A 144,179-nucleotide genomic window follows, 5' to 3' on the forward strand; every position below is an offset into this window, starting at 1 on the left:
GCAGTCAATTTCAACTGTGGGAATACATCCTCTGGAAAGAATGTGCAATGTAATACTATCAATTTTTAATTGGAATCATAGAATATTAAATATATATCATCAAAGTCTAAGTCCTGAGCCTGCATGAGACAACCCCAAGAACCACAGCATGTGCCCAAGAGCATTGTCCAAACTCTTCGTGAACTTTGTCAGGCTTGGTGCTGTGACCCCTTCCCTGTGGAGCCTGTTCCAGTGCCCAACCACCCTCAATGCACTTGCCTATTTACCATACAGCCTAAAATATGCTATATGCCCAAGATAAATTGTCACATTACACAATAGTCTTATGGTAATTAGGCTATTGTATTTCCAGGGTTACAATTATGTATTCAAATGGATAAAGAAACTGGAAGTTCTCAAATATGGTGCGGAGGAAGGGAAGAGAAGAATTCCCCTCTGCTTCATTTTCCTGAAATCATAGCCTTGACTGTAAATACCCATGTTTTGAGGCACTACACCTGATCTAACCTTCTCTCAACTCAAAACCCACTCCTTGCCTTACAGATGTCTCAAGAGCCCTCAGCCTTGCATGCAGAAGAAAATCACTCTACTTTCCACCAAACAAGAGTTAATTAGGCCTTGTTGTAAAAAGTTTTCGGATATGGCTTTAGTTATCCCCAAAGGACACGAGAGTAACAAGAGAGGATCACCTCAAGCTTGAGTGACCCATGCACAAATATAAGTTAAATAGCACTAGGCCTTTCAACAAGTGAAACAAGTTGCAGTGCAGCAGTGATCCTGTGCCATATCTGACATGCTGTTAGAGTACAAAATATCCTACAGGTTGCTGATGGAATCCGAAGAAAATCACTGGGATTTTGAAGCCACGGATATTGGGGATGAGAAGTTAGCTACACAGCCCAAAATAAAGAGATCTGTAACACCTGTGCTGGAGTCCCTAAAACAATGAAATACTAGGAACAGAATAACCACTTTAGTTACTGCCCTAATTGCCAGGACCACACTGGATGTCCATATCCGCTCCTGGTTGCCAGACAATGCTGTGGGGGAATGAATTAAACAATGGGAAAAACGCAGATGGAAATATTTGGGTAACCCATCTGGGCCACCAAGGTCAAAAAAAGACATCATGACATACCAAATCTGTTTTGCTGTGCTTAGAGGACTGCTATGTGCTACACGTAGTGCCAGCATATGCCATCCACCCACAAACACTTCTGCTACCGTGACTCTCACAACAGACTGCTGGAAAATGAGTGGTGAGGAGATTTGCAGTAAGGCAGGTGTACAAACATACATGTCTAACAACCTATAGGCAAGGCACTAGATGGCAAGCAGTGTCTTCCACAAAAGACCTAATATTGACTCTGGTGCTCAGCAGCACTGAGAATGATAAATGAGGTTGCAAGTAACTAGATAATTGTAACTATGTGAATAATGCCACATTTGTAATGAGTAATTTTACTTGGAAAAATTCTTATATTACTGGCATTAACAATCAGTTCAGATATTAAGATCTGGAGGATATCTCAATGTGTATGTATAGTTTCACAAATGGCAATGCATGGAGCTAATCTGTATGGATATTTATGGGCATGTCAACAGAACAATGAGTGGAAGTGTAGTGCTTCACAAAGGTTAGGTCCTGTTGACATACTATTAACATATGGACTTCAGTTAGCTCAATAGGATAAGGGAATAACTTACTAATAAGGATAGAGGAGAGTAAAAAATCTAATGCTTGTTGTATAATCTTTGAGACAAGTGGATTGCAAGCACCAAGTAATGGTGACATTTTTTGGGTATTGCACAAATTAGATGAGACAACCAAGAATTTGATTTTGGCTATCAAATCAGGTGACTAACTGCTGGTCATCAGGGTATCATCAGGAGAAGACCCAAAGAACTCCAAGCCTGTGCAGAGAGCAGAATTACAATAATTTGTAAAATTGCATTTATCTGTGATTAAGTTGTTTTTGTATCCAATTCCAGTTAGATATTGCTTTATCATGTGGTTTTAAACCACAAAATGAGGATTCCAAATTTCCCAGTACATGGTTGCACCTGCTCACCAATCCATCCAACATTTAACCTTTTATCTCAGACCTGTCAGGATTATGCCTGTATCTCTCTGCAGTCTGTATGTATTATGGCTTTGGTAGCAGTTGTCATTGTATATTAGAGACCTAATAAAACCAGCTAGCAGGCAAACACAGGATTTTCACATTATTGCCTCTTAGAGATTTCTTATCCTCTATTTCATTCTGATTTTAGACTTGCCCTGACAAGAGATGCTTCATTCAATTCCAAATCCCTTCCCTTCTAAGCCCTCAATTATCCTGGAGAGCTCAACCTCTACAGCTCTGAAGCTCACACTTTGACTCCTTCCAAGCCTTATCCAAATCTCCATGTATTTCTTTGACTTGCCTGGTCACCCAATAACTTCAAGTTCCCCACGTCTCGGCAGTCCTTCAGTCCTCATTCTCATTCTTCACACTGTGGCCTGATTTGACGTGGTCTTTATCTGGCTATTCTTGTTCAGCCTATCCAAAAATCCCTCCTCTGTTCTCCGTGGTTGACTTCATCTCTTTAGCGTGGCTGCTGCAGCCTAGTGAAACTCTCCATCCTTCTGCGTCTTCCCGTCAGCTCTAACAATGAATCCAGATCTGGCTGCTATTTAAACACTAAACACAGGCATCATTTAATCCAAATCTACACACATCTACTTTATTTTCTGGAAAAAATGACTTTGATGAATGGGGAGAAATTAAAAAGGAAAAATTAAAAAAGGAAAATAAGTTAAACAATATACAAACAGTAGGTTTATACTTTCATAGGAGCTATTGAAGCACTGCTTTGTGTTCTAGCTTTAGATGAAACAGTGCTTATAAAATTATTGTGGCATGCCTGTTCTGGTGGAAAAAAAGACAAGGACAAGCCTGTTCCCCCCAGAAAACTGTGGCTGCTAGAAATCAAGTTTTCATTTTAATAAATTGCACTGAGAAATAATGTATATTTCTTTTTGTTCATGGTGAATGCTTCAAATTTAAGCTTTCAGTTCACATGTGCTCAAACTGAAGTAAGGAAAATCACTGACAGAGTTTCTTTCGGCTCCTTTCCTTCAAAGAAAAAAGGAAAAAAGTGAATTGAATGAAAAGCTGGTCTTTGAAAGAGCTGTGTTTCTTTCAGAAGAACTAAAAACTTTTGCTCAGTGTGTTAATCTGACCTATCAGTGATAGATACTCAGGAATACATAGAAATGATCTCTTGACTCAAGGTTTTTCTAACTAGAAAATGGAGAAGGGTAACTAAGTCCCCATAGAACTGCTTTTATTAACTATAACTAATAATTTTGATTGAGGGTTTGGCAGGAAATGCCTGCTTTAACAATAGCTATTGCTTACTTTGAGACACTTGGAAGTACAAGTAGATTTGTCAAGGCAGTATTTTATTCCAGGACAACTGAGTCATCCACCACATAGCCAATATATTTGTTAAGAGTTACACAAGTGACTTTGGAAAAAAATGGAATATCTAGGCCTTATGCATCTCAATGAAGGAAGCAGATTGTCATAACAACTTTGAAAATGCCATTCTTTTTCAGTCACAATTAATTTTAGCCCAGCACAGGCACTTCACAGAACTGAAAACCAGAAATTCAATAATAAAACTGAAGGCAATTACTAAAGGTGCGGGTTATGGACTCTTTCTACCACCAGAATGCTGCAACAGTCCTCACTATGGGCATGAAAGAACGAAAACCAGAGAAGACAGAAAACGAAGCCCATGAAAAAGTCTTATTCACTGTACATTGTGGAGAATTTGAATAGTGTGTCTTCAAAGGTAAGCTGTCAGTGTTACAGGAGGGTCTTGACTAATTAACAACAACTAATGGATTTAAAGCACACACTCAAGTGCTTTGCTGAATTGAAGCCTAAATAATGGTAACAAAATAATCTTGTGTGTGTACTGCTTGCTTCTTTTTGAGTGAACAATTTCTTCCGTATCATTCAGAGACCTTATCACAGTAAATAGCGCTTGGCTTTTGTGTGGCTCTTCCTAAGCAGTAAGGCAGAGAGATCAGCCTGTGGCTTAAAGACCTTACAGACTAACACTTCCTCCATTTTAGAAGTGGGCAGTCATGAAGACCTTTTTTGATAAAGTGTGGATCAGAGCTAGTTTCTTTACATAGAAAGTTTATTTAATGTATATGTTACCTACAAAGCAGACAACTTGCACAATTGCAAACATATAAGTAATACTAAAATTCCTTCGGATTTAAAAATAATTGTTTCTCCTTCTTTATCATCTACTGTTCCATTGTCTTTCCCTCACCTGTATCATGTCAGACTAGAGCCAAGTAATGTTCCTTAAGCAGAAATAGGAGATTCTGCCAAGAATTTCTCAATGTAAAGTCCGCTTTCCATATTGTCAAGACTCATGGCAAATCATTTTTTCTCAGTTGGAGTGTTATCTGCTTTGGCTGAGAAGTGGGTTTTGAAAAAAAACAAGGTGTGAAAAAATGTCATTCTTTGTTTCTTCCAGGCTGGTATCATCTGTCATATGTATTGCTGTTATTTATTTAGTTGGACTGAGAAGTAGTTTGTTTTTATTTCACCTCTTTGACTTTTGGCTTTGCTTCTCCAGAAGTCCTTTTGTCTCCCCTCTTCATCAGCTTTGTCCTGTAAGGAAGGACTGTCAGCATCTGTGGATATCATGGTCTACCCTGTTTTTGTTTTGGTTCTTACAGGCTCAAAAAGGCAAGATGAAACAAGAGAAAGGAGAAACACTTTGTGTTCCTAACTTGTAGAAAGGCAGGTCTTGAAAGTTTCTTTCATTTTGAAGAATATTGCTAGATGAAAATAATATTATTCTTTCTGAGTAATAAACTCTCTGCTTATTACAGAATACATTTCATCAGAATATCACAAAATACCTCTCAAACCAAATTAACATCATTACCTTATTTTCATGAAACCCTGATTATTGAAAAGATTTATCTGCAGTGACTCGGCAGCTCTGAGGAGCTAGAACTAAGAACCAAGATACTTTTCAAAACTGAGACTGACCAATGTAGCAAAAAGTAGTTTAAAAGATGTTTCAAATATTTTACTTTTTTGAAAAATTATTCTTGGTTTCCTTATCATCACTGAGAGATCATCACAGTCAGAGTGAAAGGTAAGGGAGGTGTACCACACCATGAACAAGCCCACTGCTGACTAGACCTAATGCAAACTCTGCAGAAATGTGGTGGGATTATAGGAAAGGGGGTGTGGATAAGATTCCTATTGCTAAATATTGGCCAGCCATGCTTATCTTCAAATACATGTTCTGCCTCTGCAAGGTGGTCTCACAACGTTGTGTAGTCCTTCCCTTTGGCTGCACTACAAAGGGACTTCAGGTAGTGTTTGCCACCACTTCTCCATGAGTTTTGTACACTTGTACCACCTGCGTGTTTCTAGCTGAATCATGCCTTCACAAATTAACCTTAAAATATATTTTCTCAAAATACTGATCAAGTTGATGTAAGTTATGTGTTTTAGGATAATTATAGAACCAAATGTTAAGTAATAGAAGAGAAAATAAATGATAAATAGGGATATAATGTAACAATTCACTCCAATTTTTACATGTATCAAGAAATTCAATGTGTTGACTGTTGATTTCATAGGAAAACAGTGTCTTTTGTGGGTAAACAGTAATATTTGTCACATCATGTTCCTGAAGCAGGATGACTAATGTTTGTACAAAGCAGATACTTTTTCATAGGTGGATATTATTATCTTTAGGTGTGCAACAAAAAATTTAGATAATTAAATTCTTTAGCATAAGAAGTGGATCTTAAATGGCTTGGATTGGTTGATCATGAAACTGGGAAACAGAGCAAGCAAAAGATGGCAGACCTTCACACAAAACACAAGTTTAGTTCAATGTGTAAATATGTGATTTTTATGCGTTCTGTGATATTTTCTGGTAATAAGCAGTTGAAGAAAATCAGTTAAAAGCTGAGTTGAAGCTATTCTAGTAGTGCTAAGGTGTTACATTTCAACCTATTCTCAATTGCAGCAAAATCTCCAGGACTGAACTAACACTGAAACTTTACTTTTTTTATTTCTTTTTCTTCTTTTTTTTTTTTTTTGCCCCACTAGTATAGAATTATCGACCTTGCATTTGACAGCAAATGAAACAGTTGCTGTCCTACTATTGAACAGTAATGCTCTCAGATTCACTGAGAAGATTCACAAGGTTATCAAATAAGATGTTTTGTTGTCTGCTGTCTTACTTCCTTGAAACTAAAATATTAATTGCCTCTCTAAGGAATTCCTTTGGAATACAATGCTTTATTCCATCTTCTAAATAAAATTGTTTTATTTTAATGCTGAATGTCTATGGAAACTAGTCTTCCAGCAGTGGCATACTGAAATGTCTGTTGCTTAGAGGCTTGCTCCAGGAACTCTGGCAACTTTTCCAAAAGCATGTGCTCAGGAAAATGTGGCAAAATATTGGGATTAATCTTTTATGCTGCCTTTAAAAACAATCAGCAAGTCAAAGTCATGAATGTTTTCACATAAAAGACTTTAGGTGCATGCACTATACATGTGTGTGTATACAGAATTTAAAATGCTTACACGTAGATGCACAGATACATAATAAAAAAATACAGACCACAGTTTCTGGATACCTGCCACAGGCTTGTAGATAATAATAACACGATTGACTCCTGCAAAATTTAATCCTGAAAAAAGTGGATTTAAGTGTCCTGTGTATTTGGACATAATATCAGAGTCGTGGATTTTAGTTTTCTTGAAATGAAGACCTCCAAACCTCTAGGGTGAAAAATGGAGAATGATGTATGGTTGCTGTATAAATTACGTTGTCCAAAGATAATCACAATGGGATTATTAAAAATATATTTAATGTTGATTCCTTCATTGTGGTTTCAAGAGTTATTGATTTAAAAGCAGAAAATATGCAGAGAAAGTATTACATAATATCAAGTGCATCTTTCTGTGTGGAGAGAAGTACAGAAGTCTGTCTTTCTTAATGAGGATTACCTAAATCTTATTGAATATTTAATTGTCATTCTGTTTATTTTAGAATGGCAAGACAGCAGTAATCAGTTCAAACCACACAGGTAAAATATGAGGAACAGTCTAGAAATCTTAATGCAGAAAGTGTCACTGTCTCTCTTACACCAGTGAAATCAAGTAAATGGAGAGATTTCAGTTTCTTCCTAGTTCCATAGCAACAGAAGACCACACATGGTGATATCTACCACCAACAATATATTCAATACTAAAAGATTCTTAAACCTCTTTTAAGTTAAGTTCTTTAAGAATTTTAAAGCTACTTTCCTTGGGAAAGACAGTGTTCCATTGTCTCAGAGACTTAGAAATTCTTTCCATGAAGAAGAAATTATTCCTGTTCCCTGTTGGAATTTGTGGCCATAAAATAAATGAGATTTCGTCTCATAGCTATAACATTTTGAAAAATGTTTCTGGAATGGGGTGAGATCCAATCTCTTCTAGCTACATGTGGGTAACTGATATTGATAGGAAGGAATTTTTTGCATGCAGATGCTGAAGAAAATAAACAAGGGACATGCAACTGGCATCACACTGCAAGCAAAATAATTATTAATATCAAGCTGGAAGTTCAAAGAGGGGTTTCTATACAGGTATAGGCAATTTGTAAATTTCCATAGAGCTGAAATGAGAAATGCACCTTACATTAAATACTCCTATACATCTCTTCAGAATGAAGAATAGATCCTTTCTTCCAGTAATGTAGTTGAAGTTCAAGGTTATTTCCCTACACTGAGAATGCATTCATATATCAGAGCTAATACACTTGGAAATACTTCAGAAAGGGTTTAAACACATCAAACACATCAAAGCATTGGTCATGTGAGATTGTACTTCTACACAGGGATATGAACCACTCTATATTTTGGGCTACCTTGCAAAGAAGAAATCACCAAGAGTCTCTTCTCTGAACAAAATTACTTTACACTGTGGTCACTCTGATTCTTTTCACTTTGATAAAAACTCCCATGTGTGCAGATATGAGACATGATAATAAAAGCACACAGGGCTGAAAAACTATTAAGAAGGGAGCATGAATTCAGTCAACTTCCCACCTTGAAATGATGAGGTTATTATAAATCACATCCTGGAAATACCAGGGTGAGGAGAGAAACCTCACGTGTCCTTACAGCTGCACTCACTTTACATCACATAGACAGTGTATTATTCACATGCAGAAGAGGGCTACTTATGAATAGTTGTTCCCAATTCCTATCCTATTCCACAGGCTTTGAACACACACACATGAAAGAGCAAGCATAAAGAATGAAATTGCTTCAAGCATCTCTTAGCACCTAAGGTCCTTAAAGAACTTCAGGGCCATGAGATAACTTGTTGGGTGTTATTGTCCTCTCAGCATCTCTAGTGATATTCTGGAGCTTTAGTTTTATTTATTGTATTCTAGAGGCATGTTTTTCATAATAGTTATGGAAGTTTTAATTTTTCTATTATCCTTCATTCCCACTTTTTCCCTGTAAAGATTTCTTTTCGATTGCAAAGTCTCTGGATTTTTATGTGGTCCCCTGGATGACCTAGAAAGGAACTCAGAAATTACATTACTACAGGGAGTGGCAAAATTAGCCAAAGCATTGCCGGTGCACTCTACAGAATGATGGTGCCACAACAGCCTTTCCTAACTCAGCACTGATATTCACTACTTGTTTCCCATTCCTTTCTTTGCTTAAGTGGAAAAATGATTACAGTGCTACTCTAATCCTGGACAAGACAAGACACTCTTTGGTGGGGGAAATAAACAAATTAGTCTTGATTCTACTCTAACCAGACCAGCCATCTGAACATGGTTTTTTTCCTTATAAAACACAAAAAACATTTTTAAAGGTTAATTTTCCTATTTTCTATTTAAACTGCATGGTTCAAGGATCAAACACCCTCTTCCCTATTTAAACACCCTCTTCTTATGTCTTCTCAATATTCAAATACATTGAACAGTTCTCTGCCTTTGCACAAAATTTCCCATGTTTCAGTCTTTGGATCACAGAGACAAAATGCATTGTGTGTCTCTTTAAAATCCGTTTAGGAATTCTCCTCGGTGTTTAGTACCATGCATACTTTCTTACAACCATCTCCTTTAATCATGGTCACAAAGTATTGTTTTATTTTTCTAGAGAGAGCTCAAATGTGAGCTCAAACTTTACGTTCATAAATGACAGTAACATATGAAAAAGCTAAGTTTAGCCCTTTAAAAAGATCCACACTTCAACAGATAATTCGGCCACTGTCTATCAGTTTAGATTTATATTATTTTGTTGAAATAGTGGGATTACAGAAATAGTGCAACTGCAAACCAGAATGGTGTGAAAAAAGTGGAACTGATTAGAAAATTAACAGTTTTAAGGTAGAGGATTATCTTACAAGAAAGTACGGTTCCAAAGAAAGAGACTGTAACTACAAACTTCCATGATAATGTGTGATTTTAATTATATCACTAACATTGATAGATGAACAGATAATGAACAGAAATATCAATGACATCAATATTACTTCAAACACAGGCTAAATCTTTAAAGTAGAAATCGAAAAATCATTGTAAAAGTGAAATTTCCAAAGCTAAAGACAAAGTGTGTTAAATCGATCTGAATGACAGAGATTGGTTAACTCCCTAATTGGAAGAACACACATGTGAAACTAACCACATAAGTCAAAAAAATAAATTAAAGAAAGGCTGTCACAGAGATTAAAGATTTATACAGCTGTTTCATCCATCTGGTGTTTAACCAAGCAAAGGCTGGTGGAGAGCATATGACTCAGATGCCTATATTGCAGGAAAACTGACTGATTAAATGAATTTGTACATCCATCAAAGACCATAAGACTTAAAATTAGACTTACCAAAAAAAAACCACACAAAATATTTTGAGAGCACACAATTTGTACACGAGTTGGCACTGATTTTAAAGGCAGTTTTGGAAGACCACAGAACAAGATACCAGGATGGGCTTTGGAGCTGCAACAGTTATTAATTGCATAATTATTGAAATCTGTAGGCTTTGATGCATTGCCCAAAAATAGTGCACATAAAGAAAATGGGTGACTTTTGAAATGTGAAACTCAAGCATGCAGTGGTGAATTAGTCTTAGAAATATGAAGTCATGGAGAAAATTTATTTTCCCACTGGATTTGAACAGGTTATATAATTTCCATGAATTTTATTCAAGTGGAAAAAAACTGATGTTAGTACTGCCACTTGTCAAATCAGCTTTACAATCTGCTTAACTATGTGCCCAAAATCTCCAGAAAAGCTGTTGACTTAATTGAGATGCTTTTCATATGGCCAAAACATTCTGATGTGCTGGTAAGTGACAAGAAAATCAGTTTCCCACTTCTAAACTTTTCAGTGAAAAGTCCTGGTGATCTGTAGTGCATAGGTCAGCAATCAGTATTTCCCTGTTTTAAGGTGAGCACTTTTAAGCATGTCTCATGCTCAGCAGTGCAACATAAAATGTTGGACAAAGAAGCATTCAGTCTTTCTTCTCACAGTAGTGAGATTATTTTCATTTATCTATAATAAATATCATGTGCATAAATGATCTTGAGATGTTTGCCTCTTGTGTTCTCTCCCATACATGTACTAATGGGGAACTTTGCACACTGAAACATGCAGTGACTGGAACAACAGGCAGAGCAATTTGATGAACGTGAAGAAAGGAAGGGATTTAGGGGTATCAAGCCTAGCATGTTGGATATCCTCATAACAGAACTGTCTAAATTTGCCATAAGAGAAGATGCAGCAAAAATTGTAGTTAGGTATCTAAAAAGAGATATGTAATTTTTTTTCAGTTTTCTGTGAAATCTCTATAAATTTTCTCCCTATCTGTCATGCACTGTTATACTGCAGCAATGGGCAAGGCGAACAAAATCTAAACATGCTGAGAGAACACTGGCTTAAGTTTTCCCCACATGCTTTCTTTTGCCTTTTCCTAATAACTATTTTTCTTGGATTTGTCACAACTTTTAACATCACACAATACCAAAAGCCACAGCTTATAAAATTTTAAAAGTGCTAAACTTGGTACTATGTGTGTTATTTATTAAATTGACTATGGACTGTGTTGTGCTGTATAAAACACTGAGTGTATAAAACATGTCACCCTGTAGAAATTCTACAGCTCAGCTTATGTACATGCAGGCCACTTGTAATAGCTTAATTATGCTTTCTTTTACAGAACTCCCAAAACACAAATCCTGCAAGAATTTAGGGCAAAACCTTGAATCATTCCTTTTGCTACAGGTAAGTCCACTCTGTAAAAAAAACCAGGGCATATAAGTACAGCTCCCTCCAGGCTGTGTGAGCTAGGATGATCTTCCTTCACTCATGCATTGGAAGACTGGCCATTTAAGCCCAAGTCAATCACCTTCAATAGGAAAACACAGGGAACACAAGAAGGTGATCTGTCTTACAGGTACCCAGTTTCCTCCCATATAAATAGTACTTTAGAAGTGGTTATTTCTTTCTGGGGTTGTTGAAAGAAATGTTGGAAGACTGACTGCCTCTTAGTGGAGATGTAGATAAGATAGCTGCTTTAAGGTCCTTTGCCTTTTCCATGGTCGTACTTGCCTGCTGACCAGCACCTAAAGGTGTTAGACTGTTTTTTTTACCATCATGTCTTTGTATAGGGTCAGCACAAAGCCACCTGTGGGACATGATGTGCAGACAATTCTTGCTCAAGTTTCTGTCTGCCTGGTTTTAAACTCTCGTGCAGGTCATTGCACGATAACGGAGAGCAGCAGAGCAAGTTGTGTGCAGCCACTCACAAAGCAGGTTCCTGAATGTCAGACATGGTGAATGTTAAAAATGCCTCATGAACTTCTGAAGAAAACAGACACAATTTTTATTTCTCCCTTTGTAGGGAAAGTGCTGCTGTTTGCTAGGTGACATATCATAGAGCAGAGGTGAGGGATGAACTATGCTGTGATCAAGGAAGCCTTGAGGAGGACACTTAGCTGCACATTTCACTGTTCACCTTTTGTTTTAAATGAATTATGTACCCAGGAGCAAAATGGGTAATATGGATAGGGATTTACAGTATTTCAAATATCAAAATAAATTTGTAAGTGAGAAAAAAAAAGAAACTATATAGATTAAACTGGGAATTAATAGTTTTACTTGTATTACTTCTCTGTGTATTCCTTTCCACTATCCTCCTTTGTCCCAAAAGACAAATAACAATATCTACCAATGGTATAATCTACTTCAGACACTTGTGCTAAAGTCAGAAAATACCTTTTTTTCTGACAAGACAGATGGCAACCTTTCTGCAGAATATATCCAAAATATTCTATAGAGAGCACTTAGTGATAAACAGGAAAAGATATTTAGAGCACAGGGTTCACTGGATACATTTGTAAACACACATACATATAAAAGTAAGATAATTACTGATTTTTCAAAAGAATAGGGAAGATGGTCTACAGAGATATTGGTTTTTCTAATAAGCAGAGGTAAACCACAGAAGGCATGGTTTAATTGGGGAAGTTTTTAACCAGATTTTGGAATTTTGGAAGAAGATAAAAATAATTTATGGACATGGATGTGACTCTTTTTCTTTTCTCTTTTTTATGCCTGATAAGAAGGCAAATCACACTTCAAATGACACAGATTTTAGAATTCTTGAAGTGAATGAGTTGACAAAATAGTGGTAGAACTGGTTAGTTCAAGGAAAGTGGAAACCATAGTTAGAGAGCATGTGGAGCATACTGTAGGGTTGGTTTTCAGCAGATCTATCTTTCTTTCTTTAAGAAACATTTGGGACACAACACTCTTTGCAATCTTTTCAAAGATGTATTAATTTAAGTCAAACTTTCATCAGCATCATGAGCTTTCAAGAGAATGATTTCATGGCACTGATGACCACTCTCACTAGAGACCAACATCTCACACAAAACACCTGCCTTTTTCATTCTAAAAAATTTGCCCAGCTGTTATCAGTGTGTCTTTGCTCCCAAGGGAAGAACACAAAATGAGGGCACCTGGGAAAACTGCCTCATTCTTTCTATCCAAGTTAAAATTAATCAAGGATGAAAAGTTTTAAAGGTGTTCTTTCTCTTTCCCACTGGATTCAGACAGTCAGAAGAAAATTAAACAAAAGGAGGAAGATGATGAATCAGTCTCAGAATATGAATAATTCCAGGACCAAGGAGCTCCAGACAAAAGAAAACACAATTCTCATTTTCACAGTTCATCTTTCATATTTGAATACTCATCACCTTCTACTGCCAAGATTAAAATCTGTTTCTCCATTTGTCATCTCTCATTTCAAGTGAGTTCAAAGGGATCACTGGTCGCAGACTGAAAGTGCATCACTCTCAGGGCCTGAAAAACAACATAAGAGTTTGCAGGGAAGATCAGCATGAAGTCATTCATGAAATCATGTTTTTCTGACAGTAAAGAGCAAAGAAGGAGAGAAAAGGTATCCTTTCCTCAGGGTCTTTTCAAAGTGTCTTCTTGCTGTTTTATCTGTTCTGGAATTCTTTGTTTCTCAGTTTCACCTGTTTCCTTTTCTATTATAAATGCAAAAATGTATTGCTACTGCCAAGAGTAATCAAACATTGGGGTAGTCAGAATCTGGATCCTATTTCTATCATATTTCATGTATGATCTCAAAAGGTCTCGTAGGACATCTTTTCCTTGGTTGTACACTTGTGATAAGAGCTATCTTGTCTACTGGGTTTGCAAGGCTACACTCATTTTGCATTCCTATCAATAGATCCAGCCTCCCACAACACCTTACTTCTCTGGATATTCTGTATTCTATGCTGTAGCAATGGTGCCACCTTTCTTCTAGAAGATCTCAAGAAGTCTTGACCCCATATGTAATATCTGCATAGAAAAACTTGTATGGTGGATATGGATACCTAAATATTAATTACTTGACACCATGAGGAGCAGAGAATTTTGCACCCAATTGGCATAGAAAAGCCCAGGAACACAGAAGTTTTCCATATGGACAGACCAGTGGTGTGGAAGCAGAAGGAGAAAGGTGAATACAGTGCTGGTGTCTGGCAGGATGGGGTCTGTACTATCAGCAATCCCTCAAACACAGTGTGAGTAGCCAGAGTTGTCAGTAAAATAAAATAAAAGCAATCCTCAGCTTCTTTGGCTGGCTTTACTACCCCAATTCCATTGCCTCTTTCCCAAGTGGCTAGCTGGTTCTAAAATCCCTGAGTCCTGGTGGTGAACCATTTCTCTATTTGTGGTGAATCATTTCTCTATTTGGAGCTCCAGAAGTCCCTGGAGTTTGTCCATCTGTCTGTCCCAGAATGTCATCTCCCTGTCCAGATCTTCCTTGCACTGGAACTGACATGGCACTGAAGGCATGGCTCTGAGAGCATGCCCAATAAACTCAACTGAGATTGTCAGTGTGAAGTAACATTTGAAGCTACCAAAATATTGCTGTCAATTCACACACTTCCATAGAATCACAGAATCCCAGCATGGGTTGGGTTGGAAGGGACCCTAAAGATAATCCCATTTCCATTGCCCTGCCATAAGCAGGGACACTTTCCACTAGACCAGGTTGCTCAAAGCCCCATCCAGCCTGAGCTTGAACACTTTCAAGGATGAGGAATCCACAGGCTCTTTGGGGAATCTGTACCATTACCTTGCCATCCTCAAAGTAAAAAATTTCTTCCTTCTATCTAACCAAACCTACTCTCTTTCAGCTAAAAGCCATTTCCCCTTGTCCTATCACTACACACCCTTGTAAAAGTCCTTCTCCAGCTCTCTCGCAGACCCCCTTTAGGTACTGGGACGTGCTGTATGGTCTCCTCAGAGCCTTCTCTAGGCTGAACAACCCCAGCTCTCTCATTCTGTCCCCATAGAGGAGGTGGTCCATTCCTCTCATCATCATCATACCAAGATCTGTTTAATATTGAATATACATCTTGAAATCCTTGCTCAGCAGTATGGCTTTATTGGAAAGAGTATTTATGTCTTAAATTCCATTAATAGCTACACCTTGCTTATTGTCTTTTTTACCATCACTAAAGAAAAAAACAGCTTTTGGGTTTTGCATCTTAGTTGGAGGATAATTACATAAACATACCTGTGTGGATACAGGGCACATTCTAAGTATGCACATATATTGTAAATGCATAAGAATAAATGTAGGTGAGCACACAGATCGATATTATCCTGACTATGAAAGTTGTATACATATGTTCACATATGCATGTTTATGTGCGCAATACAAAGTGGGCTAATGCTTCCTATCCTACTCACAGGATAGCTACTGATATATATAAAATCACAGCAGAAATACTTACAACAAAGTAAAAATCCAGTGGGATTTGGATTAACGGAGTTGTTGCTAGAAACACTTATAATCATCAAACATTCTTTTTGATTTATTATCCTCCTCTAACTGTAAAAACAAAAGGAAAAGGGGAAATTTTATTTTATTTAACAAATTTGAGCCTAATTGGCTCAAAATTACCCTGTAAGTTTTCTGTAATTCTCTGTGTGTGAGAAATGCCAGTATTTTATTTTTATTTTGAAAGATACCAACTATTATTATGTAAAATGCATTAAACAAAGAGCAGCCATTTCTTCTTATTTATTTTGTTTTTCTTAAAAAAAAAAAATCTTTTCAGCCTGGCAAGCATTCTAACAATAAAAATATGAATAAAATACAAGTAATTTCAAGATGTACTGGGACTATGTGGAACAGAAAAATGAACATTTATAATTAAAGACTACATCATAATGCTCCTGAAAATAACCAACTGAAACATTTTTCATGTGATTTCATTGCACTGAGCCAAAACAGTTCAAAATATAACAGCATAAGAGTTGAAAAGGATGTTTTTAACAGGAAATTTTTTAGTCTGGATTCTCAACTCAGAAATGACCAGAGCAAGAGACTCACATTTTTAGTGCTTCAGTCATATTAAGCTGAGGCTCCACCTTCATTCTGTCCATTTCAGACAGAACTACCTGGAGGTGCTTAGTCCTAAAGGGAGGAGGCAAAGGCTCCCAGCCAGGGTCATCAAAATTTACTTGACACTCTAATCACTTCGAAAACTCACAAGACAAAAGGGTTTCAAGTTTCATAAGTATTTACCATATGTTTATGAAGTACACATTTGGATCTCAGGATATTCAGCATAATTCTGCCTCCATAAAAGCACTATAAAAGTTCAACTCTGGAATGAAAGGAAGATCTGGAAATTCAAATATTGTCATGGAAAGGATCTGGAAAATAAAATTTAATGGAAAGGAACTGTTACCTTCTTTCAGCTTTGAAGCTAAAGTTGTTCTCATCTTTTAAATTTTCAAAATAATTTTAAATCCCAATTCTCTTGTAATGAAGCATATTCTTTCACTCCTTCCGTGTTTACTTATCAGTAAGCATTATGCTGAAATGTGCATATTCTTTCTGGAGTTTTACCAGGATTGCTGACTTTTCCTGAAGTTTGATGTCCTGATTTTTTTTGAATTTTTTTCTTGATTCACTGTATGGAAGTAAGAAATCAGGAATTCCTAATTCTGATAAAGAATAAGTGCTTAATTACCACTGTCTAGGAAATATTGTAACCTTGCTCTTTGAAACTGTCACAGGGTACCTCAGATATATTTTTAATAAGAGGACCAGACCTGTATGCCCAAGTTGGAGACTAATGCAAAAATAAGCAAATAAATGGCCCAAACCCCTCAAAATATAAATCATTACCAGGAACAGCTACCTGTCCATAAATCACAAACAGAATAAAGGAAACTGAAAGAATAATGAAATGCACAAAAAAATCATTCAAGCCTTCATAAACATAAGAAAAAAAATACGTCTCCTATTTATCTCAATTAAGAACTCCAAAGACTCTAACAGCTGTTGTGGAGTAACTCTCCTACATTGAAAAAATGGTATTTACCTAAGGAAAACAAACATTTCCTGAGTTTATAAGCAGATGATCGGTACCGAGGTTCGTGACAAACCAGAAGACCCTCCCACACAATGAAGAGGTAAAGAATGCCTTTTATGGTCTCATTTACCAAAGTATCTTTGCTTAAAGGAGAAATTTTGTAAACACAGATTCTTGGGAAAAGATAATTGCATCACAGCATGGCAGGAAGAATGCATGACCCAGAAATGTACCAAGGACAAGGGATTATTTTTCTGCAAAGTATGAGAATGGCACACCACGACTCATTGGAAAGACAAGCTGTTGAAGATAGGATCGCCTGTGTGCCAACGTTCCACAGCTGCCACCCAGCATGCAGCTTCAGAGGCAGACCAGTAATAGCACCTACCTTGGACAGCTTGTTGATGTTGTGTGTTCAGCTGAAACCTTAGAACAAGATGGAATATCCTGGGCACAGCAATTTCACAAGCTAATGCCCCTAGAGATCACAAAGGCAAATCACATTTAAGCTGCTATTGATCTGGGGGAGATGACCCTGTTAGAAGAGGACTATCAGTGGAAATTAAAGACATTGCTTTGCAGGCAAACTTGACAGGTAGCCCAATTTTTAGGATTAAATGTTTGGTTATTACTAGTAATTTATCAAAAATTGTTCCAAGGTGGAAGCACTAGTCTTCATGTTAACTGCCATAATATTGAAGAAAAGGGGCAGAGGCCAGAAGTGCACACAGTAGCCATATTTCTGGATGTGGAATAGCAAGAAACTTCTAGAGAGGTAAAACTAAACAGCTGGCTAGCTAAAACAAACAGACTGGGACATGCATGTAGACAGAAACAAAGCTGGCAAACAAGAGAGCTGAAATATAACTGCCTATTCTTTCGAAACCTCTCAAGTGGGAAAAGTGAATTCTATTTGGGACTTCTGGCTTAATAGGCAGGAACAGAGATTGGAGGGAGATTGCTTTGCCTGAAACCATGTTCAAAGCTGGCTCAATAGCAAGCAGTGCCAATGCAGGGGTGTGGACAGGCCAGATGCAGAAGCCAGTCTGGTCATTCAGAAGAGCTCATCATTCAAAGTTGAGCAGGTCATCACCTTGTTTATCAGCAGAGAGAAGAGCATGTCCTCACATCCAGAGGCCTGTGCACTTTGTTTACACTTTACTGGCCACTGTCTAGCATATAATAAGTGAATATCCTCTGGTCTGTGGCTCAGGCAGACTTTTTTCTCTGCTATCATTTTGGGAATATACAATCTGTCAGATCATCTTAACAGGGAGTTTGTTTTAAGGTTAGTGCAATACTGAAAAAAAGGACTTGATATTCCCTTATTTATTTATTTCTCTCTCTGTCTCCCTCTTTTCCTCCACTGTCATCTTCCCTGCTCTTTCTTCATTTTTCTCACTCATTAAAGGGTCATTTTATTATTTCAAAGGATTTTGCATATATATGGCTGAAATGGTGACCTGAAAACAGCAATATTAGACAAATCCTGCATGTTCAGGAGTAGCGTCAGTCATGAAAGTCTAATCCCTCTGGCCTTCAGCTTGCTCTCCTGAGACCTCTCCCCTTGGCTCTGTCAGTGTCATTATGTCTTCAGAACTGTTTCTCTGAAAGACCTTTTAGGCATGGGCCAGGATTTTTAATTGCACTCTGAAATAAAGGATGCAAACCTACACTGTATCTGTCTCTTTGCTCAACAGGCAGGCAGCTGTGTGCTGGCCCTTGCAGACCTTTCCTGCCAAAAAGCTTAACAGCGAACTTTGCTTGATTATGAGGGTTCATGTTGCCTTATTTGGCTGGGAAAGCATGTATTAAATGCCTGCACTAATTCCAGTAAGACAGTTGCAGCAGCTGATTTATCAAACCTATGCAAATATTACAGCCTGATGAAAATGAAATGTGCCTGAAAGTCATTTAATTTGGGGAGAAAAAGTAATATAGAATTTTAAATTATTGCCTTTTAACCATTAATGTCAATCACATTGGTATTAGACACATTCAAAACACTCTTTAGAGGAGGAGGAGAGTATTTAAAATTTTTATCTCTAGCTTCCCAACAAATTGAAAGGTTTTCTGTAAGATTTTGCCACGCAGTATGCTGGCTGCACTACTAATTAAAAGCTGGTAGTTTCTAAATTAACCTGTGAGTACCTACAGTGATGGAAATTGCCTCCTTAACATTATTATTTACTGGCAAAGCAGGTGCTGACCTGCTTGTATCTACAAAACAAGTTCATTAGTTTGCCCTAATGGATACTGCAGATAAACATTCTGATATTTCACAATCGCACTGCCTACAGAAGAATGAGCTGCTAAAATAAAAATGAGGAAGAAAAGAAAAGAAAAGAAAAGAAAAGAAAAGAAAAGAAAAGAAAAGAAAAGAAAAGAAAAGAAAAGAAAAGAAAAGAAAAGGAGAAAAAAGAAAAAGCACCACAAATTTCCAGCTAACAGGGCCTTCTAGTAGGGCCCGTGTGACTCATTCTTGGTCAATAGATGAATACCTGACAGCTGCCATTAATAACTATTAAAGTGCTGCATGAGTTCCAGGGTGAGACATGCTTCAATGTTCTAAAAATAAGATATTATCATTCTGCGAGAGTAATAGTTTAGGCAGCAGTGGTTTCAACCCTCTTGGTCTGACTCTTCAAACTGACATCATTTAATCTAAATGTTCTGTCCTGCCAGGTCTCCTTTTGGGTACGCAGTATGATGAAAGAGCTCAGAAGTCATTAATACAAATGCTTCTATAGAAAGTATTGGTCAGGTCCATCTAGAGGTGACTAGCTCATATATTACCTGCTGAGAAGACAAGCATAAATCCTAGACCAGCAAACTCATCAACACCCTCATGCTACCAAAAGACTGGATGACAACATCAGTGCACTGGGAAACTGAGCATCACCACTAAATTAGAAGGAGATGAATTTGCCTTTTTCTGAATGCTGCTGCATCCTCTGGTAAACAGAAATGACTTTAGAGAAATTTCAAAAACGATTTCTGAGAATCCTCTTCAAGTTGTTTTTTGGTTTCACTGGAATTTACAAGTATAGATTGATGACTGAGACTCTAAAAGACCTTCCCGCATTGTGTCCTTGGTTTGGTTTACGTAAGCTGATGCTGGGTACTATTTCTTTATAACTGATTTAATTTTAGAGACATCCAAAATTCCACTCTCCAATCAATTACAATGGCCATTTATATGTACAAAAAATTTGGCTTGGGAACTTTTGAGTCTAATGCTGTTAGGGCAAATTTATTTACCAAAGGATATGGACATTTTCTATGATTCTGTTTAAAGATTAGCTGGGAAGATTAGAAAATTTCACAATGTTCTTCTCTGTCTTTAAAATGAACGTCTTTCCCAGATATTCGGTTCTTGTCTATTTCTAGACAGAGATATTATTTTTTTGTCAAGCCCCATGTTAAAATATTTGAACAATGGGTAGTGCAGTTCACACCACTTCTAGTCATGGTTGAAGTATTTCTTCCTAAGTTGAAACGAGGGGACATATTGGGAAGTATTTTGTGTAAATTATCTTAATCTAAAACTTTTCTAGTGAGGTTTTGAAGGTTTCATTAGTAAAACTATTTTCAAAGCCTAACATTATTTGCTACTGATTATGTAATCGCTAAAATCTTGTGAATTCTTGGCATAATGCTACCTCAGACACCAAATTATCCCCCTTCATTTAGCTTGCTTCCTCCTTCTGTTATTTCCATTTTAGTGCTAAAGATTTGCCTACACAGCATTCTGCAATGCTGTCTCATCACACCTGAAGGAGGTCAGCTCTGCAAGCACAGGATTCTCCAGGGTCTTGTGAATTGCTTTAAAACCAAGAGAAAGAGGATCTGTTTGCAGAATTTTAACTTTTTCCCTTTGCTTCTGCTCAGTGTCTTGCATTTGTTGAATCATCACAGTTTTTCCAGTAGTCTCCAGACCACAAGTTGAGAAATTCTAGGTCACGAAGTCTCAGGGTACATCTGAAACAAAGTACAGGCAGCTGTACTTTGAGGTGCTGCATGGAGATTCAGCCACACAGGTGCCTAGACCAGGGAACTGGGGTGCCAAAGATTCTTCCTAACATGTTGGTTGGGCTCTTATTCCCATGGCTGAGAGAAGACGGAGCCACAGCAGAGCCACATCCAGTGTGTGCATTTCAATTTTGGTTAGAATTACTCTTGAGACAGCTCAAGAGTGTGTTCTGCCTTTTATGGTGGTACCTTCATGAAGCTTTAACAATTTTCAGCAGGTGGGTTGGGAGGTTTTTTGTTGCTTTGTTGTTGTTTTTTTGTGGTTTTGTTTGTTTGTTTGTTTTTTGGTTTTTTTTTGCTATGTTTGTATCCTTAGTTCTTTTGTTGTAGTTTTTAATTTGGTTTGTGGTTTTACTTTTTTAAAAATTTTATTTTAGCCTTGCATTCTTTCTGCTGGCTGAAATATATATGACTTCTTTCCAAGACAAGCTACTTGGAATTGCTGATCCATGATCTTTGTTTTGCTGCTGAGGCCAGATTTTCTGCTGGGTCTGTGCCACTCTCTGCAGTAAAGCATTTGCCCTCCATAGCCAGAGAGTTTTGTGGAGAAGCCATGGAGAATGAGAATCTTCAGTATATCTCTATACACGCTACTGCTCACAAGGGAAGTTTCTAAGTTATGATTTTATTATTTTCTGTGGTTTAACATGACATGAGAACAAAGGTGGACTGTTCTTCTCGTCCCATGTGTGCAGGATGATATTGCTGTCTTTATTACTTTGGAACTTTAGGGATTAAAGCTATTTGGCATATAAGAAGAAGCAACAAGTGACTCTTTAATTAATCCCTGGTTATCACAACAGCTGATAGATACAGAGGGAACATTATGTTCTCATACAGAAAACGAAAACAAAAAAAATCTTATCTCCTGCATACCGTGGAGACTAAAGAAGACTAAAAACCACTGTGAAATGACTGCAATGAAAGAAAGCTCTGATCATCTCTAGTGCTGATTTACAGCCTTTGCAAGACTCTAATCAAGAATGAAATTAACAGTGCAACAATAAGACAATGTTCTTTGTATTTTTGGACAAGCCTTCTCACTAGGGTATATGTTATCTGCAAGCACAAAATGGACAGAAAGCACTGCTCAGCTATTTAGGCCACCCATGCGGCAGACAGCAGTTTAATGAGCTCTAGTAAGAGGAAATCTCATCATTTCCATGTTTCCCTTTCCAAGATCTGAACTACTAAGGAAGCACACTGGAGAAATAGCTTTAATTCTGGATAAGGGTTTATCAAGCATCATGTTAAAATTTTGAGATACAATTAATTACTTACATGTCTGAGGTATATGAAGAAAAAAGGTAAAAGCATGTGTGGTCTGAATTAGATGTTGGTGCACTTTGAATTTTATTTACATACAATTAGTTTGCTTGTTTTTATACTTTTCCTTATTAGTTCTCATAAGACCTATGTTTAATCTGAAGAAGCATCAACCTCATTATATGGAAGGAAATTAAACAAGAACTGTAAAATACAGCCCTTCTTTTATCTGCAATCTACCTCACTAAATAACTCACCAATAGCAACATATATTATGGTACACTTCCAAGCTCTGGTTGTCAGGGAAGGTGACAAAGTAACAATAGCAGAACTCAGGGGGCTGGGAAGAAGGAAGAGAGGAATTTATTTGCAGGATTGTGCTTTAAGATAAGAAGACAAAAGAATCCTAAACTTTTGAAATTTTAACAGGCTCAGGTTTCAGTTTTGTTCAGGAGAAACACATGCAAGCATTTTTCTCCAGCTAAAAGCCAAAGACAGCATTTTGAAAATAGAAACATTGTACTGAAAAATATTAAGACAAAAAGCACTTGTTAGAAGTCTTGGTCTTGATATATTCCTGATGGGATGATGAATCTAGCTTCTCCATAAAACCCCAAAACTCCCCAAAAAACAACCAAACAAAAATACCCACTTCTGTTTACACAGAGTAGAAAAGTAGATTATGATGGACACTAAGACAAGTTAAAATGATGATCAGAACTAGAGAGGATCTGTCTGAGGGCAACTATTAGAATAGGTAAATAAAGCATGGGATAACAGCACTTCTGTTGATGCCAACTTCATGAACTTTTTTAATAATAAAAATCTTAGGGAAACTTGAATAGAAATATTTAGAATTCCAGGTATAATTGACTGTATCATGTTCCATTGCAGAACAGTGTTGGGCAAACAGTACAAAGAAAAGTGAAGATATTTAAAATCGATTTTTTTTAATCTACTGAAAACTGAGGCTTGTGAGGACACCAGCTCTAACATCAGTAAAGGTAGTTTAGCAGACCATTGCTCCCAGAATAAGAGAGTGTCCCCGCAGGGAACAGAGTAGTGATATGCAGTTCCTCACTTGCATTTTCTTAGAGTCCATTTTGATATATCTGGAAATCCAAATATTTCTAAGAATTTTCCCCATGAAATCCTTTAATTTCACCACACATGATTCAGAGTGAGGATGATCAAAACTCAGGCACTGAAAAAATTCACCCTGAGAAATCTTTAAATAAAAGAACTCCCTTCTTAAATTAGAAAATTATATTTACTTTAAAAAGTTAAAACTGTCTTCAGTTTAAAAATAATCTCACTGTAAAATGAACGAACACTCTATTTAATGTAAAATATTTTCATAATATTTTTCGATAGATCACATTTTACCACAACCTGGCATTTTTTCCTTCAAAACACACAAAGGTTAGGGTTTTATGCTGCCTTAGCCCACTTCAACTTACCTTGCTCGGTTTTCTCTTCAATAAGTTTATAAATTGTCTCCTACAGACAGACGCTTGCTATAAAAAAGCAATTCCTCTGTAACTCTGTCAGTCTGCCTCACTGCTGATTCTTCCCTGTCTGTTTCCAGCCCTTTGGCTTCTTTCAGCCACACTTGGCAGCATTAAAGTAGTAGAGAATACGAGCACCTCACTGAAAACAAGGTGTTCTCAGGCCTTGGTGAGGACTCCTGCAAGCAGCTATGAGAGTGTGATGCCTCACATTTTTAGGCACCAACATTTCACATGGAACCAAAGTATTTATGGAAGCCCTGAATACTGAGAAAGGGTTTGTGTAAAGCTTGGGAACCTCTGGGTGAGGCTGTGAAGACAGGCTGTCTCTAGGCTGTAGGATAAGGGGGGGTCTGCAAGGTTCTGAGCTGCATCCTGGCTCCCTGGGGGTGGCATGCCAGTGTCTGCCATGCCATCAGGGTTTAGCTGGAGATGGTTAGAGGAAATCAGGTGTCTTTTGGAAATCAGAGAAGTCTGTGTACTTATTAGAACATTGACCACTTTTTCAGGCAGATAAGGGCATGGCTTTTCAGACTCTGTACTCTCCACCCAGCCAAACCAGCCAGGTCCTGTTAGTGCAGTGGGAAGTAACTCTTTTGGATGGGGACAGAAGGATGAATATCCAGAATGTCAAGAATATCCAGCAGCAGCAACAGCTGGTTTGGCACCAGTTCATTTTGTGCTAGCTCAAAAATAAAAAAAGCATTGTTGAATATAAGGTACATGTAGCCTTTTCAAAAGAGCAGTCTTAATATTGAACTTTCCAAATTAAGTAGAAAAGCTTCAAGTTGGCATGAAGACTGAGTCATACTGCATGCAAACAGGAAACAACAGGAGGTTGGTCCCTAAGAAACTGTCTCAAAATATCAATTGAAGTAAACAGCCTGACTAGTCACTAGAGTCTAAAATTTCATTATGTAATCCTATTTTTCAACGTTTTTAAACAACAAACATATGGGCTAAACAGTAGGTCATTACCTCTGTGAAAATTTAACTTCTGATATTTGCAAAATTTGCAGCCTGAAAAACGTTCATTTTTCTTTTCTAGTCCCAGAATGTTCTAGAAAAGTTCTCAAGATAACTTGACATTTACTTTTGTATTTGTGCATGACAGGATTCTGATTTCAAAATCAATGCAGTAAGAACCATATAGTGAGGTAAATTATCTGCCAAGAAACCTTGCTGCTTTTTTTTTTTCCCTGAGATCTTATGTAGATGACAATACAGTATAAAAAAACCCGAAAGACTTTATTTTTAGCTATGTTGCTGAAAAATATTTAGATTAACATATTTCCACCTGGTGAACTCTTGATTAAATATCACTAACTGTGTGCTATTCCAAGACAAGCAATTTATAATACTTGCTCATAAAAAAACTCCTTTCACTTCTTACCAGGGAAGAGGCATCTTCCATCAGATAGTACCTAACAATGGAGTTAATTTGTAAAGGACACTGCACAAGAAAATAGATGCCATCTAGAAAACATATGAAAGAAAATATAGAAAATGCAGAAAATATATGCCATTTTAGCTAGAATGTTTCACTGGTACAAAAACAAATACATGAAAACCGTAAACCAACAATTAAGGGACAGGATAATTTCATTCATGTCATCATTTTCTTCTCCTGTGGCAAGCGAATTACCATGAGATGATTGGCAAAGTATCCTTTGAATAAGAAATTGATTTTATAGTTTTGTAATTTGTTATCTTGACCTTTACATGTGTTGTTGCAAATTTTATTGGGTGGCAGTGTTAAGGTTCAGCAGTTTATGTAAATGATATTGAGGTTAATGAGGCATGAAGGATTATATGGCAGTGAAGAGCTGCCTGGATCCTTTAATGGTTCATCTCAAGACTTTCTACGGTTTGCAGTAACAAAACAGCACATTTCAGGGGAGGCTGAAAGAAATTTCATCATGTGTCTGTTAACTGTGTGCTTTTTAACATATGTTCTGTCTTTTTTGAAAATATCCTTTAAATGAATAGTAAATTGTATTTGTAATAAGGACAAGATAATCAGCTGATGTAAATATGTATTTAATTGAACTGGGATCAGAGAGGTTGTTTTTCTCTCTCTCTAAAATCCTTTCTTCAATATGTCATGAGTTTTATGTGTTTAAACTTCAGTTACAATATTCTTACATGAAAGTAGAGGTTCAAGTCACAGCTCTATGCAAACCAAGGTTTCCTCCCCAGTATATGGCTATATGTGCTCCTGTTTCCACTGTTTTGTAATGTTCCCTTTATTTTGCCCCTTTTCAAGTTGTCTTCCTCCAGTCTGGGGAAAAAAAAAAAATGGTATTCAATGCTAAATCTGAGATCACTGGGATTTTAAGGAAAATTAATCTGGGACAAATACTGAATTCTGTCCTTTATTGGATTCAGGGGACCAGGCTGAGTTATCCCAGAGATTAATTCACTTCCTGGTTTTACTCACCCATCTAGAAAATTTCAACACTGGCAGGAGATGAGATGGACATTCTGGAAAAACATCTCCCTATGAATATGAAAATCAGGCATTCCGTAAAAGGAAAGCTTCACTCTTAACTGTATATTAATTATCACATCCACAGAAGAAAAACATAAAACATGATAGTTATGACATTAAACCAGTTTTGATTATGCCAGTTTCAATAAAATGTCAAAGTGACTAAAATTTATAAATACATGTGCTGTTGCATTAAAAAAAAAATCCAAAAAGAAGTCTCTAGTTTTGATGAAAGAGTTCTTTTCTGAACTAGCCATCATGACTTTCCAATTGGGTTTATTGTTGTTACGCATGTTTTATTTTCTCTGTGAGAGCTGACTTGTGCCAAAATCAGACCTGAGCCTGTACTCAAGACCATCTTCTCCAAATGTTTTGGTCATCTGGACCCCAACACGTGCAGGTGCAACCTGCTGCTGAACTCTGAACCACCCTCATAGGAAAAGGATAAACACACCTGGAAAATAAGCACACTGTCAAGACCTTTTTGATGCCCAGACAGCAAGATCTGTCCAGGTAAGGGACCTCTGCATTTCAGGGCTCAGATGATTTACACTGGTCTCCTCAGAGATGTTGTCTGGATGATTTGTCTGTGAGATAAAAAATACTTGAAGAAAAATTATTAGGCATGGCATTTGTCGTGAGAAAACAAATGTTTGGGCCCATACTTAGGTACCACAAGACACTTGGCCAATAGGAGGAACACAAGAGTTTTGCCATACAGGTTCTCACTGGTAAATAACAAATTTAATGCACAGCCCCTCTCCAAAGGAACTATTTAAACTGACTGCCAAGATTCACTGCCATTGTGAATACAGATTCAATCAAACTTTTCCTTTCAAGAATGATAGATCAGTCCTTTGGAAATAAATGTGATTCCTGTGTTTCCAAGTAAAATAGTGAATATGGCAGGTTAAGACAGATGCAAATGAGTTGAAAATATTGCCTGGGCTTTACAGGACTGTTGGAAGTGTAGCTCACTAGGGGCTGCTGGGGAAATGAAATTTATGGTGACAGGAAAAGTTCTGTCCAAAGAGGAAACTGGGAAGATGGCAAGCAAAGGTACCTTGCTGTCCATGCATCAGTGAGTGGCGCTGAGAGGGTGTTAGCCAAAAGGGAGTAGCACTGGCTAGGAAAAATGGCCAACTTTCTTGGTGAAGATACGTTATTCCCAGCCAAAATCATCAGGATGCTAAAAAAGTAAGAAGTGATAAAACAAAGCAAGAGAATTTGGTAAACATGACAGCAGATCACACTGACAGAATAAAAGCATGGTAACGGACACTGGGACCAGTGATTCTCATATTTGTTAACAATATGTAAATAAACTGTGACAATACAGGACAAAGACATGACAATGGGCAGCTGAGTGAAATAATCTGCTACAAATTAAAGGGCCTCTTAGTTTGTTTCAGGGCAAGGCACAAGATTGCAGGAGCTGTTTATGAAACAGTTACTTGGGTCTACTTCGTGCATTGGGGCATTGCTGGTTTAATCACCTCAGAGTCTCGTCTGACATATGGTGGTAGGCATGTGAGGAAGTGTGTGGAGGGAGGAGATGCTCAGGGTATAGCTGTCTGCAGTAAGATTTGCAGTCAGCTGTAGTTTTTACCAGCTTGTTTCTTCCCACTGGCAGTTCCATATCCCACAGCTCAACTAAGTCTTTCGCAGTGTCATCACGGTGCTAACGTCTGTGAGAGTTAGTGACTGTATTGAAACAATCATGCTGGCTTCCCATCACAGCAGATCTTGACATCTGGAGGAAATATTGGTAGCTAAAGGCACAGGCAAAGCTACGTCAACATCTGTAGCAAACAATGACTCACAGTCTTCTTGCAATATTTCAAGTATAAAATGAAATAATTGGGTTTTTTTACAATAGTGTTCATGCTGTCACTCAAATGATGTTCTGTAACACATTCTGGGTACTTTTCCAGTATGAGGAGCTGTTTGTATGGAGGTCTAAGAAGCAGATATGCAAATCTGTTGTTCATTGACATCCTCTTTCTCGAATTGACTCTTCACACCACACATCTCTTAACATTTGGGGAACTCACTACCATAACTTGTTACAGGCAAAAAAAAGGGAATAAAAAGCCCTAGTAAGTCATAGAGGGTGTGTCAGTGTGGTTGGCTTCATTCACTTGTTCAAAATTTCACATAATGCTTAAAGGTTTCCAGAAGGGAAAAGAGAAGGCAAAAATAATTCTGTAGATTTTCTCTTTTTTAAACTTCAAAACAGTTCCTTCTCAAAATAAATATGAACCATACTAATCTGAAAAAAATTATATAAACAAGGAAGATTTAAGAGTATTTTGTTCATTGGGGAATATTTAAACATTATATTATTTTCAAAACATGTTATTTTAATTATCTGATATAAAATATTGTTGAACGGTCTTTACAAGATATATTAGCTTATTGTCATGGTTTTAAGCCTAGTTGGAAATTAAGCACCTGTTGGGGGTTGGCTCAAACCCCCACTCTTCCCCACCCCACCCTGATGGAATGAAATAATAATTGAAAAAAGTAAAATATAGTAATAACAATAAAAAAAAGGGGGGGGGGGGGGGGGAAGTGATGCATAATGCAATTGCTCACCACCCACTGACCTGCTGATCTCCCTTCCTGAGCCCACACTGGCCAAGACACTTAAATATAAAAACTAGTCCTGTCACAGAAAAAAAAACCAAAACAAAGCAAACAATCCTGCTATTTAAAAATATAATTAAACAGGATGAATAGCAACCACAAAAGATATTTTAAACTGGGGTTACAGATACAGGAGCCACCTGTATCTCTTACAGAAAGCTTTTATAGGATGCCATTGCATTCTGAGATTTAAACAAGCACTTGCCAGAATTTCCTAAATAGATCTAGGAAGAAGATGCTGCCGACAGGTATCTTCAGGCATTTGGGTTTATATAACCACATAAAACTTGAGACCCTCTGCTCAAAAGCTGATGTTCTCAACTTCATCTTTCACTGACAAGCTCCAGAAACATTAGCTCTTTCCCTGGCCTCCTATGCTGAGCTGTATCCCCTGTGATGGCCCCGGTGCTGAGTGATGAAGATTTTGGTGTTGAAGTATTTTGGGGCCCCATAACGACTTCCCTGTTGGATGGGTTAACTTCCAAGAGTCAAAAGGTTCTGGAAGAACACGTTTGGGCTTGACAGATGAGCACAGAGTAGGGGACCAGACTTGTGAGTTTCAAAGTATTAAAGCCTTAGTTCAAACATATGCAAGACTTGTTTCAGTCATCACATGCCAGTAACTGGGCTAAGGGAGGGTTTGGTATGCCATATCACTGTGAACCCCACAAGGCAGGGTCTCTCCCTTCTCAGCCAGGCTGGATGAGATACAACCATCCTTACCATGGTGCTATGTACACAATAAGTTCATTTATTTCAGCCTGAGAAAATAAAATGTTGTTAAATCTAATAAAAATTAGTGTGTATGCTGCATATGAAAATACAGATTGTTCTAGATATTGTTCAGATTCATAACTCAGGCTCTTAAACAGAGATTTCTTCCCTTGAAAATGATGCTACACTGATCTGCTGCTAAATGTCTGGGGGTAGGACACACTTTTCAATCACTCTACTTGTGCCAGCTTTTTTTGATTTTAATTATTGGCACATTCAATTCACAGGAAGATCTAAAAAAGGAGACACTTGTGGAACTCTGCCAAAATTATGTTACTGGATTTGATTCCCCCTGATTATGATTAGGAATTGAAATTAATATTCATGCTGTATTTGTTTCTCCAACTTTTCACATTTAATGCATTTTAAATCAGCTATGCTGGCATTGTCTGTGTGAAATAGTTGCACAAATGGCAGGATTCTCCAGTCATCTTAGTCATGCAAAGCACAGTCTCTTTAAAGGGACAATGTTTTTTTCTTCCATTGGCACAGCAAAATTGTCCATCTCTTCTGGGATGTGAATGTGACTAGCAATGGAAAATGGTAGTTAATTTTAAACTGTCTCATTCAGAAAACCTGAGATGTTGAGACATCCTGAGATTTCTGCATTGCATCAGATGGCTTATAAGCAGCGCACTCCTAATGACATATATTTTAAAAAGAAACTGCTTGAGACAACTTGTCAGAACTTTCAGTGAAAGCTGAAGCTAAGGCATAAATTAACGTAAAACATTTTCTAAAATCACAGAATCAGTCTGATTGGAAGGAAAATCTCGAGATCATCTGGTGCAACCTTCTGCTCAAGCAGAATTTGAGTAGGTTTCTCAGGTCTGTGTCCAGGCAGCTATTGAGTATCTCCAAAGAAGCAAACTCCACAACTTCTCTGCACTAACTGTTTCAATGTTTGATGACTTCCACAATACAAAAATGCCTCCTTGTGTTCAGATATAATTTTGGCTTTTTTGACTTTGTAACCATTGCTTCTTGTCCTGTCAGTGGGCACAAGAAAGGAAAGCTTGGGTCCCTCATCTTCATTCCCTGCCATTAGGTATTTAAATATATTGGGACACTCCTGAGCCTTCTCTTCTCCAGGCTGAACAATCCTACCTCTATCACTCATACAAAAGATGCTCCAGTTCCAGAAGCACCTTTGTGGAAAACAGGAACACTTTCACAGGACAAGAGGAAATGTCCTCAAATTACTCCAGGAGCAGTTTGGATTAGACATTAGGATCCAGTCCTTTATAGAAAGGGTGGTAAAGCATTTGAACAGACTGCCCAGGGAAATGGTGGTCACATTCCTGGAAGGATTCAGAAAACTTGAGGACATGGTTTATTGGTGAACATGGTGGTATCACTAGGTTGATGCTCAGACTTGATGATCCTAAACATTTTTTCCAACCTTACCAATTCTGTGAGTCCCTTTGTTGGACTCAAACCAGCATGTCCATGTCTCTTTTCTGCTGGAGAGCTCAGAACTGGACCCAGCATTTCAGGTATATGTCGCCAGTGCTGAATAGAGGGAAACGATCACATCCCTGCATGGACTGATGACCCTTTTCCTCAGAGGATACTGCTGGCTGCCTTTGCCATGAAGGCACAGTGCTGACTCAAAGTCCCCATTACTTTATATTAATATTATTATGGCTTGCCATTCAATTCACTGCTTCCATAGAGTAATAAATGGCCTGACTTAATTAAAAAGTATTTAAAGATATTTAAACATTTTTAAGATATGGGTGATGTTTAAGCAAAAGAAAGCAATCTATCATTTACCTAACCTATATCTTTTATTCTCTCATTTGGACAAAATGCACTCTGGTTTCATTCACATAAGGAGGATTTTGAAAGTGTAGCATTCAATGCTTTGAAATGACATATGAGAAATTGCGCCAGAGTTTATAATACTGCTGAAATTTTTCTTAGAACTCAAAGAGTGTTCTTATAGTTTGCAAGAATTCAAAGAGTGTTCTTATAGTTTGCAGACACATATCTGGGAAATAAAAGAACTGCAAGAAGGATAATAGTCTTTAAAATCTTACTTTGAAATTCATTATTTGGGAGATTAAATACTTGGGGCTTGAATCGAGAAAACAGTAATTGAGACCTGCCATTAAATTCCTTCATAACTGTGCCTGGGTCTTGTTTCATAGGCAAAGTTAGAGAACCTCACGTGAGGACCTACACTAATTTGATGTAGGTTATAAAGCATGCAGCAGGTTAAGTCCTGAGATTATACACCTTGAAAATGTGCAATATAATAGAATTATCATTACAATCCAGTGGTCCTCAAAATGTAGCACTTCTCAGTAACCACAAGGCTTCCCCTATTTCTCTCTCAGGGCCCCGATTCAGAACTTGTGGTAATTCCCCATTTCTTCATCTTGAGTCAAATTAATGTACTATACTAAAGAGAAATGTCAAATTCATATGAAGGTGCTTAACTTTGGAGGACATTGGAGCAATAGTGTAATTAACTGGGACAAACAACTCCAGAGTTATGGTGTTGGCATCTTTGACATTTCTCCCTGATAATTTGAGAGATTCCTTCATTAATGTGAAAGCATAAAACAAGAGAGAGGACAATATTCGTACTCTGATCGTGCCTTCAATCTCTTCACAGAGACATTTAAAATATAAAAGTTCTCAAGTGTGAGATTTATATAAATTAGGTGTAGGTAAGAATCCCAAGTAAAATGTGAAGCTAAGTCATAAACCCAAGTCATTAGAACTTTTCCACACAGGTATACTTTTTGCCTTGAAGTTCAGTCTGGTATCAACTTAAGACTGGGAAAAATGATTGAATAGCACAGTTACAAACCCAGAACAAAGATTTCCTGTCAGTCATATTTTCCCTTGCTTCTCAGTTTTGATAGTAAGGGAATAAGAAATAACATTAATTCCTTTCTCTTCATGAACCATCATTAAAATAAGACATTTTTCTTTTCTTTGCTCAACTCCCCACCCTTGTCTGCAAATAGCTGAATGAAAGAATGTAGGATTTTAACTTATTCTTAGGATATATTTCCTCAAGAGAAAGAAAAAGAAGTGGAAAGAGAAAATAAGAGAGAAAGAAATTATAAATATGGACCATTTGGGGCACAGCCTACACTCTAGTGAAGGAGAAAGTGCATTGGCTGCACATTGTCTGAAATATTCTCTAGGACACCCTAAGGTAAGAGATCCTGCAGGTGCTCCAGCCATGGAGTAGACCTATCAGTCATGTCTACTAATCCACTTTAGAAAAGTTCTCTACCAGCTGGGGAGCATTAGCATAAGTTCATTACTTTCAGATGTTGTATTATTGAAGTTCATTGGTCAGTCTTTTAACTCAGCAATGAGATTTCTTGAAGAGGGACTATAAAAGCATGTGCAAAATTGCCTAAAGTAGCTTTGCTCTACAATCAAGTGTTGTCTCCCCAGGCATAAGAGGTAAACCTGGAGAAACTAAAATACTTTGTACTGTCATATCTGACTTCAGCATCAACAGATTAATTGTTCCCTGAATACTCTCTGATTCCCTGGTTAATAAGGTAATTGAGAACATTCAGAAGACAGTATTTATTGTTATGATGTCTCCCACTAAATATTCTAGTATGTCAGTAGATTTTTTCAGAAAACAAATCAATGCAACAACTAAATTGCATGACACTGAAAAGGAAAAAAGTCCTTTTTTGCTTGATTTATTTTACTTCCTAATGCTAATTGTATAAAGTTATGTATGAAGGTATGTATCAAGCATAGAACTACGCTTACACAACTACAGATTCACAGTGAACAGTTTTATTCAGTACATATTCTCATCCTACTTTCTTTCTTCTTGTGTTCTTTCCCTTCCTTGTTCTGATTTCTGCAGGAGTGTGACCTGTCCTGTGAAATCCTAGATCCTCTCATTTGGATTGACCCATATGTAGAATCTTCAGGGTAGTAAAACCTGGAGTCTTGACTTCCCTCCTCTTTGCCTCTGTGGAGAGAGAAAGATAGATAAATAAACTCAGAAGACACCTTTCCGTGACTCAGTTAATGGGAATAGATTAATTGCTTTATTTTCATCATCACTCAGAGATCATGACAAAGGGTGATCATTCCTGGCTCCACTCCTTCTGCTAGAGGAAAGGCAGGCTGCAGCATTTATTTCTTCCAGACTGGACTGGGATAGCACAGGGGACCAGCAACATATCACTTGTGATGGATAACCCCCTTCATCATTCAGACAGCTGAATAACCCATGTTCACAGATTTAAAGATTAGGTGAAATGAAAAGTTTGCTGCTGTAGGCTTCAGTATCTTTGTTGCTGGACTGGATGATAGTGATGATACTCTGAGTGGTGGGTCCATGGAGCAGGCTACAATCCAGAAAGTGTGGAGGACTAGGGTGTGAAGCTTGGCCTAATATATGATGAAGTTCAAATAACTGAGGCAAAGAATAACTTTTAAGTTGCTACAAGGAAACACACATTAAGAACCAGGAGATTCTTCTTTTTTTCGGTAAACCGGTTCACAGCTAATGATCTCACCAGAAGTGTCTATCATGGTGTGACAGGGATTCCTAAACTATCTCCAAATGAACTGATGCAACTCTAAGGAGAAAGTACAGCTGAACAGATATATTGGTTTGGAGCTCAAACGGAAGAGTTGTGGAAATGTGGCATAGATTTCAGGTGCTTGATAACTCCCGTCTCCACACATCTCTCACCCAGTGTTAGCTTTGGTGTTCTATTACACAAGAGTGTATGTTTATCCTTCAGGGAATTTCTGCTCTGCTGGGTGCATGCATATGAGTAATTCCTTTCTATTCAGTACAAGTGGGTTGGCAAGAAGCTGCAGAAAATTGCAAGAGTTTAATTCGTGGTTCAATGATATGATTTTCAAAGTACTTTCCCCAAGGCACATAGCTCTGTATTGCCTGCTGAAGCCTTATCCTTGGCTCCTGAGTATTCTGCTAAAGTGCCATGGATTTGGTTTGATGCCATCTTGCAAAAAAAGCATCAATGAGACTTTGATGAGCACTTGGACACACACTTTGATTAAAGCCCCACTAAAGAAAAAGGGACTTTATCTTTTCATTTGACTGCTCTTAGATACAGCCTTTATCATGGTCAAAAGCTGTGAGCTATCTCATTTTAAAAAAAGTTTTGAAAATATGTTGGACACAGTCAATAAACATACTGATAATGTAAAAAATAAAAATTGGTTGTTATGAGTCATACTGGGATTCAAACAGCTAAACTTTATGAAAACAGTATAATGGTGAATAAATCTTTGCTGACAAGTGTAATTTGAGGCAGCAATAATGATTGTAGCTTTTCTTTCATCTCAAAGCAATGGCTATCAGCAGAGTTCTCCATTATCACTATTGTATTTTATATAATGAATTACCTTTAAAATGTTTATTATATGTTGTTATATATATATATATAATATTAAAAATTCTGATTATGCAAGAGTAAGATATCACTCACTAGGAACATGCATAGTAGAAGCTTCTGTCCTGAGTTCTGGCTTGTGATTTATATTTATTGGCTGAATAGTTAATTTGCTTTCTATCATGGGAAGAACAAATTATATTTTTTTTTAAAAAAAAGGAAACATAGCCTCAAAAACACTAGTGACAAAGAACCAGCCAAAAAATTGCCATATATTTATAGATGCTATTACATTGAGCATATATTATTTTTGGACTGTGACTTGGGCAGAGTGTGTAATCACAATGCTAAAGGGAGGCAGAAATTCTCACATCTCTTTTGTGGCCATCTGGGTATGGGCAGGGTGCTAAAGGGGAAGCAGTTTTCATGGATATTTGAAATACATCTCCTACACCCCAAAATCCGCAAACCAGAAGGCTACAAGGATGCTGGTGGAGAGTGGATGAGAAGACCGGGGTGGTGTTGGGCTTTGTCCTCCACAAATGCACTGTCCAAAACAGCTAGTTCAAGAGATTTCTAATTTACTTTTGGGATAGACTAATCAAACAGCTACATGCTTTTCACATACAATGAGAGACATCTGCTGCAAAGGTTTCTGGCTGGTGTGTGTTGTACCCCATCTCACGATCAGGACTAAGCCTGTACTAACACCTACATAAATATTATTAGAGTTACTATCAACCAATTTGTATCACAGTAACGCCATTGATTTTCACTGGAAATACACTGGCTATACATCAGCTGAAGAACTGGCTTGCAAATTGAATTTCTTTGCTGAGGCATAAGTATTTAGGGACAGGCTTCAGGAGAACAAATGTGCAGAAGTAACATATAAGAGGAATTTGATAAAAGGTTTATCAGCTTCTGAGACTGAAAGACACCACTGTAGGGAACAATTTTATGAAGGACAATGCTGTCTGCAAGGCATACTGTTCTTGTGAACATCAGATAATAAAGTCTTTTTCTTTCTTTTTTAAATTTAGAAATTGGCAACTCCTCCTCCAATTATATGCTTAGAAATGCTGTTACTCCAATGGAGCACAAACAACATATTTAGCTCCTGAAACAGTAGAGAACTTTGAGAAAAAAAAAATTGCATATCTGAGGCTACCCCACAGATGTCTGTTTGACTATAGCCATTAACTGCTGCATACATTTTCTCAAAGTAGGTGCAGGTACCTTACAGGGACATCTAGGAACTACTTTTGCTGTACAATAGAACAACTGACACCAAAACATCCCTCTATTAAAACATATTCCTACTTTTTTGTTCTTGCTGCTTGCATTGAGATAGAGTCCAATTTTATCAAGATAAATAGGAAGGATCCTATTGATCTTGGTGCCCTTTGAATCAGATCTATTAGGGCTGGGTCAATTCCAATTGACAACTTGTTTCTCCCTTATGCTCATGAAGTCTTGCTCCAACAAACCTTGTGTCTCCTTGAGCACTTGATTCCTTGCCTTCAAGTATTATGTTCACTTTCTCCAATGGTATGTCTGTTTAACATGAGCTGTTTTCAGGTTCATTTTTCTCTTGAGCACTGCAGATAGAACAGGGTACCGCAGCTAGATGACGTTTAGAGTCCCTGTAGATTCCAGATTGCTTACAGATTTCTGCTAGGTCCTGGGGTTTGCTTCATGAATCATGCCAGCCTGATTTCTGATGCTGTGAAAGAGCTCTGTGCCCTGGTGATGGCTTGTGAATAAAACCAAAAGCAAGACCTAGAGAATGGGCTCGATATGGCAGGAGAGTATGACCTGCAAAAAAAATGTATATACAATCCAGAATTAATTCACTTTAAGAAAGGATTTATATTAGTTATACTGAATCATATTCCTATACAATTTAAAAAGTCTCTAATATAGCTTCTCAGGCATGCTAAAATCTGTTTACAAAGTGAACTACAGCTAAACTTCAGCTGGAACTGACAAGGAAGCAGACAGGTTAAGCATAGTAGTCTTGGGCTTTCTCCTTACAGCAGTGTATTGTGGGGTGACATCATTCTGATTTGCTACAGTGGGTATTTCTGAAGAAAAGACAAAATAGAAAAGGGTAGGGAGGCAAGAGGAAAGTATGCTGGAACATGAGAGTGGCTATCTTAGGCCAGCCTTAGACTAGTCTAGACTAGAGGTTGATAGGAAGGGAATTAAAAATAACTATTATAAGTATAAAATTTTACTTTTCTTTCTATAACCCTTTCATCTTCAGGTATTTGCTGACTGAGGTGCTTCTTAATCCACAGTTTCTTATTGTGTCTTTGCATTCAATATATTAAAAAAAAGAAGGAAGGCAGCAATGAGAGTGAAACAATATCAAAGGTGTTGCATGAATAACTTGAAAATTCACATGGTGCTCAGGAAACAAAACTATGATGTCCATATTTTCTGTTCTCATCTGACCTAATCAGAACACTTCTAGGGCTAAAAAATTAAAGTCAGAGCAGTGCGCTGGAAAACCCTTGCAGACTGCTCTAGTTGGAGAAGTAAGATGTTTGGAATATGCAAAAAACCCTCTTCCTAGGTTATAAATTGTGTCCCTCTGTACTTCTTTTCATGCTCACCCTCCACCCCCCTCTTTTGGTTTTGGCTGGAGTAGAGTTAATTTTCTTCACAGTGTCAAGTAGGGGGGTGGGAAGGCGTGGGTTTGCGCTGAACACAATGTTGAAAATATAGATATGTTTTTGTAAATCCTGAGCAAAGCTTGCAAGCTTTTTCTGCTCCTATACCACCCCACCAGTGAGGAGGCTGGGGATGCACAAGAAACTTTGAGGGAACAAAGCTATATCTAAATGTAATGCTCTTTTGAAAAACAGATGAAGGCAAACAGCACAGTCGAGGTCTTCAAAATGACAATTTCCACTAAACTTACACCTCAAGCCCAGAGGGATGTAGGGGGACTTCAGCCATGGGACACTGCCCATTTCACATTGCTTCTGCAGCAGCTTTCTTCTCTGGAAAGTGCTCTGGGTGGATGATACACCTCCAGGAAGTGAAATAAAGAGAGACAACCCCACAGCTGTATATGGGGGAAAACACAACCCGATAGTCTGCACTGTGGAATACATCACGCCAGAACTTTCTCCCCTTTGGGCTTCTTGAAGATTATCCAAATCATAACTTAACCTCTGCAGATAGTGTGGACACGTGTCAGCTTCCAGAACAAGCAGAAATGATGGCTTGGTTTTGCCCAGGTGCAGCACAGAGATGGTACACACAGAGAATGAGTGCACAAGCGTGGCTACGAGATTTTGCAAAGGGGTGGGTTTTGCCTTGTGTGTCCACAACAGCATTAAGCCTTTCCTCTTATTTTCTAAGTTAAACCTAAATTTTATCTTGACTGTGCTAAAATTACACTTTAAACATGATGCTATGTGCTGTAAAGTTTCATTAAAATGCATGCCAATATGCATTTGCTAAAGGAACAGCACATTTCTGCAAAACATGAAGCAGGATTTCCCTTTAGCTAGATTTACACAAAGAAACTGATTATTTTCCTGCTTTTTTCCCCCCCTTTAGAAACTTTTCTTTTGCTAAGGGAAGCACTTCTGAAATCCTCATTCCTATCAGAAAAGTTGTCAATTCTCTTATTTTCAGGAAGGCAACCCTGTCTCTGAAACATCAGGTAATTAGCAGCTTACAGCTTACTTTGGAATTTGGCACAAGTGAGAAAATCACCATATTATAATAAAAGACATAATGAAATAGCTCTTTATAACTGCTTATTATTCTGAGCAGAACTTTCATTTTCTTCTATGGCATTTGTTCATAAAAAAAAACCTCACCAAAACAGAAAAAAGCCCCAGTGAATTTTTATGTATTTATATGATACATTTGCAGGAAGCAGAGCAAACTATGAAAGCCGTGATATGAGTGTGGATTGAAAGGAAGTAGCACAGAAGGGTGACATTTATTAATTTACAGATGGTATTACTCTAGCTGCCTGAAACCATAGTGATCTGGTAACAGACATGGAACTCCAAATGCCTGAAGCAACCCCAGATGTCACAGCATACTCTCTAGGGAATATAATTTAATAATAATTTATATGGCAAGTATAACACTTGTGAAATAAGTCATTCAGCACCATCACTGTGCACATTCCCTGGGGAGTAATTTAAGAACATATAATGTTTCAGAGCTTTGAATCAGGAAAAAGATGATAATTAGATTCCTACTTTAAATCAGGTATAGGAAGGGGAAAGTTAATCAACTCAAAAACATAATTTAGCAGATTTGGATTCTCTAATGACACTTCTAATTAGAATTAGGGCATAATTTGGGACACACATAAAGTTGTTAATTATTATGAAAATATTTTCAAACATGCTGCAGGGTCAAAGGTGAAAAAAGTTTTTGCAACTCTTGACAATAAAACCTGTCAGATGTTGCATAGCTTGGAATAAGTATCCAGTCTGAGCAGCTATGGGCTTCATGTTAAAAACAGTAATTGGAAAATTTTCATTTGGGCCACCAGTCTCCTGAACTGAATCCCATGGCTACTGAAGAGGTCTATGTGGTTTTTTGTGAAGGAATCCATTGTCTTTCTAATTGTGTTCCCCTGGCTGTGCTCCCTATAGTTTGTTAATTGTCAGGAATTGCAGCCCTTTCCATAGCAATAAGATTGAGGCAGAAAAGTCTTCTCTTCCTAACACTGGTGTGCTCCAAGTCAGTGTAAAGAACTGTATGACTGCAGCAGGGCTTAGAAAGCATGTTGTAAATCATCCAGAAGAAAAGCAAATGCATTTAAGACAGGTTTTAAAAGGAGGAGTGTATTTTTCAAAGTGAATATTCTAACCACTACAGTAAAGCATGCACCCTACAGTGCATGTCTCGGCTTCTCCAGAAGAAGTAGGTTTGTTTGGTGAGCAATATTAAATGGACGAAAATGCCTCAATACTCTAAAAAAGAAAAGGGCTTGATCTAAACTTGGGAAAGAGAAATCTGAGTTATGCCCACGTCAATCCTGACTGCTGCTGCACACTGCAGTACGAGAAGTGACTTTGCATTGTGCTTCAGTCTCTAGAGATCCCATTTAGACAATATAACATTAAAGCTTGTGTACTTGTTCAAACACATGAAGGATCTACTGCTGCTGATTTCAAAATGCTTTGGAGATCTCTCACCTCAGATCTAACTCACTTTACTTTAGGAATCTAGAAGTTACATCAACTAGTCCGTCTCCCAGGCTTCCTCTGAAGTCAGTGGAGAGAGCTGAGGATTTTCGGGGGACAATTTATCCTCCTTTTCTAGACACAAAAGGCAATATGAGTCACACATCTAAAGGTGCTTGTCTTCCACCGTTAACTGCAGAGAAAGTCAAGATGCTTAACTTTTTGTCCATTAGTGAGATAAATTCCACCCACGGTGTCTGCATTAGACGTTGTAATTTAAAGAAAACTTATACAATCTGTGACCTTCACATAGTGTTGTTTAAGACACAGAAGAGGAAAAGTTTTTACTGTACATAATTAAATCTCATCTCTATATTCTTCTTTTGTGTCTAAGAAAAAACAAGGGTATTTAACAAAACACTGCAAAGCCAAAATGTGCACTTTTGCCAAATACACAACAGTATTTTTTCAAGGGTGTTGATATAAAGTGGAAAGTTTGCACCATCATTCAGTGAGATACTGATGGAAAAGCTTAATGCCATCCTTTTTCCTGTGAGTTTTATATTCATGAATCAGTGTTCAAGCTATGGGTCAAGGTGGTCTCCTTGCTCTTTGTAAAGTTACATTACTGACAAATACCAGAAGAGTGTCCCATTGTATAGCAAGTGAGTTGCAGAGACCAGCTAGGATTGCATTTATTCAAGTGAAATTTCATAAACAGGCTTTCTTGAAATAATCTTCAACACACTTCTAATGCTACCGAACTGAGTAACCAGGAGAAGATAAACCTTCAGAAAAAGAGAAAATTCAGCTAGACAAAGGACCAAGTCCAAATCTTAAAGCACATGAAACATGAATAAAAAAGCTGTTGCCTTCACCTTGATCATGTAGAAATGCCAGCATACTCTCTTCATGCTAATGCAAAGTATCAAAATGATTTATTGCAGCATGAGAGTTTTGTAGTTTGCTTCACATACAACAGGCCTTCAGACTATGTACATCCTTTGATAAAAAAACTGTTTTCCAAGCTTTTATTCCCTGCTCTACTTTACCTTAGCTTCATTCTTTTACCCAGCTTGATTGAGAGAAAGAGTCTCCCTTACCTAAAGCTGTATTTTGAGAAACAGGAAAATCTCTGCTGGTGCAGTATTTCAAAGGCTCTACAGTCATGTGCAAGACTGTTGTAAAGTAAGGCATAGCATGGCCATGGTTGTTGCTTCTGTTGACAAAAGAAGTAGACAAGTAACTCAGGAGTATTCTGTAAACCAGGAAAATCTCTGCTGGACATGCAGACCAATTTTGCATCTGGTGAGTCCAATAATATTCTTCTGAGCAGTGAATAAAAATCTAAACCTAAAGTTTTGTCATGCCATTATTTAAAGGATTGTTTTAAGTAGGGAATATGCAAGCAGCAAAACATGGCTTGCATCAATGCCATGTGGGAAATAGGTTGCCACATAGGCAAAGAAAAATATCTCTGTGGGGTTCTGGAGATTGATCTCTTATGGACGGGTAGAGCAGTCTACACTGAGCTTCTTAGTCTTTTAATTTGGATATTGTAGGTATATTTTATATTTGTTACTGTGGTTTGCCTTATAATGATAAACTACTTTGCCATTAGGGCTATGCTCTCTGTGAGAAAAACTCTTCGATACATTCAAAAATACTAAAGTTGAGGGCCCATTTGTGGTTGTCAGAATTTAGTTTTGTTCTTTCTTTGCATCTGAGTGCTGAAGATAATGATTTTTTTTTTCTGAGGCAGGGAAACCACAAAGTGAATTCCATAAAAATGGAAAATACTAAAAATTAAATTTGTTGGAGTTTAGTTTGACAGTTTTAGACCTTAAACACTATTTACTTTCAATTTCAAAGTAACAATAATTTAACTGAATAATGTATATTGTTAGAATAATTTGCTTCCTTCATATCTATTTAAGTCCCAATAACATATGTAGATTTCATTACGGCAAATTAAGTACCAAGCAATAGAAAGTTTTAGAGACAATGTCTTCATCATTATCTATAGGATAATTATAAAAAAGAACATAAAGTTGGTTTCAAGTATCAAATTTGCAAGTCAAACCATGAAGCAGATATATTTTGAGACAAAAATATCTAATAACCCCTTTCATTAAATCTGATTGCTATTAGGCTACTCAGGATGACTTCTTAATGTTTCTTTACAGTATCAAGTCTCTGTAAAAAGAAATAATTTGTTACTCATATGTCGGATGCTTTTAACTGAAATGCAAGTTTGTTCTGTTTTCACGAATAAGTATGTATTTTGAAAAATCAGAATGATAGTAAAATAGTAACTCAGAATGTATATCTTGTATATATTTACATATACAATGTAATGCCGGCCTTTATGTAAAGCACTCATTTTATCATGGTTTTAATAAAATCTAGTCCAAACTTTATCCATGAACCAGATCTAAACCCAAGCTGTTATTCTGGAGCCTTCAAACAAAATTCTCCAGCACTGGCAATTTCCTGTACAAGGTAATGGTTCAACTACAGCATTTCTGGGAAGTACTTCAACCCCATTTGATCATAATTAATGTACTCCCAATGCACATTCAGTTTACCCTCATCCAAAAGGCATCCCATGTGTATAGTACCAGACTGCTCATCAATCTGACCAAAAACCATCGATGGGAGGGAAATTAATTTCCAGAACTGAACTTCTGACTCAGTGCAAGACCCAGAAGTGGATGGCAATGTGGGCAGTCTCTACATGTCTAATACAAACTCATTTAGCTTCAGCCCTTGTTTGATTTTAGGCTGGAATTTAGAGGTCTGAGGAAACCAAAGGTACTCTTTAGTCCCATTTTAAGTTTAGCCTTTCTGTTCTCCCTAAACAGAGCACTCTCACCTCTAAAATTTAAGGAGTAGAGTAAACCTACAGGTTTCCTCCAGTTGTTCTGCTACAGATGTGAGCATTTGGGAGAGGTGCTGGTCTGGGAAAACCACTGGGGTTTTAACATTGGACTAGAAAATGGTTTAACTATCCTTCTTTTCAGAAGGCCTCCACTCCACCATCACTTCTGATATAACATTTTATTTAGTCACAGGATTTAGCTGAACTAGAAATTAAGCTAAAAATTGTTCTTTATTTAACTGTAACTCTTAAATCTTACTGTAAAATGTGTGTTTGAGTCCACATATCTTGTTTTTATTTTATTTTATTTTATGGATGTTATTTATACATAAAACTATTGCCTCCTGATTATGTTATATATGACTGCATTACTTAGTGCAACGAACAGATTTGCCTCAGCACTGATTTCCCAGCTTTGTTCTACTGAAGAATATTTTCATTGTCAAAAAGGTGGAAAGGAACCACAAATCCCTGAGATATGAGTGAAATCAGTCTTGTTGACTCCTGCTTTAGCCAGTGATCTTCATTAGGCTCATATCTCCTGCTGAATACTCACTGAGCTCAAGACTCTGGTGCATGAACACTCATCTGTTACTGCTTCCGTCACAAGGATTTTGTGCTCAGCTTGTAGGTCCTTCATTTTAAACATAAACATCATTAAAACAAACTTGTGTTTGGTTTATGACCAAAAGGCTGCCCTCAGGGAAAGTAAAAGGTCCATCAAACACTCAAGAATAAGCCAGCAAAATATTCCCTTGCACTCACACATTCTCAGTTTACAGGATCTGAAGCTTTCCTTCAACTAACAGTGTTTAGTTCCAGAAAATGTTCAGGTGGGTTTTCTCAAACACTAGACAGCCACAATCTGCAGTCTGAGTTACACTCTTCTGCTCTTTCCCAAATATAAGTATAATTTAAAATTATTTACTCGGGTATTCAAGGAAAAAAATCTCCCTCATAGAACAGTCGTAAAAGGAGCTAAATACACTCAGTGCTAATATTTAGAAGAATTGTACCTCTGGCATTCCAGGACATGAGGTCACACAGAACCCAAAAATAAATACTAGATGAGAATACTCTGGTTTTTGTCCTGATGTTAAGTCAGTTTGATTCCAGCCTTTTGGTTTTCTTCTTTCATATGTGAGAAAAGATTACAAGGATTACACTTCTGCTTTGCAGGAGTCTTTTGCAAAAAAACAAAACAAAACAAACAAACAAACAAAAAAAAACAAAAAAAAAAACACAAAAAAAAACAAAACAGGAAAGAAACAACAACAAAAAAAAACCAAAACAAACAAAACAAAACCCAAACCTCAAAAAACGCTACAAATAAACAAGCAAACCAACAAGCAAAACACATTTGGAGTTGCTTCTTAATTGCTTTTCCCCAAAGACACCTGCCTTGCTCTAACTTCACAAAGCTAAGACCAGGGGTGAAATTAAGAGAAGGAAAAATGTTTACAGTTTTTCTGCGTGTTCTTTGCTTAGGCTTTGAATCAGATCTGTTTATGAAAACTGAAACAGAACTTCCACCAAAATGAGGTGACTAATAAATGAGGAAATTGCAAGTTCTTCAGTAACCAGTTGTTACCAAAGTTGTAAATCTGACTGGTGAGAAACATTAACTACAAACAGTCCACCTTCTAACAGGCAAAAGGGTCTCCAAAGCAGCAGAGAAAGCAGCCTTAGACAGAAATCCTCACATATGCACAGGACATCCTTTAATGCTGAAAGGGAATCCAATGTAGCACACTTGTAAAGTCGGAGGGGTAAAGTTGGAGGTTCCCAAGTTCAAAGCAAACCTTCTGAAACTTGACTCATTTAAATGTGTGGAAAAATAGAATCCTATTACTGTGATATTAAATATTTATGGGCACTTTCAAAGATTCAAAATTTTTAGTTGAGGCAAACATATGACTCATGCTTTTGCCTGAGCTTTCTTAATAGTTCTCTGCTGCTTTAGCATTATCACGTGTACAACATTTTACAGACAGTCTCTGTGCACTCCTGAGGATAAATATACATAATATTCACAGGAAACATTCATAATATGAATATATTTATTTCTTGATCTAGTTTGCTTCAATTCTTTGCAAGATGTTGCTGATTTTTCTGGAAACTTTTAGCATCATTTCCTCCTTTGTGCCTCTTTCCGACAACAGCTGAGTCAATGGTTGCACACTTTGTTGAGACATGAACTAACTGTTATGATTTCTCCACAACACTATTTTCACTTTAAAAGAGTATTTCTTCAGAAAGTTAAAGTCACCCTCTCCTGACTTGACAGCATACCCCAGAATAACACCAATATTATAAATATTAATCCAGAAGGTTCTCCTTTCTCATCCTTATCATTTACTCATTTATCTAGTTTACCCCTCCAAATTTACAAGTGTGCTACATTGGATTCCCTTTCAGCATTAAAGGATGTCTTGTACATATGTGAGGATTTCTGTCTAAGGCTGCTTTCTCTGCAAAAAAAAATTGGCTAGCTAAAGTAACATATATGTATAATTCTGACTGGTTATGCATGACTTTAAAATACACCTTTAAACATAAAATACACCTTTTTCATAAGGATATACAATCAGAAACAAGAAGCATCCTTCTAAGATACTGAATACTGAATTGCAGTGCTTCAGATATTACACAATTCATCCAGAGGGGTTATCTATTATCTAAAAAATGGCTGGAACTGAAAACCTCTCCTGTATGGAACATTTGCCTAAATTTGTTCTAGGGCTTAACTGTCCTCTAAATTAGAAATGTATCTTATTATAAATAAGCCTATTGCTCCTTACTCTGTTCCCCATGGATAATGAAGAATGGGTTGTTTCCCTATTTGCAGCATCCATTTATGGATTTAAACATTACAGTATGTTCTACCTTAATCTTGTTCTGAACTGTGTAAGATTTTTGAATCTTCTCCTTTGGAAACATAGCATTTTAGATCACTCTCCTTTGAAAGATCTGTATGATATTGTAATTATCTGGAATGACAGAACTGAAAATCAGACAAGGATACAGCTGAGACATGACCCTTATAAAAGCATTCAAATCTCCAATATGTGGCACTTCCATTTCCACATCAAAATATATAGTATTTATGCTTTTATTTCATTCATGTTTTAGACTCCATTTCTCCTACTCTGGCATCCTTTCCCTGAGGTTTTGGCTGAGGTCCCTGGAGCTGCTCCAGGCTGTTGCAGTAGACCACAATGGGAGTTTAGAATAGTAGAAACTGCCCAAACATAACTGGCAATTCTCATTAAGGCTTCTCACCCAGTGTTTAGTTTCTGGAAAAGAGGTCTTGAAAGTAATTGCTACATACTAACAATGAAATTTCTTCTTCCAAGGATATAATCAAAAAGTATTTAATTAAGATTTTTTAAAAATCTTGGTTTGTGTTACCAAAAATCATGTAAAATTAAAATTAGATGGAAAATTTATATTAACCTGCCCAATATACTAACACATCTTTACCAATGAACACAAATAGAATGAATGTCATCTTGAATAAATTTTCATATCTCATAGAGAAAATAATTGTATTAATTGCTTGAATTTTTTTCAGGAAATAGTTGAAGCAGACATCATTATGGGTATCCAGTTTTTGGAATGCAGTTTAACTTTTCTTCTTCTGAGTCTCTGAGTCACTTTCTTCATAAAGCACCTGCAGACATTTCATCTTGTGTTAAATTGCAGACTATTTTCTGCAGTCCAATGTGGAACTTTTTTAGTTTCTTCATATACTTCTATAATTAGGTTAAATTTGGATGATTCATGATGTTAAATGATCCTCAAGGCCATGCTTCCAAATTTTTCAATAGTACCTCATTAAATGCAAACCAATAAAATGCAACAGCTATTATGCATAAACTGTCTCAAGGTCTTCTAATACTTCCTGCACATCCTAGCACAGCACTGGCCTGTCTAGGCAGCTCTATCTCCCCAGTATTTATGTAACATACTAAAACAAACTTTTTACCTACAAATAAAAAATTAAGAGCACAAAGAAAACAGCAGAGGAGTGAAAGCACACATACAAGCAGTAAGCATCAAAAAGACCTGAGTTAAGTAAAGTTGGGTTTGCATTCTCTGCTTTTGGATAAGCCTCTGGGCTGGAATCCTGTTTATATTATTTGCCTGTGTGGAAGATTCTGTGAAAAACAGAAGTAAGGATTTGTCTATGGAGCCATGTGACATAGCCATGAACATCCAAGCTGTATTTTTTGACAGTTGCAAAGATATTTTATAGAGATCAATAGCCTGTAGGAAGTCCAGGAAGGCATTATCATCCACTGCCACAGGGAAAATGAAATGCTTTCACACTACTGCATCCTCCAGCATAGTGCAAATCCGTGACAAAGCACAGCGTATCAGAAGGCAAAACAGCTGACTGTGTTGTAGCAGAGGAGTCCAAGCTGCCTTAAAAAGAGTATGTGACCAAAGGGTTCTGTGCTCCAGAACATCCCTGTAGTACTGCTACCTGCTCTGTTCTCATTGGGGTGATTTGGGGTTCAGATTAACACAGGTGAAAATCTCTAGGAAAGAGCCTGGCAGCATCTCTTCTCCAAGATGCCTTCATCTGGAGGCAGTGACACGGCAAAGCAGAAAGGGGAGCAGGGGCTGTGTGACAGCATCTCTGTGAGCAATTCTTCCTCTGCTGCATATATCTGTATCACTCTTGTTCTTTTCACAGCATGGAAGACAAAGCACTGTCAATCCTCATGGTCACGCCCCATGTTCCTGTAAATTCAGCTTTACCTCCTTTCAAAACAGTCTGCATACTTTCCAGGGCCTGTATTGTGCTTGTAATCTGATGGCAACAATTGTAAATATATATTTTTTACTCACCATCTTGCAGCTGGAGAAATTCTGGCTTTTCCTGTGGGATGGAATTGTTTTAAAACAGTCCATGAACATGCACATTAATACATCTATAGCCACCTTTCTGTGCTCTCTCCTGCAAATGAAGAAGAATCGTGGACCCATCAGCCTGTAAATTTCTTTTTCCCTTCCAGATGAGTTGCTTCCAAGGACGTGGAATAGTCCTGGGGAAGTCCCTGGGCTTGTGAAAGCTTTCAGAACACTGTTATAGAGAGTCAAAAAGAGTACCATACTCTCCATGTCTTCCCAATCACAACCAACAACCATTGGAACACAAAAAAAATCTATTTTTTTTATTGCAATGTGTGTTGCAGTACTTGAAAGGAAAAAATGAAAAAACTGTTTCTTCAAAATGCACAGCAGCTCTTCCACTTACCCTTTGAGTAGTTAAGAAGGTGGCCTGAAATACAGACGCAGTAGAATCCCCACTCTCGGCATTGCAGAAGAAAAGGAAAAAAAAACCAGAAAACTCAGAAATTGCAGAATATCATTTGGATTTGCTGTCACTCAGCCCAATATGGAGACCCAAATTTTGCCCCAAGATAGCTGGGTACATTTGCAGTGTGTCATGTACAACAGACAATTGGTTGGTGCACCCACACTGATCACCGCGCTGGTGTGGGAGGTTGCCCCTTGCACTTCAGAGAGCTGGCTGAGATGTAATGTACCTTCCCAATAAACTAAATTACACTGCTCTACTAGTGATTCTAATGTAACTTCAGCCTCAAATGCACTCTTTTCTAACCATCCACAAAGCTGAAATTTGTGTGCACTCTGCCAGCTCTCTTTTCAATTGTGGAAATTTCCTCGCCTTGACAAATGTAAGCTGGTCTTGCTTTTATCCAATTAGAACATGGCTGGAAATGGCACCTTTACTCCACTGGCCATGCTTTCTCCCACTTTTTTACTTTCTCCTACTTGTCAGGGATATTTCCTTCTGGTTCCTGCTGCCATGTGGAGCCTGTCACCTAAATTCACCCGATGTAGAAGAGGAAATAAAGTTTTTATGTCAGTAAGCTCTCAGCCATATCTATGCATTCTTCATGCTTTTTAGCATCTCATAAGCAACTGCTTTTCCAGGTAGGACCAGTGCCACGGGTTGAAGCTGTGTGATGAGGTCCTCTCTGTTCTGGGACACTCTGCTCCCCACATGACATCTGTCACTACCAGCTAACACTGACATGTGAGGAAGCACAGGCCACCCCAGAGAGCTGCAGCACCACTCATTTAAGGTTGTGCGTGCTTGATTCACTGGGGGTGTACCAGTATTTCCATGATTACTTTTAAAAGGTTGTAAAATCAACTCAGAAACTGCTTAATGGTGACATGTATAGCCAGGAAGGATTTTTTTTTTCCCCAGTGAAGCTTTTCTTTTAGTATGTATTTAAGTGACATAAAAGTAAGATTGGCCTTGGACATATTTTCAGATTTCTAATGGCTTTAAACTAAAAATCACTTGTCTTTGGCAAGTGATTAATTAATTATATTTGAAAATTAAATCTTTCAACATAATGAAGTTCAAAATTAACTGCTGAACATAAAGAATATTACTCTATGCAATTTTCATAATAATTTAAATTCTGGATGGCAGTATAATTCCAGAACACAAGCTAAGTTTAAAGGGAACTATTTTCTTAAATAAAAAAAAAAAATATTTACGAATTTTCTACATTGTTAAACCACCATCCAAGATGGTCTGATTAGAACACTGTTGGGTGTTAACCCTGGAAAGTTGGCTAAGCCACACAAAACTGCTTACCCATTCCTCTACACCAGGATGGGGGAGAGAATCTGAAGTGTAAAAGTGAGAAAACTTGTGGATTGAGATAAGGGCATTTTGATAGGTAAAGCAAAGCCATGCACAAGCAAAGTAGAACAAGGAATTCTTTTAGTGCTCCCTGTACGCAGCTGGATGTTCAGTCATTTTTAGGAAAGCCAAGCTCCATCATGCATTAGCAGTGCCTTGGGAAGAAAAACATCATTAGTCTGAATTTCCCCTCTTCCTCCTCTTTCTCCCAGCTTTTATTGCTGACTACAGCGTCATATGGCATGGGATACCCCTCTGATCAGTTGATGTCTCTTGTCTCATCAGTGTTCTCTCCTAACTTCTTATGCGTTCCCAGCCTGCTGGCTGGTGGGAAGGAGTGAGAAACAGAGAAGCCCTTGATGCAGTGTAAGCACTGCTCAGTAAAAACTAAAACATCAGTACTGTTTTGGTCACCAGTCCAAAATATAGTACCATACATAAACTACTATGAATAAAATTGTCCCATCCAAAAGCCATACAGACTTGAAAATTTCTGTATATCTGAATAAAAATGAAAGGAGAATAAGGGAAAGGGAGCCTGATGACTAAGAAGTTTCCTTTCTTCTTCTTCTTGTTAGGCATATTTCTTACTGTCTACCATTGCTGTGTAGCATCTTTCACCTAAAAGCACGTGGATGCATTCAAGTCATTCTCATGTCTAGCAGACTACAGACTGCAAGTCAGTCATGGTTTGTATGTGCATATCTCTCCCCCCAGATTACAGCAGAGTGAAGGAAGTAATTAGCAAAAAACTTCTAGATGACTTGATAAGGCTGTCTGCTCCAGCTACTCTGGTGGATGATAAGTCTAACTGAATATTCCCTGGCAATTTCTTTCATGAAAATGCTTTAGTTCTTGGATTAATTTCAATTTGTTATCTTTTTCCTATAACTTAAAATATAGAAATACATATTTCTTAGTGGATTTTCCTCTGTCTCCATTTAAGGTGCCACCATTTTATTTATTTTCTTCTGGATCTTTGCTGTTATCAGTCTTTCCCAGTCTTACCCGAAATGACAGAAACCAGTGAATAAAGAGTAGTATTGTTATACATCTATGTGTCTTAGTAGAGATAGATCAGGAGCCATTCTTTTCCTATTACTTTCTGAGGTGAGGTGAGGTGATCACCTTAAATGCAGTCATCTGAAATTCAGAAATTCAAACTTGGTCATGAGAGTTAGAAAATATTAATAAAGCCTGATGTGTATCTGATTTGAATCTTTCTTATTCAGGCAGAAAGAGAAACCAAGGGACAATTATCTCAGAATGCCTTTACTGTTTTGATGTGGGACAAGACAATATAGTGATCTTTTTCTTACATTCAGCCTTAAGAAACCACAAAGAGAGGAACATATTTACTTAGCTTGTTTTGAGTGAAAAGAAGGAGCCATTTATTTCTAAGCAGTCCCTATGGAGATCAAGGATAGACCAATTAACTTTAGCTTAATCTACAAATCACACTGACAGACAGTATCCCACAGAAAAGCACTTCTCCACTACAGTGGCAAATTGGTAAATAATCACCTCTCCATACTCCTTCCATTTGCTACTCTCTTCTCTGGTTTTGGGTAGGGATGAAGATAAACTGTCTGTTTCCACGTCAGTCAGAACTGGTTGGGAGTACTGTAGTTTTGGATACATAAGGAAGAAATTTGAAAAGAGCCTTTTTGTCTGTCTGGATAATTACTGAGACACTGGACGTAATAAAGAGTGCCAGAGGGAGTGAGGGTGACTAACTGATGATGCTTTTCAATATAAGTTACAGAAACAATGCAGAACTTTTACATTCTGTAAATTCTATACTTTTAAAATGAAAATCCTTCTCTTGTTGAAATAAACGGAAGTCACACACTTAACATTCTGCTCAGATATCCCGTTCCTCTGAGTCATCTAGTAAGACTGCTAAACATTTCACATAATGAATACTTTATTCAAAGACAGAACATATACTTGACAAGTATAAGTTTCAATGTATTTTATTAATAAATATTTATTAGACATGTATTAAAAGTGTACATTATCTGCCATATTTTTCAACATATTTAAATAATATGTATTTCACTATCTTCCAAATGCATGACCATATGTTTTATTTCTTCCAATATCCAGATGCTCTTCCTAGAGTATAGATTCCTTTCGCACGTGTATTTGTAAAAAAATTATTTTTGATAACTCTGATTCTTCTTCTTTCTGTTATCTATATACATATATCTATATTCTGTTTCTTTATACCTGTCATCCTCCCCTGTTACCTATGAACTTGATATGGCAGCTAAAGCTTTGAAAAATGCTCAAAACTTGGAATTGCATCCAACATTTTTTGAATACAAAAATGTATATATCTTTGTGGAACTTACATAATCATATATGTGTCTAACACCCTATACAACTCAATATATCTAGTGATGCATGAAGGAGAGCCATTATTATAAAAGCACAATCTGCAATAATTGATACAGAAAACATTGCAAATCAGCTTCCATTTTGAATTCTAGACTTCTACTCACTCAGAACCCTCTGAAAAATGTTATTTTGATAGAGACTGAAGGTGGTACCTCTTCATAAAATTTTGCTTTAATAAGATTTTATTGTTTGGATTCAAGAGCACTCTAGACAAGGACTTTGTACTCAAGATAAATCCTAATGAAATATTCTTCTCTCACTGGAGCAGAAGTTATGAAGATTATGTCAAACATCCTTTGGCAGCTATCAGAAAAATCCAAGAAGACTTCCAGTTTTGTACTCCAAGTACTGCTTTTAATACTTCATATATGTGAAGCTGATAGGATCATCTCTTAGCCAAGGTATGACAAGTATTCAGAATAGTCTAGATACAATAAAATTGTCATTCATCTGTGCACCCCCAAGTTTCAGTAGACCCCATCTTGTTTGTCATAAATCAAAACATCTTTTGGTCCACAGTATTTCAGAGAAGATTTTCATTATATTCTGAAGTCTTTTTATTTTCTTCTAATTACAGTTTCCCATGCTCAGTCATTTCAGAATAGAATGCTATTAAAATAGCCTATTTTCTGGAGGCATGTCTGTAATACAGGATCAAGGATGGCAACGTGCAGGAGAAAACAAAAGGTTACAGAAATTAATCCCAAGTGGTGGGTCAACACTTTTGTTAGTGTTGATGTTATGAAGAGAAATCTCCTCAAGATATTTCCCATTCAGGCATCTAAGTGCCCTTTTGCCATGCAATGAACTCCCTGACAGTCAGTGCATGAATCTTCCTGGTTATGAATCTCACACTCCTTGCTATGAGGAGGAATGAGAAGACAGATGAAAATGCACAGTGGAGGTTCAAATCCTTGACATGATTCTGGGCTGTTTCTCTAATGAGCTGTGCAAGGGTTTACCTGCCACCCGATTCTGAAGAACCTGTGGAAACCATGGGTTTCCTCATATCTCACCCTCACCTCTAATGGCCACAGCAAATGGAGACTATTTACTCCCTTAGGCTCACACATGTCCTTATGAAATGTGTGAGAAGGATGTGGGATCAAGGGACATGTTCCTTGCCTATTCAGACCTAAACCCTATTGTGTGTTTATCCCTTTATTGATTCAATCACTGCCTTCACACTGCCTTGATTAAGGATCTAATCTATTATTTTTCTAAAGTGAGTTTCTTAGTCATGCCCAGCCAGTGAACTATTGAGGTAGATTACTCCAAAAAAGTGTTTGTTCATTTAAAGTAGAAGAAACATTTTCTTCTAGTTGTAAGAAGGATCTGCAAAGAAGGTGGATGGTGATGCTTTCTTTATTAGCTTTCAGTTAATAATGGACCAAATAATAAGCATTAAAGACATAATATCTTAAGTGTCTGGATAAAACACGTGTCACAGTAGGAGAGACAAAAATTCATCAGTTCTGATTAGACCAAGAGAGGCATATATGGTACAATGTGGTCTGATGCATTGAGCTCCTCGGGGATGTGCAAATAATTCAATGTCCAATTCAAAAAGAAGTGGCAGCAAGCAGATTGTTGTCTTTTGTGACAGGCGTAGGCATTTCAGGCTGAAATACTTCCCACCTGTGTCTCATCCTGACAGTTATTAAGCAGGGACAATGTGAACTGAACTTTTACTTGTTTTAATTCAGAGGCACAGAAAACCAGAAAGCATTCCCAGTCCTTATCCTAGGTGTCCTTTGACTAATTACAAGCCTGCAAGCATGCAACAGATCAGTCCTTTCAGTCAGTAATCAGTAAGGAGTTTACCAATGCTGAGAAGAAGTGGAAATTCACCTGGAAAAATATATCTCCCATCAAAATGTTTTCCACTTCATCATTGTTAGGGTTAAAAAAGGGGGGCTTGGGAAAAAAAATCATGTCTACAACTTGGTGGGGGGGAGGGGGGATATTTAGAGTATAATGTGAGATGCCTCTTTTTCTGCTACTGATGGGATATCAGTCAGGTAGCTTACTTCTAATTTGATGGAGGTCGAGGATATATTTATACATATTGTTTCAATGGGATAGCTTAAAAACTACCAATACTCCACTATCTGTAAAATACTCCACAACAGTGCAGCAATATTTCTTTAATATTCTTCAGTGAGTCATTGCATCAGAGGTCTTTTCAAACTGCTGGTATCATGGTGAGGATGCATGCAAAGAATTCTATTAATCAGGAATGCTTTCTTGTGATTTATCCATATTATAATATTCTATGGACACATGCAGTGGTACATATATTACTGCATATGTTAATACATAATAATGCAATATGTTATACAGTGCCTTGCTTGTTTGGAAGCTATACAATAATCTTCTGTGTTCACATTATGAGCACCAACAACTGGACACAGTATATGGTTCCATGCTTTTCAGTTGCAGGACAAGAACCTCTACAAAAAAACAGCACTTTTTCTGTCAACACTTATATCTAGGTTGATACAAGAGTCAAAAGAATTTAAAAGAGTTTCTCTGCTGTAAAGGTTAATAGAGATGTGACAACATAAAATGGGGTTTGTTCCTCCTGTACTACCAAGAAAACAAGTAGAGGTATAAATTGAATGTGTTAGTACAAAAAAAGTGAAATGAGCATTGACACACCCCCTTTCTGCTGAGCTCTTGATATCATCACCTCTTTCTCTTCTTTTATTCCCATTCTATTTGTCTCTTTACCCTTCATGCCATCTGACAGAATGGATAGTAAATACCTTAAAGAAGGGACGGGAGTTTTTAAAAAAGCTGCACATGTACTTCAGTTCTGAGTTGATATTCTTAGGAATGATCATAAACACTTAATAACGACAACATTTATCAAAGAATTGATGCAAAGCTGACCTATTTTTAACTAAATATTTCTCTAGCACATATTCACCCTGGGGGTTTGTCCCCTTGTATCTCTTTGCTGTTCCCTTAGCCAGATTTTAATATCCCATGTATTATCTTTTTACTTCTGAAGCATTTACGACTAAGAAAAAAAGTTTCACTACATTAGTTGGGTTATTTTTTACTCCAATATTTATGATTATAGAAATACACAAAGGAGAATGTAATGTTTTTTAGCTAGGAATAGAGATGAACACATAAGTATTTTTCTTGTCCTATGCGACTAATATTCAAATATCTTGTTATGTATATACTAATAATTATTTTATTTTATTCAAAATTTTAATTAGCTTATCAATTATGTATTTAATATTTAAAATATTTTAAATCTTTCTTGTAGTGGAATTGGCACTATTAGGTTTGCAGTTGGACTCAGTGATCTTGAAGGATTTTTTCAACCAAAATGATTCTATGATTCTATAATTTCTTTAAGTTATTAAAACTTCTCTAATTTTTGGTTCTAATTACATGCTGATAGTCTAGGTTAGTACATTACCCTCACAGATATCTGTGTAATTAGCTGATCTTTCATGGGCTTCTATAAAATCACTGAATCATATCCTTGTTTAAAAACAACTCACTGGTGTGAACAGAAATTATTAGGCTTTGAATCAAAAACCAGTTTGCTCTTGATTCAAGTCCTTCCAATAATCCATTTGATTAATTCTTAGAAATTTTCAAAGTCAATAGGCTGTTAAGAGCTTGATTTCTTACTGGGAATAAAACTTTCCTTAAAAGTCTGAATCGGGTACTTAGAAAAAATGTGTTCCTGACATTATGTTGTGCAGAGCCAGATTGAAAAGAAGTATCTTTTGATCAGTATGCAGACCCTCTAACTGAAATTGACCAAAGGATGGAAGCAGAATTCCTTAATTGTCCCTGGATATGGCACTTAGTCAAATTAATAACTGAACTAACAGAAAAATACTAAGAGAAATAAAAAAACATCTATTATCTTCTGATTTGTTGTATAAATTAAAGATTTAAGTTTGTGGTTTTGATGAAGACTTTCCTATATAAACACTACCCATGAGAATAAATTTTCTTTGAGAAACCATGACCACCAGTGTCAAGAGTCTGAGAAGATGGACAGTGCAGCAGTCTTTTCTCAGATTTGGTGTTCACAAATTTTTAATTCTAGAGAAATACAGAATTTTAAAGTGTTGCATGCAGTAGGACACAGACTGAGTAAATCCTTTTCCTTGAGGATGCTGGAGTCAGGAAGCCAGAAACCAGCCTCCCCATCCTTCCTGTATATCTTCTTTCCCTTCACACCACTCTCCTCTCTCCCCATCTGCTCCATCTGAAGTTGCCTCCATGTCTCAAGGACAATTTCCTGATATTCACTAACAAGGAGAATGTTTTTAAAATAACATCCTTCCATGCATATAATGTGCACCTCACATGATCCATCCTACTTCAAAAGTACCCTTCCCTGACAATGAATTACGCTGGACTCGCACAAAACCAACAAAACTGAGAGCAGTAATAGGGAATATTAGAAGCAGAAATAAGGAACATAGGGGTCTAATATAGGAACAGGATACATGAGCAGGGAATTTATTATAACAGTGGTGTTGGTACAGTAAAAAGCCAGTGCTTGCTTATACTACGCTAGAATTTCCTGCTCAGGTGTCTAATCCACTCTACAATTAAGTTCCTTTTTTATTTATGAAGACAAGAAGAAATTATAATAGTGCCTAGTCTGTATTTTAATGCTTTTATTAAAATGATTACATAGAAACAGAACATGGAATAGGAAGCAATCTAATGGAAAGACTGGTGAATAAAAAGGGCAAATTCTTTCACAGGACTGAAAGTTTCCATGAAAACTCTGGGTGACATATCTCTGAGGTCATCATGTGAGACACTAACCTAAAAACTAGACCACTAGAAAACTAGACTTGGTCAGTCTAATGTAAGAAACCTACAGTCTCATTTATGATACTTTTCTATCTGTTGGAATCTCTTGTATGGATTTTCCAATTTTCAGGAGGAAGGCAAAAAACACAGAAGGTTTACTTGTGCTAGATTGATACTGCACTCTAAAATTTATCAGGTGATCATTTATTCTTCACTGGCAGCAAAAGGAATAACTAGAGCAAATGAATTAAATTTAAAAAAAAGAAATAAAACAGTAAAAAAAATTTGTGGTCAGTATTAATGATCTATTTTCCTCTTCTTAATTAATTTTAATTTGCATATTCATAGTGGAAATATGATGCTGTCAGCTTGATCACACTATTACCTTAATATTTTTATTTATTTTTCTATTCTTAATCTTGATGCTCTTGATAACTGTGTAAAATCGAACATTCTAAATTGGCTGAAATATGAAAGTCCCTGTAGCCTCAGATTCTGAAGCAGAGAACAAGGTCAAATGTTTCAATAAGTGCTATGTCTAGATGAGATAATAGACATCAAAAAAATTAATGTACATCCAAACTATGTTGATCTAAGGTTTCTGATAGTCACTAATTAAATAGACTAATCCTACACGTATTCTTGAAATAGTCTTCTCAAAGTGCTAATTAATAAGCACAAATCTCCTCTGACATATGTAGAAGCATTTTAAAAAATATACTTCTAGCCTCCCTTGAGACTTGAGCACTATACAGATATGTGGCCAACAGGTTTCACCCAAAAAAGACAATTTAATGCCGATCTGAAAGAAGTGCTTTTCTATTTCATTATCAACAGATTGTTAGCAGAACCTGGGTTAGATTCTGATATACTTACTTGTGTGAGAGGAACAATGTATTTAATTTATGTTGTATCTGTAAAAACCCTATTCTGAATTCAAACAAAACCCAGTGGTGGGTACATGTATTTCTCCTGAGAGTTAGAGCATCAGATTTTGATATTCACTAAGGCTGAGATGATGACAGCTTGCTACTCTGAGCATGTTTGTAAACATAGGCTCACAATTCACTGATGTACTGAATGAAAAAACTCCACTTGGAAACACTGGGCCCCATTCTGATCCCTGTTTCACCAAGTGATGGCCAGAAGGAAGTACATTATTTGCACCAAGCCTTCAGGTGGGGTTCATGCCTGCAGTGCCTGGGCTGGGAAGGATGCAAACCTTGTTTCATGTGTCATTTGAGTAGGTTCAGGTGGTGCCCACAAGAACAGCATCAGATAATTTCCAGCATCAACAAGATACAGTATGGGTGCCACTAACAGCTCACTGGTATTCCACAGGGTGAGGATGCCACAAGCACAGGTCTATGATGCATGTGTGCAGGGCAAAGCTGTTCTGTACTTGCTAAACTCAGTCCCAGTGCTGCCACGACGCTTCATCCCCTGGCAGAAGCTGATCTGTGGGTCATAATGTGTGCCTACCTTGGCTTCTACTATAATAATAACAATGAAAATGATAACAACAATAATTCACCATTAATTACAATATAACAATAGTGAAAAATAGCAATATTCACTATTCACCAAAAATGTCTGCACTGAATCAGACCAAAACTCTTTTACACTCATGCTATTGCCTGACACTGGTCTGGGCAAATGCTTGAAGCTGTTCAGTCACTAGGACACATGCAGCAGATGTAAAGTTCACTAGGATCTTCTCCAGCTTATTCCAGCTGGGAATTGGCCCACTATTGCTAAGCAGCCCACTGCAAACCTCCATGCTCTCTACATGAAACCTCACTGCCTACTGAGTGTGCTATTTACATCTGGATGTAAACATGCAATTTGATATTGCATACAAATTTCAACAAAAAGCGACATCCAGAATTAAAATGTTTCTGAAAACTAGGCAGTCTTTTAAAATTTTTTACCCATGCAGCTTCTAACTTTGCTCCATTTAGCTTGAAGATATGGTGCCTATATGATAGACTGCCTTTAAAGCAAGGAAAAACTTAGTCTTGTGCTAAGTTTACATGCAAGTGTAAGATGTTGAGAATTGTGCAAGTTTTTTACAGGGCTCAAACGTCAAATCCCTGCCCACCATCAAGCATTATCATTGTTTTACAAAAGCCAGTGATAAGAATAATAATCATAACCTCAGCCAAGAGGTCTGATTAGTGCAGGATAGCACCACACACAAAGCTGTTTAGCACATTACTGCAGGCAGAAATGTTACTTAAGGCAGTGCAAGGAAATACTTGCTCAAACCATTCACAGGTAATGTCCCAAATACCAAAAGAAGACGTTGCAGCACTGACATTTATTCTTATGTATGGCCATGAATATTTCATGATCAAGCAGATTAAAACCTGTCTTAAGTAATTATTCTGAGCTGTCTACTACTAAATCCTCTGCTGAGTCAAAGCTGCATTTTCCAAATTGTTTTGGAACAGAATATAGTAAATATATTCAAATCAACCAAATCAGGACATATATAGCATGTCTTCAACTAAACTATCTAACATTGATGAGAAAAAGTAGTAGTTGTGTGGAATTAATGTAATGAATTGTTGTTGCTAAGTATTAAAATAGCTGCAAACAAATTTTCCAGCAGTTCTTTCATGCTCAGAAAAACAAGCTGAGTTTGGAAACAAGAAAAAAAAATATTTTTTTTGTGAAAGCCTCATATAAGTTAACTCAAGCACCACCTCCTCCCTCCCCCCACCATTCAAATGTACATTTGTCCTCATCTCACCTCTGAATCATCTGTTCAATCTGCCCTTTCTCCATCATGCTGTGCTGAACTCATTGCTTCAGTCATATGAAATAGGAAGCTGGGAGACAGAAATGTCTTTGCGCAATACCCCAGCCAGCTCCCATTCAGAAAAAGTAAAATAAAAAATATACGAAAGGACATCAGTCATTTGATTATACAGAGAGGGACACATCCTTTCAATAAGCTAGGCTTACAAGTAAGAATCAAAGACTTGATATTTGGAAGAAAAAAAGTGTTCTTCAATCTAATGGTGAAAGATCTTGATTCAAAAAACAGCCTAATACTCAAGATGTTCGTGTTACGCTTGCTTTTGAGTAACAGGTGAGCTGGAGCCTCTGCACACACAGTATCCATTGAGGCAGTGCTTTTGTGCACCTGCAGCATTTTCGTGCTCATTTATAAAGAGATGCTTTACCTTGTTGCAAACTCCCAAGAAGAGCCAGCGGAACATAGTGGGAGGTACCAGCACTTGGGATAAAGGTGTGAGAGTGTCTCCCAGCAGGATGTCTCCCAGGCCATTTAGCAGCTCTCCTGTAAGTAAAACAGATTAAAAAAGACCTCACCAACCATACCAACGGTGGTTATCCTCCAAATCCAAACATTTCAGGGAGTATATAATTTGCATTTGTCCTTCATTGCTCTTGGCATGACAAAGGTCTAGTTATTAGTTTCAGGCAACTGGAAGACTTGCACTTTGTGGCAGCTTTGACTTCTTTTCCAGGAACTGGAAGAGAGTGATTCCTCCTCCCAGCTGGGGATTTAATGATTTTGACATTACCTTGGGTTCATTGCTTTCTTTCAAGTATTTTGCATTCTTTAGCTCTAGATAATTGTCCATCAGGGCAATTATAGAAAACAGCACAGCCTGGACCCCCAAAGTAGTGAAAACTCAATATTTTAAATTAAATCCACACCAACTGCGAGGCCTCAGTTCCTTGAAAATTAAAATCACAGTTCCTTCTTTCATGTTGTTTTTTATCAAATCAGAATTTAGGGAATGCAAGAATTTTTTATACTAGTATATTTAACTTTGAGGGTGGAATTGCCAACTATTGAAGCAAGTGTTTCCTAACTTAGAGCAATTTCTCTTCAAGGTAGGATTGAAAATAACCCCATATTTTCATTGATAGATTCTTAATTCATGCCAAACTTGAGCATTTCATAATGCTGAGGAAACTCCTAGAGCACAAAAACAAGTGAGAGAGATGGGATCATGGAATCTGCTTGCCATTCAGGTCAAAAAAAACCCCACAAATGATTGTGAATTTGATATCTGTTAAAACATTAATATTCTTTTTTTCTCACAAAATTAAGCAATAGGTTCTATACCACAGAGGCAAACATAGGTACAGAATAACAAGTATTGAGAAGCCATGCAGGATAAGTACTAGGCACTGGATCTCTCATGAAATATTATGGCTATTTATGAATGTTAGTGGAAAAATCAGAAGAATTATTATAATTTTTTTTTCTTTTTACTATGGCATTATAAAAAAACCCAAGTTCTCTAATATAGGAAATTCCCTTCTGGACAAAGAATTTAATGTTACTAGCAATTGAGGCAGAAGAAAGATCTACAATTCACTGTGAATAATAAATTATTGTACTAAGCAGCAATTGTTTATATTAATTTTTTTATGACTTCACATTATAGCAAATACAGGTAATTTCAATGTACTATGAGAGAAAAATGAAAAAAATTATGATCCTTTACTATGTCACATGGTGTGATTCTTGTGGCTGTCTCATCAGGTACAGGAGCTGCACTTTGATGATCCTTGTGGGTCCCTTACTACTCAGGATATTCTATGATTCTCCATTTTCCAAAACATGGTATTGGAATAGCTATGTCATCAACAAGTTATTAGCCTGCAAAAAATTCTATTTTTCCCTTCATCACTGTAAATAGAAATAAAGTACCTTTGGCAAATATGTCTGGTGTAGTCTGCAGGGTTTTTTTCTGACCTTAGCAGCTGGCTGCAAGATACATATGTATTATCACAGAAACACATTTTACTTCCACTCCACTAACCAAAACCTCTAAATGCAAATTACCAGGGACTTGGTTTCTACTCACAGTTTTGTTATTTGGAGAGTTGTTTGATGAGAATGGGTAGTGGTTTCTGACACATAGTATTCTAGGCCAATAAGGAAAAAGACCAGCACCACCACCAAAGAAAACCAGAAAAATATTGAGGCCAGATTTTAAGCAAAATTTAAAATCATTCCATACATTTTAGAAAATGTGCGTTTGCATGCAAATTGCTTTTAGTTGTTTGATTTAAGACTTAGATACAGGTATCACTTATGGAGTTTATGGACAAAAAAAACCAAAAAGAAACAGAATTTTTGTTACCTTTGTTCCAGATGTTTTTTCCAAAGCATTCCAGAGTGCTTTGGTACAGTGATCAAAAGTAGGTGTTATGAACATCTCAGTGCATCATTTGGCCATTGATTATCTCATTGTTTATTGCTCTTCTAGATGACACTCCTTTGTTAAATCAGAATTTTCCTCCTGTCCCATGTGGGCTAGCTGGACCACTTTGTAAAACTTCAATGTTATTACTGAAAACAGAGTAAACATTCAGAAAAATGCTTTGCTGCTTGCTAATCCACTGGGCAAGAGTGAGGAATGCAGACTTGCAGGGTTTAACTGTCCCTATTGCAGATTGTCCCTGTGAAGGGAGGAGCCTGAGGTCAGAGGACACCCCTGTAGGGCACAGCAGGGAGAGCAGCCAATATTGCTCGAATGGGAAAAGTGCTGTAAGTTACTCTTCAATATTTGTTGGTTTCAGTGCTGCAAATGTGGCCTTCCAGTTGCCGTGGTTACAAGCAGACTTTCATACAGACTGGTAACAAAAAAGTGCCCTCCAGTTATTTGTTGCCTGTTTCACACGTTCCCCACTTCTCATAGTGATTTATTCCAATTGCCTAGCACTTCTCATAGAAATATTCATCACCGTCTGGGGCTCAGTTTTCATTCTTCTTCAGTTTCCACTACTAATTCAGGACATTGAAGAACTGGAACAAATAGTAATGTTTTCATATTTTTTTTTAATACAGCAATTGCCTGGACATTAACAGGTTAATTTTGTATAAAATTTAGCGTTTAAGAAAGGAATTCAGCCATACATGACTTTTCTTTTTCCTTTTTCCTCATATACATAAATATGCTAATCAATCATTAGCAAATTAATCTCCTTATTTAGCTTTTCTGAACTCTTTGTCAGCCTCTGTGCCTACTGCAGAGCAGACAGACAAGACTGTAAACTAAAGTGAGAGTTGACCTAACTATTTTGAGTTCAAAAAATTTAAAAACTTCAAAGAAAAACCAGGAAAATGAATTGAAACTTCATTTTTTTCCTAGAGCTGTTGTAATGATGTACCAGAAATACTATTACAAGGGAAAGTACCACAAGATCTGTATCATAATTTTAAGCATATAGGAAGGATATGAGTTTTTTCACTACAACAGATAAGTAGATCTTGTTCCCTAACTTGGTCCCTGGACTGAACATTTACCCTGGACAGAAGAAATTCCAGGGTGACTCTAGGATCATTCTCTGTGCATTGGTATAGCTTGAGAAAGAAAAGGTACAGCCTGGAAGTCAAGATTCAAGTTTTTCATGAGCATTTCATTACACTGAGTGACTAAAACTACAGAGAACATTTGGGTAACATCAGGTCGACTTCAAGCCATGACCATCTAGTGAGCAAATGAGCAAACTGTGTGTCTTCCCATGAGTGTAACATGTCCCAGGAGAGACTGCCAGGGTAAGGTACTTCCTCTCTGTTCCTTCAAATGCAATGCAGATTTGTCAAAAAGAGGCTTCTGGCACTGAGAGAGCCAGGGATATCTATTTGAAGTCCTCAATGTGTATCTTCACTGACAACTCTTCAGTACCACTCAACGTGCAATCTACTATGCGTAATTGTCTCGCAACTTCAGTAGTTGAACATCTGTCTGCTGGGGATAATAGCATTTTTAAAGTTAATCTGTATTTGCACAAGCTCTACAGAAGCTGTTTATCAAAGCTTATTAGATGCTTGAATTGCTGAGTCTGTCATATGGTTTTTATTTTTCTTTAATTATTAGCAATATAGCAAGTAATTTCCCTAGCAGAAAAAAGTCTCCTCTGTATTATTATAATTTTATAATAGATGCAGTAGCAAGTCTTGGTAATTTGATGGTGTCCTTCTGCACATTTTAAACACTTCCTTCGCAGCAGGATTTTGTTTTCACAAAACACAGTTCTTTCCAATGCCATTCTTTCACCTCACTCCTTCCACTGCAGATAATACTTGTTGGTGTGGAAAAGCAGAGTATATTAAAGTTATCACACTCATCCCCTGGGCAGAGTTCAAGGTGAATCAGCAGATCGCTTTTTGGAGGGAAACATGAGGAGTTGCATTCAAAGCAACACCCATTGCAATTGCTAGTGCCTGTGGATAAACTGTGGCACAGAATGGGAAGGGGATTTTGACCCAGTTCTTTGAGGACTGAATGATCACTACAGGGGGAAACACAAAGCCAGGTCCTTCCAGTCACACATAAATGCAAATCCTCAAAGAGAAAGCTTTAATTTTGTGCATGTTCTGTATATGTCCATGCCCGTAATTAGTCACTGGTGCATTTTGCACAGGTCTGGGTTGTCATGCAGTGTTTCGAATTCCTTTTTCATTTTCTTACCATTTTATTTTCCTCTCAACATAGTCTCAACTTAGATGTCAAATGAAGTTCCTTAAAGTCATCACTTCTGCAAAGGTTTGTGACTATTCTGGCAAGTTTTATGCCATGATTTGAATTGAAAAGGAAATTATTATTACTAATATTTATTATTATTGTTGTTGTTGGTTTTTGTTACTTTATTATTATTATTATTATTATCCCTGAAAAGAGATTTGGTTTTAGTATTGCCGAGGATGGCTGGGAATGTAAATTTCAGGAAGCTGACAGGACTCCTATGGAATCTTAGCTAGATTTTAAAGATGCTGTTTTTGGAGGGAGCAATGTCAGTATTGCTGCCTGTCCCATCCAAGGAATGAGTTTCACTATGGGAATAGATGACAGCAGTCAGGAAAATGACAATCATGTGATGCCCTGTATTGCAAAAATCAAATCTCCTGTTTGCCACATAGATTTTGAGGTAGCTCTAGAAAACTAGCCTTTATTTTTCAGGATTTCTGTTTTTCATTTTGGACATTCATTTTGGACAACTTCAAATACCTTTCTTGATCTATTTTTCAATTAGTATTTAGCACCTTCTGGAAAGAGTGTTGCTTAGCTGTTTTTTAAAATACTGAGCAAAGAAGCCTTTGACCAAGTCAAACAGGCAGTGTATTATTAATGCATAAAGATGTTTATTATCAGTGTTTCAGATGGGGTCCTGAAGTAGAAAGAACATGAAAATAAGTAATCCATAGTTCCTTTTCCAAGAGCTGAGCGATTTAAGAGGTCTTCTCACCAAACATTGACAAAATGTTAGTGTCTACTCAATGCTGTCTTAACAGAGGGGAGGAGTTATTAAAACATTCTTTAAACAAAGAGAGAATAACAAATTATCAGGAGGAAAACTGAGTTGTGAAGTGTCTGTCACAGTTCTCCAGCATATACAGGTAAACTAAAGGCTGCTGTGCCTTAATGAAGGATGTGCAGAGTGCCTTTCATTTACCACAAGTGTGTGAAATTATCACAGGATGCACCTGAATTTATCAGGAAGTAACTTATATGATTGCAGGTTCACGTTTGATTCAACTTCTTGATTGTGGTAGCTGGACCCATATGAAAATTTAATATTGCTTTCCCAAGGAAAATGATTGTCAGTGTGATACTGTCTCTGTATTTCATGTGAGTTAATGCTTTTATCTTCTGATAGCTAAATGATTAACTCCTGTCGTTGGTATGCTGCTTGTATGTGCTGGCTGACCTTTAAAATAACTAGGAGAATTTTAAACCCACTCCTTATTAATACCACTCACACTTCAACTAGGAAATGAGCTGAAGCAATTTATACTTATGGCAGAAGGTGACACACGTGTTCCTGCTACAGAATTTCCAAAATATTTCTGAGACATCTGAGTGGATTTTTTGTGTCATTTCTCAGCACATTTTTCCTGTCTTGGTGCTAATCAACGCAGCTTTCAATGTGCAAGGAACGGCAGAAAGCAAAGGTAGATGGGAACACACAAAAAAAGAGCAATGTTTAGTAATATCAATAATGGAGAAACTGCAGTTGCAGGTGGGCAGAGAAAATCAGATTTTATAAAAGTTTGAAGTTTTTCTTTGTTTGGGAAATTAGGCAGTTGCATATCTGAAGAGTTGGGAAAAAAATCCTAAAATGAGGGAAGGATGAAAGACAATGTTGGGAATTGCAAACAGAAGAAAATAATACACACCAAATTTTGGACAATTTGAACCCCTTAACAACTTTCATTTTCAGTCAATCTTAAATCTTTAAAAAAATAAAAGAATGTTAATACAATGGTTTTCTATTCATCATGAATAATAAACAGAATAATTTAAGATTCTGATATCTCAGGTTTGCAAATTAGCTCTCATGGTGAGTCAGAAGGCAGTGACCAAAGCAAAATTATCATGTGAACTGAAGCAAGAATGTGGTAAATCCTTCACGATGCTCATAAATCTCAGGGATTATTGCTGTGCCTATTTCCCTGAACTTTTGTTCTTTCCAGTAGTTTGATTCATCTCAGTTACGCTGCAGCTATTTCACCAGTAAAAGTACCTGAAACTTCAGGATTTTTTTATTCTGTGTCTGTGCATGGGAGCTACACACACACACATACATACATACATACATGTTTACATGGGTACTGCTTACAGCAATCATTCATTAATGCTCATCACTCAGTCACTTGGTATTTCCAAGTTTAGACAACCACAGGCCAAAGAAAAGACAACTCCATGATCAAAAAGTGGAAAATCCTTCCTCAATATAAGCAAGAACAATACAAGCAATGTCAACACATCATTCATATAGAGGAAAATAGTGTTTGTGTCCCCCCCTACACCACCAGTCACTACTGATCAAGTCTAATCTCATTCCAGCTTCTTTCCCTGTGGTTAGTAATCTGTGAGCAAGAAATTCAATGCTCCAGCCAAACAGAACATAGCAGGGGTAGGGATGCAGAGTGACATGTAGGGGTTTGAAAGAGGGGAAAATTAATTGAACCTGGGGTAAATTTGCCAAATCTGAAAGTATGCAACCTAAAAGTATTTTATGGAAAAGTAGCTACTTAAGACAAATCTTTTCAGTGCAGATGAACATTTTGAGTATATAAAAAAAGAAACAGAACTCAAAGTGTGGCAACTGAAAACTAAGCATATTTACTGTTCTTTGAATTTGGTTTTCAATATTTTGTAAAGATTTGTCATCTAATAGGTGACTAAGGAGGAAACCTTTTCTTCAAATACCACTTCTTCCACTGCTATTAACATTGAGGATTTTTAATGTAGATAATGATTATGGAAATCTTTGTTATAAATATTTCCATGCAAGAAAAAATGTATTGAGCTTTCTCTTTGGTTTAGAATTATGATCCCAAAATGTAACTAAATACAACTTTCCCTTTCTTTCTCCTAGATTATTTCCTTCTAACCTCATACAAAAACAAGACAGAGAAAAGAAATCAAGATCTGGTGAAAAAAATATAGACTGGTAAAAGAAATCACCAGCCATCCAACCTGAAAAATGAAATAATCTGAAATTTAAGGTTATTTACCTGGAAACTCTGTTTAAAAAAAAAAAAAAGAAAAATTATAAGTCTTCCCTTCTACCACTTCCCACACTATAAACACCTTGATTTATATAACAAATGTTTTCCCTGGTTTTCTTAACCCTTCTTTCCTGTGCACATTATAAATCTTCACAAACTTTTCACAAATTAGTCACAAATTTTTCATTAAAACAAGTAATCACAGTTGGATGTCATGTGGTGTTTGATATTCATCCATGATCAGTGGAACCAGCGTGAGCCTCTTCAGTGCTTTCAATGAGCCCTCCATCAAAGCCCCATGTCTGAATTGCAACTGCTTTCATTTACACACTTTGTGATAAAAATTAAGCTATACTTACATCTTAATAATGGTATAAATAAAACAGATTACAAAATCCTGCAGAGGCAGTCTGTCAGTTTTAGAGATCCTTTGATGGCTGCATTAGTTACACCTTTGCTTCTGATCTGACAGCATGCTTAAACAGTCATGGCTTATCCACACTCAGTGCAAGTAACCCAAAGTAAGACCTTAAGTCTTTGGAAAAATCCAAATGGGAGCAGCACTCCCCAAAGCTAAAACAAATAAATCAAACACTCTTTAAAATAGTGTTGAATACACTTGAGAATTGAATTTGTTAGTTCTCAAAAAGTCAATTCCAAAGTCTTTATTAAAAATACATCTGCTTTAATTAGTTATGTAACTTCTTCATTATATCCCTGTGTATCAGAGCAACATGAAAGGAACAGGAGCAAGGAGCACACAGAATAATAAGAGATGCTGGGACTGCAATACACTTTTGAATAATTTGGCAGGTCTCTTTTCTTGGTAATGACAAACACAACAGATATTATCCAGCCAGCTGCAGCAATATGGCAAGTTACTTTATGAAAGTAAGTTTTGTATGAGCAAAATCAGAGCAGCAACCAATATTATTTTAACTCTAAAACAATCCAGGAACAAGGAAATGCTTTTAACAAGCTCATATTTTTGCATTTTTTCAAATATTCACTGCTTTCAGGAAGACATTTCAAAACCCTTGTACCTAATTGGAAACAATGTACCCATCATGTCCTCCTCCAGTATTTTAGTGTTTATACTCTTCTTTTTGCTTTGCTTTGGATTTTTTTTTTATTTTTGTTTGTTTGTTTGTTTTGCTTATTTGTTTGAGTGTTTTGTTTGATTGGTTGGGGTTGGTTTGGGTTTGCTTTTTGCTTTTCCACTGGAAAGAAAAGAACAATCTAGCCCCAAGTATGGCAGATGAAAGACAAACATATGGCCTTGGGGCATGGGGAGATCCATTTTCACTGCTCTTTTTCACAGTAATGCTGTTGTGCCCTTATGCCCAATATTTCATATTAGGGGAGGTGTACCAGGGCACAGACTTTACAGCAGGGATGAAACAGGGATAGTGCTGGCAGCACTGAAAAGGGGAATGGACAGTCTTCACTGAAGGAGTAAGCATGGTGGTCACAGCAGAAGTGGGAATAGTGCCACTCCCCACCACCTCTAATTATCAATAAATCAAACTGTTGAGTGCCACGGGCTATTGCTGCCTGCCTATATTCTTAGTGCCTGCCAGATGGGAAATGAACACACTGCTCATAGGCCCTACCTACTCAGCCCTGCTCAGTCTTTGGAAATACAAATATACAGTCTCATCCTTTGTGTGCAGACTTTTGAGTCATATGGTTTAAGTAATAACCAATGCTCATGACCCTGAAAATAACTAGACTCTGCCCACCAGGGAGTTTTTTTGTGTGACTAATTGATTTTCTACTCAGTGTCCCCACCAAAATGTGAAGGATATAATTTAGAGAAATATGTGTTTTGCTTTTATGCCAGTGATGCTTTGCTCTTTTTAAAAAATTGTATTCATAATCATAAAGAAATTAGTTAATTCCAAGTTGAAAATCTGTGAAAATTCACAACATTGTATGGTGTGCATTTTGAAATGAAACGCTCATAGAAAATAATTTCATTTCTTTTTCAGAACCAAAACCTCATGCCAGTTTTGGCCAGACTCACTAAATTGCAAAATTATCCTAGTTTTGCCCTTCTTTTTCTCTTGTAAACCTGCAATTCATTAAAATGTTTGGCTCAGATGCAACTCTAGTTTAATTTCACAGAACCAGGAGAAGAAACATAAATGTGAATAGGTTGCAGTTTAATCAGTTTTAGGAAGGGACATTTCTATGTAAGGTCCTTGTTCTCACTGCTGGAAGAAGGGTTACACAGAAGTAACCATGGGTCAATAGGGAGAGAGATGACTGTTTGTACCTGGGATTTTATATACTGAGAAAAAGCTGAAAGAGAGAGCTTTTTTTTCAGATATTAAAATTGTTATGCAGAGTTTTTCATATATATGTCAAGGAAATTTTGAGGCAGACGTGTTACTGTTTGGTTTGTAATTGCAAGTATTGTTTAAGAATAATGCCACTTGTCAGCACTCTCACCCAGTAAAAGCATGGTATTGAAAATAGCTCCACAAAACAAGCACATGGGATAGATTGTAATAGATTGCAGGGCCCTCAGCTTAGTCTAAATAAGGCAATGGAATTTAGGCAATATTTTTCATTCAAGACAGACAATTGCAATGTTTATTGAATGCAGACATTACTTAAAATTCTTCCTAGAAATCTGAAGGGGTTCTTGCACTTAGAAATTTCTCATGACAGTGCCATTTTTCTTTAATCTCTGAGGCCCTTTGTAATAGCTTACTTTCACTCTGAAAAGAAAAATAGCTCTTTCTAGCTAGAGTTACTCTTCAGATTGCTGATAAATTGCAAACTAATTTGACAATTATTCTGAATTAAAGATAGACATGTCAAACAGATCACTTAGAAGCTGATCAAGAGCAAGTTAAAGTGTCAGGATGTAAAATAGAATTAATTAAAACTAGGAAATGGCTGCAGATTTTTTTCCTATGAATAACTGTGACTCTGACTAAACAAAGACTCACAAGAATAAAAAAAGCCTCAGTACAGCAAATAGTTTATATCTCCATTTTTAAAAAACAATACTATTTAGAGGGCTAGGAATACTTTTCAAACAATTTTGTACACCAGTTCCTCATTGTGCATCTCACTACATGAATCCTTGCTTACCTTAAAAATTCTCTGAAGTCCTCCAACAGGACTGGCAATTTTTCAAACTTAGGAGCTAACCCACCGTCCTTGCAGGATCTAGGAAAGCTAACAGTTATCCTTCTTATTTAACAACTTTGTTCAGACTCTACACTTGCTTTTTGATTGGCTTAAGGAGTTCTGTTGTCCTGGGCTGGGGTTTGAAAGTTGCAACCTAGGTACACGGTTTTTATTAGCACTCTTGGAAGCTGACTATCAACAGGGTACAGAAACTTAATTACTCTTTCTAAGCCAAAGTTTGTCCCCATGGAGACCCTTTTGCTGCAACAGCTTTAGCAACGCATATTAGCTGGATAAATACAGCTAATGGAGCAGTCAGACTACTGCTTTGTGGAAGATCTGTATTCAGACAAAGTGGTTGTCTTAAATAGTTGCATATATAAATGTATAGTTACACAGTTACATTTATGTATACGTTAATCATTAATATAATATGATTAAATATTCATACATTTCTTTGCACTGCTTGTGGGCTCAGGTGTAAAGATTCAGTTTTGGGAATTAACTTGATCCAAGCCACATTCAAAATATTTCTGTTTATAATTTAGAAGATTCTACATTGTGTTAAAAAAAAGGATTAAAAATTGGAAGGAAAACAGAGCTATCACGATTGAGACATCACAGTCAACCTTTATTGATATCTGTTTTCATGTTGTTGGTAACTGAAGGAATAGGTTGACCCTTATCTCATGACCAGTGCTATACTGCAGTTAAGCCTGATGACAGTTTTGGTAGGCTTCCTTCTAACAAAAGCTCCCCAGAACATTTTCTATTAAGGATAAGCATTTCAGCCACAGCAAATAAAAAAGGTTTCCTCAGGATGGTGTTCTTCCATGAGAGCAACGCCTTTCCCATCAAGCATCAGGAAGATGGCATAGAAGTGTAACTAAGTAAATATTGCTCAGTTGATCCTTCAGAACATAATATGGAGAAGCAGCCAAAATGTGCAGCATACTACCTCTGTGCTACTCACAATGACTCAGTCACAGTTCAATTTATAGCAATGCAACATAGAATGAAAATAGGGCTTGCCATTTGTTTGCATAGAAAGGATGTTTCCAGTCCATGAGCAAAATTAACATGCTAGCATTTGACAGGAAGCACTAAAAAGAAAATCACAAACCTTGGTCTGGATAAAACTTACATTGGACTTGAAATTTATGGACGATCTTCCATTTATTTCTGCAAACAGCTGTTGAACTGTGCTTTTGTACACAGCATTTTGAAAAATAAAACCAGCATTTACTTGTACAAGCATTGGTCCCTGTTTGTCTGGTTCTCCTGATGACCGTTTTAGGACAGAGTCTGGGAGCATAAATGCCATGATTTAGGTGACAAAGTCTCCTAATCAAGATTGAACTGACTCATTTCACCAGCTGCAACAGAGACCTATTGATCAGTCCAAAGCATGAAATAAGTTCTCGGAGGATCCATTTGATAATTTCTAGTATGAATGAATATGATGTAATACCACCAAAACTGGAGAAGAATAACAATACCTTGAAACTTGGTGTTTTCACATACCTATCCTGCAGAAAAAGAAAAGTTGCTTTTTCTCCAGAAGTTACCTTCACAAAATCAGTCATTTTTTCTCCCTCACAGCACTTTTGGTGAGTGCAATGCATTTCACCATGGCAGAGTACTGCTTTGCAAGTCAGTTCATCATACTTTTAATAGCGTTGCATTTGATTTAAAATATTTGTCTAGTGTAAGTAAATCTGGCAGAAGGCAATTAAAATAAAGTTCTCTGAGTTTACAAGGGTTTCAAGGCTAGAGAAAGCTTAATTAAAGTCAATCATGGAAAAAAGCACTTAGCCCTGAAGCCCTGCACATTTGTCAGACATCTGAATCATGGGAAAGGTTAATTAGAGCCAAATGATGAAAAAGTAAACACTAAAAGTGCTTTCTGGTGTTCATTAACTTTAAATAAATCAAAATATGAATATTCAACTTCATAACAATGATCCACATACATCTCTCTCTGCTTTTCTATAATCATACCTTTTCCAAACTTCTGAATTAGGATACTTGGAAAGCCCAACTCTTAGTTAAACCACGCCTCCATGGCTGCATTTTGCCAGTGAAAAGGAAGTAGATGAAACCTTTATGCCCCATTGCATTGAGAGTAAAGCAACTTGTGTACACATATTCATTTCAAAACAGAATATTGTTGACAGGTTTTTATTATTTCTTAGTCCCCCTTCTCTGTATCTCTCTGTAGGATGAAGCAGAGGAAGTAAACATTAGGAATTCTATTATAACTCTCTAAAGTAAACCTTTTAAGTGGGGGCAAGTTGAGGCCTTGGATCAACAATAATCCAACAATTACTGCCTATTGATTCAACCTAACAAATGATAAATAAGTGGATCTTCCTGAATGAAGATCCTGAGTGTGGTCTCCTGCTTGCACAAGTCTTTGGGAGCAGAAGATCCTGAAAATAAAACCTAGGTGAGACAGGGAATCTCATGTACTCTGTTCTTGAGGAGAAAAGGAATATATAAAATGTAGAGTCCAAGTCAAAAAGAAAATGTCTTGTTTTAGAAGACAAATATACCCACAGTATGTCTTGAAGGAGGCAGAAAAGGATTCAAATTTCTGTGTTTCTGGAGCATGTATCTTCTCAAGGATTTTAAATCCCTGTTGTACTAGTCCATTGAAAATTAGTATCTCATCACAGCATTTCTTAACATGTTATCTCTTTGTCTCCCTTGCGCAAGCTAGATTTTTATTGAAGTAAAATATTTCAAAATCATCCTACATACCATTTAGCTTGGCTGACAGCTCCAGCTGCAGGCAAGCAAAGTACATAGGTTGCATTTGGAGCATGATTTGCTAAAAAAAAGTAGTTTTTATTTGTATTCGTCATGTCAACAAACAGTCTGTGCAACACTAGGCAGCGTGTCTTCTTTCCTTTTCATTTCTTGATAACCCCTTGTTTTGTTCTTCCTTTGCAGTGCTCACAGTGATTACAAATCAGTCAGGACACCTTTATAAAAAACCACCAAAAATAAGTTTCTGTTTCGCTTTCACAGGTCCGACTACCACTCATTTTTAGAGAATTTGGCAGACCCAAAGATACAAATGCTACAAATGTGTCTACAAGAAAGCAGAAGAGGAGGGGGCTGCCCTTCATCTAGCAGAGGACCTCAGCTTCTGCCTATCGCAGAGAGATTTGCTGTGCTTCTGTGCCATCAGCACAGGGCTGCCATCTGCACAGAGCAGTACAAGGCCCTGAACAGTTTGTCTCACAAATTATAGAGTTGGAAAGCTCACTGCTATCTCCTCCCCCACAGTGCAATGGGAACTAGACTGCCCTGTGGAGACACTTGTTGAAACTTGACCACACTGTTTTTGCTGATGAAGAACTTACCACAGCTTCAGTTAAACTGTTGAAGTCCTCAAATACCATCATTCTTAGCCAACAACCAGTTCAACTTTTCCTACATTAATAATTGTATGATCCAGGTTTCACCCTTATGTGGTGGACTGGCAGTAGCTGATAAAACATTCTATATGCCAGCATGAACAAATACAGCCTTCCATTAATTCATAGCTGGTTGCTACATCCAGATACTGCAATTACAACTAGAAAGGTAAAAAGAAGATTAAAATGAAGAGCCAGAAACGTGATCAGAGAACCTGAAGATCAGCCTTATTGGGATCACGATGTTGTCGAAGTAGTTGGTTATATTCTGTACTTTAAACAAGTTAAGATACTTCAGCAATCTGGTTGTGACACAGGATGCAAATGTTAGAGAAAATTTGTTTAGAAAAATTGTCATTATTGTTATTGTAAGGATCAATGTCCAGCAGTAGAAATAAAAAATAAAAAAAAACAACTCTATGAAAATGTGGAAAAGCTTATCAAAAAACAGATTTGGGCTTTACAGGCTAAAAATTTTAAAAAATGTACTTCTTATGCAGCCTCACAGAGACATTTTTAGCTTCAGGACAGCCTGTCTGCATAGTTGTTCTTTCTAACTGTCAATAAATCCAAATTTTATCCTCTTCTTTATGAACTATGAAAGCTCATCCCATATCTGTCTCTTCATTCTGTTTCTTTTTTGTGATCTGACTTCAGAATCCTTTCTATTGTCTCAATACTTTTCTCATAATGCTTAAGTTTTAACGTAATTATGTTAATCAGAGCTTATGGTTTTCAATTAACTATTTACAGAGGGTCAGAAAAAAACTTCCTGTTGGTTTTGTTTAATTTTTTTCTCATCTTCCTCTGAAACATCAGTGACTGGCAACATAAAAATAGAATATTTAGTCCACTGCTCTGAAGAAAGATTTCGTCATTGGTGTGTTTGCTGGCATACACAAGTCTGACCAGTTGGACAGCACTTTCTCTCCTTGTCATGCTGATGGAGCCTAAGGTTAATTTACTCCATTCCTTGGCTTTTTGGTGCACTAGAAGATAAATCTCATCCACTGGAATAATCTTAGTTTAATTTATCTGATTATTTCATAAAATCATACAATCATAAAATCATAGGATGGTTTGTGTTGGAAGGTACTCGAAGATCATATATTTCCAGCTCCCCTGTCAGGGATACGGATGCCACTGACTAGATCAGGTTTCTCAGAGCCCTATCCAACATGAACACTTACTGGGATGAGGCATCCTGCCCACTTCTCTGGGCAACCTGTTCCAATGCCTCATCACCCTTGAGTAAAGAAATTTTCCTAACATCTAAATTAGGCCCGTCCTCCTTTAGTTTAAAACAATTTCCCCATGCCCTAACACTATCTGCCTATATCAAAAAGTTCTTCTCCATCCTTTTCTTAAGACCACTTAAGCTACTGAATTGAGATCTCCCACAGAACCTTCTAATTTCCAGGCTGAACAACTCCAACTCTCTCAGCCTGTCTTTGTAGGAGAGGTGCTCCAGCCCTCTGATCATTTTTTGTTGCCCTTGTCTGGACTCATTCCAACAGGTCCATGTCATTCTGGTGCTGAGGAACCCAGAGCTGGATGCAGCACTTTGCACTTGGACATGCTGATCTTCTTGAGGCTCTCCTGGGACCCCTCCCCAAGTCTGTCCAGTCCCTCTGGATGGCATCCCCTCCTTTCAGATGTGTCAGCTGCCCCACTCACCTTCCTTCCCATTGAGCAGACACTTTGCTCAGAAATTGGACTCATCTATTCACTGTCTGTAACACACACCTTTTGAAGACTGAATTATCTGGCTTAACTAGAAGAAGGCTTTGGGCTTCTGTTAAGGAAATTGGACAACTTGAATATTTTCTGATTCACAGATCAAATAATCTGAGTTAATTGCACCTGGTGGACCTAAGTTCAGTGTACACCTCCAACTTTCTTCCTCGTGTATGTAAATTGAACACCTCACACCATTCTCCATAAAGCATGGTTTCCAGCCCTTTATTTATTCTTATAGCTTTTATCTACATCTCCTGCAACTTTTTAACAACCCTGTTGACTCGCTGACACCAGATTTGGCACATTATCTTTATAATGTTTTCACTTCTTTCTGTATCTGCAAGTTAATGTCTTTGCTGGTAGTTTACAGTCTAAGTGCTACTGAGAAAAAAATAAAAGTCCATTAAGCATTTTCTAACTGGCAGATGCCATGGAAGGGAAGGTTTATACAACCTTCCTCAGGGAGAAAATCACAGTTCATTATCCACTAGAAGTCAGTACACGAAAATACCCAGCATAGATAATAAACTTGAAGAGAAAAAAAAGAGGAAGAAATTAGGAGTAAAGACCTCCCTGACAGGAACTCTCTTACCAACAAGAAACTAGGGAGCATGAGTATGTTTAATATGGAGAGGAGAACTTGCTGTTTACATTTTAATAAAAGCACTAGGGGAAGTCTGGTAAATAATGTGTGTAATGAAAGACCTCATAAAAAGGGACCAGAACCGAGTGATTTTTGGGAAGTGTGAATGCATGGAATCAAAGTGGAATGCCTAATCTGAAATGCAGCAAGTTGAGAGTAATGGATATGTGATAAGTGACGGATGATAATGTGCTGGTAAAACTTGCCATGGTTACAGAGTGGTTCAAGCTGTCCAAAGGAAAGGATCTTTTTGTGTGTATAATGACAGGTTTTAATCTGTAGTCAAACTTAGCTGAAAATGAATATTCTTACAATTCTGAGCAGTCCTGAAGGTAAACTGAATGAAGGAGAAAGGATGGTATAACAGGGTAATTCAGTTGGTTGGTAGCTGACTTCCTCTTTTCCCAAAGGTCTAAAAATATGATAAGTCCATTCCATCGGGACAGCCAGATTCCTGCAGCATCTCTGAAATTCTGCAACCAAATTACTTCCAGTAGTTCTGAATAAATTTACTTCTGTGTTTTGAGACATTTTCATTCCTGTGAGCAACACTTCCAGAAAATGCTGGTATCAGAAGGAATACAACACAACTTTATGGCGCTTTGTTTCTCCACAGTGGGTGTTTACAGAGACCTTACTGCAGTGGTTAATTTAACTTTCTATAAAATGCCTGCACAACAATATAATAATATCTTTGCAGAATAATAAAAGGCAGCTGTACCTGCCAGCACACAGAATAGCATGGCACTGCAGAAGACACAGGGACTCCAGGATCTCCCAAGCTGAAGCCACATTTGTAACATCCACTTGTTCGTCTATGTTTGGGAAGACAAACTACTCGTTCTCTCTTCCAACTGTGTTCACCTGAAGCAATTCACACCAGGAAAAAATTACACAATCCAGCACTACTCCACTATATTATGGTAAGTAAGAAAGTTCAGGATAATGGTCTTCATTTGCTCTTTCTCTGTCCCTGCTTGGTCTTCACTGCAGTCACACAGCAGAATTGTAGCATTTTGGGAGAAGGGAATACCTGTGCTGCTGCTACAGATAGTAATGAGGAGGGACAGATGGAACAAATTATATTGAGTTTGCATATCTGTGTAATGTCAGATATTGAAATCAACAGGGAGCTTGTTCCATGGTTGTAAACATGGCTCTTTGAACCTTCTTTGGCAGTACTTGTTCCTGAGAGTGAAGCATGACCATGCCCTGCAGCACTTCAGATCTTGATCTCATTCCACAGCTAAATAAACTCATCAGAACTACCTTTGTGTGTCCGTGCTCCAGCCCAGTGCTGTGTTTGTGGAGTGTTTCCATGCATCCATTTGCAAACGGAATCAAAGTGCTGGTCCTGAACTACAGAGAAACAGAATTTAGACATGACCTAATGATTCAATTCACTCTAGGGCAACCCCTACAATAGTGAACATGGATAAAAACCCTTTTAGACTTAACTACATTTATCAGGTGCAGTCTTTCTTCATGAAGTGTGTCATCTGAATAGTCTGCATAACAATGGCAAAAAACCATCGGAAAGGACTTATTTTATTCTAGAAACCTATTTGCAATTAAAACATTGGGCTAAAGGCAGCATAACTTTTTCATTTTTACTTTCTTCCACCACAAAAGTAGTCTTCTGTCAGGCAAAAAAGCATCTTTTTCATTCTGTTTTCCCTTTCCAGTGATTATTGAAGCCAAAGAAATAGGCTTTCCACTTGAATTCAGAACTTTTAAAAGTGTGATGAAGCATTTAAAAATATTTGTCTGTCGGATAACAACTTAATCATCTTCATGTCTGAATTCTTTCTAGCCACTGCAAAATGTGCTACCCTAGTAGCTTTCGAGGATTAAATATGAGAAGGCTACTCTTTGTACATATATGGATATAAATGCATCATTAATTACATAAACTCTTAGCTGAAAAACTAATAATATTTAGTCTCTAAAGTCCATTACGTATAAATAAAGGTAATGAGGAACTGGTTTTTATAGCAGACTAGGGATTCTGGTGCAATATAAATCATAAAAGCAAAGACTTTAAAAGTTTGTTTCCAAACAGGTATTAAAATATTAACTCAGTGTACAATTAGAAAAGTACATAAGGATCAGAAAATACAACAATCTACTTTCTTGGATGTGTAACTTTGTTTTAGATGCCTAGGCAGATATATTTCCTCGAGGAAAGAAAATGCATGTTCATAGTAGATAAATATTGAAAGAGGTGGTTGTGTTGCACCAGTTCTTGAAAAGAAAATTACTAAGAAATTTGTGGAGGTCTGTGATGAATCAGCTGATTGTTTCACTCTTCTTTCCTCTTGTTTTCACCCATTAATTACATTAAATTTTAACAGATCAGTCAAGACAGTTGAACTGGGCTGGTATGCGCCAGCTTAAATTCAAATTATTTTGTAATCTTCCATTCTTCCATGAACAATTGCTGCATTTGCTGCAGGAATACCTTAATGCCCAAGAAAAAATTTAAGGGTTTTTCTTTTAAAAAGGACTACAAACTGTGGGGAATTTCTATGGTGAAAACAATTCCATAACCCATTATTATGGGAATCAGAAATCACGGCCAGATTTTGAAAGGGTTCCCAGAACCAAAAGATTGAACTACTACCTACTGAGTACACAGGATTTAATGAAAATTCACCATTTATTTCAGCAGCCTCATGGATGCCATTGGCACTGGAAAATTACACCTGAGAATGTACCTTCCTTTGAACATGTCTATGAAATGTTCTAAACACTTATTTGTTGAAGGCAACAAATTCTAAATAAAACAAAACCAGCTTCAAATTTACTTGCCTATCTAAAGACAAATACTATCATAACAAAAGCCTCTGGTTCATGAAAATTCCAATCTGCCTCCACGTGTCAGCTCTAAGAGTATCCATGCCTTTGCTGGGGGCTGGATTCCTTAGAGTGGTGTCACCCCCAGGCATCCTGTCCTCTTCTTTCATGCAGAATGATTCTGCTGAGGCTGATGCCACAAAGTGCTTTGATCTGATGCGACAAATAGTAAGAAAAAAACCTGCTATAAAAATAATTTGTGCCCAAACTTTAAATTAAGAAGTCACAGGTTTTCAAGAGGCCACACACCAGGCTGAAGGAGAACCAAGCTCTCCATTACCTCCTAGTAGGACTCTCCCTTCTTCTTTGCCCCAATACCTAGTCTGGGAACGACACAGTAGAAAGGATTTGCATGTCACCTCTCCCGGTGTTTCACTCTGCAAGTTTTCTAAACACTGAAAAGAAAACAGAGTTGCCTTACAAGGGCAAAGTGAAGAATAAAATTGTGCTTGTGTAGACTGTTGGATTCTTGTTGAAACCCTGCAGTCCTGGGCCCAGACCCAGATACAAGTCTCAGGAAAAGCTTCGTTGGAAGGAATCCTCTAGAACAGCTGCTGTCCCTGACAGATGTGCCAACACAGCAACCAGAGAGTCAGTTTCCATAGTGATTGCAAACTTTGCTAATAATCTTCCTTCATCCATGCCAATAAGCAGGCACTGACTTGCTCCAAATGCATCAATGCTACATGCACCTAAGTCTTTCACAAGCAGCAGTCTATGGATATAAGCACAGGAACTAAACCAACACATATAGCATAGCTCATCTGTGTCTAGTGTCCCCAGGGAAAAAAATAATTGATTTTCTCTTATCTCTTTCTCAATTCATTGCTTTTTTAAGAGCCATATTATTACTGGCTTTTTTATTATTTCAGACTTTCTAAGGATACTCAACACTTTCAAAAATTGCAAATTAAGGTGAAATTTGTGTTAAGTGAGATGAACAGCAGCAACAGAAAAATATGTTGAAAATTGAAATACCACTGTGCATTTAGATAATTATATTGCAGTTCATCCAAAGCTGCAATACTACAATATCTTGCAAGCTACTGCAAGACTTCACAGTATTCATTGCCTGTGTGTGGTTAGTCCTGTGCACATTTATTTTTCTGCAATGCTCACTAAATGTTATTTGACGTGTCTTGATCTTTAGACCCACTCTCTCTTTCCTCTTTATCCTTAATCTCCCTCCCCCTTTCTTCTCTTCCTCTTTAATTTATACACACATGCTTATGTGTGTGCTATTTCAAAGAACTACCAAATGATTAAAGTCAAGGTCACACATATCAACAGGATTATCTGGAGTTGAAAGAATGATCTGCAGTGAATACTCTTCTCACCCTAATGTGTAGCATAGGTGTTAGAGTGCAGAAATATAAAATGTGACAAGTGATGTTAGGAGATGGCAAAATGAAGACATGTTATAAATAATAATTGAGATTGTTTACAAAATGTTCATAATCTGAAACTGAAAATACCTGTGGTGTTGCCTAATTCTATTTGAATTTATAAGAAACATGGATGGATTCCTAGTGCTTGCACATCTGAGGACAATGTGTAGATTTAATAATCAGCTTCGTTTTGAAGAAAATCACAGTATCTTTTATTTTGGTCCTGTGTTTGTTATGATAACTCATTAGGTTTTTGTTCTGTTTCAGTTTCAGAGAAAGGGTTTTGAATTTCAGGAAGGTTTAAGCAGCGTCTATATTATCTGATTCTGGTGTTTGATGTATGAAGTATGGAAAATCAAGAACTTCAGATGTCCCCAGGTTACATTTAAGTAAGGTGACGTGCAGGCATTTACTGCACATCAGCAATGTACCAAGAGCTTCTCCATTGGTGTTTGGAAGGAAAGTAGCTGCTCACAGTGCCAGCATCTCCTCCAAACCTCACCCTCCACAGCAAACACAAAAAAGTCTCTCCTAATTACTTCTTGATTACTTCTGAAGGATTATGGCAGGAGCAAAGTGCCCTCAAATTTGCTGGCTTCCTTTGCCTGCTACCAGGAATGTGCAATCTATGGTACCAAAACATTTGCAGACCACCCCACAGAAAGCCATCTGGGAACTCCAGTGGGGTAATGGATGACCCTGGAGAGTTTCTGCATGTTGTCCTTGAGAGGTCACTTTCTAGCCCCCTGCCTGAGCAGATGCTGAATCTGATTTTGACAGCTACTAAACTGCATTGAGGAAGAAGATACTGAAAGGGACTGGGCATCAACAAAGTTAGAAAGAAGCTGAAAAAAGTGCTTACAGCCACGAAACACAGAAACCTCAATTTCCTTTAATCCATTTTCCAATGTCTAGTTGAGACACAGGTATTTGGACTGGAAAAATTGAAAGTTTTGCTACGAGTTGGGAAGTTACCCATTGGAAGTAAAAGTGGAACAAAGAAAAGACCTGAACAGATTTATGGATGATAGAATAACTCTGAGCCCTGCTGAGCCCTGAGTTCTGAAAAAAAACCCCAAAATTGCAGTCTTAAGGTGGGAAGTAAACTGTTTTCCAGAGTAAAAGAGAAATATAATATTTTTTAGGTGCAAATTTTTTTGTAAAACCTCATTTATGACAGGTCTTATTCACCTCCTAGAAACATTTTCTCCATCTGCAACAAGTGCATGGAGAGGCTGTGAAGATAAAATGGGGCATTAAAAGCCTATCTTATGCAAGAGAAATGAAGTGCTTAAATTTTTTCAACTAAAAAAATTAAGGCTGAGAGGAGACACTACTGCAGTCAATAAATATTTCAGGAGGTAAATATTAAGGAGAGAGATGAGGTCATTGTTACCACAAAACTGTATGAATTTGAATTGGCTGTGAATTATTATCTTGCTAATAACAAGAGTACAAAGCAAAATATAAACCAGAGAATATGTCTTTCTTGATCTGGGCAATATTTTTCATTAAATGAAAAGGTCATAACAAGCTCTGAGACAGGGCTTGTGTGTTATGTGAGAGTGCCTTGATGCTATACACAATTTTCTTTTGTAATCCTTCAAAAAGCAGTTTTTTGACCCTTTATCTCTGCCTCTGGTATCAACCTGGTGAATGAAATGTGTTCAATTGAAATTATATTCTAATCAAAAATTAGTAACCTTATTCAGGATTCAATTTCATTAAGGATTTCTGCCTAGGAATTACCATCCTATGTAATCATCATTGCCAACCATTTAGACTTTAAATCTTTTGTATAACAAAGTGTCTTCTAACCTGTAGTCAAGTAGAGTAGGAGTTCTCTTGATTTCATCCTTTTATTGAGTAATCATGTTTTGGTTCAGAGACCAGTGCTATTTTGTTCAAATGCCATCCCTTCCAGCATATATTTTCTTCAGAGTATCTCTTATTTTTTCTCATTGTAATTAAAAACCCCATGAATTATGCCAATGTATCATCAGTGTCAAATGAAGACATTTACTTATTCATAGCATCCAATTCTGCCTTGTATAAAATATTTTATATATATGTTGTGTAGCTGGCTACTTCCTTTTGCACTATAGACTAGTATTGCCCTAATCTTTAGCTCAGATGGTATTTACTGTGTTGACTAATTTCAATGACAAAGCCACTCACAAATTTACCAGTGGAGCTATTTTACCAATTCATCACATGACAACTTATTCAAGTTCATTAATGATTTACTTGCTCATCTGGAAACTTTTATTTTACAATAGTAATATAAGATGCCAAACCCAAAACATTAATTCATAAAGGCACTTACAATTTTTTCAGCCAGTAGTAAAAAAAAAAAATAAAAAAAAAAAGGAAAGGAAATAAAAAGTAAGAAGCCCCACCCAAAACAATTTAAAAACCCCACTTAAATCCACATACTGTGCCCTACTTATTCCTTCCAAATCTTGCAATTCAGCAGGGAAAGGATCATTTTGGCTTCTCCATGCCAATGACTTGGGATGCACCTGTAAGCAGAGTGATGGAAAGCACCCTCAGGACAGTAATCTCATTTTAATAACCATGAAAGTCCTTCCTCATCCTCAGGCTGTTCACTGGTTTGCACACAGAACAGCTTTTAACACAAGACTCAGATGTATTTTTTACTTTAAAACTGAGTTGACATTCTGGCATTGCAGGACTCCAGGAGTGAGCTGTAGCATATATACAGCTGGAATTTTCCTGTCCAAAGCACACGCAGATATTGCCAGATGTTACTGTGAGGTGGATGTAATAATGAAAACTGTTGAGGTGTTATTTTGCAGCAAATTTGCGTTTGGCACTCTGGAAATTCTTCAAAATTCCAGGCATAGGTTAAGTCACATACTAACACCAAAGAATTCCTTTTGCCTTTATAACTGCCTGTTAGTTCACCTGCCTCAGGCTTGCAAAAGCCGGTATAAAAACCAGTGCACACAACTACCACAGCCTTCATTTAGTCAAACATACTGACAGTTCCTCAGCCCCACTGAAAGAAGATTTTTGCAAAAATGTTTGCAAATAAAGAAGTAGGACCATTGAGAAGTAGATGCAGTTTTCCTGCAGTCTTGGACTTCCGTGCTGTCCTGAAGAATCTCTAAATTGTAAATGAAATATCAGTGGATTCAGGTTTCTCAAATTTGCCATATTCTACCCAGAAAGATTTCAGTGTGCAAATTCTCCCACTTCAAATGGAGAAGAAGAAGAATATCACAGTACAATTGCTAGGTATACTAACACATATGAAAAGATGAAATTATGTACATCAATATCCAGTAATTAAAAATATTGTGCATATAAAAATAATAAGACACTGTTAAATAAGAAGCTTGAAAGGCAAATGAATTAATTGAAATTAATAATAAACACAGGATTAGATTACATTATCATTATTTGTTAGGAGTTGGTTCAGAAGCCAGGAAGACTGGTAACATCAAGACTTGAGAAAAAAAGCTTTCAACACTGTAAAATACACAACAAGACTAAGCATAAATTTGCTACTGAAAGCACAACTAAAGGAATAGTTCATTACCACTTTTAAAGAGAATAAAAAAAAATTACATCTGAGTATCATTCAGGAATAATGACAGAAAGAAAACCAGCACTGAAATAGTCCTATGAAAATATTCTCAGCCATCATAGAAGAATATACAAGAACATTTACTGTCCAGAGCTATATTGTTATTAGATACAGTTTTTCAAACAGAGCAGTCAACTGCTCTGACAATTCCTGCTCTTTTTCTACTTTTTTTTTTTTTTCGGTATGATAAAAAGCCCCACCCAAAATCAAGAGACAATTTTCAGCCTTATTTTTTTACCTATACTACAACCGTTGTCTGCCTCCTTAGGATCACACTAAAGAGCTCTTATTTCATCCTCTAATGCAAACTTAGCCACCTCTTTGTCAGGGTTGCCAAACTCGCAGGAATGATGCCCTCTGCTCCTTCCAGCCTGATGATGTTGGATGAAACCACTGTACATCACAATTTAGGAAAACAAACCTGGCAGTTGTTGGATGAAATCACTGTACATCACAATTTAGGAAAACAAACCTGGCAGTACAGTACTAGCATGTGAAGGATCCATGTGCAATTGGCCACTGTTCACTTTTGCACAAGGATAATAATGGTGGCAAGCATCAGCATCCTTCTTCAGTTTTGGAGACAGGAAGGAGCTAAAGAGGTGGGATATGTAATGTTGTGGGCAGAGGGAAATTTTCCTGCTTTTTATGACTTGAGGCAGCTCAGAAACAGGGCTTGATCAGTCCCATCCTGCAATGAATGAACATTGTAACAGTAGCCTATTGAGCTCCTGAAAAGTCCTTCTAAACAGGCAACTTTGCCTACTCCCTGTCTAAGATGTAAAAGATGAATGGAACTCTGAGAGGCAAAAAAGTAAACAGCTTGCTGAAGGAAAAACAGAAGATGGATACTCTCCAAAAGAAACAGATCACACCAATGAGTTCCAACATTTTCTGGATCAAAATCCAAAATTTGGCAGATTTCCCTACTATGAATGCCTCTAAAAGCATTGCAAAAATTCCTAAGTGGAAGTTCCAGTAAAACAAAATTGACATTCTTTATTGGTGTCAGTTTTTCCTTTATATTTTCCTATTTCCTCCCATATGCAGCTTCACACTTTCAAGAGTTACTTTAAATATTTATTACCACTATTATTGTTTTTTATTTAAACTTTCAAAAAGACAAACAGTCATCATGAATTTTTGTCATGTATATGGCAAAACTGCAAATTTTCCTAGTGCTGAATATCACACCAGTAACATCTGCCATGACTACCATGCTGTTCTTTTCTGGAAGGATAAACTATCATGCAGAAAGACAGAACATCTTGTAGGCTGAATATGGACAGGACATGCTTATGCTGATATAATAGTCAATCCTTTTTCTTTGAAAACCTTTAGGGAAGTGAAGATGTAAATAGTACCAAGGGGCTCTATTATCTGTTCTTGGACCAAGTCCCTTTAGCTAGTAGATTTGCCACCATTCTAAAGAACAACAGTTAAACAAAAGTGTTTGTAAAGTCAACAGCTAAGGGTTTTACAAGATAATTTTTAAAGGTTGTGAGGTATTTGTGAAACGTTGTTTAAAATTTATATGTTGCTCAGCAGACTGTAGAGTAAGAAGGGGGCATAAATAGTTTAAAAGAAGACTTCTGGTCCTCTAAGAGGTGAGACAGAAGTCTTTTATTTATTCCTCAGAGAAAAAGCTTTGTAACTATGACGAATGCCAGATGAGAGCACAATTCAAGGAGTAAAGAGTCTGACAGGACAGGAAAAATTATTCAAGGCTTTTTACAGCACTAGAGCCCTCTTTCTGCACTGACTGGAAAGATACTCAGGCTTGTAAACCAAATTGCACTTTTTTGCATGGCATTCACGTTCACCAAAGGAGTAGAGAACTAAGTCCTTTCTAATACCCCTAAAGTTTGCTGCAACTTTTTCAAAGACTAGAAGCTTTTACAGCAATCTAGCGAAGGTTTTAGTTCACTACGCTGTTGCTAAGTGGTCATTCTCACCTCCTCTGCAGAGTCTCTTCCTGGTTTTACATGGCAGGTCTTCCCAAGGAAAAGCACTGAAAAATCCACATATTTGTCTTGTTCCTAAGAACTGTACATCAGAATGTAAGGAGATCAGCTTCAGTGATGAGCATAATGACCCCATTACTCCCCATCCTCGCTTCAAAGTCTGTCACATTTTATCTTACCATCAACTGTGTTTATGCCACTCAAACTTTGCATTGTAAATAGACTGAAAGCATTGAGTTATTTCACATAAATCTCTAAATCTTATCATCATATATCATACCAAAATTTATGAGTGGAGCCAAGCAGAATGAATAGACTTTCCATAAAAGTATATTAATTTATGTGAGGGAAATAAAAGGCATTATATTATCATTAATATATCACATTTATGTGTTGATAGTGTCTGAAACATGAAGAAACTGAGTTCCATTATAAAAACACTGTATAAACTCACAGTATCTGAGATTCACAATCAGTTTTCAGTAACCAGATCTCTCACTGTTATAAATAAGGGGGAAATAAATTTGCAAAACCACCTGAAATTGGTAGCAAATGAATCCAAGGATAACATAAGAAACATAAGAAGCTAAGTCTTATTCAACCTGATACCTTGTACTGAGGTGCAAGAGAGTTTTGAGATACTAATAAACTATTCACATTGTAAAATTACAGTGTTTAATTTCCCAGAGGAGTAAAGCTGTATGATGCTCTGTTGTGTGCACCTTACTCCATACAGAGACCGTTTCTACAGGAGATCATTAGCTCTTCTGCATAAATTTTGTTACAGTTGCACCTGAAGCTCTTTAAAATCCTTCATGCTTGAAAGATTAATTAAGTTGGATGGCCCTAGAAATGTAATTCTTTTTAAATGCCTCCCTAAGGCCTCTAACTCTTCTTAAACCAAGACTTTCTTTCCATTATTTTCAAGCCACACAAACTTCATTTTCCCACTTATCACTTCAATCTAAAGAAATATCATATATTTGTTGTCTGTTCTTCTCCATTCAGAGATAGGTAGAGAGCCCTTGGGACTTACAGGGTCATTATGTTTTCCTTGGCTTAGAGAGAGATTTCATGAAAACCTTTAATTTCTGCCTTGTGAGGTAGGAAACAATGTTCTTCACGACCAAGATTTAATTTGCAGTATTGTGGTCATCCTTAACAGCACAAACACTTTCACCACAAGTGACAACTAGTGGTACTTCCAGACTGCTCTTTAAAGGTCTCCAGCTCCATCTCAGAAAAGAGACCTGCTAAATCAAATATTGTTTCCCTGATTTTGAGTTGCACTTCTCTATATATTTTCTTCACCAAAGTGTTTGTAAGGCACTAATTGCTGCTAAATCCTTTTCATAGCACCTAGTTTGTGTCACAAATCTTTTAAAAAAACAGCAGCAAACAAAGCATCTGGAGTATACCTATAAATTAGTCGAATTCCATTTTCACAATGTCATAGGAACGAGGTATTTAATGAGTGAGGTACTGCACTTAGGAGTTAATCCTCTGAAGTCTGCTATAAATAGTGAAGGTTTCCCCTTTTCCACTCAAAGCCTATCTTTCAGAAGTGCTTGTCCTCATGATTTTTCTTAAGAATTATATATATATATATATATATATATATATATATATATATATATATATATACACACATGTATATGTATATATATATATAACAAAAAAAATCTTCTTATGTACATTTTCAAGCACATAATCTTGCTTTGTCTCAATTACTCCAAGCTTTAATTGTATGCAAGATGAAACAAGGTATCTGTAATTAGGCCCCTGCCACCAGAAAATGTCAGGCGACATAAGACAATGTTAATAGCTGGAGATACCAGAGCAATAAAGACTCAGGACCAGTTCACACCAATGTAAATTTCTGGCTGCACTTATTAAAATGTTAATTTGTTGTTTAATGGCATCTTTAAGTGATATTTTATCTACTTTAATATAATTTTAAAAATTAACAGATACATGCATGGCCATTAATTTATGCATTACCAGAAATAAAATGTGAGGAGATAAATTCAGGTAAAAGTATGTGGGTATAGACCTTAATCATGCTAGTGCCTCTCTATCCAGGATCTGTCTCCCAAAAGCCAGGAGTCTGAAATAGGAACTAATCTAAAGATTGAAGGCTACTATTACTTCTTAAATGTCTTCATCAAACTATTTCTGCTGCCGCTAAACTGAGCAAAATCAAATCAGTCTCCTGGAGGACTTGAAAGTACTTATTCAAAGACTGAAGTAGAGATGTAAAACTGATGCAAAAAGGAGGAATTCCCTCTGGGACGTATTGGCAGACAGACCTATCTGATGTGGTGAGTCCCCATCTGTTAGGCTGGTAGTGATGAAAAGGTAGTCAGGAAACTGGTGAATCCATTGGCAAGTTACCCAGGAGAGTCCAAAGTCCTACAATTAATGGTGCTGAATGCATTTTTTTAAAAAGTTGGGAGAAAGGAAGATAAATGCAAGATGGTACAATTTGCCATTGACTTGACATTCATTAAAAGAGGAATGGAACAAGAATAAAGACAGAGAAACTGGCAGCTTTAGCCCAGGCTGGTGGGGAAATGCAGTTTAGGTTCGACAATAGAAATTAATATATGTGAGTATAACTATGTCCCCTGCTCCAGCACCTGCTTATGAACATGAGAATATTGCTAAATGAAAGAGTCTGGAGTCAGCAAGAAGCAGGTTATAGCAAGGTGACGTTCTGGTCCAGAACAATTAGGTTTGCAACACCAGAATAAATTATCCCAGAGCAGCAGTCATCTTTCCCCTGCTCCCTAACATAAAAGACACCAAGCTGTGAAAGACAACATGGCAGCAACCAGTTTGAGAAGAACCTTGCTACAGATTTGCCGAGGATATCCTTAATTTTTACTCAATCGCACACAGGCTCCAGCTGCCCATCCCAGCCCTGCAGGCAGAGTGGTGGTTGCCTGGTCCCTGATTCTGTGCACCCTGCCAGAGGATGGGTGGCTGCTGATGTGGGCAGCTCATCAGGCAAAAACGGTAATGGGAAGAAGTGCATTCTCCTCCAATGCACGGGGATCACACATTTTGCTCATTACAATGCCACAGACGCTGCCCCCTCTAAAAGCTGATAAACTACAATAATTGATCCATCTTCTATCCATCCTGCTGTATTGAACTCCTCCCCTTTGCTGCTTGGGTCTGTTTCTGATAAATACACTTACAGGTTGCTTGCACAAATGCTTTTTGCAGAAGCTTCCTGATGTAAAGCGGAATTGATGCAGATGGCAACAACATGGCCTTATTAAATTTTATAACCTGGAAAGGTATGAAGCAGCAGTAAATGTTTTGCCTGACTGTGATTTGGGACAGTTATATTTTATATAGGTTTTCAGTTAATCTTGACCTGACAAGCACTCAAATATGGATTGCAAGAGATAAATCCTTAAAAAAAAAAAAAAGTTGGCTTTAAACTGTATTATGCAATTTATGAAACAGCATGAACTGTGTAATAAACTGTGTCATGCAACTCAGGAAATTCATGATACCATAAAACCCAGTTCAACATTCTCAACAACTGGAGACAGTATCTGCAGTGACAAAGTAATAATATATTGTATTTTAATATATAAACAACTGTTGCATGAAAAAAAAAAAGTAATTTGACAAAGTAAAAAATTGTATGCACCAAACACAATTTAATTCAATTTTTCTGTATTACCCTTTTGTCACTAGTATTTCAAGAAGTTAGGCTGCATGGTTCACATATTTATTGTGTCTGAAGCACCAAAAAATTGTTTCAATTGATGCGAACACTTAATCTGCTGCTTTGGTTACATCTGGGATAGAATTGCTTTTACCTAGTTGCTTTTGACAGAGGCAAAAAAAATACCAACAAAAAAACCCCAAACACCCAACCAGAAACAAAAACCCACCAAAAAACCTAAAAAACACCAGCAAAGAAAACAGAGTTTAAGGGAAATATAACACTCAACTGTATTTTTGAAGTCTTGGTAAAAAGTAGAAAAACAAAAGAACTCTATTGATTTTTTTATGTCCTTTTTTGAGCAAATGTCTCCATTTCTCCCCTTGAATCTTCATTGCTTATGTTTTAAGAGAATTTTAAAAGAAGGAATAAAGTAGATACTCCATAAGCCACAAACAAATGTGAGTTAGATTGTCTGAACTCCCTGAACTTCTGCCTATTTCCTGAAGGGAAAGGGTTTTATCTATCTTTGTAAATGTTTACCTTTGGATGTCTGTGTGTTAGAAATGCTAGACCTCTCCAAGGTATAAGAGAATATATGGACATTTTTTCCTCTTGGCATCATCTGTGGAATCAACTTTGTTAGGGAAAGTAATCCAGTGACAGCAATAGTCCATGATAGTTTGATTAATACTCAGTTCTTGGTATTTCCCCAATATTTCTGGTTCTCTATATTTTACTCACCAGACTCAGTTGTTTGGGGACTATAAGAAATCTTTCTGATGTTGTTTAGCACCTACTTTTGCATTTTTACTTCTGTCTTAGTGACATACATGAGAGAATAAATAAACAAGTAAATAATGCTGCCATTTCCCTAGTCATCTCAACAATGTGCTCTAAGATGAATGGTTAGAGTAAAATAAAGCTGTCTCGTCAAATGTGTTTTTATACATCTTTCAGGTAATTAAAAAAGCTGAAAATATGAGCCCCAGTGCTCAAGGTCTCTGTGATTTGTGACTCTGACTCCATAAGACAACAAATTATTTAATATGAAATATAAATACTGAGAATCACAGGACTCACTTTAGCCATTAGAAAATTAATATTATTTGATACTATTCACACAGCAGAAGGCTTAACTTCTCATCCTGCTACTGCCAATATAACTGGTGCCTTCTGAGGAACATCTTCATAAGCAGAGTCATACACCTGGAGAAATGTGAGGTGTTGTCTCAAACTGCAATTTTCTTTAATTCTTTTTCCTCTCCTGTTTCTGTCTTATTTTATTTATGAAGATATTCCCAACTCAGCTGTCTCTGATGACTATTACTGTGATAGTGTTATTATAAAGTAGAGAGGCTGATAACCGTTTAGATCTTTGCTGTCAAAGCTAAAATATTAAGCCTCCCCTTTCCCCCCCTCTAACCCCCACGCCTGACAACTCCCCCCTAACTCCCAAACCAAAAAAAGCCCACAAAAAAGCAGGCAAAAGCGATTTATTATATGTTTCAGTTAGGTATCCTAATAACATTGTTTGCTCTATAAGAGAATTGTACTTTCTTGAGGTAATTAGGTCCCAAGTTGATTTGCTCTGTTTTTTCACAGAATGTATTACATTATTACCACTTGGAAGACAGGAAAGCCCTATGCAAGAGGCACTTTTTTCTTGCAAATGAATAAGCTTGTATTTTTTGGATAGAGACAATGAAGAGAGTTTGCATTGACAGCACCAGAAATTGCACTGTAGCCTAGGAATTGATAGGATATAACTCCTCACCCTTGTTAGGAGGAACTCTGATTTTATGCCCTAACTTTTTATTACAGAATAATGTCCTTCCAGCAGAACAGGGAAGAATTAAGCAATACCGAAACAAAGCGAGGCACTTATTTAGGAAGGAGCCTCCACATCCTCTTTAGATGGGGACCGTTCTTCACAACTAACTTCAGTACGCCAGTGTGATTGTTCAAACCGCAGTGGGGCAGAAGCCTTGTCCCTTTGGCAGTGATGCCTTAGAGGAAGGAGAGAGGTCTGCCATACCTTTCTTCCTAAGATCCTCATTGCCTAGCTGAAGGTAGCCCCTGATCAGGATGTACATTGCATTTCAGGAGCACCGAACTCTTGAGGAGAGGAGGAGGAGGCAGAGGAGGTCCCACAAGTGGTCTGAGTCACGCTGCTTTTCCAGCCTGGAGGTGCTTAAGTATGTGCTCTGGTGATGAAGAGATAGGGGAACAACTGAGTCGATGAAAATGACGCTCCTCTTTTATCTTTTGCTCAAAAAGGATTTTAAGACCAGAAAACAATTTACAGTTCTAATGTGGATTCACATCATACCTCTTTGAGCAGTTTGCTGTAGTGATTAATATCTGTAGTGAGAAAAATCTGATTAATCCCGTTATGTGAAAGAAGAGGAAGGGAAATCTTCCTGGAGGAACATGGATACCCCAGCCATCCTGATCACAGAAGATACATGGAAAGGTGGCTCTACTTAGAAAGGTGGACCTCTGAAGACACATGAAATATTATAAGAACAGAAAAGAATTAAAATAGAATTAGAATCATGGAATCATTTAGATTGGAAAAGACCTCTAAGATCACTGAGTCCAACCATTAACCCGGCACTGCCAAGTCCACAACTAAACCTTGTCCCTAAGTGCCACATCTACACATCTTTTAAATACCTCCAAGGCTGGTTACTCAACCACTTCCCTGGACAAACCTTACTGTGAAGAAATTTTTCCTAATGCCTATTTCTTGTGAAATTTGAGACAATTTTCTGGTCTTACCACTTGCTATTTGGAAGGCCAACCTCCACCTGACCACAACCTTCTTTTAGGTGGTTGTAGAGAGCAATAAAGACCCTCTTCAGCCTCCTCTTCTCCAGGCTAAACACCTCTCAGCCCTCTCAGCCGCTCCTCATAAGACCTGTGCCTCAAACTTCACCAGCTCCATTTCCTTCTCTGGACATGCTTCAGTGCCTCAATGTCTTTTTCCACAACTGGACACAGCACTCGATGTCTGGCCTCACCAGTGCTGACAATCACTGTGACAATCAGGGGGAAAATCACTGTCCTAGTCCTGCTGGCCACAATGCCACTAGCCTTCTTGGCCATCTGGGCACATGCACTGGCTCATGTTCATCTGCTCTGAGCCACCACCCCCAGGTCCTTTTACCCCAGGCAGATTTCCAGCCATTCTGCCCCAAGGTTGTAGCACTGCAGGGGGTACAGGCTCCAACACCTTGTTCTGTTAAACCTCATCTAATTGGCCTTATTTCATCAATCCAGCCTGTCCAGATCCCTCTGCAGACCCTTCCGACCCTTCAGCAGATCAACACTCCTTCCCTACTTGGTGTCATCTGCAAAATGATTGAAGTTTCATGTAATCCTTGTGTGGGTCATTGGCAAAGGTGTTAAACAGGACTGACCCCAACACTGATGGTCTTGGGGACACCATTTGTGACTGGCCATCGGCTGGATGTAATTAATTCCTTTCACCGCCATTCTCTGGGCCCAGCCATCCAGCCAGATTTTTGCCCAGTGAAGAGTTCACCTGTCCAAGCCATGTACAGTCAGGGTCTCCAGGAGCTGCTGTGAGGAACAGTGTCAAAGGTTTCACTGAAGTCTAGGTAGACAGTACCCACAGCCTGCCCCTCATCCTCTAAGTGGGTCACTTTGCCACGGAAAGACATCAACATGGCCAAGCAGGACTCGCCCTTCACAAACTCACTCTGGCTGGGCCTGATCCCCTGGTTGTCCTGCACATGCTGTGTGATGGCACTCAAGATCTGCTCCAGACCCTTTCCCAGAACTGACAGGCCTGTACTTCCCTGCATCCTCCTTCCAGTCCTTCTTGTAGGTGGGCATCACATTTTCAAAGCTCTAGTCCAATGGGATGTCCCGAGTTAGTACAGGCTGCTCATAAATGAAAGAAATTGACTCTCTGAGCACTTCCACCCGCACAGTTGTGTGGATCCTATCCTGCCACATGGACTTGTGGGAGTCTACGTGGTGTAGCAAGTCACTGATCATTTTCCCTTGGATTCAGGGGCTTAATTCTGTGCCCATCCAGGTCCTCTAGCTTGGGGACTGGTCATCCAGAAAACAACTTTCCTTACTAATAAACACTAGGGCAAATCCATTAGGTACCTTGGCTCATCATCTTCTGTCTCTGTGTTTTCCCCCAATACCCAATAAAGGATGGAGATTCTCCTCAGCCCTCCTTCTGTTGTTAATGCATTTATAGGAAAAATAATGTCTTTTACTGCAGTTCTTTAACCGGGTGAGGAAAAAAATCAATAAACATATGAATGCCATGCATTTTTTTTCTATCTTAAAGATAGTAATAGGCTAGCATTCTTCTGCTAGCTGCTTTGCACACTACACCTTGTTGCTCAGTAAAACCCATTAGGTTATTTTTGATTAATGCAGGATACTCAATATTCTGGAACTGAAACAGCTTTGTAACCAGCTCAGAGAACAATGTATTTTAGTTCATCTGCATTGTCTTTACGGAGAGGTTGAGTAATATTTCATCATTTTGGCCCACAAATCAGCTTCCAGATTCCATTCACGCAATTTTCTACCTCTTTATTTTATTTTGCTGACCCTTAAACTATTATTTATTAGCACAAAAGAGTATAGATTTAAATTGGTTAGGTAACAATTGAATTTTCCTTATAAGAAATTTTACGTACAATCAAAGAACAGAAAATCATTAGAGAGCAAACTGACTTTCACTAAGGTGAATTAGATGTGTTATGCCCACAGATTCACCAAGCAGAGTGATATAAATTTCATTGAGCTTTCTGTTCCCTTCAGTACAAACAAACAAGACCAAGCAAAGTCCTCAGGTAAAAAGCTCATTCAATTGCTCAGGTAAAAAGCCCATTCATCACAAGAATTTTGCAAATTAAATAAAACCTTCCTTAAACTCGTGTAGAAAGCTTTTTTATCTTCTTTCTGTACCTATTGGGGCATTTGAGAAGGAGGAACTCTGCCTTACTTGGTGCTTAAAAGATTTCATGTGTTGCTTTTCCCTTTCTTACAGTCTTTTGAGACTGTTTCACAAGACCTTTTGCTGACAAGATGTTGCGGATGAGTATTCTCCAAGGTGTCTGTACCTGGGCAAGTTTCTGCTGCTAATTAGAACCATGTGCCTTATTGCTGCTGCTGTGGAGCACACACATGCTGCAGCCCTTGTGAAGTCAAGCTGCATTGCTCACAGGATTAATCACATCTAACATTCACCAGTCCAGGACAGAAATTACTGCAACAAATGCCTGTTAATATGCAAATGAGGCCTCTCTTGCTTCAAACATCATCCTGTAATTACTCAGCTGTTTCTTGTGTGATTTATTGAATCAGCAATTTATGAAGATGGAATGGTATAACTTAATTTACTTGTGTAGCTTCATTAATGGTTAAGGGGTAGAAATATGCATCATGTCACTACTCACAAATAGTATTTGTTATGGCTAGAAGTTGATATGGGTCATTTAATTTGTCTATGCATATTCACTTACACTGTGTTCTGAAATCAGCAACTCCTCAACAAGTTTGTCTCTCAAATATTTCCTGCAGCATTCCCACTCATGGCTTGAGCATTTAATCTTAAAGACCATCTCTGAGGAAACAGCAGCAGCTGCTGCTAAACAGAAATTAAATAGATTTATTGAGTAATACCAATATTTGGTAATTAGTGAGGAACTGATGGCATTCCTTGCTATTGTGTCACTGCTGAACACAAAGTTAAATGAAAACTGTATGTATTTTAGAGGTTGAAACAACATATGTAATCATCAAAATAACTGTTTTCTGTAATTTCATTCATGACTAATAATATGTTAGGAATCTGAGTGCTGAAGACAATACTTGATAATATTAATCATTAAAAGAGGCACAATGTATGCAGCTATAATACTTTTCTTTCAGTTGCTTTGCACTACTGAATATCTCAGCTATAGGAATGGTGGGGAATGCAAATTAAAAGTCATGTTCTAGAAGCATTTATATTTTTATATCATAGGTACTGTGTTTTCATATCACAGGTACTGTATTTTCATGAGATTATTCTGTGTTTGAATCATTTTTAATCACTTCAATGTTCTCATTTCTGCTTCAGATGTCAGCAAAAATTATTTTCTCCATGGTTTCTCTGTTTACTGCTTTCTTCCATTCTTTTTAAAGATAATTTTGGCAACATTGTCCTGTTTTTTTCTGGTGAGGGTTTGGCAAGTATGTCTATAAATGAAACTCTTCAGGCAAAGTGAAGGACAGCCTCAGAGTATTCTTTTGTGGTATTGATAACCCTTTGTACAGGAAAGTCAGATCTTCTAGAGGAAATATGCGGTGTGTTGTGTTTTTCTGCCCAAAGGCTTTGGAACAAAAGCCTTCATGTTTGTCTGAAAGTGACAGGGCACAGCAAGCAGAAGCAAATTCCTTGAACTTAAAATAAATTGTCATTGTAAAACCAACATATACAGGGTTAAGCTCTTTAAAACAAATTTCTTCATGGTTTCCCCCATTCAATTACTTCTTCATTCCAAGGACTGGGCCTTTGATTTACATAACATCAGATATAACTTTGAAGGCTATTCAACAGAAAGAAAAGATGGAATCTGGCCTTAAGTTATTTATAAATCTTTAAAATAATTTTAAGAAGGTGTTAAGAAAAGTGAGCATGGTAATTAATCCCTGCTCTTGTTAAAGACACCATGGAGTTCTAAAAAGATACTTGAAATCCAGAGAGCTAAGTAGCAACCAACATTTCAGACCTCAGATCAGGGGAATGATTGTTCTTTCCTTTTTGGTTAAGTCTTTTAAACCTCTGACTTTGTACTGGCAGTAGAAACACTCATTATTACATATGACAAAGAACTCTTTCTTTCAAAACACCTTATTAATTCACCAGCTGAGTTTGGGACCAAGTTTTAGAGTGTGGGAATAATGACAGCCAACTGCTCAGCCATGTGCAGTGGGTGCTATCCCCATGAGAAAGGTCAGAGGAAGATGATAGGATGCCAGTTAATATAAAACATCTGAAGCAATGATCTTCACAGGACCATCAAAACTGCAATGGTCTGTGGACAATTGTGTTTTGTCTTTTAAACCGAGCACTAGCGCTCAGGTTTGTATCATTGGAAAAGAATAACATGAGATGGCATCAGAAATAGAGGTTTTCTGTTTTTCTTTTAATTACTGTCTAAGGAGAAAATGGCCATTACTGATGTCTTAAACAATAATTGTTCTGGTTTTCATAAAGGGTGACAGTGAAAGAAGAGAGACAAGGAATTTGCTCAGAATTTTTTTCCCTTAGAAAGGCTCCCTTGATTAGACTGAATGTGGAGCTCTGACAACCACAACTATATGTATTTTTAATTATGTGATGCTTTGTAGTAGCACTGCAATATTTTTATTGACAGCACTGAGAAGGTGGGAAGTAGAAGAGAAATAGAGTTGTGCTGGGGAAGCTGGGCAATTGTGTAATGGGCCACACATTTTCAGGGATATATGAAGAGCTGATTTGAGAAACTGAGGTATGAAATCCCCCAACATGTTCTTAAAAACCAACACTCTCCTCTTTTCTTTATTCCTCCTTCCCATCACTCCTCTGAGCATTTTCTTCTATCCCTTCCTGATGACTAAAATAGTGTTAGATCAGACTTTAGATATCAAGGAATGCAGATCCCTAGAAAGCTCCTTGGTCCTATACATCTCACCACCTTCTCTACTTGTTGCAATGTGTGACACTTTACCAAATACAGTACCAGCAAGAGTGAAAGGTCTGGCCTGCCTGAGCTTGATTCAGTTAAGAAACAATGCTGCTTGAAAATTTACCAGACCAAATCCTAAAAGTAGAGAGGTGCCAACTGGACCATTGTAGTTCTCTTCAAAAGGGGTCAGTGGGCAGGAGAGGTTTTGCAATAAGTGAGGTTGTATTTTGTTCATTCTTTCCTCATTCTAGTTACCAGACAATTTGATCTTGTTGGGTACCTGTTCTGACCTCTAAGGGACTCGCTTTTGGGTGGAGACAGTCAGAGAGCAACATGGGTGCTGAAATCTCCTCCAGTTCCAATATCCTCTGCTTAGTTGCCTCCTTCCCCCATCTACCTGTAAAGTGGGATCCATGTGCAAGCACCTGGACCCTGCTTCAGCACCGGCAGGGGGAGGGAATCAGCGCCAATTGCAAGGACAGGGCTGAAGACACTGCCGCAGCCATCCTCCTGCACCACTGCTTGGACAGCTCTAGGAGCTGTAGGACAACTGCCATAGAACTAACATTGTTGCATGTTGCTATGCATAGTGTCACCATCTAATAATTTTGCCATACTGAAGTACAGTGGACAATTCAAATTGTGATATTCCTAAAATTCTTAAAACACCATTGTCTATTATTATGCTCTCTTTAGCTTTGGCACTGGCTTGCTTGGGGAAATGACACAATCTTTATGCTTCATTTTCCTCCATCAGGAAGCTAATATAATTGTAGAATTACATTATGTTACAGTGCTATGGGGACATAATATGTCAAATCTTGAAGCAGAACACCTGCCTCTAAGCAGAATAGCGTTGCATATCATAATCTCCTTCTCTTAGTGTTTAATGCCTCAGACATATTGCCCTTCCCACATAGCTTCCCTGCTACAGGACACACAAAGCTAGTTTGGATGTTTCTTTTCCTACAGTCATCAGACTTCCAACAGTTTTCATGGAATCACAGAATATTCTGAGTTGGAAGGGACCCACAAGGATCATGGAGTGCAACACTTAAGTGAATGTCTCAAACAGGGATATAGCCTGTGACCACGGATGACAATGTTAGAGCCACTCTGGCTGGCTGAGCTAGGCAAGACTATACTCATGAACAACAGAAGGCAACCATATCTCCAATTCTCACTTTCCAAGTCAGTGTAGCCACACAAAACCTCACAAAACCCACAGCAGCATTATGTTACAATCAAAAGTGTGCTTTATTGAAGATAAATATATAAGAACTAACTTATAGTCATAGGATGCTGATATCCATTGCTGAGATTATAACATCCAGGCCAATACAGTTTGTGCTTGCACTGTAGTCTCACCTCCCTCTCCTTTAAACCTCCATCTCAGGTTTTCCACAAACTGAATTACTGCTAGCCCTTTATACCTACACAGAAAGGTAGTAGGTTCTTCTCATCACCTTCACAATATGGGTGAGATGTTATATTTCTTAAAGCTGCCTCATCAGAATGCCAACAGCACAACGCTGGACAGTACCAATTTTACCATAATGGCTCTAAATACCCTGTATGTAAAACTGAGAAGTCCTTACCTTCCAGTCTTCTATAAAATATAGCAGATGTACCACAGGTATGAAGGCAGCTATCTCTTTAGGAAACCAGTGGTAAAATAATTTGTCTTCCACCATAATACCTGTGGGCTCCTCACCCTTATGAAATCATCTGAATATGACTCCAGCTATCCTAAAGAATTTTTCTGTAGCTTGGGACTATTTCAAATACGTAAAAATCTGTTTGCTGGAAGATGAAAACTTTACTTAGAAGACTCCTCCTGCATTGTACTCGGTTTGTATGGCCAGGTTTTGGTAGCAGGGGGGCAATAGAAGTGTCTTCTGTAAGAAGCTGAACAAAGTTTGTTCCATGTCCAGCAGCACCAATGTCCAAGGCAGCTCCAAGATGGATGTGCCACTGGCCAAGGCTGGGCCAATCAGAAATAACCCTCAGTGATAACACATTTAAGAAGGAAATAAAAATGTTCTTGTGCAGATGAAATTCTTGCCAGAGCAGGGTGAGAATATGTGAGAGGAACAACTCTGCTGACACCAAGATCAGTGGAGATGGAGGGGGAGCTGGTGTTCCAGGCAGCACAGCTGAGATTCCCCTGCAGCCTGTGGTGCAAACCAGCTGTACCCCTGCAGCCCATGGAGGAGCACAGGGCTGCAGAGATCCACCTGCCTGTGGACAAGATCCACCCCAGAGTAGGTGGATGCCAGAGAGGAGGCTCTGAATCCATGGGAAACCCACACTGGAGAGCCTCCTATCAGGGACCTGTGGACCTGTGGAGAGAGGAGCTCATGCTGGAGCAGGTTTCCTGGCAGGACTTGTGACCCCGTGGGGGACCCACACTGGAGCAGGCTGTGCCTGGAGGACTGCACCCCATGTAAGAGTGACCCATGTTCCACCAGTCTGTGGATGACTGTTGCCTGTGGAATGAACTCACATTGGACAATTTCACGGAGGACTGTCTCCTTTGGGAGGGACCTCACACCGGAGCAGGGGAAGGACTCCTCTTCCTGAGCAGTGGGAGAAACAATGGATGATGAACTGATCATAACCCCCATTCCCTGTCTCCCTTTGCAGCTGGCAGGGATTAGGTAGAGCTGGGAAAGAGGAAGAAGTGGGGAGAGGTGTTTTAAAGGCCTGGTTTTACTTCTCATTTTCCTGCTCTGATTTTGGCAGTAATAAACTCAACTAACATTCCCAATTCAAGTCTGTTTTTCCTGTGATAACATTTGGTGAGTGATATCTCCCAGTCCTTGTCTCAAGCCATGAACTCTTCATTATGTTTTCTCCCCACTGTTGAGTTGTGGACAGAAGTGATAGAGAGGCTTTGGTGGTGCCTGGTGTTCAGACAGTGTATAAACCATTACACGCATGGACCCAACTCTGATTTTGGTCACAGACAGCAGAATTCTAAAGGTATGTCACTGGTGTTACTCTAGGGATACTGCCTCATACTTCCTTGCAACTAAGTGCTTTGGTTTTTATTCTGTTTACTCAGCTATTTCATATCCTATCATTCTGGTATCAGTAGGCAGGAAGAATTAGTGAAGAAAAAGAACATCTGTGAATTCATCATTCCTGAGAGAAACACTTTTAGTTTTATTTTAGATATTATTCAGATCTGTCATGGGATCAATGTCCTATAAAGATGGACTGTGTTAGTATGATACTGAGCAGATCTTGAAAAATCTCTGCTAAAGAGAGCTCTTGAATCCTCCAAATTAGACACAGATATGCAGCCTGCCCCAAATGGCAAATTAAGAAAAAAAGCATAATACAACATCCAACTAATGAGAACCCTAGAGTAGTGAATACAACCAATTTAAACCAAGGGGTCAATGGGAGTCACAGCTTTAATAATTCTAGAGACATTTAATATTGCACAGGGATAGAAAACATCTTCAGGAACTTGTCTTTTATCATAAAGAAAATGAAAAACCCAACATAACTCCCAGAGACAGTGAAAGCCAAAGAAAAAACTTATTTTTACCAGTAACAAGGAGAAGTAATGAGAACCTGTTCCACTTCTAAAATGAATATAATGGGGAAATTTGACAACTTCATTTCAGAAACAGGGAATTACAGGAAATTGTGATATATTACATCACCACACATGAACCAGGGCCAAAATTATAACCTAGAACAAAAAGTAGAGAAGAATGCTCTTCTTAAACACTCACAGAAAATATACCTTGTCTTTTCAAGGTCAGCTTTGAGGAATGAAAGCAGAACAGAGAAAAGAAAAAGGAGAACCTGGAAATCTTCCACATGCCCCAAACCTTGTACATCCCTTGCAGGTATGTGGAGTACCTGGAAGATGCTACCACTTTGAATCCGCATCTTGCAACTCTACTAGACTGAATACTAAGATGTGCTATAGACGATCAAATTCTCAGAGGATCCTGCTCTCTTTCCAGATCCAGAATTATTAGTATGTGATTAGTTTCTATATTAGTATCACAAGATACCAAGTACATAAGTAAAGGAAACTGAAATTGAAACCACTGATAGATGCTTTCCCATTTTACCCATTCTCTTTTTTCTTGTTATCACATTTCAAATTATATAATTTTTTGATTGTTGTGATATAAATAAAACATAGTTTTATGCCAGAGATAATTCTAGTGCTGACTTCAAGTTCCCCCCTTCAGAGATCTAGTACTATCTCAGAAAGATAACAGAGAATTGTAGAAGTTGAAATCTTAAACTTTAGTTTCACTTGAACATAAGATTGAAAACAAACACCAGGATTAAAGAAGAAAATTGCCATGTGTAGCCTTAAATATCCAAGTACTCCCTCTTACTAATTTCAAATCTTGGTTGTTTGGAATCAAGCAGCCTTCGGATTTTTTGTTAAGTTTTGACAGCCTGCTATCTCCAGGTGAACATATTTCACAAAAGCAAAATCCTTAATTATTATCTATCCATTGAGTACAAATAGTTTACACAAAATTAATATAATATCACCCTATTTTTTGCAGGTTTTTTTTTTCCCCTGGTTCATTATTCTGTCTAAGGTTGGTTCTTAAATCAACTGTGTTTAATTTTTTTTTCTGTCTTCATAAGACGTCTAGAGTTCTTACAGTGTGTGAAATTCTTCTGGAGTTATAAATTTAAGTTACATATTTGTTTGAGACAAAATTGCCCTTCTGCTTTCTCGGGACAAGAAATATAAGTTTCTAGTTTAAGTAGCCTGAGATTTTTTTACTGCTGTTAATCACACTGAGTTCATGGTTTCCTACAGAGTTAAACTGAGTCAGTCCACCTGAGCTTTGCCCTCACAAAAGAGCCTCTCTACTTATGTGAATCACAGAAGCAGTGACGTAAAGGACTTTTTGTCATTCTACACAGTTTTCAGAATATTCTGTTCTGAGGTCAAAACGAACTGTTTAAAACAAAATCACAATTTAGTCTCTATTGTACCACTCTTATAAAATGGTGAAAGAAGTATTAGACACTTACTTAAAAACTGACTAACATAATTTTCTTTCTTGGCAAAATGTTCCATGATTAAAGCAGAAATTTAAAATTAGACAAGATTAATTTGTGAAAGAACAAGAAATGTATTTTTCAAATGAAAATACTTCATTTTGGACAGAGTTAGAAATCTATCCCCTCCCAATTAGATTTTTAAATTCATTGCTCTGTACTAAACTACTGTAATTCAAAAATGATGAGGATTTAACCTTCAAGAAAGTAACTTACATGTTTCTACATTTTTGATACACAACCTTAAGCAGCAGAAAGTAAAGCTTGTTGGTGTTTGCTACCATTCTTGAGGACACCTCAGGAACATTCTCTCTGCTAATCCAGACCTGAAGTTTTTACTTGAACAAATGAGGATATTCAGAATATTAAGTACATATCCAGTTATATAATAATGTAGATATGAGTTACTCACATTTGACCCAAGGCCAGGATTCATATTTTATATTTGACAGGAAAAGTATTGTAAGCAGAGCAGATGAATCAAGTATACTTTACCCAGATCCAGTAGGAAAAAGAGTGGCATGGTTATTTTGTTATTGTAGCCATGGTCCTTTTGAAACTTACCCCAAAAATAGTTAAAGTTAATACATGTTGTCCTGATGTTTGAAGCACCAAAGCACCATATTTGCATTTTTCACAATAACCATACTATTTATCCTACTCACTTCTGTATGCTTATTTCAAGTATATTAAATCATCTGCCTTTGAAAGCCCTCTGTAGACTTCCTAGAAGATTCCTCCATTACCCACTTCCTTTAATTTAGTAAAGTAATTGTTACCTATCAGTATTCTAAAGTAAGATTCTAAAGAGTGAGTTAGAGATAAAAACAGAACTGAAAATTATGTTCCCATAACACAGAAATGTTCCTTTGAGCTCAAGGCCTGCCTTTGACAGATGTGGTTACCGCTCCTCACAGCCTACATGGAGATATTACCTGATATATCCTATATATAATGAAGATTCAAATATGACACCAGAAAAAAATCACCATGGTCCTCTTCTTTTCCTACAACCAAGCATCTCTTTCCCCTCTGCAACCCAAAAATAGTCTTGATTCCTCAGGGGATGTCCGTTCCTTGCCAGGGCTGTGTAAGGAACTTGCAGAAGGCAGAGTGTTGTGATCACCTCAACACACAAAATCAAAAAAATCTTTTTGAGTTTACCCAGAATGAGCTTAGGTGTGATCATAGTTACCATTCTTTCTTTGGGAAGAGGGGAAAAAGGGAAAAGGAGGTTGATACCTGCCTGGGACTTGCTCCAGCAAAAAGTGTGAGAAGGTTGTTTCTTCAAGCATCAGCCCTGTAAGGCCAAATGTGACAATATGGGCTGAAAGTGTCCCTTCTTTGTCTTTTGCTTCCTCTTCCTCACATACACTGTGTGTGCTTGCAAACAAGACCCTAAGATTTGACAGTCTGGAACTTACAATAATTGCATCATTCCTGTGCATTACCCTTATAATGGATCATAAAAATACCACATTTAGAAAAACTTTAGGTAGGGTCCAGACCTGTTCCTCTGGGTAAATTATTAATTAAATGAGACTTTTTACTTGACATGTCATCATTGCTGAAAAGGAAAAATAAAAAATATTCATTAAAGTTAAAAATGTATTTAATTTTTAAATATTTCAAGTATTTTTCAGTTTTTTTACTCAAGTATTTCATATTTTAAAAGTGCATTTCCTTGCTTAAATCTGTTTTGAACATTTAAACCTACTGATATATATTAACATTTCACCATTTAATCCTTATTTCTAATAAGTGATAAATGATAAAATGACTTTCGACTATAATTTTATTTAATGAGTTGGGTTTGTTCAGATGCTTTGAATGGTAATCTATCTTAAGAATAGTGAGAAAATACAGAACATATACTTGAAGGACAAAACTGAATTGATGTTTTTGCTGGCAACTTTACAGGAAGATAGAAAGTCCAGCCTCTTTAATTTTTATGTATAGGTTTTCATTTTTACTATGCAGAGAGTGCAAGCATGTGGGCAGATAAAGGGGTTCTCAGAAAGGAATTGTCATTAAAACCAAAAAGGGAAATTATTGACATTTGTAACTGAAAGCCATTCTCTGCTGACCTTTCCTTTCTCTGTAACTGTGGTCTGTGCTCTGATGTTTTCTTCCAGAGTTATTCTCCTTGTTGTGCTAATATTGAGTGTCAGAGGGGAACTGGTGTGGCTTTGGCTAAGTATAAAGAGGGCACCAGAACTTACATAATGTTCTTCTCTATCCCCCACAGCAAATAATGAAGAATGTAAGATGTGTGAGAAGCAGAGCCTGAAGTATCCTTTATGTAAAATTAATTGAAAGAAAGGGCCAGTAAAGAAAAAACCCCTTTATCTCCTTGTAAAAGATGTAGATATTAACAATTTAGAGCAAGTGATTACACCAAGAACTTCATCATTATCTTGTGCTTAATAAATCATCCTTTCATCTCCCCGTACGATATGGCAGCAAATTATAAGACATAAGAATGCAGATGAAAATCAGAATATAGGTGAAGGTGAGCTCCTTGAGGTTTCCACATCAATGTGTTTGTGAATTACAGCACAGGCATGCATCAGTATAAAGCCCACAAGTCCTCTTTCAGTGCTCATTCCTGATCTCTCACACCTTGCTTTTCTCCCCGCTGAGTTATTTTATGTCCAGTCTGTGCAAACCTCTTTTTTTTATGCAGTCACACACAGAAATGATGGGACTGCTGTCTGATTTGGGTTGGAGAAGGCTGAGCTGAACACAGATATTTAGTAGTTGCAGTATTCTCTTCCTATTCCTCCTATTAACCCAGCAGTCTTATTTTCACCACAGACATGGTTCTTATCCTGTGTGCTTTTTCCTGTGATAATCTGTGTTGCTGAAAAAAGGGATCAGAGGTGAATTGAGGCAGCTGAGGCCTGACAAACTGCTGTCAATCTCAGCTGTACACATATGGTTCAAATAGCACCGTGCTTGACCACCCTTTCTGCAGCTAGCATCCTTCCCAGGTTCAATCTCCTGAGTGAATCTCCTAATCATTCCTTCTGTTTCACTCTTCCTTCACAAGCTCATTCCAGTTCAGTAGCCACAGCATTTTTTTCTGCTGAAAGTTTAAAACCAATTCTCTCTGAATTCCAGGTCTTGATTCTATCCCTTGTAGTTATCATTCCCTTATTAATGTATTGATTGCACATGTGGTCATGACATTAATATATCTAGCGTAAACTGTAGTAGTTATCAAGGTTTTCTCCTACTAGAGAAAATTATTTTAAAACTTTTGTAAATATTCTAAGTCAAGCACCACAGGAACCACTGGCATCCAGTGATAAATTGGCAGGTTTGGAGGTGTTTTGCCCGAATAGTGCTGGGATACTTCAGTGTTATGGGTGGCAAATGCTAAAATAATATTGCTGGTTGGCAGTGACTGGTGACTGAGATATGAATCTACAGTCAATGGAATATGTGGTTTTAATTTTTAAGCAAAACTTGCATATTCTCATCTGTTTTATAAACTGAGAAATGAATTACTAAACTAACTTGCTAATGCAAACCAAAATTACAGTATGGAAACATCTTTCTGTACACAAAACAGGCAAGAAAAGCACAGTACTCTACAAAATAATGACAGAATATCTCAAATTTCTAACCTCCCTACAATGCATAGGTGGTAAAAATGATCACTAAAATAAGTCAGAAAATTCTGCATAAAGTTTATATATTGTGGGCACACAGGTAATTGACAATATTCACATCTTTTGCCTCAGTTATTGGTTCAGTTGAGGAACTTTCTGCCTGTTTTGTAAGGAAGACATCTGAATAGGACAGAAGAACAGATAAAGCTTTCCCTTTACAAAAGATCATTGCTTCTTACACAGACACTCATTAAGTCATTAAGTGGATTTTTTTTTTCAGAGGGTTTGGGGGTTTTTTTGCAAGGAGTCAGCATTCTGATGTTTTGAAATACACTGACAAGATAATTGTAAATCCTAAGCCTGAAAGAGAATACTGAACATGAGCCCAGCATTAAATCACTGTATATCCTAGGCTGCTAACAAGCTCTATAGCATCATGACAAGTATAGATGAAGCATGCAACATCTAATTCATCGCTTCAGTACTTACAATAAATATGCCTGTAATTTTAAACTGTTTGTAGCAAACACATAATGTGACAAATAATGTTGTAAACTTTTATCTCTTGGGAGGATACAGATTTCAGATAAAGTTTGTAAAGAAAATCCATGAATTAAAACATATTTTGCAAAAAATACACTAATCATATAACAGAAAAGAAAAAAGGTGTCCTGGTATTTGATGATGTTATTTCTGAATACCTGGATGCTGTCAAAGAGCCCAACATGGAGTTTCACGTCTGTTTAGGGCCTCAGTGAAGTCAGTAGGATTGTACCCTTAAGACCCATGCGAAATCCTAGAGCTATGGAAATTGCAGAGTTCATGTTTATGGATTAGTCTCTCGGAGACACTGAAATGCTATGGTTAATGGCTTAAACATTGTTAAAATCAACAAAGGACTTTTGTCCACTGTAGCAAACTGTGCAAAGAAGGAACTGCTTACCTGTGACCACCAAAGCCCACTCCTCCCTGAGTGTGCTTCCTGAAGGGAACTGGGCTGTGAGTCAGGCAACCTGGTGGGAGCTTGAGAAATCATAAAAGGAAGGTGGCACTATTGTCCAAATAGCTCAAGTGTAAAGAGAAGTAAACAAACCTGGGAGGAGTAGAATATATCCACAAAGGAAGCCACTCTCAGCAAATGTGTTCAAAATCAGCTCTGGCTGGGGGGTGGCCATAGCCCACAGACCCATTTGCTGAGGCCAGATTTGAACCCCCAGGAGGAGGTGAGTGTTTGAGTGCGTAATGGCAAACCTCTGCCCTGAGGAGTGGACTGTCACCACCTGGAGGCTGCAAGCCAGGGATGGAGGCAAATCCTTCTGGGTGGGATGGTGCTTTTTATTGTGGTAATTGTCCTTCCTTACATAACTCACTCAGGTGTAAAACTCCCACTCTTTTGCCTCCAGGAAGGTTTGATGGATGGGGCAAAACCGACTCAACTGTGCTGACATCAGAGGCAGCTGTCTTGTCTGAGAAGGTGTCCAAAACCATCAAATACTCCCAAAGTGCCACCAGACTCATCATTCCTGAGGCCTTCCACCAAAGGACTGAAAGATACATACGTGCACACACGTGCATGCACACACACACACAGTAATGGGAAGTTCCCACCTGAGCCTTAGCACATTTTAACCCATCAGACTTTGTTTTTTATTGGCTTCCCCCCCTCCCCCCCCCCCCCCAGACAGATCAAGATGGCAATCATGGACATGGACATCTAAGCTGCAACAGTCAAGCCTCATGTAGATCCATGGTGGTGATCCATGTATCATTCTACTCTTACCCTTTCTTTTTCTTTCTTTTTCTTATACATTTTCTTAAGTAATACCTTTATGCTTTCATATTGCCATATTATTATATTTAATAATAACAAAAATGGGTACATACCTGCTTTGCATTGCAACTAAATTGTTCTGAAATGAACCCTGCATATGCATATTCACAAACACCCATCATTCAGAGTCGTTTCACTTTAATCTGCCCCAAGGGACATATTAACAGCAACCTGGGTTGCTCTTGCTTTCGTGGGGGCGAGTCATAACCATCTCCAGTTTCACATAGTACTGACTGACATTGTTATGTTTTACAGGGAGATGTGAAACATCTGTTTGGGTGCCATTAGGTGTCCTTTCACAGATGTGTAAGTTTATCTGCATGAATAGTAAAATGACACGTAGGAAAAAACCCAAGGAATGAAATGTCATGAATAATTGCATTTTAGTTTATTCATTTTAACTTTGAGCTAGTTTACAGTAATATGCAGATGTTTTCTGCTCTTATCTAGCTTTTGGAATGGAGACAAATTTCTCTTTTATAACTTTCTGATATTCCTTACTTTATGTGAAATTATCCCATTAATTAAATGAAATTGATTAAATGAAACAATGCAGTTAAGGGAAAGGAGATGCATAGAGTGAGGTCTCCTTAAGGGAACACAGTGAGGGAGGGAGGATTCATGATGGCCTTTTTTTTTTTTTTTTTTAATCTGGCTTTACTCAAGATGACAGGAGACCCTGGGATCAAAGGCAATACTTAATATTAATGAATGCAGAAGCCTCAGAAAAGGAGGTGAAAGAAACTGATTGTCAGCAGCTGAAGACAGAAATTAATTCAGAAGGGAGTTGAAGACATGAACACAACAGGACACTAGCTTTTTTCCAAGCTCAGAAAGAAAAGGAAACAGGGATGATGGGAGTGGGCCAGTACCTGCAAGTAAGAGGAAAAGTTAGGATAGTTGTGAATATATACATACTTTTAAATAATTTTTCTATGTTTAAAATATATTTTTGAATTAATAAAAATTATGGGAAGATGTTGACAGCAGTGTGAATAAACACATGTGAGTGAATAAGGCAAAACTTCATTTTGAAAATGTCAGAGAGATGCAGATAAGAGACTCAAATCATGGCTTGTCCTATAATCTGAATAAGAAAACTGGAGGTGTAGATGAAGGCAGTACATTTTACCAAAAAGGAAAAGTCTAAAAGAGAAAGATATGTTTATAAAAGTCAAAATAAAAGCCAAAATAAAAAACAAAACAAAAACAAAAACAAAAACAAAAATAAAAATAAAGCCTTCAGCAGAAAGAAAGAAGCCAGAATGGAAGAATTCAGGTTCCCAAAAGTTGCGGGAACTAAAATAAGGGCGAATTAAAATAAGGAAAAATTAGTAAGTAAAGCTAGCATGTGAGAACAGCAACCAGTTTTAGGTGGCCCCACTTGAGCAGGGGGATTGGCTTGGATGACCTCCAGAGAACCTCTTCAACTTCAGCCATTCTGTACTTCAGTGATATGGTCAGTGTAAACCTCCCTGTAAGCAGTGAAACCTCCGTTCTCAAAAACCTTCCACATTTGGAAACATAAGAAGAAATATGAACAGCACAAGAACAGAGGTTGCTGGGTAAAGCAAATTGCTTCCAGGGCCAGGATCAGGATGATAGCCTTTTATTGTGCAACACTTCCACAAGGTTTTCACAATCAGCTTTAGTGTCTTTACTGGGGTATTCATGGCAGTACACCCTAAAACTTTTCACATGGGTCTGTGGACATAAAGAGGCATTTAACATGCAGCAATTGAAATTTGCTAACCTTATGGTGTATGAAACGTGTTTGTCATAAAAAGGAATCTGGGCAATTTAGCTTCAAAATCAGGTTATTTTTGCAGGGCCAAGAGCAGTATCCTAACAGTGGCACTGGAAACATGGAATGGCAGGTACATTCCCAGGTGTGACTGCATTCATTGGCAGTTGTAGCTATGTGCTTTATTTCACTTTTTGGCCTTGCAGAGGTTCACTTCAGGAATGACATCTCCAAAGTCAACACAGCAGAATACAAGTTTTAGAGGATGAGCAGGCGCAGTGTTGGTGCAGCTGGGGGAAGCAGGCAGATGGCAGCTCGGCACCCCACCAGCACCCACCTTTTGTCCTGATCTGCACACCCAGGTCACACACCCAATGAACAGCACATCATGCTGCCAAGCCTGATTTATGTATATCTGAAGGTCTGAGGTATCTTCAGCACACTGTACTCTATTATGTCACCTATGCTGATGTTTGCCACACAGCTGCTGTGTGTTCATTCACTCAGGAGACAGCTGGGGGCTGAATCACAAGTACCCTCCAGCCATGGATAGCTCAGTGCAGCAATTAAGCCAGGAGTTTATTTATGTGGTTCTGAGATCATCAGCTTTAATCTACCATACCTGACGGTAATCACAGATCCCATGACAAATGTTGCCCAAGTACAACTCTACATAGTTACAAATAAGGCTTCAATTCTCAATGACTTGTTTTTCTCAGAAAGATATTCTTAATTTCTGATTCCCTCAGATAATACTTCTAAACTCTAACCAGATTTTGTGAATAGATGCATAATTTACAACTAAATTATAATTAAGGGAGATAAGACTCATCTGACAAGAAAGAATTTACAGAAATGAAAATATAATTTTATCAAGTATACACGGTCACAAAGCCTCTTCCAGTTACCCATATGAGTCAGATGTTGACACATTGTATTTTCATTCATTACCATTACACCTTCTTTCTCCCTTGAATCCCTTTGTCTGGTTCCTAAGCAACCACAACAAGGCTCCTCTTCAGAGAGAGTCTATAGTCATGACCCCAGAATGGGATTCCTTTAGGTAGATTGGCAACAGACCTTGGAATTTCAAATGCCTGCCACAGAATCCCATAAGGAATGGAATATCTTGCATTAAAAGCATAAACCAGCCATACCAACACTCAGAAAGAAGCTAAATCCAGAGGCCTTTCCTAAATTATGCAGCTGAAATAATTGGATAGGTTCTATCTCATGTACTTTGTGATCTTCAAGACTAAAAATGACAACTCATTTCTTTGTCATTTACTTTCTTGATGTGATCAGCAAGTGACTGTTCAATTGAAGGCTAGCTGTATAGAAAGGTATTTATTTCAATAATTGTTGGGAAGGCAGATTATTAAAGATAATTAAAATCTTTACTCCAAAACTGTCAATGGCCTCCAGTTAGGACTTGGAATAATTACTTTCATCCCTCATGTCTCAGTTTGCTATCAAAAAGTAAAATACAGCATTTTCCTGCCTCATAAGGTCTTTATTAATAGCTGTCTCTAAAATTCATGAAGTATTCGTAGACAAATAAGATACATACAAAAACCTACAAATGAGAAATGTTAGCAATACAACAACACTTGATCTTTTTCTTTTTATTTAATTCACAGATTTCATGTTAAGCAAGACAGACTAATTCAGTCTTCTTTCTCTAACAATGAAACAAAATTAATTTTGCTTTGAAATTTGGTAAATAAAGTGTTATTGACCACGATGAGAGAAGGCCAAGCCTAGCTTTCACAGGCTCTTTTTTCCTTCAAAAATATTCTATAGAATAAATTCTAAAACCAGTGTTAGCACCTGTGAAAACAAGTGATTACTGACTGTAGGTTCTTCCTTCCTTCTGGAATCAGAAGAGTTGTCATAATTCCACTCTGAAAAGGGAAAAACATCCTCTGTTTCCCAAGCATATTACCAAAGCCTGTACCTGATGTCTTCAGAAACAGCTAATGCCACTAAGGTCCTGCACCAAGATTAGTTATGCCACTGTGTATTCCTGCTAAGTTTGTCTGACCATAGAGAATCTTCTAAGGTTTCAACTGTTTCACTACGAGAAAAACATTGCTAAGATTTTAACAAACCTCCTGTAGCAGACTCTTAGAATAACATTTGGTCTTAGCAACCTGCACTGTTTGGCAACATTGTCTCAGACAAAAAAGGAACATGCCATGACAAAGAAAGCATTCAAAATTTTGGAAGAAATTAATTTCTTATCAATCTTATAAATGCCGTTTATGAAAAACAAACAAATAAACAAAAAAAAATCCAAAACAAAACAAACAAAAAACCCCAAGCAAAACAACAAACCACATATTGGATTTCTCCTGGATTTCTCTTTTCCCTTCTTTTCCTGGAATGAGATACTACATGTGATTTTGGATTGAGCAGTAGTATTAAATGTAATTTTAGCTAATAACATGTGCCACTGTAACCCTCCAGAATAACAAAGCAATAAGTAGAAAATGTTTGTCATCTTCATAATACTATAAGGCTTCTGGATGCCTTGCTATCAGTCTGGTTTTCATATTGGTGGTGGGTGCATAATTGCTGTAATAATGTCCACATTACATTATATTATATTTCTATAATATGAGTTTAAAGAGAGATAGAAATGCCTTTTAGGCTCTGAAGTTTCAACTTAAAGTAATTTTCCTCCTTCTGTCTTGGTCCTGAATCTGTGCATTGAATCATCTTTTCTCTGATGGTTTTAATTTCAGAGCCCTGGTTGTTTTGTTTTTGGTTTTTTTTTTTTTTTTTTTAATACTAGCAATCATCATGGCTAATATTTCACTTTACTAATGGGGCTTCCAGTTTGGGCCCTCATCCAAATTTCTCTTTCTGTTATTCCCTGATCTGATATTCCCTTTATTAGTCAACTGAGGTTGATGTTCCTGCAAATCGAAGTCAATATAGCTTTCTGTGGCTAGACAAGTCAGTGTATTTCTTTTTGTAACCAATCTTTTACCACTGCAGCCAGGAGAGGTTTTGCTGTTCTTTATATAGGAGACTGCTTTCAGACATTTACTTTTACTTCAGAGTCATCTATGTCCATCTATGTCCATACTATATGTGGGGTGGGAGAAGCTCGAATTCAAATGCATTACTTTGTAAGAAACTTAAAAGTCTTAATTGTCTTAAACACTCTTAGAATCACGAAAGACCAGAAGAAGGGGACCAATGGGATGCCATAAGAATCCATGGAGTGGTGGTATCTTTCTATTTAGTCTGCCTCTCACTCTTTTGCTCTCCCTTCCCTCTCTTTTCCATTTCTTTCTCTCTGTAGCTCACATTTACTGTTAAACAAAATCTATGCTATTGACTTCAGCACATGGTCTTGATTGTACCTTAATTTACGTAGAGGCATCTCTCTAATAATCATAATAACTGGATCTTAGCACACCTCTGATTTTCTATGACACCCATCTTATTGACTTATATCTGTTTTGATAATGGTTTTCTCTATTTCCTTGGTATTTTGCATTCCCTGAAATATCCAAATCTGTTTAGCAATGGGTCATCTGCTTTTGAGGTATTTGGCTACCGCATTGGAGGAGTTAAGATTGATCCTATCACTTATGCTTCTTTTAGGCACTTGTTTTCGTTATTACTCTTCACATCCCTCTTTGTCTAAGGAGAAATGTGAATCAATCTATATGCAGTACCAAGCAAAACCAGCAAGACTGGTTCAGCAAGTCTAGATATTTATGAAATACTTAAACAACATTATATTATGCCCACACTGACATTTCCCACATATCCAAATGCAGCAACACTACCCTTTTTTTGAGACCATGTTTGAATCAAACTCTTGCCACGTCCAAAAATAAAATCATTTCAAGGGATCCAGATCCCATGAGCTTATAGATAATATAGAACACCTTCCTTTGAACCTCAGGAAGTAAAATACATATTCCAACCCCATTATCCTTATATCCATGTCCTGGCTTCAGCTGAGATAAAGTTAATTTTCTTACTGGTAACTGAAGAGTGATGTATTTCAGATTTAGCATAACAGCAATGTTCATAATGTTTTAGTTGCAGCTGACTAGTTCCTACACTAAGTCAAGGACTTTTCAGCTTCTCAGGCTGACCCATCAGTGAGGAGGCTGGGGGCGCACAGAGAGTTGGGATGGAACAGAGATGAGACAGCTGACCTTAAACAGCTAAAGGGAAATTCCATACTATATGGTGATTAGCTGCCTGCCAGGTGAAGCCACAGCAGCTCACCACCAAGTCTCATTGTGCTATTTTATCTCTACACTTACGTGTCTCTTCTACGAATACATAATTTTTTTTATTTATTTGACAAACAAAGGTTACCTTTTATTGCAGTATTCACACCCCAAGAGATTTGACAGCTCTGGTATTATTTAATTTGTTTGTTATACACCAGAAAATGTCACAATAGACTTCAAAATTACCTAGGCTAAGACAGTGAGAGAAAGATGGGAACTTTGAAATCCAGGTGCTGGATCATTCTAAATACTCAGCTTTCTTGAATCATGCTGCATTCTTTAGCTATGCAATTGTTGTAAGCATAACCATGCACTATCACTATTTGGTTATTTAGGACAAATTCAGCTTTCATACAATCAGCAAAGAAGGGACAGTCAAGAAAAGATTTTTCTAAGGGCACTATGGTGAGCAGTGATACCAGACTTTATGAAGACCAGGCATGTCACCTCGCAAATAAAACAGAATATAAAGATGCAAATGAAATGATACAATGTGTGCTTCTTAGAGGAAATCCCAGAACATTCAATTATCATGCAGCCTAACAAATTAGCTAAAGTTCATGTTGGAGTTTCCAGGATTTAGCCTACTAGGACAGACATCAATAGCATGGTTTAACACCATTGAACTTCCCAGCTTCCACTGGTTGCTGGAAAATGTATGACAGATGGCAAATGTATTGAAATATGAACTGCTTTTCCCTGGTTTTAGCAGTTTGTTATGTCTACATGTAAAGTAGTGACCAAAGTTATACCTTGCTGTTAAACTTATATGATGACCCTAACCATAATATCCTGAGATACCTGTAAGGGCCCCTTTGCTGGTGTGAAATGAGTATTCCAAGTGAATTCAATGACAGTTCCCATATTGTCCATACCTTGCATAGAAGAGATGCATAGATATTTACTTCAAAAATGCAACTCCAGAAAAAGTGTTCAAGATATATAGTTTCATAAACATAATTGTGATTTCACAACCTCTTAGCCCCAGAGAAGCAGAAAACAAATTTTAAATTAAAACAATACCTTCTTCCAAATCAGGGGGAAATATACATATATATATATATATATATATATATATATATATATAAAATGTTCTTTATTATTTATTTACCAAAATTAAAATTTCCATTTTTGAAGGACTGGGGGCATAAAATCTTTATGAGCATAATCTTCTATTTGGATTATAGTAGTCAATTTAAGATCTATTCATTTCTATGGAGTTTGAAACTTGATGAATTTTAGCTTGTAATTGTAGGGGTCTAACAGTGTCTACTACTCCTGAGAAGGAAATTTTTAGAACCTAGTCAATCTCAGACTCTGTTTTTCACTTACTAGTGAAAAACCAATCCTAGCTCCTCAGAAGCTCGGAGTTTGTAATATCAGACATATAATACCTTTTTCAACAGTCTGGAGAGGAGAAACAATGTGACTTGGCTTGTTTCACTACTTCCCTTTATTAGCAGTTTGTGTCCTTCTACACTCCCAGCACAATGCATTTTCTCCCTCGTTTCATTGCTTGAAATGAGTGGCAAAATTTACTTTGTCCAAGTGTGAACTGAGTACCATGTTTTGCTTTTTATAAAGGGCAACTTTTTATAAAATTCCATAACTATTCCTGCAGGCCAGCAAAACAATCCTGAAAAGTATGCATTTCGTATAAGCATTAAAGCCAACCTTAATTGCTTCAGCCAGGTTTAGAAAACCCAGGCTTGAAGAAATGAACAGATACTTCTCTTTTGATTCTCTTCCCCAATAAATTAAAAGTATTAAAGTCCATAAAAATAATTGTTTTAAAATGTAGAAACACTCACCCCCCATTGTTCTCAAATTTCCTAGAAACAGCTGGATTTCTTCTCATTTAACTTGGAATTCCAACTGTGCAGCTTCACTAAATTTAGAAGACTTATGCTACCTGTCAGAGGAAAAATATACAAGACCTGGGGTTTTTTTGTGTGATGCACGCAGATGATATTAACAGTGCAAATTTGTAAATATAAATCTCATTCTTTTCAAAATCCTTTAGCAAAAATGAGAATAAGGAAAACATAGTCTCACAGATAGGAAAAAAAGCACCCTTGAATTTTCATTTTCCAAAGAAAGATCAGGGCAGATGTTTTCAGAAATATTTTTCCTAGTATTTGCTATGCCAACAATCTCTCCTTTGGATTCTGACCACAATAACTTGTGCTGAAGTGTTCACTATGCAGGTTTGGCAAACATTGCCAGCTTTCTGACTTAACTAGGAAAAAAAAGGATTATATGTCTTGGAGAAATATATCTATATTATAATGATGAATCTTGCTTGTTTAAAATTACCAGTATCTCCTTAGTAGTAGTAGTAATTTCTAGATGGGTTGTACAATCTGCAGGGATTTTGAGAGACATAACTGGGAGCTTAATGACTGACAGAAAATCAATGAGGGTTAAGAACAAACAGAATTGGGAAAGAAAATGCCCTGTATGTGCTGGAGGAGGGAGGGGTTGCACAATTGACAGCTACAGGAACAGGAATAGGACAATCATAACTTACTGAGAAAAAGATTTTTTTGCTTGAGATTTTATATTATTTAGTGCACTTACAAAAGTTGTTAATGTTTGAGTAAAAATCTATTTTGTTGCTGTTACTGTTGTTGTTGTTGAGGCATTGCCAACCTCTGTCCTCAGTACACTTAGACTGTTGTTGTTGTTGAGGCATTGCCAACCTCTGTCCTCAGTACACTTAGAAGCCAAAATGTTTATGTGCCTTCTGTGTAAGATCTGATTAAGTGATCGTAATAGTGTTTAAGCAAATTGTGATCTTTAAGTCTTCCACACCTTCAGAAGCCCAAACACATAATCACAAAGCAGTGAGTTACTCCAAAAGCCAGACATGAGAAGATCCAGAACAAGGCAAAACTTGCAATGCCTGGGATACATGTTTTGCCTTCACCCTGGGAGCAATAAAAGTTGATTCCAGACTGCATGTTTGCATTTGCTGCACAAGGTTGGTAAATTAACATATGTTCCTGAAAGTTCAGCAAGACATTTGTGGCTTGCTGAGTGACTACTGGGTGAAATACCTTGATTTGTGTTGTGCAAGACACCAGACTAGATGATCAGAGTGATTGCTTCTGTTCTTAAAATCTAAAATTTTTTAATCAAAATAATTTATATTAATGTGAGATGAGGGAAAACGTTTCTACCTGACTTAGCTTAATGACTCTTTTATCTTAACTACTTAAAAGAAATTAGACAAGTGGATTGCAGTGACTAAAACAAATCACTGATGCAACTTTTACAATATCTGTATAGAAAACAATGTATACTGTCAGTTCTGCTATTGTTTGAAGGCATCGGTAGGAATAGATGAACGTCTTGGTGCACTCATTTGTTTTCTTCATAAAAGAATTTAAAATGGGAAAAGTAGATAGTTAAAAATATCACTGAAAACTCATTAAAATTTGAACAAAAGTGCTTAACACTGAACATTTTTGCTTGAATATTCTACAGGGCAAAAGATCAAATTCTATATTGTGTATGTTATTTCAAGGAGGTGATATGGCTGTTGCCATGGCAACAAGACTTTTTAAAAAGCTAAAATAAAGGATGTTGCTGACATGACCCATTGTAACAATAATGCACAAGACCATGAGAGTCAGGAAGATAAGATAACCTAAGGAAAAGAAAAAAAAATTTAAAAAAGGAAAACCCTTAGAATTGCATCTTATCTTTTAAAGAATTGTTTCCTCTCTTTTTCATAAATACAAATATGCACATTTTGCAAATATCTTCCAGATTTGGAAGCAAATATATGTGTCTGCAACTCTTATTTTAATGCTAATAAGTAACCAAATACCATGAAGTGCTCATTTAGTTCACGTGGGGATCCATCCTCTATTCCCAGCAGAGTGGATTTTTTTGTTTAGGATCAAAGTTTTGGAGAGGAGCAGAGCACTGTGAGGGAATATGGGTCTGCAAGGGTGTGTGTGCCTTGATAACAAAAGCCTGCCACGTGCTGCAAGACACGAGAGAGCTTTTGTTGCACAAGGCTACAAGAACAGCACCAAACTCTGCAGATGAGCAGAGAGCACTCACCTTTGAGCATGAGGCCCAGGTGCATAGGAGCACAAACATTCTTTCTCCTTGAGCAGCCCCCAGCCTGGAAGCTGTGTTTGGTACTGGGGAAACAGGAGTGCTGACCTCTGCTGCTGATGGACTATTGATCTTATTTCCTACTATTTCTTCTGTAGCTGAACTTTAATCTGAAGACCTGTCGTGTCACTGCTCATGAAGAATTTACAACCTGTGAGTAAGCAACCTGTAGCTGTTGCAAGAAAACTACAGTCAACAGCAAAAAGCACAATCCAGTCATCAATAAAAAGTTATAAAGTCCACATGTCTCAAGATCACCTATGATAACCCATAGCAGTTGCACAAAGCATTCACACTGATCCGCAGAAATATCTCATCAAAGTTCCATAAGCCTGTTATGGTTACACAGATTGGGTAAGAGATTTGGACTGTCTGTATGATCAGACAGCACACATGCTGACCCTCACCCCTCAGCCTCACCAGGGCAGCCTGCATCCCTTCACTCTGACCCAGGCACCTTTCCTTTGCTGCAGGAACCATCAAAAAGGTTTGCTTGCAGTCCTGAAAGTTTTGCTGCCTTGATGGGTAGAGTAAATAGGGTTTTCTTCCAAGTTTCTTTCTCCTTGCTTCATTTCAATGAGGGCAATTTCTTCACAATTAGCAGTTCAGACCACCTTTGACATATGATGGCAGTGGAGTTCCTAAATATGCGTATATGTTTGTATGCCAATATGTACACACAGACATACAAATATTTATATGCAAGTATGCATCAAGAGACAAATCATTCATTCATTCATTGATTCATTCATGCATTCATTCACCCACTCATTCATTCTCATATTATAAGAAAGTGATGTGATCTGTCAAATAGAAGTTTCCCAAACACCTTTCCAAGATAGTAATATTTGATGCATATTTTCTCTGTTATTATGACTGGATAGAACAAAGAAGAATGGATGATCATGTTGATTTTAATGCTTTGTACTTTAATGTTGGGGGTTTGTTTTTTCAAATACCACACATTAATCACTGTTTATGATTTCTTGAATATTAAGTAATTGAAATCCCCAGATAAACTAGCTGCCCATTACAAAAAATATACTTGACGTATGTTTTGACTGAGTTCATAAAATCATAGAATACCCTGAGCTGGAAGGAAATCACAAGGATCATCAAGTCCAACTCCTAGCTCAGCACAGACCAGCCCCAACAATCACACCCCATACCTGAGAGCATTTTCCAAATGCTTCCTGAACTCTGGCAGGCTGGTGCGTGACCACTTTCCTGGGGAGGCCTGTTCCAGTTATTAAAATTAACATGACTAAAACAAAAACACAATTTAAGAAGAGGCAGTCGGTAGCTCATGTAAAAAGAAGAATCAAAAGCTTAGATTCCTTGAAAAAAGTTCAACATGCTAGGGTTTTCATACTATACGTTTCATACTATACATGTTAATGCGTGCTGTGGTTTTCATACCGTAAGTACAAAAATAAAAAACCCAAATCTCATATTCATAAGGAGACTGGGATGCTGAGAGACATTTCTTGTTAGAGTATGGTTTTGAAGCAAGTGACAGCCCGGTGCTCAGCCACAGGACCTTTACAAATGTCTCTCTTCCTCTTCTCCAAGTGTGAGGAGAGCTACAATGGAGATTGTTTCCTTCCCCCTGATGAAGTTAGTGCAGAAGTCTGCAGAAGGATGAAGCTGAAATTTTGTCTAAGCATCTAACTGGCACATCTGTCTTGAGTCTGCCCATTTGGGACTGAAAGCAGTAATTGAGCCAGAAATAACCTGAACTCTCAGTAGAGGATATTCAGAAGTCATAGTCCCTAAAAGCAATTATAGACTATTTCCAGCTTAGACTACACAGATGTTAGCCTTTTAATGAAATTTTGCTGTAAATTCTTCTTTCCAGGTATCCACACTGAAAGTTCTTCTTTATACTTGCTGGTTTGTTGGATTTTTTTGCAAGCATTTCTATTTTTATTGGTAGGGATCAAGAAGGTGAAATACTGAAATTTTATTTTACTTCTTTGGAGTCTTTAGAATAAATTCTAAAAGATTAAATTAAATTTTAAAAAAGCAACATTAAAACCAAAAAGCCTTTTAGAAACATGTAAGTTTCTCTAACTCAAACCCAAAAAACAAAGTACCAAAACAACAGCAAAAAAGTCAACAAAACTAGTATCTCTGAGATAAAAAGTTTGCATGTGGCTGACCTTACGTTCTCTGATATTGTTTTGTTGTTAATATCACCTTATTTATTGTCACTGAAGTCAACTGACTTATTGTATGGCAAACATAATGTGATGCCAATTGTAGGTCTCTGATTTGAAATACAGATATATCTAGTTCCAGCTATCATCCTCTCCTGTCTAACATGAGAAGAAATCCTGTATGCTCAGGAGAGCAGGTTAGTTATTGCTGTAACTAAATACTTTAAATACTTTGCTGAAAATAAAAAGAAATGTTGACATTCATTGAATTATTAAATCACTCTGAATTAATAAATACTACTAAAGTGAGAAAACACAATGGAGTTTGTTGACAGTAATCTGTGATAGAAGGTAGCACAAGTTAGAGAATAAAAACCTTTTTTCTATATTAATTGTTTCAGTCATTATGATAGAAAATGGAAATACTTAAGTTGTCTGTTCTGATTAAGATCTTACAGAGAACTGTGGCAAAAACTGATCAGACAGTTTTATAGCTGACAAAAAAAATTAAATAATGGTTTTCTTATTTAAATTTACCCCAAATGTAATTTCCATATTTGTTTTAAATTTTATTTATAAATATTTCTGAATTTTAAAAAAAACCCTCCAAAATTATTCTCTGTAAATGCTTTTAGAAAAAACCCCAAAACAATGAAAAACACTTTTAATTATAACATTATTTTGAAAAATACTATTATAGAATTTTAATAATTTCACATTCTACATCTCTCATTCATAATGCAAGTTTGGTGCACACTGGCATGTTGACTTAATGTCTTCAGTGTGCTTTTCAGGGAAACAAATAATAAAGTCAAACTCCTTCATGTCACAGAACATCAAACAGTACCAGAAAGTTAGTTGATTTCAGCCAGAAGAAGGAAATAACTGAAAACTATGGGTTTAATTCTCATCAAGGAAATAACAACCTACAAAACACAGAGCTAGAAAAATCTGCAAAATTCTCAAAATGTAAAAAGCCATGGAAGGTCATCAGGACTTTCCCCTGATACTGAGGTTAAGTATAAAGAAGGGATGTAAACATGAAACAAAATTTCCCCAGAAGTGTCTCCAGGTCTTCAATGGTTCTTGGTTGAGTCGTAGGGGTTTATTTACACAGGAGAGGCTCAAAAGACTGACTTCCCCCCCCAATCTCTCTGCTTCCTTTTTGAAGCTGCACATATTTTATGTCTACCACATCATGCAGCAGAGAGTCCAAAGCTTACCTGAGAGCTGTGCCACAGCCCACATCCCCCTGTTGGTTTTGAATGCTTCACCTACTAATTACATATGATTCTCTCCCATTTTTATAAAGAGAGAGAGAGAGGCAGCAAACCTTTGCTCCTCATCTCACCCTCTGTGATACAGGTTTGGTAAATGTACATAACATTTCTTTTCAGCCTTTTTTCTGACTGGCAAAGTCCTTTTTGATTAACTCTTCATGAGTGCCATCCCATACCTCTTACTACCCTTGCCCCTCTTCTAAACATCTCCCAGGCCTACCATACATTTATTGAGGTGGGAGTGCAGGGCTGTGCGCATCATTTAAGATGTTGATGTGTTGTGGACATAATTAAAGGATTAACAATGCTACCATATTTCTCACTGCTCCTTTCTAAGTTCTTATATTGTTTTAATATGAGGAAAGGATGGCACAACACAATGGGTGTCTCTTCCAGTTTAAATTCAATGAAAGGAGAGCAGCTACTCAGATGTAAACCCTACCCGTTGCATTAACAAAAATAATGGTGGCAGACACATTGTCCTGTTTCCTTCTGATTCACAAACACTGGCTTCATTTCATAATTTTGGGCACAGCTCCTGGTTAGCTTAATTAATACTTCACATAAAGCAAGTAAGCATGGAGTTCAGCTAATAGAGTCAACATAGCTATAACATAGTGCATTTTACCAGAAAAATAGATCTGATTATATCTGTCAACAACTCTGATACAAACCTCTTAATTCTGAGTTTTATCCCCGTGTGCAAAGGAAACCATATAGGAGGAGAAACATTGCAGTTACACAAAGTTTGCTTAAAGTATTTGTCTTCACATATCTACTGAAAGGAAAAAAAAAGTCTCATTTCCCACAAGCTTTACTTGATGTTTTCAAGTTTCTTTGATGGTGATTAATATATTCTTACCAGAATAAAAACCAAATAAATGCAGTCCATTATCTCTCCAGTAATTTTAAACAAATATATTCCTTTATTCTTTTCCCCTTCATGTGCTGCAATCTCCATTAATGGTTCTGGAAATCACTGCTACTGCAGCTCTCCTCAAAACTTCTTGAAGTTCTGAACTTTTCTGAGCTCAGAGAGTTAAAATCTGTGTACAATTTGAAGAAAAACAGAAGCACAGGGAGATGAAAAGGAAAAATAATTTATTGGAAATAAATAATTGTTGCTTTCTGATTTTTGAAGAAATTCTGTTTCTCACATACAAAACCCATCAAGGCTGTAGCTACAAAATGGGACTTAATGTTCCCTGCTCTAGAGAAAGTCCTATCAGTCTGTTCAGACTCTAACAATAACAACATCAAGAAGTTGTATGAATATTAAACTCTTGAACAATTGCCCACAGGCAATATTTGCTGACGGTGAAATTGAAACATGAGGAGGTGGAAAAAGAGTAGGTGTAAAAAATATAAGAGGAATGGAAAGAAAACGGAACAGCGGACGCAGTGGGGGGGTGGAGAATTGACAGCAATATTCAGGGTCTAAATTCGGTATTAGCTTGCAAGGAAATGAAGTAATACCATTTAAATTTAGCAAGGTGGGTTGCTGAGATACATGCAGAAAATGGAGACTTCAGGAATTTTTAAGGAAAATACAAATTATATTTTGATGATCTGTCTGTCCCACAGTTTTCCCATTCTCTTAGTGAGCAGAGCTGGCTGCATGAATAAAGAGCCACAGATAAATACACAGCTTTAAATTCAACTGTGTTTTCTTCTCCTTTGGGTATAAAATTATAATTTTACTAAAAGCACAAGCTCTTATGACCTTGCTCAGCTATTTCTGTGTTCAAGTTCCAGCTGGGATCTGGAGGCTGGTATTTTTCTGAGTATTTGACAAACCTTCAAAAGCAGTAACCCACCCATTCATGTGCTATCTGAGTATCAGTGAGCTGAAAAGAAAACTCCTGTAGTGGACAAATTCTGAATTTGAATTATGGTCATTCAGTGCTTCAGTGCCATAATTTTTCATAGGCACAGTGGTTCTGAAAGCAACTATGTGTGCTTACACTAGCTCATGGAACAGACTTGTTTTTATGCACTCAGTTATCCCTTTTTGTGAGCCTTCCAGTTCTGTTTGTCAGTACTTTCTGAATCAGACTGAAAAGATGAGGAAATTTTCATAGGCAATGAAAATGTGACATGGCAGAATGCTACAGCCTATGAAAAATTATGCAAAAATTACAGTAAACCACAAATATTATGTATATAGCTTTTGAACTTTTAAAATTGTTTTATATTCAAAGAACAAAGGCTTCATTTTATTTTAAAAAGAGAGGAAAATGCCAGTATTTTTAAATTACTATTGTGACTTCCAAGAAAGTGTAATTCTCAGTAAATATAATGTAATCAACGTGCATTTTCAAATAGTTACTGACACTGTGGGTTGAAGCTGTGTGAATCTGGAATCAGTTGCTCCATGCACAGTCTCTTCCCTCTCCATAGTGACCTTCAGGGCTGGAGAGGAGAGACAGACAGGCAATAGAGATTTCTATAAATTGACTCACCCAGTGCCCAAAATGTTGGTGATGATTTCTTGTGAAGCTTTGCTGATGCTTTGACAGATAGATAGGTAGATAAATTGGGCCGTTTATGTTAATATTTTGCTTTCCTGGGCTTTTTTCCCCCCCAAGATGAAATGGCAGGTGGGAGCATATTCCCTAGAATAATGGCAGGGTTTATTTTCTTCAAGGGAATGTATTAGCTTTCCACTTCCAAGGAACATGGTTGTGTGAAAAACGCAGGAGGATGCATTAAAGCAAACCTGAAGCTGCAATGTTTAGGCATCAAGGAAATCTGAAAATGTAGCACAGTGGTAAGTTTGTCCAATTTCTTCTGAAAAATGAAAAGCTATCACAATACAGACAGGCATAAGCTGCCCAATATAAACTTGAGCAGCAAGGTTCTTTCAATCATTTGGAAGGATGTCTGACATCCTTAAAACATATCTTTCCTTCTGCACATGCTTTGAAGAGAGCAGGCTAGAATTATTCCTCCACTAAAAAAAACTGCATGTGAGAATTTTTTTCAGGGTTTCAGAGTTTTCTGACTTTTGATTAAAAAATAAAATAAAATAAAATACTCTACTCCCAGACACCAAAAGAAATGTGATTTTAAATGACATCGGAATTTTTAATAGAATTTGATATTTCATCATCAGATATTTTATTTTGGAACTGGTGAAAAAAATCTATTTCTGATGTTTAGCTATCCTGTTGAATGGAGCTGAGCTCTTATGTAAAGTCTCAGAACACTATGATTACTCCTTAACTACAGGGCTCAAAAAGTGCAGAAGCTGTCTAGTTGAAACACATTCAAATCAATCACTAGGCATTTCTCAAGTTCCACTGATAGAAATCATATGTATACAGGATCAGGTAGTTATCTGCAGGAATTATTTATTGTTTGCCTAAAATCTGTAAGGAGACAGGAACAGATTAAGACTATACGTACAAACATATATGTAAATTACACTTAAAACCAAGCAAACATTGAGGATACAAAATTTGATACCTGGAAAAAATACTGGGCCTAAAAAACATTCCCAGTGGCTCTGCAGAGAGGGATCTAATGTAATTTAGACTGCAGGAAATTTTAAAGTGACAAATTTTCTTTAACTATAAATGGAAATCAAAATAAAAATAAAGATTGAAAACCTGGTGTGTTTAAAATCATGCTAGTTATCAGGGCAGAGAGGCACTTTGAGTGGAAGGTTTCTATCTCTCTCTTCTTCCAGTAGTCGATGGAGATGGTCGGCACCTTCACTTCACCAGTCCCAGGCACCCAGAAAGGAGGGTAAAAGTCCTATGAAAAATATGACTTTATTGAGGAGGTCAGGAAAAAATGCAGTTGTCACTGCAGGGTTCTTTAGTAGCGTTAGGTACAAGGCTGTGTTTCTCTTCCCAGCAGCCAGTCACTAAACTCTCTAGCTCCTCAGATGAATGGAGTAGATGCATTACCAGAGAGTGTCATTCATTACACCAATCTGACTCACTCCAGGGGAAAAAAAAACCAGAGATCACTGAGCAAGACAGATTTCTATGGGAAAAGCTTTGTGGTTGTACATTAACTGGATAAATTTTCCTTTCCTATATCTAAGCTAAAGAGGGGAAAGCACTCAAATAAGGATCACTAGGCACATTTAAATGGAGTACTAACATCAGTGAAAGAGCTGGGTTGTACAAACAAGAATATTTAAGCATCTCAAATTTTTGCCAGTAAATTAAAAAAAGGGGTCTTAACTAGAAGACTGCTTAATCATTTTTGGTGCTTTGAGCAAGAGAAAATAATGTAATAAGAAGCAAAGAAGAAGCAGAAAACTTTCCAGTCATGAAGGGACATGCTGTAAGTCATAGAACATGAAATCTACATAGATTGTAAATTCTCCTCCTCCAAAGGCATGTTAGAAAGAAGTTTTGCATGCACAGGTCAGAAAAACTACAGAGATACTTGGTCAACCCAAAGTACAGACTAAGGAATCATTTCCCATCTCTTCCAGGATCATGTTTCCATCTTTGATTTATTAGTGAAAGCATTTATGATATATTAGAAAGCATTATATCATCTGGTTTTGTAAGACAAAGTAGGTCCCCTAAGGTCAGTCATGACCATTAGATTTCTGACACATGAAGATCTGATTGTAAGAATCTCTTTATCTAGTTCAAAAATCCCAAATTAAAAAAAAATCCCCCACAATTGTTATAAAAACAAAAACCCAACAAAAAATATTTCTGACTTACTATCAGACAGCAAAAAACAACTTTTTAACTATGGCAAAAGAAGAGTTACAACAAAAGAGCTCTGTTTCAAAGGCTGAATATGGGATTCCTGGCAGCACAGAGGAAATATTGTAAGCAGAAACCCAAATTGCACCACAGCTGGCAAGGGCAACTATCCATAAGTATTTTCTTACAACATAATTTATACTTGCAGTAGTAGCTTCTTAGAAAGACATGTTATCTAAATACAAATCCACCCAAAGACATTGAAGCCTCAAACATCTTGAATGTATGTAACAATTTAGGACTTCAGCAAAGCCTTCCATACTGTCTCACACAGTGTCCTTCTGGACAAAATATCCAGCATTGAGGTGGATAAACACCTCAGGCTCATGGGTTGGGCACAAAGAGTTACAGTGAACGGGGTGACATCATGCTGACCACCGGTTACTAGTGGGGTTCTGTAGGGCTCCATCCTCAGCCCTGCACTCTTCAACATCTTTCTTAATGGGCTTTGTTAAGGACACAGGTCTCAAATCAATACCAAGTTTGTCAATGCCACTCAATTGGAAGGAGCTGTTGATTTCCCCGAAGACAGGGAGGCCCTGTAGAGAGACACCAACAAATTAGAGACATGGGGAATCACCAACTGTGTGAAACTGAACAAGGGCAACTGCCAGAATCTGCACCTGCAACAAGCAGGGGAAGCCCAGAATGTGTGTAAAGACTGAGGAAGGAGAGGCTGGAGAGCAGCGCTGTGGAAAGGGACCTGGGGGTCCTGCTCCATGGCAAGTTGAGTCTGAGTCAGCAGTGCCCTGGCAGCCAAGGGAGCCAACTGTGTCCTGGGGACATCAGGAACAGCATCTCCGGGTTGAAAGTCCTGTCCAGGGCCAGGAGTCGGACTGGATGACCCTGGTGGGTCCCCTCCAGCTCAGGATCTTCTATGATGTTCCATTTTAGGAGAATGTTCAAATATGTAATGCTTGCAAACAACAATTTTATAGCCCAGCTAATGAACATAATGACCTCTTATTTCTCTCTTATGCATCTGAAAATCTTCACCATAAAGACAATTTTTAAAATTCTCTCATCTTCCCTTTTCAGAATGAGAAATGAAAATATGAGGTGCTAGATTGTGTAAATACACTGCAGGACTTTTTTTCTTTTTAATGGCTTTATATGGATTGGATGATTTTTACCTTCTCAATTTCTTCTGGATTCTAAATATTCAGATTTTATGAAGGTGATGTCAACCTGATCATGTAGTTATTTTCCTACCCTCATAGCACTTCTTAGTTTTTTTTGTTTTTTCCATTTAACAGTGCCCAAGAGGCCATAACAATTTAAATAAGCTGCAGGTTATGAATCAAAGTGAAGACTTTTGTAGAAATCAACACAAATTGAAAGCTATAGTTGTTTATGAGAACAGCAGTAATTAATGAGGGAATTAATGTATGTCAATGTAACAAGATAACTATTGGAAATTAGGCATTGGAAAACATTATGTTATTACAGGAAATCTGGATCTGACAAGACTTTTAATAAACAACAGCTAAAAACTGCAGATTATCTATTTGAAAAAAGATAAAAGAGTACCACTAACATTTTTAGAACAGGGATAATTTTAACATTGAGCTTGTAATCAGAAGATGGAAAGCTGTGAAAAGACTTTCAGGCAGCTTCTGAATTTATTAAAGCTGGCTGGTCCCAGCTTTGCTTTTATAGAGAGTAACGCATGGCAGAAGCTGTCTGGGATATAAAACAGAATAAAGAAAGGAAGAAGTTCAGACCTGGAGCCTGAGTTCATTTGCATGTGGAGGTCAGTCATTTTCATTAGTGGGTTACTCAAACACACAGAGGTTGTTTGCACACCAAATTGTCTGCTTTGGTGGATAAGTGGCCTACAAATTCAGCATTGTATTTAATTGGTATGTTCTTTAAGCGCTTTAGCCAAGAAATTCAGAAAAAAAAAAGAGGGGGAAAGAGTGTTCAAGTTAACTGAAAGTATACTCTGGACATATAATCTGTTAATAAATGGCACAAGTAGGAAGCTCTTTCATGTACATTTTTGGGGGAAAACAGTGTAAGTTAAAACAATGTAAATCAGGAAAGTGGAGTGAGTCATCACGTAAAAGGACATAAGAAAGGCAAGACTTGCTCTAAAAATATATAGAAAAAAAGAAACAAATACAAATATTGAAAGTTTTATTTACAGGACAAATTGTTACTTAAAGATGGTAAGAATGAGATGAGATGAGTACTTATGGCTTGTCTCACTTCACTTCTTAAAGGTGCAAATATATTCCTGCCCTGTGGTAATAATGTACTTACAATAATAGCCAAGGAAGGTGGTGAGGCAGAGACCAGAATAGAAACCTAAATGGAGTATGGAAAATTGGGTCTAAAATTTGCTTCTCAGCTCAATTATTAACAATTTGTGTTGAATGTACTACCTGAAAAAAAGGTCATGTTTAAAGATGAAGGCAGCCAGGAAAACACTGCTCAGCACAGTTTATTACAGCTAAGCAGGAAGCTCCTGGCAGAACACAACAGAGACTGACTGAGCTGCTGCAACCCTGTCCAGCCAGGGGGGAGGCTGAAACGAGTGCAGCAGGAGAAAATCAAACGTAATGGGATTACACACGGACAGTGGCACCAGGAAAAAAGAGTGGTGGACTCTGATCAACTCCTGCTCTTCTGTTGTGCCCCTCCTGTGGCATGCAGGCCATGATTCTTGCAAAGCAAAGACAACTTCTTACCTGCTTTGCCAGAATTTCCCTGGCAGAAAGGATACAGAGTATGTGAAGCATTTGGCTTGGGGCTGGTACTTTTTTTCTCTCCTGGGAGCCATGAGAAAGCAGAATCCTCCCAGCTAACTACCCTGCCACCTCTAGAGCTGCTCACACAGTGCCCCCTCACTACCTGCAAACTTTTGAATTGTAATATATCCATCCAGAATGAACAAGGATTGATCTCATGCCTTTCACCCTTCTGCATGTACAAGTCTGGGAGAAGCTTGCTAAGAGAAGCTAATGAGGAAATTCAGTTAAAAGGTGATTCAACACTGGTTGGAAGAAAACCAGAAAGCAGGAAGAATGGAGCCACTTAGAAGAAGAAAAGAAGTATGAACGTCAATAATGCAGAAAGACACAGCTAGTGACAGCAAATCTGAGGAACTCGGAGAAAAACACTGTAAGGTACTTCAGTATCATGCTGTTAATTAGTAGTGACCAGAGTGAACACAGAGAGCAAGGAATTTTACCTTCTTACAGCAAGTAACTGCATCTGTTACATCTTTTTCTAAGCATAACACTTAACTGTGTCCACTCTCTGGAGAGGACAGCATGGCCAGGGCTGTATGACCTGAGCGTATTGAAACAGTGAGGGAAATTTCTGATAAAAGCAAAAATTCTCCTCTTGTCTAAAGCAGACTGTATTTACAAACCATGCCTTATATAGTAATTCTTTTTCTAAGACGAGCACGGATTTTAGTTGGTTGTTTAACTTTCCCTGTGGTCATGCACAGGCTTCTCTGAGATGGCAGTGACCATTTGGGGACCTTGTCCATCCAAAGAGAATGCAGAATTAGCTGCAATTCAAACCCAGCTGTACAATATTTTGAGAGAGAGAAGGAAAATACAAACAGACAGACAGAACAAGTTCAGTTGAAGGTAAGACCCAGGTATTCCTGACTTTTGAGCACCGATGGATTTTGTTTCCTAAAAAGGCATTGAAACAATAGGAAGGGATATTGCTGTGCAACCTGAGAATGACAAATTTAGTAGATATATTTAAGAATAGGCAATGTTTCAGACAACCATAAGCCTAATAGTCTGACCCCATGTTACATAGGGCTCTAGATCAAACTCTGAAGAAAAGATTAAGAGTGGAAAGGAAAGGCGAAAAAGCATAAAGTGTAGCAGACTAAATAAGGTCAATTTCATATCTCTATGGAACAGGTAATTAAAGATCCAGAATAAGCAGGCAGAACTATCTAATCTGTGCAAACTTCAGTGAGACATTTAAAGCGGAACACACTGAAGAAGATAGGAGCTATTTAAATCACAAAGTAATGAACTGGCTAATGCAAAGGAGTGTCAGGTGACATGATTTTTGAGGCATTGCCAGTACCTGAGGAAGATCAGAATATTTTATGGGAATAACTGAATGATCACAAGGCTTGGAAAAATATAAATACTTTAAATTTTAGAGGGAAATGTGCAAAAGTGCAAATCATGCCTTAGTAAAAAGATAACAAAAATGACTACTCCAAGCTGACTCATCATCAGCTGAGAGCTAAAAATGATAAAAATGTCTGGGCAAAGCAAAGCATTGTTAGGAGAGCTAGTCTACCAATGTGTTGCAACTGAAAAATAAAATAGAATAAAATAAAAGTCTCCAAGAATAAATCAGTTACACCATTTCCAGAGAAGATGAAGGTGTGTTGGTGCACTTTATAAAGCATTGTGGAAATTCTGGCCATAAAAGAATGCATGATTCCAATCACTCACACTCAAAAAAGACAAAGATGGACTGAAATGAAGGAAATGAATAATGAGAGGTAAACAGCCTTCTTTAGCTTAGTAAAAATGAAGCTTGAAATTGAACACATTTTTGTATAAAAAGGGGTATGCACCATGAGAAAAACCTGTTATAGAAGTAGCAGAGTCAGGAGTATGAAAAGAAAACAAATGTACAATTGCCAGATACTTTCAAAATGCAGATGGGGGACTAGTTATGTCATAAAATGAATAAATAAAGGGCTAATGGAAAGTAGAAGAATGAGATAATGAAATTTCCTGAAGACACACATTTTTAGGCAAGTCAATAAAATGGAGTGTTGGAATAGACTTCTAAAATTAAGTTACAGCAATAAAAAGGATCGAAATTAAAATGCTTAATATATTTAAAATAGAATTGCCTGGGTTCTAGAAAGAAATTTTGATATGAGCTAGCAGGAGACTGGACTGGCTGACCCTTAGTAACTAAACATTCTCACTCTCTTTAGAAATACGTAACCTTATGCTAGAACCTTCAAAAAGCTATGAGCTACACTGGATTTTTAGAAACACCTGACCACCCCAGATGTTTCTTTTCTAAAGAAAGCAACTAAGCCTCAAAGCTCAAAGACAAATTTAGAAACCAATCCATTGTGAGCAAATATATCCATCTCTATTCCATCTCTTTAACAGTTATGAAACAGAGCTAAGGAGGAAAACTAACCTCTTAGCCACTCTCCATTCTTGGCATGTAGGCCACAAGGAATTAGATAATCTCCCTTCTCATTGTTAAGTGTGCAACACAGCCCTGCGTGTTATACCCTCTAAAGGGGGTTCCACAATGAAGGCCATTACGTGCACTTAACCTGCAATTACGGCATGTTTCAAATTATGGGTTTGATTATTAATGCTCTGCTGTTACGCTTATCTGACGTTTCCTTATAGGTAACAATGAAACAAAATAAATGAACCCTAGTTCAGCAGGAGCTGTCAAATTAGAAACGGTTACAAAGTAATAATTAGGGAAAATGGATCCCAGTGTTCAGGCTTCGGCAATGATTGTCCCTCTGTGGGCCATTAACAAAATCCAGTCGTTGGATCTGCATGAAATTTTAATGAAGCCACAAGTAAACAAACTGCAAAATGTTGTGGGCAGCAGTTCACTCGCTTTATGAGGAAGATTTTGATATGATACCGGGCTTCTTGTCCCTCTTTTCCCACCTTTTCCACCTCATGCCAGCGATTTTGGAAGGGCGGGATTAATTTAAGATGCTCTCACACTCTAGTATTTGAAAAATGGTGGTGTCTTCCGACACCTAAATTATAGACCAGCTGCAATTTTATCTGTGGGATGGGCTGCATTTTATATATTTATTTACTCATGAAAACGCAGGAATCACGGGCATGATCTCGAGAGTCTGCCTACAAACCTACAAGCCCCCAGCCGAAGCCAGGGGCTCTGGGTGGGGACGGACGGGGCAGCTTGATACCAAACACCAGCGAGGGCGCAGCTCCACCGCGCCATCCTTCCAGGAAGGTTGGCACCGATTTCTTCTCTCCCGGTCGGCTCTCGGGAAGAAAGCGCAGCTCTGTCACCTTCCCGAGGCTGCAGGAGGACGGAAGGCAGCAGTGTGCTCGTCGCCTGCTCTTTGGTGGGGAGCGCTCCCCTCAGCCCGGCTGCCGCGGGCAGGCTCGGGGGGAGCCCCGTGCGGCCGCGGGGCCGGAGCGCTCCGGGCTGGGTCGGCAGCGGAGCTCCCTGCCCTGCCCCATCTGGCGGCCACGGGAGGAGCAGAGAGCCGGAGAGAAGGAGTAGCAGATCGCGGGGAGCAGAGACGGGGTGATAGCGTAGGGTTAAAATGTTTCTAAAATCACGGGAATTGTGTAGAGTCAGGGGGTGGAGAGAAAGGTTGGGTCTGGTAGGCCCTGGGATAGGGAACCAGGCCCTGGGAACGAATTAGATCAGGTGAAACTGCACCTGCGTAACCATCATATGATAAATGATACGATTGTTAAATGTAATGATTGTTTGGTAGTTAATATAATTATTGTTTAATTGTAATATTGTTTAATTGTAATAAGAATCATGAGAAACGATGTAATCGCAACAAGAATCGTGAGAAGGGATGTTTGGGGGACCTGATGAAAATGACAAGAATTCATGCTTGGATAAGATCAATGTATATAATAGAACAATATGGGTTTAATAATAATAATATATAGTTATATAACGAAAAGGGTATAAAAACATGCCCATCTCGAATCCATGCTGGAGTCAGATTTGGGTTTGTACCCTGGCTCCCAGAGCTCTTCAATAAAAGCACCTGCATATAATCGTCCTGTGATTATGTGTTTCCACGCTAACAGGGGAACAGTTTCTTGGGGCTGCTTGTTGTTTTAACTCTTCTCCCGTGGATTAGTTTATACGAGGTCAAAGGGGCTTTGGTGTTTTCGCTTGCATTCGGCTGGTCTTGATAGCACTTGAGAGGGCTGATGGAACTAGTGATGATATTTATTAGGTTCACTTATTCTCTTGTAAGCATCTAAAAGAAGAGATGAAGCCACAGGTTTCTCAAACAGCAATACCATTGTTTTCGGTATCTCTGACACTCCTTCATTTTAAGATTCATGAACTTTTTCAGTCTTTTCCCAAAAATTCCCTTTGGGGAATCTGCTGACAGATATAAACCGGCCTCTCCATTCAGCCTGGAGAATCCCACCACTTCAAATTTGTTAATGAAATGTCTGAAATTGAAAAGTGTGCTCTGGAAAATATTTTCATGAGTTACAAGGAAAGGAATTCAAGTCCTAAAAATATTTGACACACAGAGAACTTTGAGGAAAATGTTCCAGTTACCAGACTCCTATCCATCAGTCATTTTTGGCAATGAGCGAGCTGCATAGGCCACTCAGCTGCTCCAGTATTTCCTCCCTGAGACATCCTCGAGCCACTACTGAGTTTGCAAAGCTGTCCCAGGCAGAGCCAGGGGTTTGTTCCATGCCCTATGGGCAAAGGCTGCCCATGTAGAGAGCTCACTTCTCCCTGGATACATTCAACAAGGGTACAAATGGTTGAAATTAAGCAACTCGGGGGTCATATGCAGAGAAACCTATTCGTTATCACTGCTCTGATCAGCCTATAAAAACCTGCAAAGGCAATGATCCAGGCAGAGGGGCCATTGCAATGAGAGGGACAGTGCTGTGGAGTTGCAGGGATGTGGGGACTTTTTTTCCAGTTGCAGTGATCTATGTCCCCAGGACACTGCAATGTGTGTTGGCAAGTTACAGCTGCTCCAGCAAAGCAGTGAGTTGCAAAGCTCTGGAGGTATTGTCATAGGAAATAACTGGGAATGGATTGACTTTGAGTCACACACTCCTATAGCAGGTATTATTGCAAGGCATGTAGCAAATACTGAAGTTTGAAGGATATATTCACTGACACTTGCCCTAAACCAGCCAGTTTGTGAAGTTATTAAATGTCCTCTTTTTGTTTTTGTTTTTGTTTTTTTCTTCTGTTTTCTTCAGATGTTTTTGAAAAGTTTTAGTCTGAGGCACGGTCATCTGTAGATATGCTGGATGAAAAGTATATTCTCTTGTGTCAGGTGTCCAAATCTTGGGAGGCAAATGCCTGATGAGAAAAGGAAATGCTTCACCTCTGCTTGGTTGCATTTCGGTACTATTTACCTAGAAAAATGGCATACACAGCTCAAACTCACATTGCTCTGGCTACTACATTCACCTATAAAGCCCAGCTGCAGTTCAGCCCATATGTCCAATGTCTCCAGATCCAGCAACACATGATATATTTCCCTGGATCCCTCAGAATGTTCTCTCATGCCATATGGCATGGCCAGTGCTGGTGGTCTACAAAGATGATTGCTATTTGGATAAAGTGTCGCAAAATCAGATTTGATAAACCATCGCAAGAAAAAGCATGACTGGACAAAAACAGGTTCAATCTAAAATTTCATAATTGAATTCAAACTATAAAACTGACAGGAAGTTGAAAGCTAGGTGTGTGAATCCTTCACACATAGCACAAAATTACTTTTATTGATTTATTTCCTCCAACCTCAGATTAAGCTATTTGTCCTTATTTTGAAAGTCTGGAGTTATTTTCCTGTCCTTTCCTGCTGACTGGTTATTTCATTTTTGTATGTTTGTTTGTTTTTAAATAATTCTACCCTGAGTTAAACCTGAAGTTCTCAATGCCATGCTGACCCCAGAGCAATGAAGTAGTCTCACAGAAACTTCCTTGATTCAGTCCTCCTGAAAGTTTCTTGTACAAAAAAATGTACAAGCATTAAGAAAGACATAGGCTTCGCCAACAATGTAGATATCAAAAAAATCCAAGCGGGAAATATAAATAACATTCTTCTTCTCCTACTTTCCTCTTTCATGCAACTGTCAAGAGCTTAGGTTAATGGAAAACACCATCTCAGAGTATTTTAAAGGTTTTTCCTGCATTTCAACATTTAAAAAATGCCTAAGATGAAAGGATAGAGTTAGGTGGTTCATTAAAATATATTCTATACCCAAATAACCATAAAGACACACAGTCGTCTCATACCACTGTAGTCCCATCTGGACGATTCTAAGCTTTGGGGCAATCCCTCTCCATATCCTAAGCTTGCACCAAGACCTGGCTCTGCACCAGGACACTCAGTGTCTCTGTTTCCTTCTTCTTTTTTGCACTTAGAAGAGGTTTGGTCGGGGAGATAGGAGCTGTAACCAGCTCCAATTGCAGACCACCAGAGGACTGTGGGCTTGCAGCGAGCTGCAGTACCCTCTCAGAACTCCATGCTTGTACATCCACCTGGTTCTGCCTCAGGATCAAAAGCACTCAGCCCTCTCCAGATATATGATGTGCCTTGGTTGAATTCCCTGTCAGATCACTTGCTTCATGAGAATAAATATAAAAGTACATCTTGCTTTATTTCAATATCACTGGGTGATTTAATTCTTACCATAAGGTAAGTGATCCCCTTCTGCTGGTGAAGATAGTTTTCAGTTTGCTATCGGTGCTGTATTTTCTAGAATAAACTGATTAAAAAAGTCAAGTAAGTGTGTCTGCACCGGGCATCACACACAGAAATTCAACCACGGGAAACATGTGCATATTCTTATTAAATTCCCTTTAGCCATCAAGGATCTCTACACGTACACAGAAGGACTGAAAGCAAATGGAAAAACCTTATCACCTTTCAGCTTCCACTTCTAGTATGCTACGTGACTTACTATAAAGACAAAGAATGAAAAGATTTAACTGTCTCTATATCAGCTCTGTAAGCAACTTCTCTCTTTTGCCACAACTTTGTTATTTTCTCACTGACCATTACTAGTAGATAAAAAGATATTGCTTCTAAATATATTTTCCTTCACTTTATTTTTAAAGTAAAACAAGATGCAAAGATTCCTATGTCATGGGCCTGCACTGATTCATTCACTGGATCATAAAAGGTTTGTTTTTATTGTTGGACTGCTGCAAGAAAACAAATACAAGGAAAGGCAGCATGGCACAAATTCTGGTTCCTTTTTCGAATCTACTTTGCCTTTGTCCATAATCCACAGTCTCTGGTGGCAACACAAGCCACTGCTCCTTGCAGAAAATGTAGAACAAAAGCAAGGGTCTTTAATAAAATATTCCATGGGATTTTTTTTCTGTTGCTTCCTAGTGGAGATAACTCTGTGCTTTCCGAATAATATGAAGGCAGACTTCTTGTAAATATGTCACTGTAGGCTGCCTGTTTGTTTCCACTAAGAATTCTGTCCTTGTAACTCGCAACTAAATAAACCATTTGATATCACTGTTACCTTAAAGTCTGCTGCTGATCACCTAGTAGGAAGAAAGTCAAATTCTACTTGCTTGAAGTTTTTAAAGTGAGAATTTCCAGCTACAGTTCTTTGTACAACACATATTTGGCAACATATACCCACAGACCACCAGCTTAGATAACACTTTTTCTGCTATAAGTTAACTCTTTCTTGGGCTACATTATTTGCAGAATATGGTATTTAAATGGACTTAATTTGTGACTGAATTCCCACTAAAATGGAAGAATACAGGATATGAAAAGTGAGATTAATATATGACACACAGACAATTTGCTGACAACCTGATGGATGACTTGATTGCTGCTTTGGAGGAAATAACGTTATAGGACTAAATTCAGAATGTAAGTAAGCCCGGAGGCTGTCAAATTTACTGTGGCTTGCATCAATTCTAAGTAAAGACTGGAGGTATTCTTCATATGTCAAACACATCTAGGTCTTCCAAAAACTGCCTGCTCTTAGTTTCCCTTAAGTCTACCTGAAAATTCCATAGAGGCGAGGGCTACGTGCACTTACATTTTTCTAAGTTTATTGAATTAACTAATTTCTTGTCCCAATGAGGAGGCAAATTTATGAAAGGCTTATAAACCAAACCCAGAGGGAAGAATTAGACAGGGAAATGTAATAATTAAAAAATTGTTATTGCTAATAAATGTATTTTAATGAACTTTCTAACGGTAATTACAAAGAACTATATAGCAGAAGGAACAGTCAGATCAGAAATTCTTGATCTAAAAATGGTAGCTATACCAGAATACGTGCTCAACAAAAAGAAGTCCAGAGACTTGGCTACCTTAATGATGAAGCTGTTGGTCTTTTCCAAGCTTTGGCAAGGCTGAAACATTGGTAAATGGCAGGTCATCATGGGAATATATGGCTTATAAACTTTCCAAGGCCCAGGCACCATGTATGCATGGATTTGTGAAATGCAGCGCATGGAAATGGTGGGTTGGTCTTCCCCAGAGCAGACAGACAAGCTGTGTGTTTGCACAGAGGAAAATATCCTCCCTTTCTCTCCTTTTGCAAAAGCTTGTAATTGTGCACTCTGCCCTCACAAAGAGCTTAAAAACAGGAATTAAGAGGAAGAGTCTCTTTGCCTGAAGAAAATGCCTAATATTTGGACATCTAAACATAATTATCCTATCCCCAGGGTTAATGAAAGCCAAGCCTGGGTGCAAATTCTCCCCCATGCAAACCAGACTTCTGCAATCATAAAACCCTGAAATATATCACTGAAACCCAAGGTCTGAGTCATCTGTGCTCTTATCCATTCAGGAACAGAAAAAAAAAAGTTCCTTAAAAAATATTCATCACCCCCAACGAATTGGTGTGTTTGCGTTGCCAAGCAACTGTGCTGCATCTCTGCACCTCTGAGACCCATGGGTCAAAACTCAATGTCAGCATAGAAGTTTGAGAGTCCAGTCAGGATTGTGGCACATAAATATTGATGAGGAAAAAAGGCAGAAGAGGGTGTATATCTGCAGTCCTGTTTTTAGAAGTAACACAATTATCAATTATGCTACCAATATAATAGTGAGGTGTTTTTCAAAATCACAAGACAAGTAGTTTTCATCCTGCAAAGACATGGTTATTCAAGAAGATATTATGTAAGGATGTAGAAACATCTACGGGAACCCTGAAAGTTGGATCTTTGCCCTCACTGGCTTATTTCAGATGGAAGCAGAGCTGATTTTCACCAGTAAGGGCAGATATATTCCATTGTCTTCCCATGCAAATGCATTTCTTTCACGTATTTTCATGCTGAATTCTGTAGTGGCATGAATGGAGTGATGCACTTCACTCGTTAGAGAGAAGTATCAATATGTTCATTGATACACACCAGCAATTTAGCAAAGTTTGATAATAAATCTAACAGTGTTTTTACAGCATTCCATGGCATGGTACTAAATAGCACACAAGGTCATCCAAAAGTTTTAGGGAGACCCTCCTGTTGAGTCATGAGATTCAGAAATCCCTTGCATTCTAAACTCCTTCTCAGAGAGGAATTGAAGCATGTCTAGATCCAGGCTTAGCCCTAGATGATTGTTTATGTCTAAAGGATTATTTATGCATAAGCAGTGCTTTATATCAGTTAAGATTTTACATCTTAGCACACTGATAATTACTCACCAATAATCTGTTGCAGCAAGGAATCTCTCTGTCTCAAGGAATAACCTTGAGAGGTATCCCTCCTCTAGAGGAGATTCTGGCAGCCTACTGCCATGCAAGAAGCACAATGGACACTGTACTGTCCACTATTCATGGAGTCAGATAATTGACTCATAGTTATATTTGCATATAGAATCCAGATGTTAGTTTCTTCCAAATTTGCATTGAGCAACACTATGTTTAAGTGAGCACATTGCCCAAATTAATCCTTGGCTGTTGTACAGTCTCTCCTGAATCCACTTTCAGTCAGATGCAGCCATCACAACCAGACACACCCACTACGACCAACCCTGGGGGTCAACACTGAGGGTTCCAGGAAAAAAGGTCAGGCTGGTGGAAAGGAGAATATATTACATTTGGGTAGGGACATGTTGTCCTAGAATGCAAATTATTTGTGAGAAGAGATAGCCTGGAGTCAATTACACAATTTCTCTCCACCTTTTTTGGGCAGCACTCAGATCCAAGGCTGATCAAAAGAGATAGAGGGGATAGACAGAAATGGGCTTCCCTGCTGAGCCAAGCCTCTGCCATGGCATTCATCAAAGTAGTGGCAGCCTGCAGTAGCACCAGTGGCTGGAGGACAGGTTATGGTAAAGTGGTATAAACCTGGTATCATTTCAATAACCAGTTTAATTATCTGTCTTCCAGAACAAACCTTGGAGGAAATAAGGACTGCATGAATAAGGAAATCCATGTGGAAAATGGGGATTTCTAGCTAATAATTAAATGCAAGGAGATTAGAAAGTCAGATCATTTAAGAGAAGAGCAAGGGAGGGGAAAGTAGACTAACATATTCCTGCACTAAAGCTCCCAATGTTTGCTCATCACCCTTAGGAACAGCATACTGAACTTCACCAAGTAAAAGAATCACAGTGGTTTATGAGGGAGATCTGGTGAATCTTTTGTAAATCTCACCAGCAGGACAGAAGTATGTGAGGGATAGAGCATTCAAATAGCACAGCTGCACCATTTCTGTCAGCAGCAGAGCAGGATTAACCAGAGGGGTGAAGATTGTAACAGGCTGGTACCAGAGTTTTTCAAAGAATGGTATGACCAATGCTCAGAGATCTCTGAAATAACAAAAAGAGAGGACAAGATGAAAGTTGTGCAGGTGGCAGAGACAATTCTTGAAGTGGAAATAGCCAACACAGAGGAAAAGGTGCTAATCTCAGGGTCAAAGAGATGGATGCTGCATTTCATTTTGTAAATCATATATAAAATCTATTATCAAGAAATGAAATAAAGCTTTTAAACAGCATGTCTGCAAGTTCAAGCATGATCAAACACATATTATGGTTAAAATCTAAGTTACTAAAAAGGTGATTTGAAATAATCATGCAAGCACAAGAAGGCTATTAAGTCCTTGATAACTCTGACAAAGAGGGCAATAAGGGCATATCTAATTTGGATTACAAACAGTGCGAATCATTCTATTTTTGACTGCATTATGCATTGCCTATGGAGTGATTTATTTCATTGGGAGGCTGTAGCAAGTGAGATTGTAGCAAAACAGGGGATCAGTCTCCAGACAAGGCTGTTGTTCTGGTGTCTGTCACACCACATTTGCATATTTCTTGTGCTTCCTCATCAATAACTTCTTGTGTAATTAACCAAAACTGGTGAGGCATGTGCTCAAATTAGACAGCTTCAAAGGCAAAAAGATTTGCTTTGGTCAGTGGTTCCTAGCCAGTGATGTCTCCAGTGAAGTGAAAGCACTCAACAGCTGAGAGGCAGCAGCTGAAAAGAGGTGTCATGGCTTCTCCCCCAATGTCCAAACCCACAAGCTCTTGACTTTAACAGTGAAAGGCCATACAAACAGGCAAGCTTCACACTCTGCAATTTTGTGACTTTTCATTTTTTAATTCTCATTCTTCCCCAAATTCTTCTGCCTGAGCATGGGACCCCAGGAGGCAGGAAGACAACATGGTCCTGCATGCCAGGTTATGCTTGGCACAGATCCACCTTGGAGGGGATAGTGTCTCAGAAGGAAATTAATTCTGTTCCAGCATTTGAGAAGATTGTTGGCAAGAGAGCACCTGGTTTTATCTGCTTTTCCTCTGTCCCTGACACGCATGTGCTCCCTCCTGCTTGCTGCTGAGGAAGGATCCCTGGTTTGCTGGCAGAGTTTGGCAAAGAGGTTGGTGCATTTGGGGCTCTGTATGGTCTTTGAAGAGCTGATGGGCAGTGTAGTTTGGAAACACATTGATCAGTGGAAAGAGAAAAATCAGAAAGTCCTCACATTTATACTCAGCCTGCCTAAAATGGCATGCAATGATTCCCATGGGGATTTCACATAGCCATTTCATCCCTTGGAGACACTGCCCAGCAATAAAATTTCATGTTATTAAATCCTTATAGTTTCTTGGATATGTGGGAGGAAAATGAACAGTAGCAAGGCACCAGGACATTACCTGTGTCTGCAAGTAAAGGTCCAGTGATTTGTCCATGTCCTGGACAGTGAGGCTCTTAGCTCTCAGCTAGTGGGCAGTCACCATGATCTCACTGTTAGGAGCTGGCTACAGGGCAATACAACTACAGAGGTGCAGCAGAAGCTGCACATGCCTCTTGTTCTTCCCCCACTGACACCCGGACACAGCTCTCTCCCATCCAGGAGCAGCAACCAAATGTCCTGCAGGATCCTCTTCATGGTGAAACCATGGCAGAGAGCCACAAGCATTTGGTTACCCTCCCTCTGCAACACTGAATATCACAGATGAGCTGATGCTCATCTCACACTGAGGCTGCCCTGGTATGAGAGTTCACCTTCTCTCCAAAGGACCGCATTAAAAATTTCAGAAAATTTAATAGCTTTTTTTCACTGGATGGACAAATGTTGGGCCTCAAGAATGTCAAGTCTAGCACAGCTGTCAGGCACAGCTGTAGCAGCACATTGAGTACAAATCCGAGTTTACTCACAAGTATGTGATTTTGTTTTACATTTCCATTTCTGTTATAAATTGCAGAAAGAGTGGGCTGTATATAGCTGTAGGGAGAAAGGTCAGCACCAAGGGAATAGACATCAAATATTCAAAATCAGGTGGATATGAAATGTGCCAGCTTGGGATGGAAAATTCTATTTTGGGAGTGTATTAGAAGTAATACAAAGGCTTTCTGTTTCACCTCTTATGATCCACACATGCTGCCTTTCTTGACATTTTTCCTACAGTCTGGTGTCCCCTGGAGAGTTGGTTGGGTTTGCTAGATATAATAGGTCAGATCTGAAAACATATGTTGGGAAAGACAGGATTTCTGCACTTCCCCCTAGGAGCAAGGAGGTGGAAAGAGGAGAAACTCTCAATTAATTTACAGGGAAGCTGTTCGTCAGCAAGGAAAGGCGAATCTTGCAAAATATTTATTCTGAATATTACGACAAATGTTCAAATTATTTGCCTCCAACATACTGTCTCTTTTATCTGTTCCCCTTCTGCAAATATTCATAAAACAGAATTGATCTGGCACAGCTATTTACAGGAAGAGAATATGAATATTCACATAGTGATAAAATTCTACATTTACAGGCACCAGCATGTATACCACCATATTTATTAAGCCACATGCAAAAATATTGCCTTGTGACTTATCCAGCCAATTGCAAACAGCTATTGCATCTTAAGTACTGAGTATTCAAGAGGCACTGCGAGTGAGCAGTCCAAAGAGACAAATCCATTAACATTTGTAGAATGCACTGACTAATGCACAATTTTAATGAAATGGAATTGTGAAGTTATTTTTATTAATGACATTTATGAATTAGAGTGCTTCTGCAAATGCTGTAGCAGTAGAGAAAGCTGCTATCCCACACGCAGGGTTTACAGTGATGGAATAAATTGCTAAGTAATACTATCTGTATTTTCACTTTGTAGTAGCACCTGTGATTAAATCCTTTCCAATTGTCAACAATGTTCCTTGTCTTCCAGAAGATATAGGTTCCTTCAATCTCATAAAATATCTGAAACCTCTGGTGTATTTTTAATATGAAAGGAGACATTTTTAAAAAGATTTTAATAAGACATTAAGGTGTCTTCATCTTAATCATTACAGTATTTTTCTATAGGAAAAATTTTTAAAATGCAAGCAGGAAAAATATTTTTAGCACTTTATCCTTGAAATGCACATTTCCTTGGAGTAGGACACATAAGTATCACTGCTTAAGAACAATAAAGAGCTCAGTGCTAAGGATGCCATGATTCTGAAGCAATTTTATATACAACTCTGCTATCATCCCTTTATTCCTTGATGTCAGCTTAATTCTTATCTGAAGTGCAAGTAAGAGCTCTAGCTAATAAGGACTTGCAGGGAAGTATTTCAGAGGCAAAGCTCTAAGATACTGCATGTAAAAGACCAGGTTATTAGATGAAAAGTTTTCAGTCAGTTTTTGATGGAAAATACAGACAGAAGTTCATATAAGGTGAATATATATGAAACATAGAAGACTTGTGCATGTATATTTGAGATAACAAGTAGTGCTTGGAATACTGTCAATATTTTTTAAAATGCTCCAAGACAGTAAACCTGCTTGTTCTTTATTCAAACTCTCAAAACCCCACACTTAATATAAACTCCTACTTGCCAGTTAACAGCTAGTTTCCTTTTAACCAAAGCAAAACTAAATTTGACTTGGGACATGCTGTGGTTTCCCTCCCTGCCCATTTTCGTCCTTTACTTTTCATGCTTCTCTCTCCCCAACAATTGACTGCTTTTCCCAATCCTCAAACCTCTTCACTGAGAGCAAACTTTGCACAGGATCCCTGTTCCCTTGGCAATCAAAACATACGTTCCTTCGAGCTTCATTCAGCAGTGCATTCTGCTGTACAGTATTTTTAACTGCAAGAATGCTGCACTGGGATGGGGAAGAGAAGAGAAAATGTGAGAAAACTCATGGGTTGAGATGGCGACAAATTCATAGATAAACCAAAAGCCACTCACACAAGTAAAGAAAAGCAAAGAATTCATTCACTACCTCCCTTAGGTAGGCAGGTGTTCAGCCATCTCCAGGAAAGCCAAGCGCCATTATGTGTAGTGGTTACACAGGGCTACAAATGTCATCAGTCCAAACATCTCCCACCTCCTTTTTCATTCATCTCTATATGCTGAACACAATGGAATGTCCCTTTGCTCAGATGGGAGCAGCTGTCCTGGCTGTGTCCTCTCCCAACTTCTTATGCACCTCCAGCCTCTTCACTGCTGGGGTGGGGCAAGAGGGAGAAATGGCCTTCAGTCACTGCTCATCAGTACCTGA

Source organism: Cinclus cinclus, chromosome 1, assembly GCF_963662255.1.
Source record: "Cinclus cinclus chromosome 1, bCinCin1.1, whole genome shotgun sequence".
Lineage (NCBI taxonomy): Eukaryota > Metazoa > Chordata > Aves > Passeriformes > Cinclidae > Cinclus > Cinclus cinclus.